The 143,068-nt window shown below is 39.6% G+C and overlaps 8 protein-coding genes, 1 long non-coding RNA gene and 1 other non-coding gene across 31 annotated transcripts in view; 4 read left to right on the plus strand and 6 right to left on the minus strand.

The window, feature by feature from the left end:
* limk1a (LIM domain kinase 1a) overlaps positions 1 to 1,423 on the minus strand; it is a 57,013-nt gene extending 55,590 nt beyond the window's left edge. The window contains exon 1 of the mRNA XM_040130977.1: positions 1,355 to 1,423. Coding sequence (XP_039986911.1) covers positions 1,355 to 1,412 — 58 coding nt within the window. The 5' untranslated portion in view covers positions 1,413 to 1,423. The remainder of the gene's footprint in view (positions 1 to 1,354) is intronic.
* Positions 1,424 to 4,683: 3,260 nt separating this feature from the next.
* On the minus strand, positions 4,684 to 63,928 carry elna (elastin a). Of its 14 annotated transcripts, none has more exons than XM_040131086.1 (45): positions 52,740 to 53,016; positions 42,670 to 42,738; positions 41,637 to 41,684; positions 40,570 to 40,656; positions 40,002 to 40,028; positions 28,355 to 28,390; positions 28,101 to 28,151; positions 25,498 to 25,572; positions 24,996 to 25,070; positions 23,922 to 23,969; positions 23,745 to 23,807; positions 23,327 to 23,362; positions 23,147 to 23,221; positions 21,890 to 21,931; positions 21,704 to 21,790; positions 21,555 to 21,605; positions 21,323 to 21,421; positions 20,921 to 20,953; positions 20,609 to 20,707; positions 20,296 to 20,445; positions 19,935 to 19,985; positions 19,719 to 19,898; positions 19,011 to 19,148; positions 18,817 to 18,897; positions 18,669 to 18,701; positions 18,378 to 18,449; positions 18,207 to 18,245; positions 17,674 to 17,799; positions 16,400 to 16,486; positions 15,830 to 15,880; positions 14,330 to 14,332; positions 14,204 to 14,230; positions 14,080 to 14,094; positions 13,903 to 13,932; positions 13,287 to 13,334; positions 11,898 to 11,936; positions 11,732 to 11,812; positions 11,442 to 11,498; positions 11,120 to 11,155; positions 10,678 to 10,749; positions 9,278 to 9,307; positions 8,633 to 8,689; positions 7,266 to 7,301; positions 4,987 to 5,055; positions 4,684 to 4,821 (listed from the first exon to the last, which is right to left on the minus strand). In XM_040131086.1, the coding sequence occupies exons 1-45, from the start codon at positions 52,813 to 52,815 to the stop codon at positions 4,775 to 4,777; spliced, it is 2,832 nt and encodes a 943-aa protein (XP_039987020.1). In that variant the 5' UTR covers positions 52,816 to 53,016; the 3' UTR covers positions 4,684 to 4,774. The 14 variants fall into 14 exon arrangements, with proteins under 14 accessions (XP_039987020.1, XP_039987021.1, XP_039987025.1 ...); XM_040131087.1 differs by having other exon boundaries at positions 19,719 to 19,862; positions 19,899 to 19,985; XM_040131091.1 differs by lacking the exon at positions 52,740 to 53,016 and adding an exon at positions 63,879 to 63,928 and having other exon boundaries at positions 19,719 to 19,985.
* Positions 63,929 to 89,564: 25,636 nt separating this feature from the next.
* On the plus strand, positions 89,565 to 97,664 carry LOC120791835 (protein NipSnap homolog 2-like). Of its 3 annotated transcripts, none has more exons than XM_040130593.1 (11): positions 89,565 to 89,611; positions 90,618 to 90,827; positions 91,550 to 91,689; positions 91,787 to 91,832; positions 92,244 to 92,338; positions 92,953 to 93,023; positions 93,128 to 93,268; positions 94,396 to 94,427; positions 95,620 to 95,714; positions 96,214 to 96,297; positions 96,533 to 97,664. In XM_040130593.1, the coding sequence occupies exons 1-11, from the start codon at positions 89,580 to 89,582 to the stop codon at positions 96,595 to 96,597; spliced, it is 1,011 nt and encodes a 336-aa protein (XP_039986527.1). In that variant the 5' UTR covers positions 89,565 to 89,579; the 3' UTR covers positions 96,598 to 97,664. The 3 variants fall into 3 exon arrangements, with proteins under 3 accessions (XP_039986527.1, XP_039986528.1, XP_039986526.1); XM_040130594.1 differs by having other exon boundaries at positions 89,575 to 89,611; positions 90,621 to 90,827; XM_040130592.1 differs by lacking the exon at positions 89,565 to 89,611 and adding an exon at positions 89,972 to 90,006.
* Positions 97,665 to 97,666: 2 nt separating this feature from the next.
* On the minus strand, positions 97,667 to 101,999 carry psph (phosphoserine phosphatase). Of its 2 annotated transcripts, none has more exons than XM_040130595.1 (6): positions 101,606 to 101,999; positions 99,852 to 99,995; positions 99,557 to 99,691; positions 98,723 to 98,868; positions 98,345 to 98,493; positions 97,667 to 98,214 (listed from the first exon to the last, which is right to left on the minus strand). In XM_040130595.1, exons 2-6 carry the CDS (start codon positions 99,992 to 99,994, stop codon positions 98,104 to 98,106), a joined length of 684 nt encoding a protein of 227 aa, XP_039986529.1. In that variant the 5' UTR covers position 99,995; positions 101,606 to 101,999; the 3' UTR covers positions 97,667 to 98,103. The 2 variants fall into 2 exon arrangements, with proteins under 2 accessions (XP_039986529.1, XP_039986530.1); XM_040130596.1 differs by lacking the exon at positions 101,606 to 101,999 and adding an exon at positions 101,451 to 101,583.
* Positions 102,000 to 102,584: 585 nt separating this feature from the next.
* On the plus strand, positions 102,585 to 106,485 carry LOC120791838. The gene is made up of 6 exons (XR_005707746.1): positions 102,585 to 103,975; positions 104,558 to 104,640; positions 105,255 to 105,337; positions 105,764 to 105,897; positions 106,205 to 106,266; positions 106,357 to 106,485. It is a non-coding gene; the product is annotated as an uncharacterized LOC120791838 (long non-coding RNA).
* Positions 105,373 to 105,513, plus strand: LOC120792610. Its single transcript, XR_005707871.1, has one exon. It is a non-coding gene; the product is annotated as a small nucleolar RNA SNORA15 (small nucleolar RNA).
* Positions 106,486 to 107,470: 985 nt separating the features above from the next.
* Positions 107,471 to 112,487, minus strand: LOC120791493 (phosphorylase b kinase gamma catalytic chain, skeletal muscle/heart isoform-like). Of its 3 annotated transcripts, none has more exons than XM_040129895.1 (9): positions 112,328 to 112,487; positions 110,977 to 111,133; positions 110,600 to 110,649; positions 110,447 to 110,512; positions 110,176 to 110,339; positions 108,691 to 108,781; positions 108,409 to 108,562; positions 108,087 to 108,212; positions 107,471 to 107,737 (listed from the first exon to the last, which is right to left on the minus strand). In XM_040129895.1, exons 1-9 carry the CDS (start codon positions 112,411 to 112,413, stop codon positions 107,471 to 107,473), a joined length of 1,161 nt encoding a protein of 386 aa, XP_039985829.1. In that variant the 5' UTR covers positions 112,414 to 112,487. The 3 variants fall into 3 exon arrangements, with proteins under 3 accessions (XP_039985829.1, XP_039985827.1, XP_039985826.1); XM_040129893.1 differs by having other exon boundaries at positions 110,600 to 110,654; positions 110,955 to 111,133; XM_040129892.1 differs by having other exon boundaries at positions 110,176 to 110,335; positions 110,443 to 110,512; positions 110,600 to 110,654; positions 110,955 to 111,133.
* A 1,971-nt stretch (positions 112,488 to 114,458) lies between these two features.
* chchd2 (coiled-coil-helix-coiled-coil-helix domain containing 2) lies at positions 114,459 to 117,412 on the minus strand. The gene is made up of 4 exons (XM_040129896.1): positions 117,228 to 117,412; positions 116,235 to 116,493; positions 115,285 to 115,450; positions 114,459 to 114,895 (listed from the first exon to the last, which is right to left on the minus strand). Exons 1-4 carry the CDS (start codon positions 117,275 to 117,277, stop codon positions 114,885 to 114,887), a joined length of 486 nt encoding a protein of 161 aa, XP_039985830.1. The 5' UTR covers positions 117,278 to 117,412; the 3' UTR covers positions 114,459 to 114,884.
* Positions 117,413 to 119,488: 2,076 nt separating this feature from the next.
* im:7138535 (uncharacterized protein LOC797998 homolog) lies at positions 119,489 to 123,503 on the minus strand. The gene is made up of 8 exons (XM_040130789.1): positions 123,302 to 123,503; positions 123,075 to 123,181; positions 122,144 to 122,269; positions 121,717 to 121,985; positions 121,541 to 121,621; positions 121,332 to 121,448; positions 120,091 to 120,237; positions 119,489 to 120,002 (listed from the first exon to the last, which is right to left on the minus strand). The coding sequence occupies exons 1-8, from the start codon at positions 123,343 to 123,345 to the stop codon at positions 119,838 to 119,840; spliced, it is 1,056 nt and encodes a 351-aa protein (XP_039986723.1). The 5' UTR covers positions 123,346 to 123,503; the 3' UTR covers positions 119,489 to 119,837.
* si:ch211-235m3.5 (BICD family-like cargo adapter 1) overlaps positions 123,082 to 143,068 on the plus strand; it is a 22,207-nt gene continuing 2,220 nt past the window's right edge. Inside the window, exons 1-13 of one of the 4 annotated variants that reach the window (XM_040130785.1) lie at positions 123,172 to 123,205; positions 123,467 to 123,520; positions 124,213 to 124,289; positions 126,027 to 126,108; positions 126,203 to 126,953; positions 128,815 to 129,030; positions 134,915 to 135,034; positions 136,466 to 136,612; positions 137,252 to 137,434; positions 139,777 to 139,941; positions 140,567 to 140,650; positions 141,208 to 141,320; positions 141,668 to 141,788. In XM_040130785.1, coding sequence (XP_039986719.1) covers positions 126,708 to 126,953; positions 128,815 to 129,030; positions 134,915 to 135,034; positions 136,466 to 136,612; positions 137,252 to 137,434; positions 139,777 to 139,941; positions 140,567 to 140,650; positions 141,208 to 141,320; positions 141,668 to 141,788 — 1,395 coding nt within the window. In that variant the 5' untranslated portion in view covers positions 123,172 to 123,205; positions 123,467 to 123,520; positions 124,213 to 124,289; positions 126,027 to 126,108; positions 126,203 to 126,707. Of the gene's footprint in view, positions 123,206 to 123,466; positions 123,521 to 124,212; positions 124,290 to 126,026; positions 126,109 to 126,202; positions 126,954 to 128,814; positions 129,031 to 134,914; positions 135,035 to 136,465; positions 136,613 to 137,251; positions 137,435 to 139,776; positions 139,942 to 140,566; positions 140,651 to 141,207; positions 141,321 to 141,667; positions 141,789 to 143,068 lie in introns of all 4 variants that reach the window. The other 3 variants (XM_040130786.1, XM_040130787.1, XM_040130788.1) reach the window with 3 other exon arrangements.

Genomic DNA, 143,068 nt, shown 5'->3' on the forward strand with positions numbered 1-143,068 from the left:
CTCCTTTCACCTCACCTCTTTATTAATTCATATTTTTCAACTCATCTCTGGAGCATTTCTCCCCCTGATAGCCTGTGTCCTTTTGTACTCTGCTGTCTGCAAAGGTCTCGGACAAAAACACAAATTCCTCAGTAAAGGCAAACAAACACATTCATACACATCCAGTATAACTTGTGCGGGTATTGGAATATGTGCTCCACCCCTCCCTGCTTGTTTCTCGCACAAACACGGTGACTTGCAGCAGTTCTTCATCCACATAAGCTACACTCACTGTAATGCAAAGTGAGTCATCACATAAAAGGTTTATCCATAAGTTCGGTGAACCTGACTGGCAGCCGCAGTACAGTCGCAGTGTACAGTATCTCAGGAACTACACTCCAAACGTACACAACATCACATCTTAATGCAGAAAATGAACCAAAATATTAATGGCGAGGCAAAGTGTGTCAGACCAAAGCCTCTTCTAGAGCAGCTGTTCCCAGCTTCCAGGTTTTTTCCTTATTTTATTAGAAAAAACAGTCAGTAATTTACAATTTAAAAAAAGTAAAGATTAGAGGGAAAACTAAAAAATTGCTCCCCTCTTTTTGCATTCATTTGTGGTTTTTTTGGCTTTCCTCTTCTGTAAATCATCTTGCAATCATCTCACAACCCCGCATTTAATGGTCTTCTTAACATGACAAATAAAAATACAAGTCAAGTAAAAGAAGGTTTTTAAAAAAACTGTTATCATTTTGATTTCCATTATTAAATATGTACCCGTCACAAACAAGGAGAGTCTAAGGGTAACAATTAGATGTGCAGCTCCACAGCAGGAAAATGCCCCTAGTGTGTTCATTTAAGTTTTACTTTGTAGGACCTTTATGTTATGCTGGGCAAGGCTGTAACTTTAAGCTGCTTCTCATAAATTGGTGTAATTTTTTTTCCCACGAATCACCCCGCTAAGTCCGCATTTTATCTTATTAATGTAACAACCTGTCTATCAGCAGAATATGTTTGGCCATGTTAGAGGATTGCTTGCAAAGGAAGAGTGTGCATGGCCTGAGGGTGAACACTGCATACAAGCATGATGGGTGCATCCTCTCAGAGAGGAAACATGGCTTCAGTTGCAGCACAATACGGACACGCAGCCTGACGCTCCCTGCAGATCCACCCTTGCTGCACCCTCATCTGCTTATGAGAAACAATAAACGACACCCGAGGTGAGGAAAACGGCACGAAGCAATTTTTGTTCGCTGCCAGTTTCGGTGCAGCATCCTCTGTGGTTCTGGGCGGCAGAGGATGCGCCGCCGATTCCGCACCTCCCGCCCCGCCGCCGAAAGCCACCCGCGGCTATAAAGACCCCGCAGCCTCTCACCTTCCTCCTCTCCCATGCGTTCGTCCTTCCACGTGCAGCAGAGCAGCATCAACCTCATTCACTCTCCGGGAGAGAGCCAGCCGCCTCTGGTCGACAGATAACCGGTGTCCGACCACCACCGCAGCCCCTCCGCCGGGTCGTGTCGCTGTGCGCCGGTTTCTCCCTGCGGCGGCCCGCACAGCGTCCTCCTGCCTGCAGGTTTCTGCGGCGCTTCATTCAAGAGAGCGGCTGACCAATGAAGCTGCTGAGCCGGGGAGAGGAAGACACGGACTGGCCAACCAGCAACACACCCTGGATAATTAATGCATTTTTTTTTTTTTTTTTGGCGGGGGGAGGAGGAGGAGCGGGTCAGGCGGAAGGTAGTGCAGTGCAGTAAGCTGCACGTTCGGATTGTTAAAGGAGGAAAGGCTTTTCTGAAAAAAAGTTAAATGTGACAGTCGCACATTACAGTTGAGCCGTACAAGCTTTTGAAATATTTTAAAAAATTTTTACAGTAGTTTGGGAAATGTTTTTAGAGAATTACAGTTGAATTTGCAGCACAGGGAGTTGAAGTGTCAGCGGAACAACTGAAAGGGTTTGAAGTGTCAGTGAAAGTTGGAAGTGCTGAAAACAGCTGGACTTTTAGTTGACGTGGAGTCACTGTAAAATAGACGAACTGAGACCAAGAGATTTATTTAGCCATTTTGATGTTGTTCAGGTGTTTCTCTGTGGACAGACGTCTCTATAAAAACGACCCTGAAGCTGCCAAAGTGGATGCAATTCCAAAACAGCATTTGAAAATTTAAGAGGGCTCAATGAAGATGTAATCTCAGTCGAAGTGAAACCGATAAAAGTGACTGAAATGTCACATGATGTGTAGGTGGTAAGAGTAGTACAGTTCAAGTGTGTGCACTGTACGCAGTTGAAGTGTCAGTTGGTGGGTAAACACTGACAGCAGTTAAAATCGTCAGTTTGAGTTAAGTCTTTTAGTTAGTGCAAAGCAGGTCAGCTGAACAAGCACCAATGCTGAATTTCTCCACAGGCAAGCATGAGATTCAACATTTTTACCGGACACTTAAGTTTGTACTGAGTTAATCATGAATAAATATTTAGTATGGTTTAAATGGAGCAATTGTTACGATGGAAATAAACAAACACGCTTAAATGTAACACACCTAACTAAGTACCAAAACATTGTCTCTATTTTCCCTGTAATTGGTCCCAAGTTACTTTCTGGTGCTAACTTTCAATAAATGATTAGGACATGATTGACTAAATCCTTTGGTATGACTAAGTCAAAACATTCCTGTGATAAAGCTAAAAGGGTTTTTAGTTTAGTTTTGTGGCGTCATCCCATAGAGACACTGGCATTTCTGAAATGGGACATTATAAGACTAACGCTTCTGCTGATGGAACAACAGTGTAAGCTACTTTTACAGGATGTGGATCACGGGTCAGTGGATCTCCCAGGAGATCTCCAGAGAACAGCAGCATGAGTTCATTATTTCCAGCTGGCACAACAAGTACAGAGTTTATAGTCACCATATGGAGGCAATGGCGAAATGTCCACCATTAATCTGGGGGTTTTAAGTCAGACTTAAAAATACACAAAATCTGATGGTCCCTGATTCATCTTGCCCAAGGGGAGAAATAGGAAAGATTTAGTAGAGCTGAGATTTTTCAAAGGTCCCAAGCAGGCAGGACTTGAACCCAGGATATTATCACCATGTGCTTTGTGGCTTACAGCAAACTGATCCACCTGGACACTCCAAGCCAGGTGGTTTTGATCAACTGTCAGGGCAGGCTGCTGCTGCTTCTTTCTAATGCGCTAAGGTAGAACGGGGATAAAAACAAAAAGGAAGACACGAGATCTTTAAACACATTTATTTTGTTATTTAATGAAGCAAATAAAATGCCGGGATATCTGGGAACAAGTCACATGTGTGTCATGGAAATATAAAAAGTGCAAAACCACACTGTTCCTCCTTATAAAAACAGTTTTAAATAAAGATGAAGAGTATCCCACGGCACATAAGACAAGGTCTGACCCAGCGAGGCTCAAAGATAGTTCTTACACAGCACCGAGTGAAGGAACTGAAGCCAGCTAACATCAAATTAGTACAAAATACAGTACACAATTACAGAAAGAGATGGGGTCACTTGGCAACAGTGCTCATGAACCTTTGGTCAGTAAAGCCTTTTTTAAAAGCAGCTCAAGTAAATGAAGAACAATGGGAGCTTATGCCTGACATAAACACATACTGTAGGCTCTCCCATCGGACAAAGTCTTATTCTGTATTACAATTCTTAACAGTGAATAAATGCAAAGGCAAAGGATTGTTCTAGTTTTATGCTCACACATTCCCGATAACAATAAAGCTATGAGTCAAAGCATGGTGCAAAAAATCTTGAATAATCATGTAATGACAAGTTACATAACTAAATAACTGCTGCAATGAGACTAAACATTTGAAGCGGACTAAAGCGCTCTCTCCCGGCCTCTAGGACAGTGACACATAATTAAACATTCACACGTACATAATGTACATGCTAGAGTAGAATCTGAATGATATTTTATTCTACTTGGAACTAAAAGCCAACACTGCTGTCTTGTGGTTTTTAGACATCCTGTAATGAATTAAACTTGTTTTGATTGTCTTCAGCATACCCTTCCTCAGAGCACTTGCTGCTCTTCATACATCACAACTTTGGCAACATAAACAATGCTGAGAAAACTGAACTGCATAGCAACAAGAATCGGCAAAGTTACTGAGAGCAGATGGGTTGGCCAGAGCCCCGATTCCCGCTGCTTTATACCCAGCAGGCCTAAAATTAGCAGCAAAGAAGACGGGGAGCCAGAAACAATGCTGAAATTGGCCAGATTTCACAAGTTTGTGGGCGAGCCTCGAACCAACCAGGCCCTTCGGACAGGTCAGAGAGGAGATCTGCACAGCGAGGCATGACAGTGTGGGCTGTAACCCTCAAGGACAGATCACCTTAGCTTTAGGATTAACACTGAAAGGGAAATCATTCATAGGTCACAACGGCAGCCGATGGTTCAGACAGTCTTTCGCACAACAGTACAACCATACGCCAAAAACAACACACACACACGACACTCACATACGCATTGCAACAAATGCTGACACAGACACATTCTTTGTATTTTAAGTAGGCTGGTGCAGTACGGGGAGTTAAAGCTGATTAACTTGACCACATTACTGATTAAAGGAACTATCAATAACATACGTCACATCAGAACGTGTACAAAACTCTGGGTCGGTGGGTTTGTATAAAAACAGACGTTGAAGTCAAGTAACTAAAAAAAACACCTTTACACACTGTCTAATGGGTTTTTTTTTTTTGCATATAAAATGTACATTCTCCATCATGCAGTAGCACCATAGTTTCTTGAGGTCACGCTGGATCTCAAGAGATCCTCTACTTCCTCCTCCCGCAGTATTTGCCCTGGCATCTCGCAACTCCACCTGCAGCAAAGATCGACCGAATCACACTTAATACTTTGCTCAGCATTACCTAGTTCACACATGTGCCAAATACTGTTTGTTGACATTGAGACGGTGGCACCTTTATACAACAACTGCTTGATTTTTAGGACTCATCTATAAATAACCAGTGTGCAAGTGTTTTACCTCTGTAGAACCCTCCTCCTCCTGCACCGCCAAGGAATGCCTGCAGTGGACCGTACTTGGCTGCTTTGGCTGAAAAAAAAAAAGAAGGAACAAACAATATGAGCTATTTACTTTAACCAGAAATGCTCTTCTGGTGCTCAAATGTTTAATGAATCTTTGCCTTTTCCTGCATGGCTGAGTGAAGTTTATGACTGGTGCTCGTGGGGTGTTTGACCACAGCTTCTATTTGGCAGTACGACTAAAGACAGGAGACCTAATGATGTTCACTACCACTGAACCAAACGCAGGTTGGTGGATGAAGGCGGCAGGTACAGAACAACCCACACAATGTTAGTGGACATTCAATACTTTTAATAAGGTCAATGTGAATCAAGAAGAGATAGCTACTGATGCGCTGTACAGGAATTGTATCTTATCCCATCAAAAAACACCCTAACACACCAAATGATATTGTTTATCGTAACAATATGTGTGTATTGATGCATGATGACATTAAAATTACATCAAATCAAACTGAAATAAGAGAGAAGAAAAACTTGAATTGTAATGAGAATCGAATGTAAAATCAAGGGGCTGCTAGAAAATGTGAAGCGGAATTTTCCCACCATGGTTCATAACTTGCACAGCTCTGAAACGTATATTCTTTGGCATAAATAACAATTGAAAGTTGTTGCCTGAGTAATAATGTGGAGTAATTACAAATTGAAATTGTGCCAACGCGCTAAGTGAGTGAGTCCTGATGACTTTGAATCTTAACCTATGAATTCATCACAAAGAGAGAGAGTTCTGCTAACTTGTGCCTTTTAGTTTGGGAATGTAGGAAATTCAAATTTTCACTCTGTGTTTACTTTATCCTCTTCCCTGTAAAATCTCATAATAAGTTATATTAAATAAACTTTTCTTTTTATCATTAACTCAATATAACTCGATGAGTTTCTCTATTGCAAGTTTAAATGATTTAATTATCACTTTCAGAACTTAAAGTCATGAGTTCAGCTGACAAAACGTCCAGTGGATTAGTCACTTGACTCATCAAATTAAGTTGTTTAGAAACACTGTTAGATTATTTGCATATACTTCCCAACATGCAATGCTGTAAGGTTAAAATTCCAAAGAAATCCTTCTTTTTGTCTGACATGAAAAAAATGAATGATGGAGGCTGTTTGGTTTCTTTTTATACATCATTTGTCTCAGAGGAGGCAGACGACCTCCTCACTGATCAAAAGTGAAACAATGCAAACCATGATGAAGATAAGTATGTACTTCAGTCACTTCCTGCACACTTGTTGAGACAGGAACTTGTGTGATTAGATCATGTGGAGCGTCCAGGGCCATGCGACTGCTAGCAATACAGCAAAAGTTGTCACGGGGGATAAAATTTGACAAAGTAAATGATGAAAGTTCAAGCTCATGTGTAAACCAAGAATTTCAGCTGGATACAACATACAGATTTGAATGACTGGTTAAAAATTCCCAGTTGGATAAACTCAAAGCCTAAATTTAAGAGATTAAGTTAAATTGCCTGACTGAAAATTTAACTTCAGTTTGTGGCCTTGACAGTAACAAACCAGACAGCGAATATCTCTGGCTCAGTATTAAGTATTACAGGGCAATAACATTGGGGTCAGCTCACTGTGAATAGAGCAACACCTGATTTTAGATCCCTGTGACATCTAAAATTACATTGATTAGTTCCCCAGTTTGCAAAATAAAGAAAGACCGATGCAACTTCATAAACACTGACTGAACTGTCCTGAGGCACAGCTTGGACCATACTGTATGTGAATTTGCATAATGATGGCATTCGTCTCTAAACTGAGCCAGGATTTTGTAAATTTCTATCTGTGTATACAGTATTTATCTTCTTTCTTTACATTTAAAGGCATACTCAAAGGCCATCAGTGCTCTGACACTGCGAGAGTTTAAACCAGTAAAACGCAGTTATCTAAGACACCAGACGTACTTTCCTTGAAATAATCCGAGCAGCAGTAATCTCAGATGTTCAGGAAAATGCAGATTATCACGCATTCAGAATACTGGTTGTGCCGCGCCATCTGCACTGACAAGCACACAGAGTACCAACCCACACTCCACCCTTCATCCATATAATCTGTCATGTTGCCATCCTCTGCCAAAGAGCAGAATTTATGAGAGAGAGAACTTGGGAAATGAGCTGAGGTGCAGCGGTCGTTTGCATTACTGAAACGACTTATTATCCCTTCATAATCTGGTGTTTTATGGGTGCATGGGGAAAATGTGAGGAGGTGGGTGTTTGGTACCTGACTGAGGAGTCAGCTGGGCAGGAGCATATCCACCTAGACGACATTAAAGACAAAGACAAAGGAGAGATGAGTTTGTGCCAGCAGACTGATGCTAAAATTGTAACCACTCCGGATCTGTCACAGGGGTTGATGTATTTCTCCTGGCCATGAAGTCCTAATTGTAAAACTGTGAAGGTCATATTGGAGGGACTGGTGTGACAGTGGTGTTTTCCTGTCTGCATTTTTGTATTTAAAACATACAGACACATAATCACAGTTGACGCTTGGTAGAGAGAAAGATTGGTTTTGCCCAATAGATATGCACAAATTTGAATAAAGTGGGCTCTGACACAGACTGCACAGCCTAATTTTCTTTAGTTTTATTTTGCAAGTGGTAGAAATACTGCATTAAACATCAGTATCATTTTAAGTTGCTGCAATTTCTATAGTAATTCAATTAATCTCTCTGTAATTAGGTGCACAGAGATGAAAAACGCAGGTGATTGACATTCAAACACAATTTCATTCCCCTCACACAAAATTAACCTCCCATGTGTATAAACAAGTCTAGTGCTACTGAGCCATAAACAGACATTTCCATATACATTGTAGTTTCCTCATCCTTTACTGGATATGAAAGGATTTTAATAACTGAGGAAGGTTAAATGTCCTGTCAGCCTGCAGCTCTCCCCCTCTCCCTTTCTTTATGCTCTCAGATCTAAAGGGGGAAGCAATGGGTCAGTTTGCCTGTCCTTTCATCCGTCCAGCTGTGTTACCTGGCTGCTGGCAGTTGGACAATAATCCGCCCCCTGATCCAGAAACAAGGATGAGAAGTTGAAGAATCATCTGTGCTCTAAATCCTTGTCTAGGTGGAGGCATGTTTTGGGGCTAATGTTTCTAGTGGCAGAAAAAAACGATGACAAACTATGAATGTACTGTAAATCACTTAATAACCTTTTAATGAACTATACTGAAATAAATATAGTACTCTAGCGAAGCATTGTTCCCTGTTTTTGTCTATTTTTTCTGGCAAGAGGACCCCCCGACACAGACACACATTATCCTTCTACTGACCTCTTCTTTTGCCTCCACCTCCCTATGATAAACGACTCTATTCTGTCGTCTGTTGGAGCCCTTCCACTGATTTATTCCACAACCGATGCTCCTCAAAGGTCACGACAAAGAATGCCGTTTACCACCAACACAAATACACAGTATGTAACATAATGTCATCATTCGCTCATCAGCAGAGAAAAGCTGACAATGTCCTTGTTCTTCATCTATCTTTACAACCCATCTATAATTTTGTCATTGTCATCCTGATTGTCCATTGTCCAAGTTTAACATTTACTTTGTGCACACACACAGAAATACAGTTCTAGTACCTGGGAGGTATTGCTGGGGGTAACCTCCTCCATAACCAGGAGCTACACGAACAGCACCTGTAAAATAAAAATAAAAATTAAAAAACCCAAAAAAACAGTTACCATAGAGGCTCAGTAAACCCACGGACAGAAAAATGTCAAACAGTGTAAACTAAACTAGTGAGAATAATTCCCATAGTCAGGAAATCCAGCTGCAGCAAACCTCATTGGTCTAATCAAGTCCCGCATGTAAGTTATGAACAAACATCCTAGTAGTTGGAAGTGATATATACAGTGAATACAGCGAATTTGACAACTTGACCTAATTTTCATAACTCTCTCTGTTGGAAATAACTGTGCGGGTAAAGGAACGTTATTAAACCATCTGTAGTAGCATGCCACACAGACGGATATGTCTGTGGCCTTTGGGAGGAGGATTAGGGCCATGAGTTCTTATGACTAGCTGGTACAGTGTCTGTGGGGCACTGATGTGAGGCTGCTGCTGTGCGATTACACTCATCCCTCACTGATGGACACAGGAAGAGGAGGACAAGCAGGACCGAGCGCAGAAGTGATAAGTGTCCCATAGTAGCCAACTATTGTTTTTTTTTTATTTCGAACAAAAGGAATGCAGAAAATATTTAACAGTCGTGCGGCGGTGCTCACCTGGCTGATATCCACCACCATTGACGTAGCCTGTTCAAATGAAAAGCCAATAAACCACTCATGAGAATGTGTCTATTCCTATGATGTACAGTAAACACGGCTTATTGTCGGCTTTTTGTTTCTACGGCTGCCGTCACTTCTCGCCCTGAGGTGACATGTAGCCAGTGGCTCAGATGAAGTCACAGTAACAACCTCATCCAAACTTCCCCTGGCAGAGTTTTTGCTATTTCAGGGCAGGACTCTCCAGGGGTTTGTGTTATCTTCAAACAGTCACACTTTGATGTTGAACCCAGTATTACTAACAGTAATCAGTCTCCACTGGGAAATGTTGTGTTGTTGTTTGCTCCATTTACAAACTCCTGACGCTGCTGTAACACTGCAGGGATTGCTAACTGGATTTTTTAAAACTTTTGCCTATAACTAGAGTGGACGATTTTATGCTACCATTGTCGACCTAACTCCACTAATACATGCATTTTCCTCCCGACTTCTCGGTTTCCCAAGCGTGTTCATGCCGCAATCGATCCTTTAATATAATGAATTTCACCAAATTGAGTAATTTTAATTTCTTCAGCAGCAAGGAAAGGAAACTGTTTTACAAACCAGCACTTGACTAAAACTCAGTTCTAACTATACAATCAAAAAACAGTTTATAGGACACAATACTGAATATGGTTGAAGTATTAAAGAGGGAAGCATGGTGGAATATTGAGTCCTGACTATATGAGCAGAAAACTTTTCATATATGGTGTTTGCCAACAAAACAAGACTCAATCTCACAATCAGGGTTTCTGCAGGGTTCACCAAGTTGTATTGAAGACCTTTTTAAGACCACATAAAATGAAATTTGATACCTGTTTCATGGTCATACTGCGCAAAATATGAGCATATGGTGGAAAACCAGTAGGGACAAAATAGCCTAGAATGATTTATTTTAATATCTATTTTTTTCAGTGCTTCTCAGCAATATATAACAATAACTCCCAATGATATATTTAATTAAATGAAGACGAACTGGACTGGGATAAGTGGCAGAAGATTAATGGATGGATTAACCAATGAAAAATTATGAATGAGGTTCATTGAGGTTATTGCTACTGTAGCTAGCAGCAGTAACAGTGCTGATTGAAACATCAGTCAACACTGTTGAAAAAACAGCCTCCTGCACCCAAAATCCACCGTCAAACCAAGCCTACCTTTGGTTGATATGTATAACGTCTCATATATAAAAACCTTTTACAATTAACATTATATTGAAGACCTTTAAAGCCTTCTAAGGCCTTTTAGTTAGGAAACTAAAGTCAGTTCTTTTTAAGACTTTTCAAGACCTGCAGATACCCTGACAACACATATGCACTGTGCCTCCATGTGCTGTAACAGTAACAGGCCTGTTGCTTTACCTTGTCTGGGTGCTTTAACTCCACCACCAGCACCTCCCAGTCCAACTGCGGAGGGATGCGTCAACCCACCTGCTGCAAGAGACACAAGACTGACTTGAGCGAGGTGATAAAGACCCTCAAACAGTATACGTACAGTATAGCTGTGCTGCACAGGGCTGTGAGCCAGGCAAAGGCAGTCTAGAAAGACTGTAAAAACTGCCTCCACTAAAAGACCAGTTGATTTCCTTCATCAAAGTATCCAGCTGGCTTCTCATTCCTGATACTACGCCCCACACAGTAACTTATCAGCATGTCGGCCAATTTCCTGCACAGGAAGTGCAGTGCGATGGCATCTCCTGACCAACTGTCACTTTGAGCACTGGGCAGAACGTTTTTGCCGTTGTTTAAAGTTGGGGGAACACTGTGTACATGTGCTGTTAGCCTCCTCTCCTTTCATACATACCCTGTCCATAACCATGATGATATGGACTGTATCCCCCTGAATCATGATGACAGAGAAAAGTAGCATCATTGTCTGGTAGGTTATCTCCTCCTCTACAGTTTGTGTTGGAGACTGGCTCATGGAAGAAATGGTAATAATTCTTATCATGACAAAAGAGTATGATTTAAAAGTTATGTTTTTTATTTGAAAAGGGGAAAAAAAAGCAGTATGTATGCTTTTGGTGCCTCATGTTTCCCTATTAACTGATGCAGTATGACTAGTGTGCTTAGGGTTCACAAAAATGTATTTTAGCATGTTAAATGAAATGTAGGTGCTCTCTAACCTTGATAACCGCCTACTTCCAGTGGGAGTCCTACTCCGCCTGCTGCTCCACCCACAGCTACAAAAAGTACAGCACAACCTTGTATGAGCCTGCTCATGCAAAAATCGAAAACCCTCCCAAAAAACCCCCCACAAAAATATGCAATTTGAAATCACCCTCTGGATAAACTTTTTGAATGGTTTGTGTCAAAGAAGAAATGCGCACACACACACACACACACACACACACACACACACACACACACACACACACACACACACACACACACACACACACACACACACACACACCTGAAGTTTTGAAAGGGTCCGCACCAGGCTGAGTTGCGACTCCAGTTCCAGGTCCAGTGCGGATACCTGCACCATAAGGAACTGAACCACAGAAAGGATAGAAGTAATACTCACTGAAATTTAAATCAAGTCTATAAATGTTAAATAGAAAATATAGGGAGCTTGCCTCCATAACTTCCACCATAGGGATATCCAACTCCAGCACCTGTGGAGTAAAAGTGTAAGAAGACTGAAGGTGTGAATTCAGAAGATTATGCAGAAGATTCCCCGTTACAATGATATAAAAACATGCTTCTGTTTATGTTTTATCCTCTCCAGCTACATGTTATTGTTATATTAGCTTTAATGACTTCTTAAAAACCCTGCACAAGTTACTAACAACTAGTCATATGAATTGTTTCAGAAATTATTAAACTTATTACTTGGGAAACTGAGATAAATCAAAAAAAAGTTCTGTTTTCAGTAAAAACTGGAGACACAAAATCAATGGATCTATCAACTGAATCTGCTTATTAATGGAATGTAATATAGATTTGACTTCTTATCATCATAATTATAGTTTTTCTAGTTTGTTGTTTTCATTCAAAGCCGTCAGACAGTACGGTAAATCTTTCGCCCTCAGATACACTCTGCCTTTATTTTGGTTTTATCAAATTCATGCATAAAATATTTGTGGTTATTTTATCTTGATAATGTTTAATCTTTAAATATTTATTTTACCCCAGAGTGTATGTTTTTAACATTAGTATTGAATGTGTGTTAGTTTGTGTTATTGATCTTGAATGGGTGTTACCATGGATGCTCCTATGGCCATCAAAATTTACAATAGGATTTATCTTTTTACGTTTCGACTGATTGAGTTGGACTGAAACAAAATGCGAGAAAAGAACCCTGGACTTGGTCTCATGTTCACCACAGGTAAAATAGTGCAGAATAGCAAAAATGCCTTAAATTGCTAACCCACAGATGCACAACAGTGATTACTGTTCAGTGATAGTTGGGTAAAGAAAGGCCTGATGGAGCCTTTCCTTATATATCAACTGCTTGTTTTATTGATCCAAATTGAGTCGTTAAGTGTCTAAACAGAATGTGCATGGTAAATTAAATAAAGCCAGAGACTGATCTATAACATTGAATAGGATCATTAAAATTGTATTGATAAACGATGACATCATTTGAATACTTTTATTCTGAAATGAATTTTTAGGGAGGAGGCTGAGTGTGTGTGCGTTTATGTACTGTGATGTTTCAGAAAAAGGCACTAACTCTACAGAGTCAGTGAGATAATAGAAGTTTATTTTTAAAACAATACTGAATATTCAGTACCTATATGTGAAATTGATTTAATATTGATTTTGTGGCAATAAAATGTGCAAGATCAACTTAATGAATAGTTAATGCATTGTGGACCACGGGCGAGGGAAATGGAGATAAGGTTATGATACAAAATGTAACACATTATTGTACAAATAAATCACACGATTTGCAGAAACAAAATTTAACAGAATGGGCAACATTGTGTTGTCTTTAAAAGGTAGACATTAACCATAGTTACCTGGTACAAATGGTTTAGGTGCTTTGACACCTGTCCCCAAACCGACACCTGAAAACAGCAGTGTTTAGAGTTATCATAGTCACAAACTCTACTAATGACAAACAATTATAGCTGTTGTATTTGTCTTTGTCTCCACCATGTGGCCAGAAGGATGTATCTACCCCCATTAAGTTTCATTAAGAGAACACAGTTTTAGGGCTAAAACAAAACAAAACAAAACAAACAACAACAACATCAAAAACATTAAGTTCCTAAGTCAATGAAAGGAAATTGGCCCACCCCCAGGTTGCTGGACCCCAGTTAGAACTAAATGAGAGAAGAGAGTGAAAGTTCATCCAGTATCTAACACTCTCTATCGCAAAACGGGCTAAAAAAATTCATGCAAATGAGCCAGAAGACAGAAAACATACAACACAGAGAGCGGACCTGTTTATACTGTAATCTGTACCCTGTTTATACCTGTAAATCCTATGGTGTAAGAAGCAAGAAGGTCAGAAGAAATAAACAACGACAACACAATACACCCAAAAAACAAAATCAAATACTGTACATACAGTAAATTGGTCAATGGCACATAATTAGTACACGTACAAAAGAAAAAGAAAACTGCTCTTACCACCAGGAGGTGCTCCAACACCTGTTCCACCTGTAACATATAAATGCACAAGGCTCAAGTGCAATGCACAAGTTTTTGTCACATATTGAATGTCTGAATACAACCTCTGCAAAATAATAGATTGTGGAGTATTCTTTGTAATATTTCAACATGAGAGATTTTTTTTTACATACTTACCAACACTTGTGCCAGCTGTGAAATTTAAAAAAAGTATCATCAAGTCACCATCTACAGTAAGTAGATCTATGCCGTTTATTACAGTTGTTATAGTATAGTATTAATTAAAAATTGTACTACTCACTACTAGGCTGAATAATACCACCAGCAACTGTATAAAAACAGGCAGAAATAAAAGTACATGAGTACAGGTTGAGACATGCTACAGAATTAAACGAACTGCAAATATATGCACTTAATGTGAACCCACCGCCTGTTTTCACGGATCCACCACAAGAGCACGAAGTGCAAAAAAAGAATTTAAAAAAGCAGCATTAGTACAACTGTCTTTTAAAAGGTTGAATTTAAACAATTTTGTCTTTTTGGTTTGGCTACATTAATAATGATGAAATATACAATGTTGGAAAAGTGAGGTACGGGAATAACAAACAGGGACCGGAGGCAAGACATACTCCTTTGAAAATAATATAAAACAGACATTTAAAATGACGAGAAAATTGTGTCATGACGGCAGACATACAGAACAACAATCTACTGAAAGGTAATATTCTATAGCAGGGGCTTCGTATACTACATATAATTATATAAAAGTGTAGATGAAATGTCACATTACTATCATGTGACTTTCATGTCAATGGTTTTATGACATTTACATATCAAAAAATCCCCCACTGTAGAACTTAAATTAATGCATCACTATAAACGCAAGCATTCAGGTGGTCAAAGCAAACCTCTGTAAACAACAACAAGAGCAATCATATGTGGGAAGATGAAATTCCAGCACTGATCTATCACTACCTTCTGAATGTCTTCTCAGTGAGTAGATTAGATTTGCCCTTATCCAAAAAATACAGCTATGATATGATGAAAAGTAATCGAGCCCAGTGAGCTGTTAGTAAAAGGGAAAGGAGTGCACAAGACAAGTACTGTTGAGAAAAAGAGACAACCTGTGGCCACAACTGACATACTGTAGTAATGGAGGAGTTGCAGGGGCCAGACAGGCTAAATCAACCCTTCTTTCAGCACTACATGAAACCGATCATTTAAGGATTGTATCTAAAGCACAGTTAAGATGTGTAAATGTTCTTGTATCTGGCAGGAAACACAATGCTGGTGGCAAAAAACGCCAACTATACTTTAAGATCACGCGTAAGGCTGAAAGAAGTAATTGAATAGTGCCAGTCTTTACAGTCCCAAAACGAAACAGGAGAATAGAGGCAAAATAATTAATGTATGCTGAACACAGTTTTCTGTGGTCTTTCCAAACAGCATTTGAGAAGATGAATAATTCTCATTAAATCAGAAAATATAAGTCCCAGGCTGTAATTTCTGGCCATATAAATTATGAGTAGATTCCCATGTTGTATTTGATTTAAACAAACAGATGAAAATATAGCAGTGGAGGCTGCTGGGAATCTAAAAACGAATTAACACGGCCGGTTTCAGAGGTGGTGGGGCTACCCTTTTCTTTTGTTACATTTAGATAACAGATTGTGTTTTAAGATTTAAATCTGTAACCATTAATCTGGATTTTGTTTAAAACTCTGATGTAGAAATGCAAAACACTTGTTCGAATAAACAAATGATTCTTAAGTGTCTCCTTTTGGACAGGAAATAATCACATTCACAAATACTGGGTGGAATGTCCCATACTACATCAAGAGTAGCAAATGCATTACAACTCAACTACACTCAACTACCACAGATTTCACTTCATGGTCAAAGGTTTCATGCAAACAGCAAGTCTTACTGGGCTGCGGGACCTCTGGGGCCTTGCCAGTTGCGGCAATAGCCGTGGGCCCTGCCAAAAGACAACAGGTTCCAGTTTCATCGGCTGTGCTTTAAACAGCCGCAGAGTGAGAGAGGCAGAAGCTGTAAGGTGGACCTCAATACTGCCACTGCTGGGAGGCTGTAAGCTAGAGGTGGTCAATAGCTGGTAGCACTTGCAATACAAACCACATGTGAGTTTTTTGGGCAGGAAATGGGTGAAGAAAATGAGGGGGGGATAAATGATGGCACTGTAGTGGTGCAGTAACTGCAAGGTAGAGTGCAAATGCTGCGGCAGGTTAGCTGTCTGTCTGTTGCTGACGAAGTCCTGCAAGGGGTGTGCTGAAGGAGTCTGAATAAGACTCTCAGGCTCAAAAATAAATAATTAAATACTGTATATATATCCCTTTAAAGTTTACTCTCAGTGTAAGCTGATCCAGGTCTGCTTTTTGAATGTGCGATTAAGTACTGTACTGTATGTTTTGGCAGTAAAATCTTACTTCCATATGCTGTGTGTTGCTACTGCAAAAATTTTAGTGTACATAAACTGTACCTGGTTGAGCAGTTCCATCTGGGACACCACTGACAGATGTATGTGGCGTAGCTCCTGGCACGGCAAGTCCTATTCCAGTGATGCCTCCTGCAAGAGGCAACCACGACGTCAGCAAACTCGTGCCACTCTTATCTGCTACATTGCAGTACAAACATTTTTTTGTAAAAGTTTTTGTCCCACTAAAATGCGATGAATAGTGGCTCAAATGTATCTGACCCCCCCGTGACACCAAGCAGTTAAATAAAACCATCATAAATTACCATCAGCTGAGAATCACTACCTCATTTTAGTGGAGGGGTTTGCATCAGCAATAACTCCTGATAGGGTCACTCAAGGCAAAATAGTCTGACGAGGCTTGACGGAGCTAAGTCAGGTTAGGGTCTGACTAAGAGTGATTCCAAAACCCTTTGCAACAGAGTAACCTCTACCTGGAACAAACGACACACATAGGGCCCAGTCAGGCTAAGCCCAACGGGATGACTCTCAGGCCTACACCGGGTATGCCGGATGTAAGGGCCAGTTGGGCGGTCGGTGAAGGCAGAGGCCTTGGCATGCTCGCCCTAGAATACTGGAGAAGAACTGGCACTAGAAAATATGGTAGGCCACCTCTGTAGTGGGGAAAGACCCAGAGTTGGTGCCAGAGTTGCAGAGGTACAAACTAGATATAGTTGGGTTTACCTCTACGCATAGCACCAGCTCTGGAACCAAACTCCCGCTAGGGCATGGACAGTTAGTGATTTTCACGATAGAATCTTGAGGTGTAGCCGAGGTCTGGAGAGTGTCAGGACTGCATCTCTGCTTTTTGCAAATGAGGTGGTTCTGGCTTTTTCAGATCGTGTCGTCCAGCCCGAACTGGGATGGTTTCAAGTATGAAGCGGCGAGGATGAGGGTCAACGCCTGCAAGTCTGAGGCCATGATAGGACGGAAATGGCGGATTGCTCTCTTAAAGTTGATGCACTGCCTCTTGCACTTTCAAGTATCTTGTGGTCCTGTTCACGAATGAGGATAAGATGGAGCATGAGATCGACAGGCAGCTGGTGCTGCGTCAGCAGGAATTTGGACACTGTACCAGACTGTCATAGTGAAAACTGAGCCTAGCATTAAGGTTAAGTTTCCGATTTTTCCAGTCGATCTGCATTCACTCAGCTATGGTCAGGAATTCTGGGTAACTACCAAAAAGAAAGAAATCACAGATCCAGGCTATCGAGGAATCAGTTTATTCACAAGGAAATGTACCTGAATGTGTAGTACTGGTGTGTGTTCATTTCACTTACCATATTTATCAGCTTTTGCAGCAGCAGAGTATTGCCCACCTCCTACTCCTGGTATTATTGCTTCTGTTCCTCCTGTCCCTACAAGACCTCCAGCTCCGAGCCCTGCTCCAGCTCCTCCTGAAACTCCTATTTAAGGCAAATGGATAATAAGAATAAGTAGGATAGGTGACATTCTTTATTGAAAAACTGTATTTTTCCTATCAGAATACATTTATACATGAATAAATGTCTCTGAATGTGTAGTATTTTTCTAAATGTATGCTTATTCCTGCTGCCGTATTTTGCAGTTTTTGCAGCAGCAAAGTATTATCCCCCTGCTCCTCCTGGTACTACACCAGGTACTCCTCCTGTTCCTCCTGTCCCCCCATTCCTAATCCTGCACTCGCCCGTAGTCCTACTGAAGCTACCTAAGCAAAATACTACATTTACATATGCACTCTAACCAGTGCCGCTAAACATTTTTAATTTTAGTCTCTACGACATTGTTTTCTTCATCTCGTTAACATTGGGTCTACTTGAAGAAAGACTCTTACCATACTTTGGGGGTTTGACTCCAGCACCAGGTCCATAACCTGTCAGGAAGCAACATTTTTGTGACTGAAAATTCATCAAATCATAGTTATTCATCACAAAGGAAACAGCAGAAACACTTTTGTTGAACAAAAACTTTATGTCTGCACTGATATATAAATTTAATAACTCACCCCCATAGCCGCCAGCACCGGGTAGTATCTGTCCCGCTCCCCCTGGAACTCCTTGTCCTGCTCCTGGGACTCCTGTTGGGGAGTGAATAGAGATTGAACCTTACACCATTATGGATGAAAGATTATAAATGACATAACTTGACTGATTTTAACATTTTTTTTTTTTTTGTAAAAGTATGTTATACATAAAAATCAGCGAATAGATCAGCACTGCATAAGAGAGATATGTCTGGCTACATCTTATGGCGCGTCAATGATTACACTGTGTGGAATAGTAAATCACAGTCTCACCATATTTAGGAGGTTTGGCACCAGCACCCAAAGCTGCGACACAACATGCCCAGAAAAGGTTAGATTAAAATTTTTTTTTTTTTTTTTCCAAACTAATAAATTCATTCTTTCATTACTCATGTAGATGAAAAATCTGGAAAATACTTACATCCATATCCTGGTAAAAATGGGACTCTTCCAGGAATTCCTCCCCCACCTCCACTTGGAACTACTCCTGCAGCACCTGGACCTTTCAATGTAAAAATGTATCATGTAATCATACACATTCACTTAAAACACTATTTGCAATTGTTTTTGTAATTTAATATTTTATATCTTTTCCAGAGTTTGAATTTTAGTTACCATATTTGGCAGCTTTAGCAGCAGCAGAGTATCCTCCACCTCCAAGTCCTCCTGGTCCTCCTGGTCCTCCTAGTGGTCCCGTGCCTCCCAGTCCTGCTGTTCCTCCATGTCCTCTTGTGTCTCCTAGTGTCCCTACTCCTGCGGATAAAAAAATGTATTCCCATGTAAAGTTGGTGATATGGTTTAATATAGTAGATTTATTGCTGGTAATTAAATTAAAACTATTGAGAGCAATTCAGAAAAAGTAACATGTTCCTTTTCCCCCTGAGGAGACCCTAAAAATTGCCACAGTTTGTAATATAAACAGCCCCTGCAGCCAAAGAGAGCCTCCCCCCTTTTCCATACCACATAAACAGATGTGTGTAGAATTACTTCCATTTCACTGGTTTTAAATCTGAAAGTGTTATCAAGTAGGCTGTATTTAGGTTGTAGTGGTGAGTACTGGAAGGCATGGTTGGAGAATTGTCGAGACTGTAGAGTTGATGGTAGCAATGTCAAAACTGTACAATAAACCATACAATGGCAAGACTATTGCACGTGATCTTAACCCCTCTGTATTCAATCTCAGCCCCTTTGTTAATGGCATACTGCCTGGCCTTTGGTATTCTCTGCCTCACATATCACTGGGTTCTGCTGCTAAGAATCCAGATCCACTCACAGGAACCACATGACAAGTTCTGAGATTTGATAATAGCAATCTATTATTACCATATTTAGCAGCTTTGGCAGCAGCAGGGTATCCTCCTGCTCCTACTCCTGCTCCAGCAGCAGGGTATCCTCCTGCTCCCACTCCTGCTCCAGCAGCAGGGTATCCTCCTGCTCCCAATCCTGCTCCAGCAGCAGGGTATCCTCCTGCTCCCAATCCTGCTCCAGCAGCAGGGTATCCTCCTGCTCCCACTCCTGCTCCAGCAGCAGGGTATCCTCCTGCTCCTGCTGTTCCCCCGAGCCCTCCTGTTCCTATCTGTCCCCCTAGTCCTGTGGAAAACAAGTTTATCTAATATGGTTTAAAGTAAAGTGATGTGATTTGACAATTTCTCCATCAACGTAGACTGAGAACTAATGGTCCAACAGAGTAGGTAGGGCAGGTATGTATGTTGTAGCAGAAACAAAACATGCAGTTTAATTTCAGTTGGACTTTTTTTATTGTCCAAAACAAACATGTACCTTTAAACAGGTAATGTCAGTGAGATCAGGAACTCTTTCATAAGACACATCTGGGCAAAGCAGAAAAAATAATGATGTTTCAGATTTTAATTGGACTTCCACTTAAAAAAAATTTGCATACCATATTTAGCAGCTTTGGCAGCAGGAGAGTATCCTCCTGTTCCTAGTTGTCCTCCCGTCCCTAGTTGTCCTCCTGTCCCTAGTTGTCCTCCGGTCCCCAGTTGTCCTCCGGTCCCCAGTTGTCCTCCTGTCCCCAGTTGTCCTCCTATCCCTGGGAGGAAGAGAGAAAACATAATTATAGCTAATACTTACTCCACATTGAGTACGTATATTGTACTTTCCAAGACATGTGTACAAATTTTAGTAATAGTAATTTAGTAATATAATGTTTGTTTGAAAAAGGTGCACATGATAATTCCATTTTTACACCATACCATATTTAGCAGCTTTGGCTGCTGGTGAAAATCCACCAGCCACCGGTAATCTTGGAACTCCTCCTGATACTCCAATGGGTGTACCTCCCGGTCCTCCTCCTGTCCAGGGAACACCAGTAGAAGAAACAGGTCAAGTGTTTCAGTATGAATAGAAAGGTTCTACACAACATATGATGATAATAAGCACTTTAGATATGATTTTCAAACTTGTTACTTACATATTGAGTGAAAATATTAATGTTAAAAAAAGATATATGTGCACATGATTATAATTATTCTTTGATTATATGCACAAAATATGAAAGTTCTCACCATATTTAGCAGCCTTGGAACCAGCTCCATATCCTGTGGTAAAAATTTTTTAAAGATAGGAAATCATGATAAAGTACATAGTAAAACCAGACAGAATGGCAATGAAAAGTTTTTTTGTTTTTTTTTTAAAACTATTTAAGTGTGGCTTTATGAATAACAATGTCTTTGATTCAGAATGACATATTTGGACGACAGTATATATTTACTGACAGATGAGAGCTCACAATGTGTAGCTAGGCCTAACATGTCATTTGAACCAAATTTAGGAAATTTGCTTCTTTATTTCCCACCATACAACAATTTCTATTTTTATAAAGAGATTTTCAGTCATGAGTCATCAAGCATCACTTGTTATCATTATCACTTTGTTTTTTTTTTTATGCCTTTTGCTAGATATTATACCTCCTGGCACCTGCCCTTGATATGGTCCACCAACACCTCCAACACCTCCAACACCACCAACACCACCAACACCACCACCACCTCCAATGCCAGCCAAACCTGGGGCAGAGAACACAGACGTTAGATACAAATACGTTCAGCACTGGTGTTACACAATATTTATCATGTTTTTTATAGGAAAACAAAGACACAATAGAAAAGCAGTGTCTTGGTAATTAATTTGGTAGACTACCATATTTTGCAGCTTTAGCCTGAGCAGGTGAGATGCCTCCAGGCCCGACTCCTGCAAAAAGGAAAAAATACATCAGGCATTTGTCTAATGTTTAGTCTTTTCTGTTTCCCTACTTCATATCAGTAAACAGTAGATTCATACAAACTCACCAGTTCCAACAGGATATCCAGGTCTTGAACCAGGGCCACCTTTTCCTCCTGGCAGGCCAGCTCCAACGTTACCAAAGCCCCCATAACCTGGAACATAATGTAATGTGACACATCAGCAACCTCTGGATTTCCACTGACGCCACAGTTATACCAAATCTTTGCAAAAAAGCACAAAAGTATTTGTACCAAAGGGAATTTTGCCACCTCCAGGTTTTGCTGCGTAGCCACCTGAGGAGAAAAAAGCAACCTCTTGAGAAGATGACAAGGAAGATTGCAACAAAGTACTTAAATGATAAGTCTAACATTAGTTATCTGGGACATTGTCAATATTTTAATTGACAGTGTAATTGTTTTGAATGAGATTATTGACTTGACTGCATTTTTTTGTATGAACTACTGTATGTTTTTCGATCTGTAGCACCTGGAAGATCCATAAAATCTCAGGTATTCATTGTGTTACTGATTAAGTCATTCACCCAATCAGGGTTGTCCTACACAGTAGCAAAGTCTACTAAATTGCCTCCTGTCTGCAGACGTGCTGAACCTTTGCAGTCTGTTTTGCCTCTATCACATAATCCTTATTCAAAAATAACTGATCACTAGGTTTACATGGTAATTCTCATATACATATATACAGTATACCAGATACCATTGCGAACATATTCCATGTACCCTGAAAGCCCCCAGTTTGAGTATAGCCGGAGACTGTGGTCAGATGTCTGGCCCGATCTCTCTTTCCATTTTTATATAGTCTCTCCACTGTCAAATCTGGGCAAAAATGCCAGAAAATAACTTATTACAGTATCTGTAAGGTCGCATTTTCAGTGATCATACAGTTGTGATTATATTAGGCAAACGATGAAAAATGATGAAATGTAAATATAATTCAGTCTTCACTCTGCGGGGTAATACAAGGCCCCCCTCTCTCCAGAGAGCCCTTAAATAGATCTTTTTAAATGAATTAAATTTTGTAAAACTGTAATCCTTTGTTTAATGGCATTTTTCAGCACCCCGATGGACATGGGTGAGTTGGCATGCTTACACTATTGCAGCAAAGTTTAGTAGTGGCGTGGTCTCATCCACTGTGGGACCATGAGCACAGTGGCATTGCGGTGAGAATTTCTACAAAGCAGGCAATTATCTGCTTTTGGGGACAGTTGACAAGTGGAACAAAATGAATAAAACCTTTCTGGGACCCCAGAGACAGACTTCTCTCTTTAGAATCAACCAGGGATAAACCCAGCATACAAAACCAAAGGGCGGTAACCATAGAAGTGCCCACTGGTTATCAGGCCATAAGGCAAATAAGACTGTCTGTGTGCTGGAGGAAAAAACACTGCAACATTGAAAAAGTTCAAATAGTCACTTTGAAGTTATCATCACATATGAACTCAAGAATGTAACTTCTGAATAACACAGTTACTTTCTCGATTCAGGTCTCACCTTGAACTTTGGGTGATTTGAGGGGGTATCCGTGGAACACTCCTGGCTGCATTGGTCCGACAAACCCACGGCCATCTGTGTCGGATGAAATAAATTTAAATATTGATAGGACAATACCAGTAATACTGAAAATACAAATACATTTGTTTTTAAGAAAGATACAATCATAAACAAAGTTACTTGGTCCTTGACCTCCTCCTTGTACTCCACCTCCGACTGCATAAGAAATATCAGGACATCCAATAAGACACACGGGTGAAAGAAGATCATTGTTTGAATGTAAATACTAGACAGAGTTACTGCAACGAAACAAACACAGCAAACTGAACTCTGGCCTTGAAACTAAAAAGCTCCTGTTCCATCATGGTCCTGAACACACGATGTGTTCCACTGAAGATATCTTTGCAATATTGTCTAGTCAGGTATTGTGTAGATTGTGTATTATATTGTTTCCCCATTGTTAGAAGTGCAGTGTTCCCCATGTTTTTATTTTTAAAAAGGCAATGAAAATAGTTGTCAAAAATAAAAATACAGGTTTCATGCAACGACGATAAAAAGAATTCAACACTGATGACCTTACTTAACCTATAAACCTTACTTGATTTTTGACTCAGGTCGGTGCCGGTGGCAACTCCAGGCAGAACTCCACGTCCACCAAACCCTGAAGGTGCCATAAGAAACAACTACATTAAATCCCTGTACAATCCCCGTAGCACTTTCTTTTGCAAAAGCACTGACCATTCCCGCGATGTAACACTTGACAAATACTGCTTACCTTTTCCTGGCACCATTCCACCTTGGTAAAGTCCAGGCACACCCACACCTGCCACAGCCAATGAGAGAGGACAGCACTGCACTTCTGCATCCACATTCCAATATATGAGAAGGGTCTGGCATGCATGAGCCGCAGTAATCTTTTTGTTTGAGGCATTTATGACAACGATGACCAGGAAAATTATATGCCTGTCAATCATAATAACAAGACACTACCACCAATCCGTTATAGTGAAGCCAGACAGGATGCAGCAAAGCCAGGCAGGTGCTGCTGGCACCTTACAAAACTGGCAGCTTATTGACTTTTTCATTGTCTGTCGATTTGTTGCACTGGCGGAGCTGTTGCTGTGTTTGGCTTCACCTCTACAGATGAAAGGAGTTATATATGTTGGTGCTTCATCTGCATCTAGTTCTATTTCAGCAGGGGACAAAAAGGCAGAAATTACATTTAAACATAATGGGATAATTTCTTATGAGCTGCAATGACGTACCTGAGTCCACATGTGTTTTATAAATGAATTTGCTTTTATTATATATATATATATATATATATATATATATATATATATATATATATATATATATATATATATATATATATATATATAATCAGTTGAATCTTCTCTCTTACTAAATAGAGATCTTAGTATCGAATGCTGGATTTTTAAATTTTAATTCTTCGCTTCTTACTAGCACAGAAGAGATAATGTTTTGATGCTCTTAAAAAAATTCCTAAAGAAAGCATATTACAATATATGACAAGAACATACTGTATATAAGATTGACTTTATTTTAGCTGCAGTATGTATGTTTGAAAATGTAAGTAAAATCATATTGATGAAGCTCATTTAAACAAAGGGTTTATAATCTCACATGAAGAGAGCCAACATTAAAAAAGGAGAAAATTTGTAAAACACCATTATTTTGAAAACAATTCTTTTTTTTTTTTTTTTTTTTTTGCAAGGGCACCACCTCCCACATGCAATGGAAAATTAATTTGAAGTAACTCTGCTGCCTTGTGAACAACGTCCTGTCTGCTTTCAGCTTTATGAGTTAATTGTTGAGTCTACAAAACCTGGCACTTTAGCAGCTTTCTTTCCTGCGCCAACACCAGCCCCTCCTGGAAGGCCTGTCTGAGGAATAACAGGTACTGAAAAAAAAACAAACATAAAGTGTTACTTGGCTCATCAAGGGAGTATGACAAATAGACAGTGTGAAAAACACACATCTTTCTTGTCCAGGTGCTGAGTCCAAACCACTGAAGCTGTAAATCCTGCCTTCTAAGGAAACTGTTAAGACGTCTCTTTAAAATGATTAGTTTATTAAATTAGGAAAAGTACTGTCTGAAGCCCAGATTAGCTTTTTGTCAGAGAAATCAGTTCCACTCTACCTGACGAAGAGCCAATTTGGGCTCGAAATGTTGTACTTGGTACTTGGGAAGCAGAAATCACCGTGTCACTGTATGACACAGTACATAAACACAAGCTGTAGCTTACACAAGTTTAACTTTAAAAGCAGTGCAAAATAAAATAAAAATGAGAAAATGTGCAGAATGATGTGTTGCGTGTGTGACTTGCCTCCAGCGGGCACTACAGCTCCACTTCCTGGGCCTCCAGGAACTCCTCCTGTCCCAACCACAGGTCCTCCAGTGCCTGTTCGTACACAAAGTGCCCAGACATAAATATAAAATATAAATATACAATTTCGGGCTTGGGGTTAAACTCAAAATCAGTTGCACCAGAGTCATTTACACACTAATAAAAACCTTGCAACATAAGTATTCTATAGTTGTATATCACATCACCACTAGAGGGACCTGTGATACTGAAAAGGAGCAATGAGCAGTTATGTGGCTTGTGTCAGACCTCACCTCCTAACAGGGATCCAGGTCCTTAGACTAACCATTGGTATTGAGAGCAGCTAATCTGGCCCCACTAGTCTGTCATCACTGCATGATCAAAAGCAACATGGCTGAAGTTTAATCTAATCACGAGAGGCAGCCATCATGCATGGCATTTGCCTTGCATCAGCAAATGCCTCATTTCTTTGGCTATCCCCTGGTGGAGGAAATGAGCTGTCAGCTTCACTTGTGAGGGAGCCTGGCAGCAGAATAAAACAAATTCATTTATTTATTTAAACCCTTTTTTAATTTTTTAATCTTAAATTCCCCATACTTTGCTGGACAGACATTGCGTACTGCCTGTAAGTATGTGATCTGGGAGCTTTGGTGAAGAAAAGTTTGGCAAGGGAATGTTTTGTTTTATCTGTATATATCTGTGTCTGAATGTTTTGTTATATCCGTAACAGGTTTATAACAGGTTGTTATTTAGACTGTCATGAAATGAATACACACTGATTCTGTGAAGTGAAGTTTTGTCATTACCAACCAATACTTAGGAGTAGGCTCTTTGCCCTAGTACAGTCCTGAACATGCATGGTCCGCCCTGAACCCATGCTTAATCAGCCTTAAACAAAATCATGTGCACATACACAGCACAGACCTTAAGGCCACGCTAGGCTCTGCTGAAATTCAAACTGTCTGAGGTCTGCAGGTACATGATGAAAATGTACATGTGTTCGCCAAACACTGTTTTTCATACTGAGTTACCATTAATACGAAACATTTGCTTTGGCTTTCTCACAACATGCAAGCATGCAGAGCCTTCAAACGTCTGAAAACCTTCATGTCGGTATTCAGTATAGTTCAAGTCTGTACAGTAGTCTGTCATCAGGCCAAGAATCAGCTTACCTCCTCGTGGTAACAGATGGCCTCCTGCATCTGTGTTTAGAGCGACCAGAATTTCAGCGGCGTGCGTTAATATGAGAGATTTAGACAATAACCATTGAGGAACCTGATCAGAATTAATGTGCCCTTTCTGTTGCTTTCGTTGTTTCAGCACCGTTTTAATGACACATTGATACTCATAACTACTTCCTAAACCAGGTAGTAGGCGCTGGTAACTCAAGCTTCAAATTTGAATATTCAAACACTAGTATTTGAAATAAACCACACACAAGCACATTTAACATAAGGCAGAGATGATCTCTCTAAATAGTACACCACGGACATGCCACCTCTAGATGAATCTTTTACTGCAAGGCTAAATGTAAATATGAGAGCCAGACTTAGGAACCTTGAATTTGAGGCATTTTTCTGAAAGGCTGAAACTGAGAGTGGAAATCCACACAATTTCACTCCAGTCATAAAAAACAAACAACTCAAAACAAGCAAGTGGAACATAACCAGTGTCTCGTGCCAACAATCAATGTTCCATCATCATGTTTGATGACCGCCAGTTTCCATCACAGTCAGTGAGCCTTCAGCACTTGCACATTGTTTAGAAATCAAGGAAAAAGTGCTCCACAGCCTGTGATTTCTTCACTTGTCTTTGTGTGCAATGGAAGCATCCATAAACAAAAGATGGCTGGATTCAGACCTACAGCAAACAGCTGATGCACACATGCCTCTTACATTCTTTTTAAAAATAATAAGAGACAAACCAGCATCAAATGTTTGATTTTTTTTTCTGTGTTCTAGTGTAACTGATATCTTCAAAATCATAGTCTTTGACATTTAACAAATGATGTGATCAAATAAAGTGACATCTTTCTGGTTTATATAGTGTAAGTATACTCCAAGCAGCAAAGACCTTAAGAGAGGTCCACTTCACCAGAGGTACAAGTACACCAGGGAGACTGCCATAGAGTGACTGATGCTCAATACAGCCCCTTGTAATAAAAGTCACTCTGTGTTTTACAGTTAGGTGGTTGAAACCTGATCCTCATCATACAACGTTTAGATCTATAAAGTATGGGAACTGTATGAGATGGGATAGATCACATATGCATTAAAACTAATCATATGCCATCCAGTCATATACTCTACCTTTATTTATTAATGGAGTTATTCTCTCCCTTCCTTTGTAAGTTTCTGTGCTACTCACTTTATTTGGTTCCTTTGATTTGTTCTGTAATAAATATTTTAATGCACCTAAAACTGGACAAATATCAAGGCAGCTGGCATCTGGATAAAGAAAAACTGACATGTGAAAATGTGAAATTGCTTTAAAATTGTATTGCATATGCTAAAGTTGAAATTAAAATATAAGTTAAAAACAAACAAACAAACTACCCCTCCCCCCAAAAAAAGAAAAAAAACAAACAAAAACAGAAGCGATACCTCTTTTGGCAGCCTTCTGTCCAGCATAGCCACCAAAACCACCATAACCACCTAAATGAAAGAAAGAAGCAAATGTGAGCGTGACTTATATTGTAGTATAAACTTTCAAAAAAGACCTTTGTTATGAAACCTTATGAAATTGGTTTAAAATGTATATTATTATACTGAGAATATAATGTTCTAAACTGCTGTCATTTAAATGTCAAACATTTGTAGCGTGTAACACTTAATTGTCACACTCTACAAGTACTCACCTCCTCCAAGGACACCGACTCCTACATTGCCATAACCTGGGTGGAAAAGAAAATGATAGACAGGCCGAGTGGAGAGAGACAAATACAGTAAATTACAGATGGGGCAAGGAGAGTTAAAGAAAAGAAGCACAGCTTTCTTCATTGTCACTATAATGAGTTACTAGCAAATTATTCAGCAGTAGTTACCCTTCAATTGTTTCATCAAAACATTTTCAAGGACCTGCAAGTACTATAAAATGTAGATTAAAAAATAAAAGGACAGTACATGAAATATGACACAACCATGTGTGCTTAATTAAATGTGATTGAAAACACTCCCATTTATGTTTCTAGAGCCAAGGACTGCACCTTCGGCACAAGGGAAAGAGCTGACCCCCACTGACTAAGGAACATGATAGACAAAACATGATTGTCTTCTGGTTATGCTCTTTTCAAACCACTGGAGGTAGAAGTCTGTTCTTTGTGAGACTAAAACCCCAAACTAATCCATGGGCGGCAAAAGCTTTTGGCTTGACTTGATGCATGAATCAATTCATATCCCCAGCATTGGTCCTCTGCTTGTTGACAAGACCAAAAAATGCAAGAAGACAGGGAAATGGAAAAAGTGTGGAAAGGACATGGAATACAATGCTCACCACTTGCACATGGATTGAGAAAGATTGGAAGACCCTTAAAATTAAGAGCCTAAATGGGAAAATGGAGCCCACTGTACAGTCAATGTTCACGCTAACATTTAGGGAATATTAAAGTACATTATGTTATGTTATCTCTGCCATAAGTCTTCAAACATGTATATTTACAAGTGCCATTAGAAGTATTATAATTGGAAAATAGTTCTATCTGGAGGCTTGCAGTAGCTGGGTTTAGTGTAGTGAAAGTATGTCAAACCTCCAAATTAAACTTAAAAAAGGTAATACTTAATTTAATACATCCAGAAAACTCTACTTTCCTTTAATCTTATTTAACTTTGATTCATCTGGCTAAACTTAAAACATGCTACAGTTCAAGTGAGACACTTTACAAAGCAGTATAGGAAAAAAGTTTTAAAAAAGTAAGCGAAGGTGGGATATTATCCAAATCTAGGTTTATTAATTTGAACACAACTGCTAAAGTGATATATGCCTATTTTCTATGGCTAACATATGCGACTCTGTATGTTTATAACCTGTTGGTCACATGATTCTCAGGCTTGTAATCTCTTAGACTTGTATCAAAAGAAGCTCTGGGTTGAACAAGTTCCCCAATCAGAGACGAACATGCTGGAGTAATGACTGTTTTTGAAACAAGGGGAAATTTGAATGCTGCTAACAAGCTAGTCCCCTTAGGAAGTTGCTTTCATCAGTACTTGTAAGCCAAAGAATCTGGTGTGAGAACAACTAAGTATGGGAAACAAGCTGAACAAGGGAGAGAGAGACAGAGACACATTAGACCGGCGGGTTAGAGCTTGGAGTCAGTCCAGCAATCTGCAGAGTGCAGGTAATGATACTGATGAGGAGCAGGAATGTGCTGGAAGAGACGGAGAGAAAGATGGAAGTGTGTAGTTTCATGACCTAGTCAAAACAAATGTGGGCACTAGCCCTGCCAAGGGCTTGGCAAATGGACTAAGCATTCAGTGCGAGCCCAGACACTAAGCTAAGCGTTCTTGTAATAATCCATCTTCTTCAAAGTTTTCAGCTCGATTCTCCTCAATTGCTCAACCATCCCCAGACACACCTTGAAGTAATAACAGAAGTAATCAGTTCTTATATAAATCAGACTGATCAAGGGCTTTCCCTTTCCCAGTGTCACTTGCACTAACACAAGGAATCTGTATCATTTGTAACATTTTTATCAGTGGGATACGCATACCAAAAAAACGTCAAGGAATTGACAGTAAATTGAGTTGCAAGATATGTGGAACATTGCTGATGCCTAAAACCCTTAAAATGACTAAGTCTGGCTTGAAATGTTTAAAACTGTACTGTCTGGTCTAGCCTCCAGATCACAGACTGCCTCATTGGCCACTCTGAAGTCTATATGACTGTCAGCATGAGTGCTGGAAATATACAGCACAGTCTGTGCAACAGAGAGATTACACATGTCAACAGAGGAGAAACATCAAAAGACAGTGAAGAAAGACAGAACTGTGGAGACATTTAACTTATTCATCAATCACATGGCGCACCTGTGCTAACATGTGCATGACCCAACGTGACTCTGGCAGCCGTGCTCAGGGTTGACCACCACCTGCCTCATTGGGCTCAGCTCTCTGATTTGAGATCAGGAGACAAAATGCAGACACCAAGAAGTCAGCCTGAGAGAGTGTGTGTGTGTATGTGTGCGCGTGTGTGTGTTTGTGACCATGAGTACAGGCCTTGGGCAGACATGAGGTTTAGACAAGGAAGAAAGGAAAAGACACTTAATTTGGACACTGGGAAAATAAAATGCTCTCAAGTGGAAAAAAAATACTACCCTAGAGGTTGTGTATTTTCAAGGTCAAAGTGAGAGGACATGCAAAAACAAAATCTGGGCCTTTGTCGGTTTGGCATCCATCCAATGATTGTGTTTTTGGGTGGTAGGTAAGGAGATGGTAGGTAAAGTTTTTGTATAAAACCTCTCTGTTTAGCCATATTTACACCATCCTTTCAGCTCAAGTAAGCATGCTTTTGTTGGACTACCATCATTGTAGTATGTCAGCTCACACAAATAGTCCTGTTTTAGCTAACACCATATTGGAAGTCTACACCAATGTTGTTTGTTGTCATGACCAACACAAATGGAAAGTTTGTGACATGACCCTGATATCTAATCGTCACTTTTCTTTGGTTCTGCTCCCAGTATTTAGTTGGTTGCTGACAAGCTGAAGGATTTCCGAACACTAATGTAGTGGCTAATTTTTCTCGGTGACCCTCAAGGCATAGTGGGAAGCCTGAGAGACCACTTGAAACCCAAACTGCCTTTGGACCTTGGACAAAGGAACCCTACAAAAGGTCAGCACTCTAATACAAGATGGAAGGGACAGAAACCCAATACTACACAGGAGGGAGTACTGGGGGCCAAGGAAATTGGAACGTCAGTGATGCAGTACCACAACGCATCATAGTTTCCTCCTATTGGATTTATAAAAAAAACAGTGTGATAGAAACATGGTTTACTAGCCAGTTTCCTTTCAGAAATGACCACTGGCTTTCACAGCTTTGCAGGGACAAGTGCACCAACAGGTTGTTGAGGTGAAATTTGGGATGGTGTGGCAGCAAATAATTGAGCATCGCAACAACGGTGATTAATTTGTGTAGGAAAAAGTAATGGAAGGAATTCAAAAGAATAAAAATCTGACGAGGGACAAGCTGCCATATTCACTGCCTCCTGCTGCACCATGTCATGTGTATTGGTATTTCAAATGAAGACTGAAACTGGAATAAAACTGGCCAGACAGCATTGCTATTTCTTTCAGTCACCAATCAAGTTCTCAAACTCAGGTTCAGTACAAGTGATGGATATGAGCCAGTGTGAACAGGAATATCTGGTTTCAATCTCACCACTGAAATGTATTGCTCATTCTCCATTGGGGTTAGGTAAAGTAATCCTCTGTTTTAGAACCAGAGGAATACAAGAGACATTAATCAAAACACCGTCTTCGGCTCTCTGTCTATTTCTCTTGCTCTTGTTCGCCCCGATTATTTATCATTTTATCTTTTCTCTTGCTCTTTCTCCTCCAAATGGTGTCTAAGAGATTTCAATTGATCAGATGCAAGGTGTTAATGGCGGCAATAAGAGGAAGCCAAACGTGGGAAGTGAAAGATTGATTTGCTCGCTCCTTTCCATCTCCTCCCTTTTCCTCCCTGTCTCCCCTTCTCTCTACTTTGTGAAACAGCTGGGCCTGGTGAAGGGTTTAATTTAAGAGAGCAAAGAATTCCATGGCAGAAATCCACTGAAACTGACGGCAGACGCTCGGAAAGCAGAGTTTGGAGCTGGAGCTCTGGTATGTCCAGGGAATTTTTTGCAACTTGTTTTTCATTGTATTCTTTGTTTTAGCTCATATTTAATCAGGCAAGTGGTCTGAGAACAAATGTTTGTTCACTGAAAAGCCAGGGGAGAAGATTACAACTCACATGTTTCTTTAATAGTTTGTTTGGGTTGGAAACCAGTGTTGATGTCTAAAAATGACAGGAGGGTCACAGAAGAATAATAATTGTGAGTCTTGCATCAAGAAAAACACTGGATTTGCTGTAAAATGATCAAAGATTATACTATCAACATACAAAGAGTAAAGGATAATTGCAAGAAGCACAGAGGCGTGCTATGGCAAAATTTCATTAATGTGATGGAAAATCTTGATGATAATTCCACCTTCAACAGCTCTCTAGGGGGCTCCCCTGAGAATCAGCATTTTATTGTGATTGAAAGGTAGATTATGTTCTTCGGCTGTGGTCCGCTATAAATTTCCACTTTGAAAGCTAAGCCCATCATTATATCCTTCACTGTCATGACACGAGATTTTTATCAGTATCAAATTATCACTGTTCCACTTCCAAGTTGGTGGATAGATTGCATTCTTACGAGGTGACGCAGGACAAGCTGGATGAAAGCAGACTGATGCAAGGTGCTGTACTGATTCCAGATTGCGTGAGACAAGTGGACACACCGAAGCCCCCCCCCCAACCACCAACTCACTCTCCTGTGACCTCCCATCCTACTTGTCACTTCCAGGTTCTCTGTGCTGTCAATCATGGGCACCAAGCCATGAGACGCAGGACTAGTCACATATTGGACTAATTAAGGATTCATACAGTCAGACCACTACACACAAACACCCTCTCTCGCTGGCTGGTGTGAGCCAGCCGTCTTTGGCGGCAAGCCGTTTATTGTTTTCCTTTTCCTTTTCCATGGAGTCACTGACACCATCAATGAAACATCCCAAAGCCTCAGCGTCCCTCTTTGCCAGATGACCCCAAGTACAGAACTGTCAGACGTCCTACAGACAAACAGGGAAAGGGTCTACGGTTGCCTCATTCTCTAACATCTTTCCTTTTGGGGCACTGTCCAGGTCAAAATCAGTTTAATAAAACTGGACTTCCAAACTTCTTTGTTAGTGTAGTTACTCATTCTTGCTATGAGTGGTCATTTTTTACCAGTGTATGGGACAGATGCGTCATACTAGAACGAGAAGCTCTGTTTCACTATGTGGTAAGCACATAAATTGATGAAACAACTTACTTACAACAAGTTACTGCCCAACTTTGGAGGGTCTCACCAACCAACGCACTTGGGCATCAGAACACACACATCATCTCTGAGGCATTGAGCAATTCTTACAAATGGCTCCAAAATGACGGCAACTGTAAAAATCACCATTACATGGATTACAAATGTTGCCTACGTGACAAACAGGGCTGCCTTGCCCAGTGACATCCACGGCTGTCTGACTTCACCAGCCTAATTCCTTGTGAGTCTCTCACCTCCACAAACACAAGGTTGATTTCAAATACATCTGAGCGAAAGACCATTACCGCTGTCCCTTAATTCAAAATGTGCTAATTTGTACACCATGCGTTACACCATATCCACTGAGTTTGTGATGTAATTGTTTATGTTACAAGTCATACAGAGCAGAACACGCTATGCTATAAGCTTTCAAATTGACCCAAAAATTCTACCTTTAGCCTGTTTCTGTGAGAGTTGAGAGCCTCTGCTCTTCTACTTTTTATCAACTTCTAAAGAAATTTAACAGCTGCTCTTCCAACACTGAGCCCTTGAATATGTCTGAAGAGTATCCCCAACCCAGAGCTCATACCATTGCCCATTTTAGCTTGGAAGACTCGCTTACAGCATGTATGCTAAAGGCATGAAGACAAGGTAGAAACACACTGCAAGCATCAAGAGTATACACTGCAAGCAGTTTTACAAATTTTGTAAAATTGCTAATTTCTGATCAGTATGTTCCATGTCTAGAGAAGTTCAATTATGCAAATAACACCAATCAGCCACAGCATTAAAGCAAGTTACCAGTTACTGGTTTGTGAATGAATTGTGTGTGTATGTATAAATATACACACACAATACACACACACACACACACACACACACACACACACACACACACACACAATGTTGTTTTTAATGTTGTGGATGATCGGTGTATGCATAGGGCAAGAAAACCAGTCACAAAACGCGGCCTGTGGCCATGGTATGTTAAGTTGGCCAAGTGTGTTTTCTCTCCCAGACGGTGCACATATGAATCTAACTGCTATTCCACTGAATACTTTTCTGACAGTGAGACTAGTGTTCGACAGGTTGGCGCAAAACACGCAAACTTAAACACTGACGTTAGATTCAATGAGTCGACCTCAAAAGCACTTTCCAAGTTCCTCTGTCACTTTAAAAGCTGTGATCATTGTGCAGCCACCTGAGGCATTTCACAATGACAAACATACTGCATGAGATGCTCTACAAAGAACAATTATGAGAGATAAATTGTATCATTGACAGTGGAAAGCTGTTTATCCAATTGTACATTACATGTATGCAGAGGTACTGCTACATGGGCTAACACATCGGGATATCTATAAGAGCCAAAGCTGAAGTCATTTAAAAACAATTCATCTTCACAAGTCATTTAGACCAGCACTGCGACTTTACAAGTTCAGAGAAATAATTTCTAAACACGAGCATTATAAAAAAATAATAATACAAGAGTAAGTAAGGACACCTTTTGCACTGACTATTTCAGCAATGTTATAATACTGCCATGCCATTATACCTTCATGTACCTTCTATCCCTGGCGTTGCACATTTTAATCAGCTACAGCTATGCTCACCCAATGTGGAACACATGCTGTATAATCAACTTACATAATAATCTCTCGTACATGGACCTCTCAACTCTTCTAGTAATTCAGAAAACATCACTGTAATTGCTTAGTCAGCCACAAATACACAAATTATGTCCTCTGATCTAACCAACCGGTGAACTGTCTTCAATGACTCTTAGAGAAATAAGAGCAAGAAATATAGTGGTCCGTGCTCCAGACCTGCTGGCAAACAGAGCAGGGTAGAAGGTATGAGAGCATGCCAAGGGATTGCTCATCAACCAACACAGTGAACATGGAAAAAACTACATTGGTGGTAACATGCTCACTAGAGAACAACCGTATAATCATGACACAGAATAGGCTATTGACAGGCCGGGGAGCTGTTACTGAGTCATACTGAGAGCATTGGTTCAATGTGGGGGACAATATCAAAATTAGAAAGTGTAATGTGTGGTATGCGTGACTTATTAGACACCAATGAAAACTAATAAAGCCCTATCTTATCATGATTTACTCTGATATGAATTTAATTCTCGAGATGAATGACCGAAATTATTGTGGACGTGAACAATAACATCTGGTGACATCATACAAGAAAAATTGTTTGGGAAGCAAAAGCATTTCCAATGTGGACAAACAAGCCTTGTTGGCCTTGTGTATACTGGGTGGGCTTAGACGAGCGCGGGGGCAGTGTGTGTCTGATATAAAAAAGTTTCCTCTGCAGACAGTTTGCATTCCAAGATACTAAAAGCTTGGCAAAGGGACTTGGTGTAAGAAATATTGAGGAGAGGGAGAAGAAAGTTAAGGAAAGTTAGATGGGTAAGAATAGAGGAAAGGGCCATCTCTCAGGCTGTGTCTGAACAAGCAGCACTTAATTTATGGTGTGTGTCTGTGTGCTGGAAGGGATAATGTATGTCCCCACACCAATGTCAGGATAAATATTAAGTATTTATGTGTGTGTGTGTGTGTGTGTGTGTGTGTGTGTGTGTGTGTGTGTGTGTGTGTGTGTGTGTGTGTGTGTGTGTGTGTGTGTGTGTGTGTGTTTGTGTGTGCGCACGCACATTTGCTCACTTAGTTATTACAAACATATGAAGACTATAAACATATTTACATACACTCATGGCCATGCACATTCACATGCAGATGCTTCCAGTCTCTCACAGCTCAGAGGACAGGTCTGGTCTCCAGTAATGAAAAACACATGTGCTCCAGGAGACTGAACCTCCTCCAAGTTCATCTTCTTTTGGCTAAACACTTTCATACTCACTTCAATCTATCAGTCTACTTTCCTTCAGCAAGCTCTCTAAGCATGTATGTTGCATGAATGAATGTGTATAAAATGTTTTGTGTGTGTGTGTGCTGGTGAATGATGGTGTATGCGTATGACATATATATGGTATGTTCACAAGAGTTATCAGTCCTTTCCATCCTCCTTGCTTCACGCTGTGTCTTCCCCGTCCTCCCCATGTCTATTCTATCTTTCCGCATTTCTGCCTTTCCTCTACTCTTAAGGACACTTAGTGCCTCTTCAAACAATGACCCTGATATGAACCAGAGGGTTCGAAGATGAACCAAAAGAATCAGGTGTATAGATGGACCTTGCAGGAAGATACACATAAAATTCAAAATGATCCAAAGTTTGTAGTTTAAAATGAGTGGGTGGATGGTAACTGCATGCGAGCAATACTTCAAGCAACAGCCTTAAAGTGAGTGCCATCATCAAAACAGAGTGTTGGCTACAGGCTGAGAAAACTTAAACCCACATATGTATGGTCTGCAATCAGAAGCTACAACTCTCCGTTCTACTGCAGGTTGGATCCAAGATTTCAGAACGCTGTCAAAACCAATTCACAGAGACATGTTGCTGCATTTACCAGTGTAATCCATCATCTTAAATTACACGTGTATTGCAGTTTGTTCAAGCATGATTTTATCTTGCATCTGATTGTTTGGACTATTTTCGCTATTCTTCCATTACTTCAAATTGTTATGTTTATTCAGTGGCAATTAAGAGCAAAAATAAAGGTGAGGTAAGGCTCATATTAGACGGGCTCACAATATCAATTTTCTTCGGGGTTTTGGTTAGCTGGTCGTGGGCTGAGCATTGAGGGTCAGCTTTGTTGAGCTACTGTTGGACCAACAGAGAGCCCTCACCTTTTTGCCTCCTTGTCTTTTTCAGAAAAACTTTTTAGCCAACTAATTTCAGATTTGTTTCCTTTTGGAGCAACCCGAAACAACGAAACAAGTACTTGAACGCCTCTGACAAACACCGTTTATACTGGCCGCTCGAGCGGTCGAGCTAGCTGCTGCTGATGCCAACTCGAGGGAAGCCCCAAACAACCCACTGCCAGCCAGCCTTCAATTTCTTTTCTTTAGTCATTTCTATTTTCTTTAATTTACACCTCCCACATAATTCATGCACTTAGACACTAATAAGGAGCTAAGTGCTAGCCATGCTTCTAATATGTAGTCATGAAGACCCTCACTGAAAATGGGGATGGGAAAAATACTTCATCTATATACTATATGATATCGATAATATAGCCAGAGAAATGCTAAATGAAATTGCTTACAGATTCTGACTGCTCATATACAGCAATCTTTCTTTGCTCTAAGATTAATATAGTGTTGTATGACATTGCTATCATCAGTTTTCAGACAGTGAGAAAAAAGGCTGAACAGACAACATGTTGTCTACAATTTGTATTGCTCTTGGAGAGTCGACTGGCAAGATAAGCATGGACACATACTGTAGATATCTCACCCAGACACATTCCCTCTCAACCTAAACAGGACTGTTGTACAACAAAACTACACCCACAGGAAAAACAGTAACCTCGATGTTTTCTTGTTAACTCCCTTCACACTGCCTGAAAGTGACAAGAGGCTAGCATACGAAAGCCGAGTTCTGGCCATCACACCGTGAGGATTGAATCCACCTTTGCTCGAGGGGACACAGGCAAGCAGACGGTCATCAACAGCTGTTCATAAAAAGAGAGTTCCTCTTTCCAGCTTTCATTGTGTCATCAACGCGGGATGCTGACAGGCTGCTCAATTAGTGTAACATTTACAAGGTCTTGCATGAGCTACGCTGCAAATCACTGCAGTCACGCTACTCACATAGCCAGCTGCTGTTCTCCATTACTGGCCAAGCAAGGTGCGTATCTGGGGAATGCAATGTCACTGCTTGGCTTCCACATAAGAATGAACGGCAGCTCTCTTGATATTTGTTGGCACTTGTGTCTCTTTAGCAACAGAATCCTGCTTTATATATTAATGGTTAATAAAAAAGGGTCAATGATTTTTCATACGCTGACAGCAAATAATTTCGTCTGGCATGTTTTCCGTGGCACAAGCCAAACACATTGCTAACTGATGCCGATGGTTTCAACCTGCCATTGTGTGAGGCTTACCTACCAGCTTCAGGCAATACTCTTCTGATGGAATGGAAATTGCTGATATGAAAAGTCACCGCTGGTGCAAACCAACATTCAGGGATTACTGAACACAATTACAGTCATGAAGTGGAACATATTACAACCCCTCTCCTTTCATTTAAAAAATTTATAGAACCTTAGCTGACCCCTGGCTGTTCACACTGTGTTAAATGTTTTAATGTTAATTCTTTTTTCCATACAACAGAGATTAGTATGGAATGTAGGAAGGAGCACCTGGACCCAAATTTTAAAAAACATAAGGAGCTGCTTTTAACATAGGTTTCTTCCCCTTTTCTCAGTAACGTAATTTCTGCCATGTACACCTGGTGAGGGCGAAAGAACTTGAATGCATACAAAAGCTAGGGCAATATTTCCCGAGTAATGCTCTGCTTAGCCCGGCCAAAATCAACTCTCACCAAATACTGGATATTAGGTCATTTTCACAAATTGGCTCTCCAGTAACTCTTGTTTGTGGATGGGGGTATGGCACTCCACAGGGACCCCTCTGTAACAGGCTGCATGAGTTATCAGGACTATAAGACGATTACTTGGTTCCTTATCTTTCTAAACACATAGAGGTAAGCTGAGATTGTATCAGCAGTGCTTACGGAAATTAAATGATGACTAAACATTGCTAAGGCATCAATGCAGCGCAGACTGAAATCCAGCAAAGGAAAATATTTACTGTACGGTATCGGAGAGAAAGGTTGTGGTAAATTTCAACTCGGAAGTTTCCAGATATTGTAAGGGTCTAACATTAAAATAACATTAATCAGTGCTCTGGCACCATTGTTTGGCAGGCATTGATGGCCGTTTGCACTGTGCCAATCATCACTCCGAAATACAGCAGAGGTGTAGGAGTGGTGGAATCTTTGTATGGTCCCACCTAGACAGGATGCCCTAGACAGATGCCAAGCCAGTGTAAACCAACCCTGACAAAAACACAGGGGTGATAAGGAAAACCTGCTGACAACCAATCAAAAGACTGTTTCTCTTTAGCCATTGCTCTCCATCTGTGCAGGTCTCTCTTTACTGTTGGTGTGCGGGTGTTATACAGTCTATACATTAACCTACTTTATCCACCCCATAACAATACACTCTCTTTCCTTCCTTTCAAGGTGCTTCAACATTATATGTAATGCAGAGGAATTTTCCATGCTGTAATCACAAGAAATCTTTTCGACTCTATCACAGTATTGCTTTACAGCATTACTGGGTAATGTAAACTGAGTAAGACCACATTGCATCTTCAAAATATTTCATAAAACTTTAAATTGCTAATTTTTTTCACAAGATAATTTGGATATATTTACATACTATTTTAATGTATAGTATGTACATGCAACATAAAATCTGCCCATTCTATTACTTTACATCAGTTTCCACAAAACAGAATAATGTGTAAATGCTCCAACTTACCTGGTTTAGGGGCCTTTCCACCTGGTCCTGTGTGTGAAAAGTGAAAAGTGAAAAGATGAAGATGTATGAGAGGCTTAACTTTTGCCTTGTAATATCAAAATAGACCTATGAGCATGCGCTACAGCTACAGTTTTAGACAGTTTTCAACTTTTCAAACATTATGAAATAGACAGCTACAATTTTTTTTAATATTTCTTTTTTCTGCATTGTCATCTTTATTGGACAGTTGATAGTGAAGCTGAGACAGGACACAAGGGGGAAAGAGGGAGATTATGACATGCAACAAAGGTCCCCTGACAGAATCGAACCATGGACGTTGTGGTTCTGTGGCATGCAATGTAACAATTTGACTGCCAGGCCGCTCCAACAACTACATTTTTTTTTTTTCAAATGCTTGTCTTTCTCTTTAAGAGGCATTCATGCCTGTTTTCAGTTAATGATATTAAGATGCTGAAATAAAGCAGCTGGCATAAGGATAGCGACAGCAGCTCCTCAAGGCAGCTGTACGCTGTTTGGCTATACCAAAAAAAAAGTGTCTTTTATGGGGTTTTTTTTAAAATCTTCATACCTGCAATGCCCAAGCCACCAGGCACAACACCCCCTGGCTGCAAACCACCTGGGCCCACACCATGGCCTCCACCTCCATAACCTCCTACTGTAAGGGATAAAAAGAGACAGGTATGATCGTGATCAATACTGCCATCACCATTATTGTTGTCAACATTTATCAGCATTATTGGCTAACAGTGTTAAGGTCATGTCATCCTGTCCTTATCGTCATCATGCATTTTTAAGCTCATGACTGAGGTTGAAATGTGTAACAAGCCTCACTTAGCACTTAAATACGACTCACAAATATCCAATTAACAACTTTCAACTCACGGTATAAAAATATCACAGTTCAAAAGTCTCATCACGTATGTTCTTCCTGCAGTCATGGCTTTAGTACTCCTAGCTTAACATAAAAAGGCACACAGGCTCAAACTTATTCAGCAAATGGGAGCTGAGGCTGTGCCAGGACACTGGCTATGGTTGGTGAACTGCTGCTAAAGTGGATCTGCTATGGATGTGTGAAAAGACAAATACCACGTAGAATATCTGTGGCTGTGCATTAAGCCCAATGGAGGAAATGGCCATTTGAACAAACGATCAGAACCCTGAGAAAGCAACACTGCTGTCATGACTGAGAGAATACTACATGGAAAAGATTTCATTTATAAGGAGTTATTGCAAACATTTCACAGATAACCCTCTGCATTTAATTTCAGATCAGTCTGGAATAAATATAAGGAAATAATGAAAGGACCAACTTAAATAAATTACTGAAAGAATTCATTAATAATCATAAAGCAATGAGTTAAACCAAGCATTTAGTTTATCATAAAATCACACCAGTAAATCCACAAATCAGGTATCAAGTGATGATGAGGTTAAAGTCATTTTTGCAAAAATTGACTGATTTCTAAATATTTTACAAGATCATTTACTCCATAAAAAACAAATAGTTTTAGTTTCTTGTGTCCAAATCACTGACACATTAGTGCATGAACCAATTCGTGGTAAACCAGATGTGATTATTAAAATGAATTTTATATATGGGGAAAAAATCATAACTCTAATGTCTCCTCTACTCACCTGCAGCTTTAGCTGGTTTATAGCCCACGGGGACTCCTCCAGCAGACCCTAGTAAAACAACAATCATGCAAAGTATTGATTTATGATATGCCTACATGTAGTGATGTAATGGACAGTTTTTTTAGCCCCCCAAGTCATCATTAAACCAGCTTACTTTCGTCCTGCTTTCTCTCAGGACACCAGGAGAGCGTGTTGTGACATCTTGTGTCATTTTATATCCGGTATGTATGCACATATGTAAGTTTTTATGTCACGATGGAGAAGGGGTCCACACAGACATTTTGAGTGGTTCAAAATCTATGCTGTATTTTTTTTTTAATGTGACTACACTGTAAATAAAAGCACTGAGATATGCTGTACACCATGCATGCACATATTTGTGTATGTTTACTTAATCATTTTTACGGGAAACTGGCGCTCCTCTAGTTGTTGGGAAAAGGCAACGTTGACAGTAAGAGTGCAGCATGATTACACTGCAGAGGTCAACAAAAAATCAGCTATAAGAAAATGCACAATTTCACAGATATAGAACTTTATGCACAATAGTTTTGATGTTGTCATGCCGTATATATACTGTATATATACACCATTCAAACACCCTAAAACCAGTAACTGGTTTTAATGTTGTAGCTGATCGGTGTAGAGCATGCAAGGAACAGTAACAATCCCTTGATGTGAAGGAAGGAAGGCGTAGGAAGTTGTCATATCCTTGCTGTTTTTGAGTTGGCCTTACTGTGAAGGTTAGGCTTTAATGTAATACAGTATCGCAGGAAGGAAGGACTTCCTATTATCTATTAAACACATATTACTACATATTAACTACAAATTTTCCATTTCTACATGGTTTGTAAGTATCTTTATTTTTAGTTCAATTTCAGGTTCACATTTAATTTCTTTTCATACCACTGTTTTGTTTTAGTAAAACCTTTCATTATAATACCACTGCTAATGATAAACAGACTGTTTTTGTTGTAGCTGTGTTCTGGATTATTTTTGTTTAAACCGTCAAGACAGTCATTGGAGGCTCTGTTACCTGGAAAGAATCCAGTTCTTGTTCCAATGCCTCCCACTCCAATGCCAGCACCAGGTGGTACATACACACCTGGCACACAAAACAGAAAAAGCAAAAGGTCATCACCAACGTATGACACTAGCCAAAACAAGTTTCAGGCATCAGTGTTTTTTAATTCAACGCCTGTAACAGTATTGACAATGACCCCATGTATTGGACAAACATTCTCATACATTCATCATCTGCGATCCAGACAGCACAACTGAAAACTGTCCTTGGCATACACATTTGCCCCAGGTCATAGCAGTAATGGGTCACACAGTGAAGCCTGAACACAGCAACTCCAGCCAGCGCCAAAGTGAAACCAAAGGGGGGAAAAAAGAAAACTTTATAGGCTTAATCAGGAAACTATTCCAATTGTTTTTATTCTGATGAGGTATTGCAATTGGAAATCTACTTTCAGAAAGCTGTTGCAGCAATGTGGACAACGTCATCCCCCACCGATATCCCCTAGCCTCATTTCTAGACCGATTTCTGGCTGCAACCGAGAGTAACTCCTGAGACGGTCGTTCTGGATCCCAGACATGGTGGCCTCATGTGTACAAGGAAAAACAACAGAATAAAAGAAAGAATGAAAGGGAGGATGAAAAAATGACTCCAGTTGTTCTGGGATGACTAACAACTAAATCCAACGGGACCGGTGAGCTAAGGCAAAAATTACAAAGTTACATTTTTTGAAGGGGAAAACCTGGTTTATATCACTAATATCAGGAGATTAGGAGGGGGCAGGACCACGATGATTATGTTTAATGGTTCTTACATGTATTGGGAGGCAAATTAATTTAAACCACATGTCAAAGACGTTCATGTGTTTATTAGCAAATACTGTGCGAACACTACGCTTTTAGTTCTGTCCACTGAGTGTGGCCATTAGGGGAAGAACATTACAAGGTATTACTGTCAAATCTAGCTCAATGAAAATTCATGACACATGCCACTGAAAAGGCCTTTTCACGAACAAGTTGTGACATATTTATTGGGTTTGTGCCACAATAACATCAGTATTCTTTCTATAGTACAGCCGAGGTTAAGTAAATGAGCAGTCAGCGCCAATCAGTGGGGGAAACCAGTGACGTACAAAATCCAGAAACATACTGTAAAAATCGACTGATGTATCGGTTTATCAAGATATTGTAACATATACAGGATACTCATAATATTGGAGAATGAAAAACGTGAGGGATGACTGGATGCCAAAGAAAATGAGCCATGAAGTATGATATTTTTCTGTCATGCCTTCATTTTGGATGAAAAGTTAAGAAAATCTGAAAGTCTACGCTGCAGAATCTACAAGTGTTGATATAACCGTGAGTTATTTATGTTGAAGTTAGCAAGGACAACATTGTCATATTAACTTAGATATTCCAAAAGTGCACTCAAAATCTGATTGGAACCGGTTAAAAAACCTCCGTCTGTTTTTGTTTAAGAAAAAAAAAAATCTTTTCTTGACCAGAAATGGTCATGTGCAATGCAGGAGAATTTGCCATATCTTGTGTTTGTTTTCAGTGCCAGTGTGAATAGGAACAGATATTGTTCTCCATGACCTCGTGAACGAATAAATGGACAGAGGAGAGGGCGGCTGCCTTTTAACTCATCCTGACTGGAAAGATCAGGGAGCTGGATGATGGTAGAACTGATCACATTTCTTGAGGTTTGGCCTTGTAATACCGAAGACTGACTGAAAGAAACTCAAGTCCTGCAGGCTCAAATAAACATGAGGAATAAATAATAATGTCCGGGGTACTGTATGGCATTATCAAATGGCTAATCAATGCACGTAATGTGTGTGTCTGTCAGTGTGCCCATGCCATTGGGTCCATGGCAGAGATCTTAGGTGCAGGCACCACACGACGGGGGTTTAGTGATTGTTCTTAACTCTGCTCCTTCATTTCGCAATCAAAAGGAGGATTTCCTGTCTCGGCAGGGCAAGCGAGGCATGAGGGAGTGTGCGTCTGCTCCAGTTTTCCTTTTGCTTAGAATCTCATCATGCTACTGTACCACTTTTTACAGAGTGCATTAGGTTCACTGTGGCCGCGTGTCCAAATAAGGCACAAACTGACCTCTGCCAAGTGACATGACCTACCTCAATAAATCTGAAGAGTTCTTCTTGATTGTCCTAATTATCGTCATCATCATCATGCGCTTACGTTCCTTGTGAACTAAGCCAGGTCAAGGAAATGTGCTGGAATGTGTGTGAAGGACAAGATTGACTTGTAGAGCACAAGGGATTAGACGAGAAAGAATTTATTTCACAGCTGACTCCAGTCAAGAGTTTGTCCAGAGTTTTTGTGATATGATTAATGTTGGTGAATAAAAAACAAAGAACTGCGTTCCGCCACCTTCAATTATTAAGTAAATAAATTGGAATGACTGGACATTGGGCTGGACAAATCCTGGTGGCCCACCGCAATGGTGACCTGCCAAATTCCACTTTAACCCCTGCTTACGACTATATTATTCAGCTTGGGGCAGTTTAATTTCACTAGCACAGAGAAAGAAATGTGAGAGAATTTTACAACTTAAGACAAAAACATGTGTAAAAGGCAAGACAGGGAAGCATCATAACTTACTGCCTGTTACAGGCTGCAGCAAGTGATAAGCCTTCTTGTTATCAGTTAAATTCAATGAATGTTGTGCACAGAACTTTTTACTGTTGTGGTTTGAGCCCAGAGTTGCTCTGAGTGCATTAAGAGGTTGGTGATGTACATGCACTCACAGGAATCCTGACAGTCATTTGAATATATCATCACTTGACTTTGGACTTGAATGTGGTGCAACTGTAAGACTCACTCACAGTGCACGGGGTGTCAGTAAGCTAGGAATGCAGCCAGTCATCAGTAAAAGGGAAGGAAGTCCAGTGCTCGGGATAGGGTACATTCCGCGGGTGCGAGTGAGATACTGACACTTCCTACAGTGTTTCTATGTCAATCACAGTGTGTATCTAGAACAAGTGTTGGGACTTTTGTCTAAATTATTTCCATGTCAAAATGTCCATATAAGTCTCACGTGTGTTACTGATGGGCTAGAGTATGGGTCAACACAAATGTGTCGTCATGTGGGCTAGAAAGTGGGATCCATTTCGGCAACCCTCAGTCCCAGGTGCAAGATTTGTCTGCTGCCAAGTGGGATGAACATGGGTTACCTTAGGCTAGTGAAGATTTTTTTTTAAAAACGATTCATTTGTTAAAAAGATTCCTCATTTTTTCCCAATCCCATCCCAACACACATGTATCCCAACCTAGCAGCAGGAGTTGCTACTGCGGGTATAAGGACATGATAATTCACCACCCTAGTAAACCCCAGAAAACATACTATAACTGAACTGTCATTAACTGGGGGTTTTAGGTAAAGAGTGACAGTAATAGCCACTGCTTGGTGAGAAAGTGTTTTAGTTTAAGCTACACCACTCTCTCATGGCTGTGATGCATCATAGTCTTTTAAAAATTCTTGAAAACAAAATCAGTTGCAGCTATATAGAAAATTTCAGCATCACAATACATCATCTACGTTTCACAAGTTACATGTTGGGGTAAGGAAAATAACCACCACTGAAATTCTAAGTTTTTATATCATTTAAGATTTTTAGGGTGATTTTTTTCTGTATAGAAGGGAAAATCCAGTCACCACTAAACACATTTACATCGTTTTGAAATCCCAAATCTAACAAGGCAGCACAATTGATGAGAAACTTCATAATCAGAATTCAGTTTCCAAGGATTCAGATTTGTGTTTATACAACACAAAGGGTACATCATGAGAAAAGCTCAAAGGCTTAGATAAAACGTATTTTCTTAGACAACAGTTGTGTGTGGAAGTGTTTTGGTTTCTTCAGTTCCCTTGTTTTGAATTTTGATAAAATGACGTTCACAAGACACAAGCTAACAGGTGAAAGGAACTATGTCCAGCCCCTTGTATGTTTAGTTTTGCATAATGTCGTGTTTTGAGTATCGGCCTGGAAAGTTGGAAGTCACATGTTTATCAGATGTTTAGCTGGCAAGAGCATCAATACTGGCGATACAGCCTACAGAAAAAAAGTCAGTGTGATTCATGAATTTATCTACAAATTACAGACTTAGTGGAAAATTTATACTGGCTTAAAACACTTAATTTTATAGGGGAATACGGGTTACTGAGCCAATAAATAATGACTGAATAACAGAGAGGTTAGGAAACTGTAAGACAAAACTTGTTTTGTTATTGAATCAAACCAAAGCCAGTGACGGGTTTTTCCGCAGTACCTCCCATGTTAATGACAGTTTTTACAATTGCTCTTTGTGAGCTTTCAAGAGTTTAGTTTTACGTCATTTATAACAATCTGGTGAGTAATGTGACATTTCCACGACCCTGTGGTTGTTTAATAATTGGTCTTGTACTAAATAATTACATGCCTAAGAGTTGACAGAACATAGGCATGCAAAACAATCTTGTGAGTACATACACAACACTGCACCTCACAAAAATTAATTGGCATTCCCCATGCTTTACAAAAGACTAACAGGTCCATTACCATTCATGTTCACAGTGCTGTGTTCCACGTAGCTTGGGAAGTCCTAAGGAAAACTACTCAATAAATGTTTACACCACTTCAACTACCTCATATTTTCTCATTTCTGAACCACCATTTCCACCACTTATGATAAAATTAAAAAAAAAAATGTTTTGGCAAACTAACAACTGCATTCAGCATTGCTGCATTCACTTGTATCCCAAACCACTTTGTCAGAAGAGAAAGTTCGGTCCTGTCTTTATGGAAAGCTCTCATACTGCAACCCAGAGAAACAGTGATGTAAAAACTGTGCTTCCTGGCACCCTTACATCTTGCCCTATCAGACACGTAACAGATGGCCTACTATCAGTCACACCTCGCACTGTCTATTTACTACAGCATGTTAGGCGTTGGAGGAAGAAAGTGCACAGAGCGTCTCAGATAATAAAAAATTCAAATGGGAAAATTCGTCTTATTCTTGTACCCACCCCAACCCGACTTCACTTTCTTTTTGACACTTCTGTAAAGCAGAACATCAGTGTGAGGTGCAGTATGCACTGGCAACAAGGCTCACAGTCAACAGATTGCAATATTCTAACGACCAAGAAGACCTAATGTTGTCATTGTTTGCCTTTGGGCAAAGCTGGAAGCTGTCAAGGCAATCATTACAACTAAAGGAAAGAAACTAAAAAAAATGGTTTGAAACAGCTGTGGGCTCTTCTGTGTAAGTACATGAGAACTGAATATGACCAACAAATAGGCCATGATTGAAGATTACCATCAGCCATGTAAAATCACTACACGCTAATGGAACAAACAGTTCATATTATGAGTCTATTCCAGAAACTGATTTATTTTGATAATATCATACAGTAGAACTGACAGAGTTACGGGTGCAGTGTTAAAAAGGCCATAAAAAATATATTCACTACACACTTCCCAGTCTCATTTGCCTTGCGTTTCTCTTGCCTTTGTAAAAACATGCATCAGATGTGACATGCTGGACCAAATACAATGTACTGTTGCTTTATCTCTAAATATATACGTGAAATTAAATGATGCAACACCTGAAAATAGAAGCAATGTTTAAGTTGTGCCCTGGAATGAACTCTGGCTCTGCATCTGAACTGTGAGAAAGACCATGGCCGAGTGAAGCACCATCAATCATATTTATGAATAAGATATTGACATTTCCACTTTAGTTTTATCCTGGCAAGGACAAAAGCATTTTACAAAGACGAAGGGGGAAAGCATAAAATCAGTGATTTATGGTAACAGAAAAACTTCACCATCAGTCTGCAGACATTTCAAAGAGGGTATGTGGGAACTGGAGATGTTCTGCTGTAGTTGTGATGCTAAAATCTAACAAAACACTTACAAAAATGCAGTTTTGTTTGGTTTAGACCAACCATTGGATGCAAAAGGCCTAAAGGTGCCATGTTAACCCCAACCGCCTCCCACGAAAAAAGTGCACTGAAACTAATACAACACAGCATTCAATGTCTTCATGCCAGAGGATTTGATCAACATGACGTAATGTGTTTAATCAGAATTTCATTTTACAATCTTTTCTCATTAGTTATGGTTTTTTGTTTAAAAACATTTTTATGCTAATGCTGTGCTCGTGTTGCCCGTAAACCTAGGAAAGCTTGGACGTCAGCAGGCGGTGGAGGGTCGAGATGAAAACATTCCTGAGAGGAGCCATTTCAGATTGCTGGCCCAGTGAGACTGGTCCTAACGGCTCACAGCCTGGTGAGGGCTGCTCACAGAGTGGCTGGAGTGAATCATCTGAGTTAATGTGCTCCTTTGTTGAACACTTGGCACTGGTTGAGAGCAGACCAAACCTTTTAGTGGGAGATGCTAGGACTGACATTTATCCACAACTACAGAGCAAGAGCTAAACAAATTATTAAGTGATATGTTTTCTAGCAATGGTGAGGACTCGCTGCTACGTGAATACCCTAAACACTGACTGTGCACATTGTGCACATGCTGTATCTACGTATGTAAAAGTGATTCCTTTGTGAGAAGCCTGTAGGTTTCTGAGTCATAAGAAATTCAATGAGTCTGTCATCTATTTATGAAGGAATTGGACTGCATTAAAGAAGCCATCAGAAAAATGATGTGTATGGTGCAAAGGAGTTATACCCTAAACATTTTGTGCAGTGTAGTCCTGTAGAATTTCGTGTCTATTAAAACAACTCATCCATTCTCTGGTCCCAACAACACTCTTAACGGTAGTTACAGTATAAATGTTGATAGTAAAATCTGTTGGCCAAAATGTTAGTAATGGCTTCTGGCTGGGAGCTTCAATGCAACGACTGACTTCCCGGCCAGGCAACATGCTTTGATGTAAAACCAATCTCCTAACACTTTCCCAGGACGTGTGCCAGAGTAAGACATGAATGCATGGAATAACAGCTCTTTCACAAAAGCAAACTCATGTCAATCACTGCTTGTAACCAAAAGGCTGCTACGCAAATGAGCACTGAATGAGGTCACCTCGCTGTAAATTACACCATACCATTCAAAATCAACAAATTGAAATGGCTTTGTGGGTCCAGCATTAAAGAAGCTAAAAAAACCGAAGAAAAACCACACTGAAGAAAAACCCGCTGTGTCTTGCTCACACTGTACTTAAAATGGTCTATTGCTTAAACTGCAGTGTCGAGTTGGTGAGCGCTGGGATGACTATGTGTCACATTAATTCAGTACACTGTGGCTGGCGCTCAAATTTGCCAGAAGGGAGATTAGAGCCAAAGAGGTGTTCACAGCACACGCTACCAATAAAGCCTGAGGCGCCACATCTTTGGGGAAATAAAACAATCAGTTTCGGTATTTACCAGTAATGTTGCACTAATGCAACAATTCATCCCAAGTGTTTTATGACAGCCAAGGCATGCCGTCCAATCTGCACTGATTTCATTTAACTTCACCTACAGCCGGGTGAGCATCACTGATTAATGCATTGAATTCCTCTGAAGTCTTCGGTCTGAACCTTGACAATGCCAAATGAGGCAAACTTGCTTCCAGCAGTACTAAAAAAACATCACACAACCTCTTAAAATCTTTGGAGATGGTGAAGGAACAGAGGAACACTATTTTCCCTTCTCCCACTGTTGTCTGCCCATAAGAGTTGTGCCATTAAGTGTGTCTTTCCTAAAAGCCAAACTAACGACTTTGGCACAAGTCCACCAGTCGGTTGTTGAGGTTGTCTGGAGGATTACGACGCATGTCAAGGTAACATACAGAGGGATGGGATACTTGACATTCCCTCACTGTTGGAATAATTTCACAACAAATTTGCAAGCACCTTCACTCTTCTTTTTATTAAGGCAGTGAAGAATAAGCCTGATTAAATTCCAAAATTGAGGAATCAATTAAAAGAATGTTTGTGGTCTACCATCTGGGCCTGGATTTGATTCGGTTATCAAATGCAGCAATAAAAAATAGAGGCCATTGAGGCGAAGCTGCGTCAACACACATTTATTTTGATAAGAATAACATCCAACTCACTGTATCCATGTGACAGATGCCGTTTGTATGCAGAACGTAAATTAAGTCAATGTACCAGGGATAAACAACAAACATATCTGCACATGGTCACAGTGTAGCATGACAGGGGAAATTTATTAACAAACTCTTTCACAGACGTTTCCTCAAGGACCATAACTCATTTACACTTGTTGATGGAAAACATTCAGACCAGCCTTGCACTCCATCATATCTCAAGGAGTGAATTTTGCAAGCGTTAGAGGTGTTTTCTGTGCAGAGGCATTAAATGAGTGGTTGGGTGTTAATGAGGTTCATATTTCTCACAGATAATTGAGCATTCAAACAAGCCAAGTGTTTTTTTTCCAAGTTAGAGTGCAGAGAAACAGATGGAACTAGTTTGAGCGACACAGAAATGTTTGATATTGACAGATTCAACACTCACTTGAGATCAAAGCTGCACTCCTAAGCCTCTGATACTTCTTGGCTCCTTTACCTGCTATATATTTTGCCTGAATGCACCTTAAAATCTCAACTGAAATGTGGCTGGCACAGAGAAGAAAGGATAAATCTGCTGTGAAACAGAGAGAAGAAGGGCAGAGAAATTTTTGGATGATACATGTCTATGACCTGACAAAGACAGACTTTATAGACTTTGTCAACATGATCAAATTGCACAAGGCCAACAAGAAGCAGGGGAAAGTGAGAGTTTATACAGACAAAATATTTATTTTAGGAATCTTACAATCTTAATCTAATGTACCTAAAAAGGACACTTGGACACTGGAAGACTAGGAAAATAAACAGCTGTGACTTTTAAGCAAATAGAGACAACAATTTGACTCAAGCATACCCAGCCCCAGATGCTAAACATCTTTTACAATTGGGGGCTGAATAACTTGGAGAATCTCAGTCAAAAAAAGACCAAGGACCGAATCAAAGCAATGCAGAAAGGGGAGAAAAAGCAAACACACAGGCTGAATGGGAGTGGAAGGAAAGGCATGCTCACAGCTTCCCTCTCACTTTCTGTCTGTCTGAAACAGATAAGCTGCAACTTTAAGCTGCACTTGAAACTAACCCCTCCAATCTGCAAATCACTCTAACTTCAAGAGAAGACCCTGTCAGAGCTGTCAAGGTGACACTCACATACACTCCCAGCTTCAACCTTCACTTCCTGACAGGGAAGGATAAAGGGTAGGGTCTGTAGCCATGCAAACATACATTATGTAGGCATAGGTGTGTGTAGGATGCAGTTTCACTGTCTGAAATACATTAAAAATACATATCCATGAGAAACTAGAATAGAGAACCACAAAATGAATGGTCGGTTAGTTTAGAATTTAAATGTAGGTTGCACACACACACTAATGATATGTCCTGTTAGCACTTTTATATATGATTATGATGTACGATTTTTTCTTACGGTTAAAACCAATACTGATTTAAAGGCATGGGACACCAATATCTGTTTGTGCATTGGTCAGTGCTGAACCTCACTTCTAACAGCAGCGATGGACATGTAAATACGATGCAAAGAACAACATCCTTACTATTTATCGTAGCGTCTTCTTCAACAGTGCTGTGATGGAACACCACTATTCAGGACGTCTGCAGAAGCTCAGTCAGACTGAACAATCCTTAAATTTCACGACTGTAGTATTGGGGCTTTATATTATTTATTTATTTAAATCACCAAACCGAAAATACATAACAATTTAATTACAGAACTGTCTTTTTTACGTAACAGCTGGCCTTAAGTCAAAAGAAAAAAATTAACAAAATCAAAGTTAGTATTAAACACATTATTATTTTTTAAGTTACACTTAAACCGATAAATATGGTTTACATATATTGTATAAAAGGTTTCAATAAAATAAGTGAAAGTACTCCTTGATACCTGATAAGCATGAATAAAACTTTTCATTACTTAAGAAATTCAGCTTAATGTTTCTGAGGGACAAAGAGACACAGACAAAAAAAAATTGCACCTGTTCTAAGTCAGTGATTGATGCAAGGAAGATCATGGCTCAGTTCACCTGTGGCATACACTTACCTCCTTGAAGAGAGGGCTGAATCAGAGCTAAGACGAAGAGTCCGCAGAAGAGCAACAGAATGTTTCTGTTAGCCATCTCGCTCCAAAATACACCACCTCTCTCCCGATCAGCTGGTTTTATTCTGTTGTAGCTAATTACCACTAGCCCCAAGTCTAAAAGAGTGGGGGAAAATGGTGAAAAAAAAGGGAAAAGATACGAGACTCGACGTAATTAAGAGAGGGCGAAGACTCTGGTTCAATGGATCACTTTGCTTTTTTTCCTCCTCTATGTCTGGTGTTGCTGTTTTTATTCTGGTCACTCCTGCCAACAGTACAGACGCTGTTGCCAGCAAGGAAAGAGAGAGAGAGGGAAAGAGACACACACAGAGGGAAAGAGAGAGAGAGAGACAGACAGACAGAGAGAGAGAGACCCCCCCCCCCCCCAACTCTCATCCAGAAGGAATTGAACTGTCTGCCAAGCATTTGCATGGATACAGAGCGTACTTATCTGTAAGAGTCAAGGGAGAGATTGAGGAAGAGCAAACCACATATCCAGATAATTACCTGCTGTCTGTGGCTCTAATTTGCAGCTGCTTAGTTTTCAACACAAGCAGTAACATTAGTTTTTACTGTTCTTCTTAAGCAAGTCATCCAGAAAACTTTGAGGTAGAATGAAAAAAAAAAAAAAAACACAGCAACTATCAGCGTGTGTGCACAAAATATCAGAACAAGACATTACAAAGTCCCTGGCTTCAGGAATACGTAGGAAATAGCAGTGCACGGTGCTTGGCAGTCCATGTGTGGAAGCCAGTCACAGTGCAAAGAAATGAGAAAACTGTCAGCATCACAAAGAGATGACAGAGAGAGCAAAGGACCCAAGAAACATCAGCTTGCTGCTCTGTGCAGTCTCTTAGCCACTTCACCAGGATTATTGCGATTATCAGTCTTGTAAAAGAGATCAGATGTAGAGCAAAGACCAACCTCAGTCCATTCTCAGTTTTAGATAGCTGTAGTGATGCTGGAACTGTACTTTGGTGAACAGGAGCTGTTAGACTTCAGCCCTGGACCGTCAATCATTGTACTTTACAATTTCTTCACAACCAGTCCTACTAATGTGCAGAACATTTATATGTTTTCTATCCGATCTTACAGCACAATATCAACATGTAGTGACCACAGCATTATTAAACAGTTTTCATGGTTATGTTCACAACACTTGGTTCAAGGCTAGGGAAAGATCATGGTCTGGTTTAATACAGAAAAAATTAACAATGACTCCCATAACAAGTTTATTTACATTTAATTAGAACCTTTCCCTAACCCAAAGCGCTTCTGTTGCCTAACTCTAACCACAGACGGGACTGTGGATGTGAACCGACTGCAGTCACAGTCCTCAGCTGCAATTGACCCCTACCATCTCCCGGCGACTCTGTTGGGCTTCATTCACTCAAAAAACTTTCCCTCTGAACATAATCCAGGCAGCAAAAACATTTGCCAACGTAATTGGGAAAACAATTTCATGATATATAAATGGGTTTTCTAGGAGACAGGGTTGTTTGGCAAACGCCTTTTCAGCACTGGTGAAATAAATGATTCGTGAGAGAAATTAACTGCTACAAAAAGCCTCATTGTATTTTCTAGTGTATGTTTTCTTCATTAACCAAATATTACATAAACAAATCACTTTGAAACGAATTTGTAAACTCCCCACTGATGAACCGTTTTACGGATGTTGTGTTGATAGAAGATTTGCGCCGGGGATCCATCACTAACAGGACACATCCTCTCCAGACACCTGTGTGCCGATTCATCATGGCTCAACATGTCGAGTCATTACTTAGGAGACACCGCACGGCTGACAAAGGGCTGTCATTGACCATCTTTTTGTTCTGTCCTGGGACACATTTTTTGGATTTCAAGTAGAAGAAGTTGCACGGAGACACTTTTTACTGGCAAGACCTGCAGCCAAAGTCATTACTCTCTCAGACGCAAACCTGACAGACCGGGATTTTGCATGCATGCTAATGGCTTCTGCTTTCCAAGAAACACAGTATCCTTCATAACAGTGACACCCACCATTAGTGTTTTCATATTCCTTCATGCTGATTTCCTTACAGTTAGGTCAGTTAGCTTAATTAAGTATTCTCTATCTTGTTAATCTCAAAAAGTTCTTGTAGTCAGGCATTCATAGGTGAGGCAGCACTACGTTAACATACATCAAATAACTGCATGTAAACAAACAAAGTGCAAGTAAATACAATGAGCTGCCAGACGTGGTTTTTAACTTATCAGAACAGGTTTGTCTATATGCTCACTGAATTGTTTTGAATTGAGTAAGCAATTTAATTTTGCTTCGCTTTTCGCAGGGCACACCTGAGATCCCAGTGCGTTAGTGTGCCCCGCCACACCATTCATTGCCAATGGTAACTTACAACTGCTTACGATATAATACAATACAATACAACTGGAATGATGATTTCAAAAATGAGTGCAACATTTGATTTTTTCAGTGAACTTATCAAATACATGAAAAAAGAACCTAAATAAGTCCAAAAAAAAAAAAAATCTATTATGATCAATGACAAAAAATAATGTAATTGCTCTCAGCTCTTATGATTACAATAAATCATTAGTTTCAATCCAAACACAGTAGGACACCGACCTAATGCTGTAATCTGCAGGGTACTGTTCTTTCAGTGTTTGATTTAATACCAAATGCCCCAGCTGACTAGGCCATTTGGGAAGCAAAAGTGTATTCTGGATGAGAGCAGTGTTTTTCTCCATTTATTTGCGAGACTAAATGTCTATTTTAGCTCATGTCTGCTACTCCTCCTTTGGGCTGAGTTAAATGGTGTTTTTGCCAAAAAGACTGAAATTGAACATAGAATTTGGTGCAGGCTGAGGAGAGGTCACACAGAACATACTGTTATTAATTAAACCATAAACTCTGGGTTTTTTATAGAAATTACGCTGTTTCGACAAGCTGTAATTTTTTTTTCACTTTTTCTAAATCAAAAACTGATTTAGGATTTATAGTTCTCGACAACAATAGCATATCTTCAGACCCATGTTATAAGGGCTCCGCATCTGTAGGCACAGTTGGTCAGTATCATGATATAATCCACTTCAACCTTCCAAGTACTTTTGGCTTTGGTAAAAGGGAAATGAAGTCCGTAAGGACAACTTTTGAGGTCACCGCCAGGAACCATATCAACTACCTAGGTAGAAGTATATTAAATTCCAAGGCAGTGGAGGCTTTATTTACTAACAGACATACTGATTAATTCCCTGCTCTAAAACTCAGTGTTTCCCCAGTTCAGCGACCACTTTAAAACCAGCCATGCAACTCAAATCAGTTGCAATATTCGAGTTTAAATCACCTGGTCCCACAGACAACAGCATTGCTCTAAAAATTAATTTAAATTGGTACACTGGAGAGAGTGTACCATGGTCTTCTACAGAGAGTGTTGCATTATGGGTTGTTTGTGGCCCTAATGTTGCTAGGCAAGCAAGTTAGTCAGCCCTGAGAGTGTTTCATTTTCCCTATTTAACCCGCAGGAGTGTCTGGCGTAATGGGTTCTGCCGCCCTGGAGGAAATAAATTCATCAGGACTGTAAATGATGACTGAAAAATGCTAACTGCCAGAGAAAATATCTTTGACCGCTTCCAAGACCCTGACAGGAGGGAGTGTGAGTCTGTGAATGATGGACAAGCTGGTGTTTCGTGTCCTCAAAAATTCTTGGGAGGGGGTTGAGATGTACAGTAAACACTGTGTTGCCACAACCTGTCCATCTACACACAGAATTTAGCTGCAGTGAAGCTTATCAATTATCATTACTCATCTACTGACAAAATTATGTGCATATACAATGATCAGATGCTGGCATAATTGGAAAATATTACTTTGACTTGCTGCACTTCTGCACAGAGAAGGTGATTTAAATTTTCAACATGTTTACACCATCCAACCTTCATTCAGTTATATGTAAAGTGTATAGACTATGGCTCCAACCCAGCCATTCTCCCTTTCCAACCCACTCATATCGTATGGACACGGCACCACATGTGATAAATCTAACATTTGTTCCCTGAGCAGAAACATGTTACCTTTACTGGTGGCATGCACGGTGAACTGAATTTGCTGCCTGTGATGATCTCAGTTTCAAATGACTAGTATACTGATACAGATGGTGGTGTATTCTTGTGTATTCCTTGTAGCATGAGGGGAAATTATTGTTTAACACCTCACACATGGACTACTATTAGTACAATGGACCTTTGTTCACTGTGTAAGTGTTTACATCTTGCTGCGGGTTGCTGCATTGGATCCGTTCTGAGATCATTATCATGCAGTGATCACAGAGTGAATTTGGTCAGCATAACGCATAATGCTCACCGTGGCATGCCAAAAATGTTTGGATCTTCTTTTGATCTACAGCTGACACTATACTGACTGGTCTTAGGCCCATCTACACTATATTTGTTTTAAACTTCCAAAGAACATGCAAAAAGTAAACCACAATGGTCACACATGACCACACATTAAGTTGTTCTTTCAGCCTAAGTCTACTGTCTCCGTCTTTGAACATGACACCGGACGCTGCAGAGTCACAGTTTGGTAGATCTAGAGAACCCTGGTGCAGTGCAAACATCATTCTTTTAATGGCCTGTGGTGTCACCAGCACACACAGAGAAGTAGACTGGCCTACCTCCAAAGTGTGAGACACACATCCAGACAACACTCCAGATGTGGTTTCTCTGCAGTTAACATTGCTCTGTATATGAAGCATGTTCCAGTGAACATCAGATCCAAGCCCAGGCAACCAGGGAAAACTGATGACTTCTGGTGAGGGCCAGACCAGGCAGCAGGGTGACTCACATTTGGCATTAATATCTCAGACTAAGAGAGCCTTGCGTGAACTTGAGTAGAACCTCCAAGTCTCTAAGCATCCATTCTCCTTCAACCTTTGCAGTGATTATTAATTTCACATGGGTATCATATGCATATACAGTGAAGCCAGGCTAAGAGTTTAGTTACATTTAGTGTAAAATAAAGCAGAGGTTAGACATGTAGGCTTTTTTCTATAATGGAAACTATCACTCAGTTTATGTGTGGCTTCTAAGATAAATGGGTTTATCAGCTTAAAAATGAAATATTAGGGCTAAAATAAACAAGACTTCATCACATCACCCTGTGAGCATGATTAAAGTACTGAGACAGTCATTTCCATTATTAGTTGTTTGGGAGGAGTAACAATATAAAAGCTGTGTGTTGTCTTTGTTGGTTCGTTTGCAAAGCTTTTGGCTATGCACAGCGCCTGAGGAGTTATGCACAGTTTAGACTGCATCGAGGGTTTAGAGCTGAAGTCAGTCAAACATCGGCCAACTATGTGGCGGTAAATTCACATAATAGGAAGTTGTCTGGTGAATTCTATCCATAGCGGGAAGGTCGGTGCCAAATATTTGGTCAGCAACTCCAAGAGTGTCAAAAGTGGTTATAAAGAATTAAGGTAACTTTATGCCCTTTCAGCCCCTTGATAGTGATACGACTGTGTGTTAGTATGTGCTCACTTGAAAAGAATACTTTTAAAATACTGAACTAGAACCACAAACAAAAGAAGCTTGGAAAATATTTCCCTTGCTAAAAATGTACAGGCTTTGTTGAAAAAATTATTACAGAACGCATTTGGAAAAAACAGCTAAACCATCATCATTATTGTAACAAATACAATTTCTGAATTTGCACATCGGTTTCCATAGCACCAGTCTGTTACAAAAAAGTGACACATGCACAACCCAAAAGTTCTCACTTTTGCCTCTATTCTGTTCAAGAAAATCTCAGTATTGGCAGGGTAAGGCAATGATATTTCACAGTGAAAAGTGCTGTGTAAATATTTGTAATATGTTTGATTTTCGGCTTTCTTTGGGACTCAGGGACAGGAAATTCTGCAAATGTGCCACTAAAGAGCTAGAGTGTAGGCAGCAGAATTCAGGGGCAATATAAAATGCTGAGGAAACAACTTTTCATCATGCCAAACGGTGTCCAGCAACAGACAAGCTTGGGATACCGCAACCATTAAGTGAGTTGTTTACATACTGTTGTGGTTGTACCTGCAAAACTGAAATTTCCTGCTTCTACAGATCAAAGCTATGTGTATACCAAATACCTCTGAGTGAAATTCAGCTGTAGTTAGTTTAACCCCATTTCTCAGGACTCAATTAGGTGACACTCATTTCCGACAGGCACACTAGCACACTTCCTCTACATTGTTATAACTTCCTTATGCCCCCCATTATGGAACTGTTGCGGTGAGCTCTGTGGCCAACAGAAGGGAGTTCACCTCATGTGATAAGTACTTTAATTAGTGCGTGCTCTTAGTGTGTGAACATGAATCAATTGCATTTTCATAAATACCCATGGAGGAAAGACTGTAACAAACTGACCCAATCCACAGATAAGCCAGCAAGTTCTCATACCAAGTCAAAGTGGGTCACATCCTCAAAGGAGAAACTTTCCAAGAATGTGGTTGTTCAAAAACAATCTAAAGGAACCACGACGTCCACTTTGGGATCTCACTGAGGCCTGAATCATTCAAAAATATTTACTTTTGTAACCAAATGCAGCTCTCTCTCTCTGCCTCTGTCTCTTACTCTCTGCACACTCCTCATCTGACACTGTGTTGAGTGCTTAGAGAAACACGGAGTACAAAGAACAGCTATGCCATTGGGATCTGCATGCCAAGTAGTTTCAGTTACAGGTATGTCGAAAGCAGCGAAATCTCTGACCACAGGTCTGAAAGATTTTCTTAGAAACAGTATTTAAAACAGTTAAAAGCAAAGTTAGAGCTGCTCCATTTGACCACTAAGGAAGAAAAAAAAGTCCAAAACATAGCAACAACAACAGAGCATCTTGTGGGTTATTAGTTTACGAACACCGTACTACGCTATGCAGAGACAAAGCAATATGGACATACCACTGAAGCCCCATTTTCCACTCACTGTGAAATGTAAATCCAGTATTCATTGCAGCTAACTCTGATCCAAAAATATACAAAAATATCTAAGCGTATTTAGCTTGCTAAATGTATGGCTTTCTTAACTAAGCACTTGTTTAGTTCAGCTCACAACCATCACATAGTGGACAGGTAAGCTACACGCATTTGTGTTTCATGTGTGTTCATGGCCTACGAGTGGCTGTCTTTTGCACTGTTTGAGTCTTATCGGACCATTAAACCGAAACAATGAGCTGAAAGCGGCTAAAAAAACTGCAGAGAACTGCAGGGAACTGTGATCCTCACTCCTTTCACATTGCACGAGTAGTTTGATTTAATGGTAATATTTAAAATATCGCTTAATTAAGCTTTAAGTACTGTAAAAAGGACAAATTCATGCTATTTAATTATGATAAGAAAGTGCTATTTTTGAACTGACCTCACAATGAAATGCTAGTGCACATATTGCTCTGCACTTTAATGTTTTGCCATAAATCATTATCATAGTAAAAGACAATTCAATTCAAGCAAAAATAACTCAAACTTAATGGCACTTAATGAGAGATAACAGTATACTGAATCATGGCAGCCAGATTCCAGTATCAACATAGTAAATGTTGGCCATCAATTCTGAATAAGGATTACAGACATGGAGAATAGATAAATACTATTTTAAAAAGGACAAAAAACAACTAAAATACTGCCTCCTTATATGAACTAATGAAAAAGGCAGAGTCCTGTCATCTGTTTCAAATAAATGAGCGTTCTCTCTATGCATTTCACCATCAACCCATTTGTGTGTATACTGTATTGAATTCAGCCATTTCTGAGGTCTCTGTGGTTATTGTATAATGCCATTCAAACACTGAGAAATTAGATAAATGCGGATGGATTTTTTTTGGACGGAAATCACTTATTTATTTTACATAATGGCCCTTTCAGTGGATTTGTTTTTATGATTTGAAAATGGGAACAAGCTCTATATACATTGCTTGTAAATTCATCATAAGCAAAAGTTTCCATTCTTCCCACTTTGTTAAAAACACAATGACACCAGTCTTAAAGTGATTTTATCTAACTGTATGCTCACCCTGAAAACATTTCGTATGTCCTTTAACTACATTACTTGTATACCCTTCCTAAAATATAATGAAATAATCAAAAAGAAAGGCTAATTAAGTTACTCTCAGGTGTATAATCTTTAATGGTGTGTGAAGCAAATGCATGGTAAAAAGTAAGAAAAGAAACAATCACTTGGAAATTTGCAGCTCAGACCGCAGCAAGCTCTGCGTCTGAAAAACAAGATGGCCAACCGTTGTCTCTGGACTTTGTCTTGGCTCGAAACATCCATCCCTCAAAACAACATAAATGCGAGCCCTGCTTAATGAGGGTCCTTTCCGTCTGTCAGAAAGCTCCATGAGACATGAAATAACTGCTGGAATAAGTAGTGTTTTTAAATAATTATGGAAGTGATACGTCTCTGTCTTACATATATTTTTGTGCCAGCGACTGAATTCCATGTTGATGAGTAGAGGAATGAATTATGAATAAGTTTCTGAACATGGACACAGAGTGACAGAACTTCTCTAGTGTCACATGACATTTACATTTACAGTCCATGTACATAATTTCCTTATATAAATGTGAAAACAATCAGATTAAAATATATCCCTTAAAACGGCCATGTTTTAATATGACTAGGTCACGTTCCCTGGTTAAAACCTTAAACCCTGGCTGCACAGCTCTGATAAACTGCAAAATTAGAGAGTTGGAGGCACGTTTTGACATATTGTAATAAAGGCGAAAACTGTAAGGAAGCTTAAAAATAAGTACTTTCAAAGTTATTCAAATATATAATTCAGTAACAAGCTATGAATGGATTTTAAATTCAGTTGTGAAGGTTGACGTCGGCTTCCTTGGAGTGTGTTCAGCACTCACACTTGTTAATATGACATATGGATTACATGAAAAAAGATAACAACTAGAAGCATGCAATCGGGACAGGAGGACATCAAATGTTGGGGAAAACTAGGGGGTGGACAAAATAATGGAAGCAGACACAACAGATAATTTCAAGATCAAAATTAACTAACAATTTACTCTAAATGACTCCTGACAAATAAAACAGCTAGTCCTCTACGATTAAATAACTGTATTTACAACATATAACCAGACAAATATCTTTACAGCACCCACATGTTGATATTAGGGAACATCTCTCATTGAGAGGAAAATAGAAAAATTCAAAACTGTCAGGTGCAGATGCTGCTGCTGTAAGACGTCACTGCGTGAACCTTTGTATGCTTCTGGCTGAACAAAGCGCCACTGTTTGTTTGTGCAGCACAAAGTGGGTTGGCTGTTAATCACTAAGGAGACGAAAACCAATTACACATAAAGAGAACAACAAAACAGAAAGATGGAGCAGATTACTTTTAAAAAAGGACAACACAGGAAAATGAATACCAGGAGCAGCTGTTTAGTTTAGCATATACTGAGGTATATACACAGGTTGACAAACTGTGCTGTGTTGGTCACAGGCAAAACGGGTACTCTTTAGATCTCCAGTGCTTTTGTTGGGCTGGTTAATTCATACTTTTTTGCCATCTTAAAACTCCTCCTATGTTCTTTTTACAATGCAAAACTGTCCATCCAAGACTGGTCATAAAAGTCCAGTCTGCTGCGTACGCTGCTCTGTACACAGTGTATGTTCTGTTGAAAAGTCATTACATTCCCTGTGCAGCTGCTAAAAATTGCACGCCAGGTCGGATGTTTACCTAGAGTGAGATCACATCAGATAAAACCCCAGCACTCCCGATGCTACATTAGCACAGGCATTTGATGTACAAGTGTATTTAAATGCAGATTTTGACAAAGACTTCAAGCTTCCACGACAATTCCACAAACTCCAAACTGATCATGCTCCAAGTTCATGGCAGGTCCTGTCAAATAAAGTTACAAATTTACGCGACTGTTCTCCAAACGGTCACCATTATAATGCTAATGTACTTTCTGGGAGAGAAGGCCATGGACGTGTCATCTGTATAGGCATATAGAGAGTACATACTGCACTGAGGTCAACTACTGTTCTAGTTTTGGTGCAGTGTAAAACAAAGACTAAAGATTAAAGGCATTTTGTAATATAGTTATTGTTTAATTCAGGTGTAAAATGAAATCAGTCAGTGTCTCTCTTGTATGTAAGTTGATCAAGCTTAGCTTTTAATACTGAAAAGTACACCTTTTTTAAGTTTTACTGAGTAATGCTGAGAGTACACATACAATTCAGTTAATGGACTAAAAAGTGTTTGGCTTATGGTTTTACTGAATTACACTGAAAAACCTCATTTAAGGAAAAATGAAGAAGCACTTCAGACCTGACTGCAACAATGATATGGAGCAAGACTAACATGGTATCAGTTGAAAATACAGTAGTTCAACTGCACACTGGGGTATTTAAAAGTTGAAATCCTTTACAATTGTAACTAATAAGATAGTGTTGTTTTTTTAACCCATAAATGTAAAAGAGAATGGAAAAACATTTAATTCTGAGTACTGTACATGCCAATATTTTATTCCATCAATAGTGACGAGATATGAAAAGTTGATCACTGCTGTAGATCCACTTTCATCCACTTTTGTGACACCAACTCTATTAAGACTGATCTTAGTGATAAGAAGCTAATAAACGGCACAGTAGGCTTATAAACTGTAGTTTGATTCTAAAAATATAGCTGGAACTTTATAGGAGCTTGGTCTGTTACATGATTGATTTTGCATGAGGTACTGCTTAACAAAACACAGCTGCAGGAACTGAATAAAAAGACACCAAAAACAACCTCTTCTTCTTACGTATTTGACCAATCTGAACATAAACTATTTGTAACTGAAAAATAGCATTAAGACTGAATCATTCTTTGACTCTATCACCTCACTGATGTCTCTTCCAGATAATTTCATTGCTGTCTGCAAGGTACTCTCCTGTATGATGATCCAAACAGCTGCCAGACAAAACAAAACAAAACAAAACAAAATAGCTAAAGAGCATTAAAAGCCTAAGGCCTAAAACCAGAGCTATTTTCAATATAATGATTAGCCTTTTACCCAACACATACCTTTACCTAACTGACACATTAATGGAAATGTTTGCAAGTCTATCCCCATACATACTCACATGCCATATTAATTGCAGTAACCATTTACAAAATGGGGGACAAAATCCACAGTACTTGTTCTCAAAGGTGAAGGGTCATTTGGGACAAGCGGGGCACAGCTCCACCTGCTGGCAGCAGAAAAAAGTGGTGTGGTTTTAATGGTACTGAGTAAATTAGAAATTAATATAATTATACTGACTGGCTATTGGCCCACTGCAATTTGATTGGCTATTTGGTGACATAGCAATAAACCAAACCACTGGTAATAAATAATCACATATTGTACATGGAGTTGCTGTCCAGGAAAAATAGCGAACTGCTAATTTGTCAAAGAAGGCACTATTTGCTTCCCATGTGTGTTATTTGGAGGGGATGGTACCTGCAGAACTAGCTGTCAGGATCTCAAGGATCTTTCTAAAAGGAATACTAAAAATGACAGCAGCTTGAGTCATTTAGATTCGCTTGGCAGAGCAGACAGAGCTACCCAAATTCACAGCGCATACAAACGGGGAATTGATCAGTATAACCAGCAAGTTGAGGAGAACAGGTGTGTGCTCGGTTGGATTATCACCTGTATTAAAATGCATGGAAAATATGAAATAGCACATTATCTCATTGTAGAATTGTGCATCTGTCCAAAGTAGTTGTTGCCAAACCATTTTTTTCCAACTACAGTGAAAACGCCACTGCTTGTTTTGCAGAAAAATACACTCTTACTTAAGCTTATATGAGGCTTCAGCAGTCTGAGTCAGTCAAATCCTTATCATCATTATCATTATCTTTGTCCTGGTAGTTGCATGTAGGTTTATTGCCAGTTTTTTCCCCATCAACGCAACCTCCAGGAATTATGCCTTCACTGCAGTTTGCCAGGGAAACACTGTCGGGGGAATATCATACAATTTCACACTGAGCAGATCGTAACTTCGGAAAATAGCCACTCGACCGATTCCGACTGCTGAAGCCTCTTTATCTTGGGCTGGATTGCTTACAGTGTAGTTGTATCACAACAGGATCTCTTCAGGACCAGTATCCAGAGGAAGGATGAGTACAGTGAGCAATCACTCTCTCAAGGTACATACAGCATGGCTCGTGAGTAATGTATTAAGATGGACTACAAAAAATCCCGCCCAAAAAAAGCCAAAGAAATTGGCCATTTTGTACAAATTCACCAATAATACCTTCTCTTTAAAGTTGGAAATTCATGGAGAATGGTCAAGTCAGGAAAGAGCTTATGTTTGATCATCTGCCATAATCCCCAAAGGCGCCACAAATTTCACTCCAGCCTTTCAGTCTTGTAATAATTCCAATTTGCACGGTTTAGCATTGCGAAATATGTAACCTAAACCTCATTCTGCAACCCTGTTATTAATTATGACCCCTGTTCCCGAATTTCCCCAGCAGATGCCGAGCATAATTTACAGCATGCTCAAGAAGAAGAGTGTGCTGTGCATCATCTAACGTGCTGAGTATCTGAATTAGTATAGACTCCAAACACAACCATCTGAGCTGTACAGGAAAGTCTCCAATAGAACATTTATTATGGGGATTATCTGGTGCTTTCCACTTTATTGAAAAAAGTCTCTTTTTTCATCTTTCTTTTAATAAGCAGGATGAGCTAAATCATTAGAGTAGATTAAACAGAACCAATGCATAATACTGTAATACTGCTACGAGAGCCACATAAAACCTGCTGAGGTCTCTGCTCTTCAGTGTAAACATACCGAGTACACGTAATCCCTGAACTCTATTCACTAACCCCGTTTCTTTCTATAAAGAAAGAACTATATGCAGCTAAATGTTTCTTCTGGTAATACCAAAAAAAGTACAAGCCGTTTGCCTGACCTGGAGAAAAGGAAGGACCAACAATCAAACCACACTGACTTTTGCAAGGAGGAGCCATTCGCCTGTAATTCTCCTCTCTGTGGGGCCCTTCAAAAATGTGTAAACCCATGGCTTACGTGGGCATTGCCTGAGTAAGGTTTGCACTAGCACTCATTTTCCCGTAGATGAGAGTGTAATTTAAATGCCCCATTTTCGGTCAATTTCAGTGGTGTCTGTCTATGCAACCATAGTGCAATAAACAGAGACATCAGGGAGTATGAGAACTGGGTTGAGGAAAAAATTAGAGGTGTGTAAGTCTACAGCATGTGAGAGCTTGACGACAAAATGTCAACGGCCAAATCACTATATAAGGTGAAGGGAAGAAGGTAAAAAAAGAAGCAAGATGGTAGGGGAGTCAGACTGGCAGGCCGAGCACCAAGCAACAGAGGGGTGTATGAGCAACACAGGTAAGCAACTAAACAGGTCAGCAGCCGGAGGCCAGCCAGGTCAGCATGATCCCTTATGCTCTATTTCCGTTCTCATTATAGTATTCATGATGTAATGTAAACCCCACTTTGGGGTTGCCGCAGACCCTTGGGCATGTGTTGGCCAATCCTCGGCTTGATCTCGTTATCCTCACAGAAACACCCCCAGACCCTCAGCAAGGAGCCTGTTCATTAGGGACTGGCAGGCCTACCAAGTTTTAGAGGGAGCTGCGATGGGGACTCAGCCCACCCTGTGCTCCCCTGCACAGCTGCCAGGGTCCAGGGAAACTACATTAATTTATTTAAGGCTAGGAAATACCTCAGTCATGTTTTAATAAGGAAAGCTAGCTTAAAATGGAAAGTTAATCGTAGTTTCATGGTAGAAATCTTCTTGACATGTGATGGGAACAAAGTCCAGACATGAAAGCCAGTGTCACACCAATCAATCACATCACTTCCTTTTCACTGGGCTATTTCTATTATTAACTGCTACTTTTATTGCTCTCTGCGTACAGGTACTGCCGCTCTGACAGACATTAGTTCTGTTCACAAATGGAGGTCACGAAAAAAAAGGCTTAAGAGTGAACATTTCCTCGTTAAACAGATGCACTATTCGACAGCAGAGGCCTTTTTCTCACAGTCCCTCTGGCACATTGTTGCAGTTGTCCCACATTCATATAGCTATAAGATGGCCCGTTAATTTCTGGATGTGGTTCTTGGCATGAAATTATGGACGCTAAATGGGGCAAAACCAATGTGTAATGTCTGTGATCTGTCCACTGAACATGCATAGGAAGAGTTTGGCATTATTGTTCTGTATGCAAGGTAATTATCCATGGCCGGCTGCGTCAGATTGTAGGCACTAGGGACCCCCCCCCCTCAAAATTCTCTGTTAGTCCAGTTCTCCTGAAGTGCCTCTTGTTCTCTTGTTTTGCAGCAGCTGTGCTCGCCTGGGAGGGGAATGACGAGAAAGGAAAATGTGAACTAAGATGTGCCCAGAATGTGCCAGCCTTTTTCTTTTTGTTTTCTGAAGTAACTGATGTCTGTTGTCGCAGGCTTCTCTGTTTTTTTAAAAAGGTTTGTCACATTTTGTAGGCACCACTACAGACTGATGTAACAGGTGGCACATAATGCACTGTTAAACACCCGTAACTGTTTTATAGGTGCATTTAAGAGGCAGTGTGTACCTGCTGTAACCAACTTTGGTTACCAACAAACAATCTGTTTATGATTTAAAATTATACGTACCATGTTACTATACAAAGGTTTTATGCATTTGGGTACAATAAAATGACACAGTGACAGTATTATACAGCTGATCTTTATAAAAACTACATAATTAAAATAAGGACTACTAACTGACAAGTGAAACATCAAGAAGCAAATGGAAATGTGCATTTAATTCCAAGATTCTAAATATTTTGTCATTTTAGAAAAAAAACAAAACACATGGACTCTATCTAATCTTTAACGATTAAGAAATTTGTCTACATGTTTTATGTGTAACTATATAAGTAAGTCTGTTTCTGTGTCTTGAGGTTTACCAGGTCTAACTTCAGCCATAGACTAATATCAGCCTGCAGTGATCTCTATATTTTGCCCTGTGAAGTTTTCTATGGTTACTTTTTAAAATTCTGCAGACAGGTGACTTGAACCTGAAACCTATCATTTCCCCCCTTCTGATTTAGACTTGTGTTTTTCCATCTCTCTAAATTTAGCACAAAAAAACCCCCAAAAACAACAACAACAACAACAACAGCGAGAATGATCCTCTCCAGGGTCCCACTTCGTCCAGGAATGGCAGCAGAAGCTTCCTTTGTAAAAGGTGTAACAGAGGGTAGTATTTTGTGGCCTCTTGCAGGTGTTTTACTGAGAATGCGTTTCATGTTTTTAGAGAACGGCCCACAACTTCATAGCACTCAAAGGGAGTTTTTAGTTCTAAAATCTGAGCAAATCCACAATATTCTGTGGCTAAGGCTACATCAGGAACTCATTTTTTATTCTGTTTTCAGCTGTTCAACAAGAGATAAAAACTTTATACTACCCTAGATGGGTGAGATTTAAGATGTGGCAGGCTCAGTAAATCCGGATTGCCGCATCTTTTTGAGAAAAAAATTGTTTTTATTTGAAAAGCAAAAACATATTTGGATATTTTTTGCTTTACGATTCCTGACCAGCTTATATCCAAATGAATGCAGACAGCTAATTTATCTGAAGGCACATCACTGTCAAGCAGCAAAAAAGACACTAACTCCAAAACCAAAGGTAGCAACTGCTATTCCTGGAGTCCACACAAGTAAAAGTTACGTCATAGTGCGAAGCAACGGTGTAATTAAAATGAGGCACAAGATGTGTCATTAAACAGGACCATTGTTAAATATACTGTGGTAGCATCACGCTAACTTAAGTCATTTCCAAAATCATATCCAGGAATGGAGATGGAGAATTTTCAGTGGACACGTGATTATTCTTGTCATCACTGTCTCTTTCCAGCTGGATGCTATTTCTGTCTGTGATTATTGACAACTGGCAATAATCCTATTTGACATCACCCTAAGCCAATCAGGAGCAAGGGGAGAAAGCAGCAAGAATGTCATGTTAATGGACACCAGCTTTTGAATCGTCTATTATCAGTAGGTACGCGGCTTGAACATAATTATCTGCAGTTGTAGAAAAGCTTCAGCCTGGCCAGCACAGCACCTCTGCAGTGGTGGCTGCTCCTGTTCTATTTTTTATCTTATCTAACGAGTGCTGGGTGGCCTGGACCAGTGCGGGGGCCTGAGCTTGTCTCTGGCTATTCTCATAGGTCAGTGTTAGGAAAGCAGTGGATCCATTATAGTATAGAATAGTTGTGACTTACTATGACTTACAACAGATGCAGCAACTGGCTCAGTGTAAGTTAAGACTCATACTGGTTTATTAGTAACTTCATTTTCCGTTTGCCATCTACCTTTTGGCTTTTCAAATAGCATGTAAATGAGGAACTTCATAGGTACCAGGCGTTACTGAGAAGAGGACAACATGATTACATCACCCTGATGTGCATGAGGTCCTGTCACATGATCACGATTTACAGAGGATCATAAAGGATGGTAACATATGAGACAGAAAATCTTTTACCTATCGGTTCATCTACTAATTTACTACAAAATATACATCTATCCTTGCTGGTGATGTGAGTCACTCACAGCAAGTTGTTGTGTGTAGACATTTCTGGAGACTTTCTCCGAAAACATCCTTAAAAATGATAACTCCGAAGTTTTCAATAAAACAATTATCTTCTTGACCTGTATTTTTCATGCTAATGCACTTCTGTAAACCACAAGACATCCATGCTAATTTTTCCCATCCACACTCATAAAATCTCTAATCATGTCCAGGGCTCTGTGGATGTCTTTTCTGGATCCTCTCTTTTCATCTTCAAAATTATACAGGTATTTGCTGACCACTTAGATGGATATATGTTGAACAACACTCAGTTCAAACCAATAAGTGTCGTCTACCATTGCCTCAACATGTGGCCTCTGGTGATAATAATACATTCACCTTCGTTAATGACGTGCATCCGTAAGGTGACAGTTCCCTGTGAACCTTGCGTGATCTTCACATTGCCTGAACAGTGCCATATTTTGGAATAAGAACATAGGGGTTTTATGTCGGCGTAATATCTACCAGAGGGTCAGTAAATCACTTGATAGCTTGTCTCAGAGTCACTGGTGGGACACAACTGACTCATTTCCTGGCAATGCCTCCCTCAACAAATACTGTCTGTCAGGCATATTAAGGATAAAATAAAATGTTCTCTGGCATGTTGTGAAATAAACCTTAAAGAAAATTCACGAGACTCTCATTGCATGTAATAAAAGAATGGAACTGCATAACTATTCGGGAATCAACAATCCAAAAGAGAAATTAAAAAAAAAAATTTTTTATTGTCTCCAAGCAAAAACGACCTTGGTACAGATGACAAAAATATACACTGCTCATAAATTAAATTTAATATATAATTAATGGACAAAGACTTTTTTGTGATACCAAATGACTTTTTTTCTTTGAGCACTTGCTCACTGAGATACTGTCGGCAGAGAAAAAGGACACGGAAAAACTGAAAACTGGTCACAAGTCGACCACAGCATTAACAGATAGAAAGACACAAACAACAATACCTTCGTGTAATTATGAGTCTCCAGTCCACCTGATATTTATATCTTTGGACTGTGGCAGGGAACCAGAGGTCCTGGATCTTCACTTGTAAATAAATTCAATTAAAAAAGGAAACTCATAATCTGAACTAAAACATGCACCAATGAAAGGAACTGTGAAAGTTAATGAGTAAAATAAACATATTATCCTCATATACTGTATATACTGCACACACTTTCCTGGGCTTTTGTGATTCTCTGTCAAAATCAAAAGCACAGAGTTCATGCATATGTCATCACTACTGTATTTCTAAGCACAGTATATATGTATAACGGTATTATCCATTACTATAATGTAGCACAAAGAATATTCTCCATAAACATATGTTTATGAGGTAAGAATATGTAGTTCAACAGCGTCTCACAGCTTTCAGTGAACAGGTTCCCAAAGAACTCTAAACATGGCTGATTGTCTACAGTTATGGCCCACTTTGTCAGGCTCATTGACTTAATTTTTTTTGGCTCGCTCTGCTGCTCCTGCCATGCTTTCTCCCATACTCGTGATCTTATCACTGGTGCAGTTCGACTGCTTTTCGTCTGCTCTAATCGGTGCCCTCAGCCTCTGCGGTTTGATCTGTCAGGACTGCTCAGCTCTGAGAGGCAGGGGAAGCCTGAGACAGAGTGAAGGATTGTTGGCTGACGGATGACTCCACATGATGCATGATCAGTGCTCACCCGTACAACAGCCTGTTGAATAAAATGCCAGTATTTATAGCAAAGGAAAATTACAAGCTGTCTAACATAAACTGCTGGGTTTTTTCATTAATATGATCATATGAAAAATCAATTAAAATGTCACAGATGTTAACAAAAACGGAACAGCTGTTCAAGTTTCACGATAGACTTATTGTTTATGTAATAAAAAGCAAAAAACTGTTAATTATTCATGTGGTAGGATACTGAACTAGCCTGAAAATATAAAACATAAATGGAAATTCTAAGTCACTCTACATCATGTTTGCCATGGGGTGACTCCACTTTAAACTCATTAATCACAAAGTAAGGCACACTTCAGCTGGCCGTTATAACCTCAGAGATGTGATATCAAATATCAGTGTGATATCAATAACACCCTCTGTCAAAATGGAGACGAAATAAAAACAAAATAGGACGAGCACTAATTTGTCAAGATTCTGTGTCATCAGCTTATAAATCGTCAGAGCAGAATGACTGTCTTATCAAGAGTTTTGACAGGCAGGACAAACTGTGTAACTGAGCGAGAGCAGTAAAAGCCCAGCAGACATTTTCCACAGACTTTGCCAGGAAAATAACACAAAAACGCTTTTGGTGCAGCTATGGCATGGCACATATCTAATGGACCCTTTGTTAGATCAAACTCCTGGCAAGGAGGTGACTTGGCAACCGAGAGAACTCATCATTTTCCATCGAGTGTCTAGTTACATCTGTAAGAATGCTACAGTATTTCTTCTGCGTGTGTGTGTGTGTGGTCTGGGTGAGGGGGTTTGCAAAGATGTCAGATTTTTGCATGCATGTGCAGCTACAGAAATAGAATTAAATTCTTGGGCTTTGGATGACTGTCACAAAGCTAGCATCCCAGCATTTGGTTTAGTTCAAATTTGCGAAAACAGTCTGAAAGATGAAATTGTAACAGCGGGAAAGAAGGTGTAAACACTATGGCTTATTTAGTTATAATTGATTAGTTTGGTGATTCAGTGTAGGAGTAATTGGACAAAAAGAAGACAAAAGTAAAACAGAATTGTGTGGTTTAGAGCACATGTTGCAGTGGCACTATCCTCTAGAGCTACTATTCTGTTTCCTGTCTTACTGGGCAGTTTTTGTGCCCCTGCTATTTGTATCTAAAAGCACAATTATAGTAGGTGCCTCTAGGGACCACAATGTACCTTTAAACCAAACGTGTCTTAGGTTTCGAAGAACACTAAATATATCAGTGAAGAGTCATGGCTCTTGGGATACGTGGGCACAGTACAAAGTCATTGCTGATTTGATCTGCTCACTAGGGAGTCTAAGGAGTGACTGCTGCATAACTAACAATGTGGTTTTACTTTATAAAAATCAGTAATAAAGCACTCGCCAAAACTGTCAACCATCATGAGGACGCGAAACTGTCAGTGATGTGGCATCTGATATCTTTCCGTGATGTGAAATATAAGAAGACCAGGTCAGATGATGGACATTTACAGTGTAATCATATTTTTAAAAAGGACAGAGCACCTCCTGACTGACAAACGAGACATTTTGGTCCTGGTTTTCCGTGATGTTCCTAGAGCAGCATATTTCAAGATGTCTACAATTTTACAAATTACATATTGTTGGAAGCTAAGTAGTGAAGTATGATTTCGTTTCAAGGTTTTCAAAATGCTTTCAAGCAGAAACTCTGGCCATTACAGAGAACCTTTTGATTAAAAAAAAAAAAAGCCCTTCAAGTGAATTAAAAATGCTTGCCCTCTCTGTCAATATATCTGTGATTTGTACACTATGTCCATAGATATACTTAGATCAATCCAACTGGTGACCGTGACAGGTAAAATTACTACAAAGTCTAGACAAGTCTGAGTCTAATCGACCTGAAATCAGTGACATTCAAATATATTTAAAGAGCACATTCAGCTTTTGGCTCACTGTACAGTGTTTCATGACCCACAATGTCCCTGTAGCATCTGCCAAATACGAAGACGCTGAATGAGGGCGCCTGTACTTCCAACATGCGTGTTCCATCAACATCTAATAAGACTATACTACTCAGCTCTGTACCTTTTCTGCTAATGAGTCTGGATATACTCTTTGAAACATTCGTGTGCTAAGGCTTCCTCAGTCTGTGCGTAAACAGTAGATGTAGCATGTGTCTGTGTCAGGAACACACGGAGTTTAGTGGTGAGAGCGGCAAAACTCACTGGACCTAAATGGACTTTGCAAAGTCAAGCAATTTACTTTGCGATTTCTTTCATTGTCGTTGAGAAGCTTTGAACTGTCGTCGCCCGCTCCTTACAGTGCCATGCAGAACACAGAAAGCGAATAGGCCAGCAGATTTTTTGAGCTAAAGACGCTTTTAGACACCTGGTGGAGCAGTACGGGAAGGGCCACGAATACTCTACGAAAGATCTTCCCTCCTCTTGTGTGATGGAGGATCTGACTGAGCACGAGCCACCCAACCTCACCGCAGGGGAAGCAAAGATGCTGTTACGGTGCCTCAACTTTGTATTGAAATCACAACACCTGTGATCATAGAAACTGCAGCTGCTTTGATTACCTTCCAGAAACGGGACTAGACTTGGGAACTGCAAACCATGACGTTTACGGTACCCTGAGCAGAATGACTTATGGACCAAAACGGAATTCAGAAAGATACACTCCCTGTCCAACTATCAAGCAGAGACAGTGGACACCAGCATGCCATAAGTGATTCCTTTGCATGTACGTGGCTAAAGGTACTTTATTTGTACCCCACCAGCAAAAGGCGACCCCCAGCAACAGTCTGTGTAGGCGCATTACTATGAAAACAGTCTAGGTAAACATTATTTTTCATTATGCGCTGAGATTCATGCTACATTACAGCTGATGTCCCTCAGAATGAACAGTGTATAGCAACAAGTATAGCAACCCTGGTTAAATACAAATCCAGTCCAACATATCATTGTAGTAACATTGGATCCTTCATATGTTCTATATAAATATTAAATAGCAGTCCAGAGCTCAAGAGAAAACATATGAAACATTTTATTTTATTCGACGGCTGTCCAATCTGCAAAGGTTTAGTGGTTGGCCACATTTAAATGTAAGTTATGTATAAGACTCCAGCAGGGAGTTTTTTCGGCCCATTGCTCGGACTAAAAATCCCAATTCAATATTGGATTTCTTTGTACATTTTAATGTCGCAATATGACATCAACACTTACATATTGAACAGGGACAAAGTTCAACCACAGTAATACACTTCCAACGTTTCACATTAGCTACTCTCTGCCAATAAATTTAAATAATTTTAAAAATAGCCAGATAGATGTATTTTCAAAAAAAAAAAAAAAAAAAAAACTCAACATGAGAAGAAGCCAAGGAGCATGGAGAACAGTAACAGTGGATGACCCAAAAAATTGTCAGGGATGAACACAAGCAGACCGAGAATGTAAGACAGTGCTGACATGCTGCTAACCTGAAACAGGGAGACGTTCATAGGGGTGATGTATTTTGTTTTCCTTTGCATACTTTCTTAGAGACTACACTTTTGATTTCAAATGAAACCTAGTCTTGGCAAATCACATAATTTGGACTGCAAATTGTTTTTCTGAATTAAGATTAGGTATCTGCATGCAGATGTCTGCATGCAGATGTTTGAAATGGGCTGATGTGGTATCGTGCTTGAAAAGTTTTTGATCCATGTTCCAAGATGAATCTTCAGCAGCCAGGACAACAGAAACAAAACAAATCAATGGAGGCATTGATCTCAGAATAATGACTCAAACCATAGTTGATCAAATATCGCTAGAAGTCACCTCCTGCATTTATATCTTTTGGTCAAATAGTCCCTCACAGAGTATTTATCACACTGTGAGGTACATGAGTAAAAAGCAAATGGGAGAACTGTCATTGGAGAATTGTCATTGTTCCTAGGGATTTCTATTGTATTTTTAGGCAGGTATGGAAGGAGGATTTATTTAAGTGACAAAGATTTCCTGATTTCTTTGAGTAGGGTTTAGATGGATGAATAAAGATGGTATAAGTTTAGTACATTACAGCAAGGACAGTGTTTGACGTTCAAAATAAAACGTCCATAAGTGCCTGTGGATCTATGTAAAAAAAACGTTTCTAAAATCAAAAGGTGGAAAATATTAGTTCCAAAAGAAAAAGCATACTATAATCCTATTCGTAACTATTGTCTGAATAGGACCAATGGTCACAAAGAGCAAAACTGAGAGACATTAACCACCAGTTTTAAGCCATCATTTCTAGATTTTATTTAACAAATTAATGGCTGAAAAAGAAAATTAGCCATCACCTGAATTCTCCAGCTCAGTTTAATCTGCAGTTACATGACTGCTACATACTGCTCAAACGGCAAAAAGAGTTTCCTGATAATTTTTCCTGCGTTATATTCATACTGTATGTACATAAGTGTTGATTCTATATCCTATCTTATTCCATTTTCATTCTCTATGACTATGAAATAAAACAATTTTGCTTCATTCCAGATGAATGAGGAGGAAAGCACAAGGTGGCAGGCTACAAGTAATTTCACATGACCCCAGGTTTAGAGGTTAATTAATCACTCTCAATATAATTAGGCAATCCTGGGAAAGCCGAACCCCGCAAAAACAATGAAGTGATAAGCACTTAGCTGTGCTGCAGTGTATCCTGTCTGTCACCATGCTGGCAGAGTGGCTTACACTTGGAATTTGTAAAATCGCATGCAGACAAATGGGGACTGTAAGCCTAAAGAGATGCAAAAGCATAAACTGCCAAAACATCTGAAACAACATTCAAAGAGGTAGGATATTTTACTGTTTAGAAAGTATATTGAGAAGCTTATTTTCGAGAGAAGAGTAGGGAAACATCTTGGTCACGTACTTTACTGTGCATTTAAGCTTCAAGGGTATTTGAGGGTGTTTGCTTATTTGCTTAAGATATCAGACAGAAGAAGAAAGAAAGCTCCCAATACAAGCGAGCAGCAACTATGGCTGTTGTACAGCCCTTGGAAAGCATATCCTGAGTAGATAGCATGTGTCTACTGATATCTACGAGTTGTGGTCTTCTGCACAGGATTTCCAGCCAAAAATAAAAAATGATTAAGTTCATGTTAACTTGTGTCAATATTTTCTGTCTGCTAGAATTGGGGAGCTATGTATCAAAATGGAGCTACAGTCAAATTAAAGCTAAGGGTGAGCATCTTAAACTCATTATCACTGCAATTTCAAGCCATTTTTTATTTTCAAAGCAACACAACATGAATATGCGTAAATAACTAAATAACTTTCCTCATGCTTTCTGACTGCACCGTAAGTGTATGGTTTTACAGACATTAAAGGCACTGAGCTCATTTATTCATTTGGACATTAAGAATGGGTTTACAATCCTGCAGTTCTGAAAAACACTTATATGTTGCTTTTTTTGACCATCACTGCAAAGTTCACGGTTGTTAAAATTTGCCGTTAGGAGTCCGAATTATTGACAGAGAGGAGAATTTTAAAAAAGTGTCTGCTTACAAAATCACCACCAGAGAGAAAATGTGTACCGTGTTAAAGGTTGTTGTACTGATGCCTAACTCTGGAGGTCGGGGCTGTAATCTGTCAGTGCTCTGTCAACACAACGAACAAGGCGGGAAACAACGGTACAACTGGAAAGTTTGCAGTCTAATTTTTGCCACCTGTTTTCTGTCTTTACATCATCAGATGGAAACCCCTTCAGGTTCTGTTCATGCCTCAGCTCTTGAGTCACCTTTAAAACATCAGGCATCAGGTTCTGGCAAAACGGGTGGCACACAACACATAACCTACTGCTGTTTTTGAAATGCTGCGCAACATGAATACAATTATGGACTAAATGTTCTTTTGGGCAGGAACAGATAATAGATTAAATTTACATTATTTCACAATGGTAATCATATGAATGAGACAACTGCAAAATATGTCGAATTTAACAGTGTGTTAACAGTTATGTTCCACTGAACTGAACTATGATTGAAAAATGTTTTTTTGTTTTTGGGCAATCCCTCATCTTAAATGGATTTGACTCCATCGCTGGCTAAGTAAATGTATACTTTATATAATTTTCAAAGTATAGTAAACAATAAGTCTTTACCATCACAGCGCCCCGGTCGAAGAGCTGAATTCAGTCAAGGCAAAGCACCTCTGAACACCTGCATGAATAAACTTTATCATCATATCATAATACAGATTATCACCTGGGTATGTGACATGTTATCACCTGAATAAATAATGATATTTTTTTCAATAAGATAGAAGTACAACCACATATTCAGTACAATGTAGCTGGCAGTTTTAGATGGTACCAACAGCTTTTTCTCATAATTTAGTGTATGTATATAACATGAAATATACTTTTTAATATTTTATGTGCTAATGATATCTAATGTTAACTTTATGTCTACCAAGCAACCTAATGTATTTTCCAGGCATAACATTAAGGCCGGAGCCAGAAATATGAGATCACAATCAAATAAACTTCCCATGTTATACGTCACTGTCACAAATGCACATTAGGACTGTACAAAACCTGGACTTTGCTCACTTTTTTTTCTTTGCAATAAATCACTAGTGGTGTGACAGCAAATTTTTTTTAAGGTATATCTCATTGTTTTTTATTTTTCCCTGAATCACAGGTCTAAGAAAACTATAATTCCACATAAAGTGTACAGGGGTCATACAGTCCATCAGCTACTGCTCTGCTTTCATACACGTGGAAGAAGGTGCAACTTCTTTTCTGCTAGATAAATTGATTATTTTCCCAACAGCGTGCCGAGGCCTCGGGTTGTTGGTTCAGCTGTAATAGTGTTGATGGAAGACTTGAAGAAATTTTGCGCAATGGTAAATGCCAAGTGTACATTTCAATTACACAGACCATCAGCAGCTTACCATCAATCCAAATCTCCCAAATACATGACAAAGGTATTTGAACTCCTGTGCCTCGGGTTATTGATTCAAGACAGACAATTAACCTATCCGAACAAGTCTAAATTGTGTTTACATACTGTAGATGTGGACTGCCTCTTTCAGTCTTAGATAGACAAACCATAATCCAGAGACAAAATGAAAACAAGGTGTCAGGTGAGGTGCCTGCAGATCGATGGTTATAGAAAATCTGATTTCTCGAAAATATGAAACAGCAGTCAACCTATGGTACAACACGCCATTCTTTGACTACAGTTTGACTACGTCTCAACCATGAAAAGAAGCTAAAGTGGATTCAATTCATGTAAAAACAACTTAAATCTGAAACAATATAAACGCTTACAAGACGTTCATCAGCTGAATGAAAATCTGTGTGTTTGTTGGACATAAATTTTGATAATAATAACAATACTTGATCTAACCTTAATGACTTCCCACACACACACAAAAAACAAACAAATGAATTATGTTTATGACAAAACAGACAAACTCGCTCTTGTCAGCATACGAAAGCACTGCTAGCACTAAAATGATTCCCATCTGGGAAGCATCAAAATTCAAAAGACTGGACCAATCCTCCTTAGTTTTAAGGTCATGTTGGCACAAAGTGCACCAAATGATTACATCTGTGTGAGTTTTTGGCCTTTCAGATGTTGAAAGTGCATTGGAGGCATCAAAGCCGGGTTGGCAGAGTCTAATGCCCAATACACAGTCAAAAAAAAATTCAGCAACAGTATTCCTAAAGAATGTTGTGTGTTGACAAACTGGACAGCAACATTGTTCTCATGATTGCAGTTGAGGAAAGACTTGGTAAGATTACAAGCTGATGGTATTGCAGCCCAACATGAGTACACTGCCCCGCTACGCCCTTGTGAACTGTTTTGATGACTGCTACAGTGAAAAGAATGGTTCAACATATATTCCCTGTCATTCCCTTCTGGTGTGAGTTTCTGGACAATCACTCTGGTTTACAATCTAGTCTGGTTTCAGGAAGAGTAAGGATCCAATGGCTTTTCTTGTAACATAGAAAATATATTGCAATACCTGATTCATAGACTTCTAAAAATGTTGAATGTAAGTAGCCAATACTTTGGAGCCACAGCTAAAGGTATTAGTCAGAGGAGTGACTTCAGGAAAAAATATCACCTTGGTAAGTGCCACAAATTCATCATGCCTTGGGAGTCTGTGCAGTCCATGAAGAATCAACAGTGCTGCTAACCTTTCGGTATAACTTTTTTTCCTCTATAAATTTCAATTTTGTTAAAAAAAAAAAAAAAAAAAATTACAAATTGAACGGGTCCAGCTTCCAGGACTAAGATTTGGAGTGATCATTTCCTCAACTTCAGCCATAAAAAGCTAAAATCCCACTTCACTGACCTTTTCCAAGTGGCTTTTTTTTGATTTATGGTGCAGGCCAAATGGTGGAGCAAATTCGCACATGCTGCATATCATCATCAATGTTTTATCTTTCCCAGGGTACACTAAAATGGAATTATTTTGTCAAAATTGCTAGAAAAAAATTGCCGCAGATGTAACTCTTGAACAATGAGTTCATTTGAGATATTATAGAATATTACTAAAAGAGGTTAAAATCAGCTGGCACAAAGATAGTGTTGTAGCACCAACTGTAATTTCTGGGTTTACAGTCACAAACTTCCGTTCAGGACATAGGCTCTAGGACCTGTTATGCACATCACATTTCATCAATTATTCTGTGCTAACAATGTGCTTAAATTCAGAGGCCATAATTTGACATATAGCTATCAATCAAGGCTCCACCCAAACAAAAGGAAAACATGCTTCGTTAACTTTTCTGGGCATTTCTCCTTTCTGATGCTGTTGACTTTGAAAATAAGCAGGAAATTACTCTCATATGGAAGCAATGTTTGCCACATTCTGTCAGAATATCTTTCCATAATATTGACAGCATCGTCTCTTTTGGAGGAATTTCTCATAATCTTACTGGAACACCCTGCCTGTTTGGAGATGCATGTATCTGCATAATAAACACTAACCACCATGAGACAATTATCGATCAAGTAAAAGCCATAGAAAAATAAACCTGACAGGATTTCCCCTTCAAGTAAAACCATCTGTTGTTATCTTCTACAATGACTGGACCCTCTTACAGCATCCTTATATCTAATGTATCAGTGACATGTTTTGCACTCTGGCATCTTTGCCAAATAAACTTGCTTAAAATTGAGACTAATCTTTGACATCTTTTGAGAACAACACTGAATCATCACTATGGCCAAAAGTTGAAATAACCTAATATATTTGTGATATCCCTGTTATTTGTATTGTGTGAATCAAATTTTCTTTTACCTCTGAAGCAGCCAGGATAAACGTCTACCTTGTTTTTGTCAAAAATTCAACTTAACTCTAACCCTATACATCTCAATTTCATTCACGGAAACAGTGTTCCGTGATAATAAAATTCAGATGTGCAGTCTGGCTCCATGCTTTTGAACAGCCTACTGCATGTGACCTAATGCTGCAGACATTTGGCTGAGGGAAAGGTAACATGGTGTCTTATAAAATGTTGATAAATGTCGATGGTACTTACAAATAAGGAATTAAGCATTAGGCATGTCAACATGTGTCCTGAGCTTCAGCTATAAACTATCCGGAAAAAAAAAAGAACACAAACAATATGAATTACACGTAGTATAACTAGCACACACACAACCACAGCTTATTGCCGCTATAACTCTTTAGGGCAGATGCCAAAAAAGGTATAATATATTTAGAGTTTCTCTCTTTTATGCTAGTCACTCTGTGAGCTACCTGTTATTGTCATTCATGCTCACATATGGTACGAAACCGCGCTTCTCCCACGAGATGTTGATGCAATGCTTTTGCACATGGAATTCACAGAAGATCCCTCAACTGTTTTGCAGCTGGACTATTACTCGAACACTCACCTCATTTTCTGTCCTTAGCTTTCTTGTCTTAGACAAGAAAAATCAATCTACTTTAACAGAGGCTGGCCCAGTACTACTGTGACTCTCATACATAATAATTCAACAAAATAATTTCGTATATGTTCTCGCTATTACTATAGGTTTTTGAACAGCCTCTATTAAGCGACATTTAGTGACACATTTTTTCTTACAGTTTTTGGTAGCACAGTCCATGTTGCACCTGCCTTCAATATATTTCTTTTACATAAATACTTCTGGGAGATATGAACATAAATAACTGTAAATAGCTTTCAAAACAATTGCCACTCCCATATTAGTTCTGATTTCTATCCGTCTTGCCTGACACATTCCACTCCAATAGAAATGTCAGCGTCTCCAAAAATATAGCAATCCTACTGCACTTCTACAGTTATTAATCTGCGATGTTTGCCTGTTTATATCCGCCTCCTTACATCTGCATGTCTGATGCTGCAGTTGAGTAAAGAAAAATCATAACTGCAGGGGACGAAAGATCAGAAAGTTGTCAGGATGACGACAAGATGGCTTAGCTTTAGCTGTTTTATTGAACCACTGTGCACTGTTGCAGTGTCAACGTAAACTGTCTGACCAAGCTGTTTTGTATTACAGTTGTCTCAAGAGCTAATCATAAATGTCAGTAATAAATCTGCGATAATGTAACAACACACTTGGGGCTTGCTTGGTATTTTAAAGAAAACTTTGGTCACATAAGGTTCACTGTAACAAAGGTTGACAATGGCCCGGATAAAAACAGGAAATCTCTGTGTCTTCGTTTACAGGTAAGTAATACTGAATGACAAATTAATAAATATTGCACAGACGCGTCTTGCAGAACCATTTGCATTTGCATTTAATTATTTCAACCTGCTCAGTGGCTACATTCCCACTACTGTGATGTTCTGTTGCATGTCACCCAATATCCCACTAATCCCTCACGAGAGGAGGGAATGAGCGGTAGAAGAGTGTCTGCATGTCGAAGGAAAAACAGCCAGATTAATAACTAACAACAGGATGGCCTTAGTATTTTTTTCCAACCTCCATAATGCCATGCACCTGCCATTTATTGCAAAGATGAATAATTTCACAGATTCATTAGTTCAATTTTTATGTGAATTGTTTTATTACATATTATTGGTGTTCCTGTTTGTAAAAGGTGCAGTACAAATTTGGTACTAACATCATTAATAATAATAATAATAATAATATAAATTTGTGAATGGCTTTTCCATCAAACTCTACTGAGATCCTTGCCAAAACGGCTTATTGGTCTTTTTCTGCAAAAAATCTATTTATTTGAGAAAAGTTTTGATGTCAATCCTCTGCTGATTAAAAATTAAACAAGATAGCTTTTTTTCAAGCCATAATTTCTAAATAGCTTTCTAGGACAACACTAGATCATTACCTTTTGTATCATCGTAAAATAAAGGTATTTTATATTTTCTTCTCCTCAGATTACTCTTCCATGAGCCAGATTTTGCGTGGGGTGCTTGTAGGCAGCCAAGAGAAAGGAATGTGCAGAGGTCAAAAATGAAAAGTTTCTCACTTCCAGTTTGAAAATATAAGTGTAACCGAATGCATCATCACATTTTTATGTCAAATGATGAAGCAAAAGAGTTATTCATACAGTGAGCTGCCACACCTGGCCTTTACTGCTGTGAATTTTGGTGAGATAGAACAGACCATTATTGTACCCCGGAAGTCTACTACCTTGACCTAACCTCATCTTTAGCAATAAATAGCAAAGACACTCTCACCTATTCACTTCTATTGTCTGCTGCTCATGTATAGTTAACTGTGCAACATCTCATACAGTATTTTGAAATGAAAAAAAATCACACAGTTAAATACAAATATCTACATTTATTGTCGCCATATTTACACACGGACACAATGCTCTCAGCAAGCATTGTAACGTACAGAAAAAAGGTTTAATGCAAGCTATAGTGAGGAAAGAAAACACGACACATTTTATGTATCACATATACTATTTTATTTTCATCCCAGCTGAATAAACAAGTCTTCAAAACAGCGAATATTGTGGCACAACTTTGGCTTGTACTCATTTAATATATTAATGCTTTTGTGTTGTATTAGTTTTTATATTAAACTGCAGGTAATATGACAGCCTCTATCAAATTTATTTATCAATTTATATATCCGAGATAGCTTTAGCCGAGTATAATCCTTGTGAGGCGAGCAAACTAAACAAATCTCCATAAACATTGAAATGTTCGAAGTAGCAAGAAGTGGAGTTAAAAGCATCAATATCACATGATGAGCCATCCATATGCTTAACCAGCCTTTCCAGATAGGTTATTTTTTCAGATAGATAGAGCTTCATTCATCCACATGGGGCTATGAGGTCATTGCAGTAATAAAAGTAATAGGCTTCAGGCCCCTGTGACCCTCAATGGAAGGAGGAAACATGGAAAATGAATGAATGACTCTACAGATATGACAGCAGATATAGCTGCAGATTAATGGCATATTTTTTCTGTGAAGAAAAAATCCAGGATGCTCAACTGTGAGAAATATTTTATTTTATTTCATTGTTATTTTTATTTTGTTTGGATATAGTCCATTTATAATCCATTTAGAAAGAATACAAAGCATTTGCATGCCTTTGTTTTGGAGAGAAACACTAACATATGCCTGAACAGATACAAGTATTGTCTTTCCAATTGCATGGGGCCGGATGACCTAATGATTGTTTCAATTATTGTAAACTGTCAACCTCTCCCAAGAAAATCGTGAGAAAACATGTGGTCTGAAATACCACATCAGGGCAGAGGAGAGAAAATATTTAGGCCTACCATTCATCTGTCAAATCTCAAAAAAGCGTCTCACACATGCCAGCTGTTGAGCAGTGGGAAGGAAGCCCATACTCTTTTTCTGCCATTTCATAAAAAATTTAAAATCAGTGGATGGACCTTGGTTTTATCATACATTACAGTATGATAAAAATGCCGATGTAACCTGTGGATACCTCTCTGTGTGTCTTAAGACGTGATGTAAAGGCTAAAAGGCTTCCAGACAAACACCTCATAGGTGAAAGAAGACCTGGCTCCAGAAGGCTGTTCTCGCCCTCTTGAAAATCTTTTTCTTGGCATTGAGCAATACCCACTGAATTTTTCATTCACACTTCTGACTTTATGTCTGAGTATTACTGTATGGAGGAGAAGTGCAATTCTGCAGCAGCTGAGACAGAAAGGATAGACAGAGTCCGACGTCATGAAATACCACAGTAAGAACACAGGATTCCTTTATTTCCCAGGAGCCCATTCTGTCCATTCTCAAAGGCTTATCCAGGGATCATTTAAGATATAGCATATCACACAAGCCAGAGGCTATGCAGACAGAGGAGACTCCACTGCCAAATGCAAAGGTTAAATCTCAGATGTACCCTTTCATAATGCTAATACTATATATATGCTGGTAATAAAAATAATAATATATAATATATAGCATGGTTGATGATTTTCCTTTAGAAATGAATCGGCATGAGTTCACAGGGCAGGTGACACTTCAAATTGTAAAAGGTAATTTGGCATCGATAAGTGGATTTCAGCAACTCTACCTATACTCACTTTGCACTTTTGTATAATTTCAAAGGTTTCAACACTCTGTGCTTTGGTGTTGGACTTGCCCTTGTGTGCTTGAACCAGGTTTTCATTGGTGTCACCTACTCTGGCTCTGCCTTCTTAAGTAATGGCTCTTTTCCTCAGTTATTAGGTTGCGTAAATAATGTCATCAGTCTTTCTGCGAGTTGCCTGGCTGTGAAAACATGTTTAAGTATGGGAATTCATATAACTGACCTACAGGGCAGTTGCACAACGGCTCCAATATTCTGCAGTTCATGACCAATGGGAATCTAGGTAAAGAAGTTTTCAAAATCCTGAAGACAAGATATCTTTTCTTCATTGGTTAAAATGTATTTACATGAGGAGACCTAAAATTGCAAGTGCAAGGTGGTTTGCATTTAACACCTTTCAATATACAGTGTAGGCTATGCTCCAGGGTATGTCTAATTTTTAATTACAGCAATAATCACAATAATGCTTATAACATACAATATTAATTAAAAAAAAATATATATATATCTTAATTTTTTTCTTTTAAATGCATTCAAGCCACAGTAATTTTAGCGTTGATTGAATCTCCTTTAACCATGGTGCAAATTCTATGTATACAGCTGTGGAAAGTAAATACATTTACTCATGAACTGCAGTACTAAAGTACAATTGTGAGACACGTGTACTTTACTTGAGTATTTCAGTTTTATACCAATTTACACTTCTACTTCACTAAAATTTTACTCCTCTAAAGGAAAATATTGTACTTCATGTATCTGACAGCTACAATTGCACTTACATTACAGATTCAACTTTACATACAAAACATACCTGTAACTCCACTGTTACAGATTAAACTGCCTAATAGTATATAAAATTTAAACTAGCTCCACCTTGACCAACTACAGTTAAATGCTACTTACACATCAGTGATACTAATCCAATAATATGATTTTTAAATTATAACACTCACAGAGGCCAGTTTTTTTGTTTGTTTTGTTTTTTGCATTGGGTGCTTTTACTTGTGATGCATTTTATTCATATGACTAAAATACTTTTACTTAAATAACATTTTCAATGCAAGGCTCTTATTTGTAATGGAGTATTTTTGCAGTGTGGTTGAGCACTCCCTCTATCACTGATACAGTAGAACAAAGTTCGAGAGGACATTATTAGGAATAGGGAAAGATACATTAAGTGTACAGTGTTCTTTCAAAATTACAGACACCAAATGCAACTTTGTATTTTTCCTTGGTCTATCAACCATCAATTCGTTGGTCCAGAACATTTCAGATTGAGCACACTCTGGTAATTCCTGGAAATGGTTATTTTCTTATCTATATTACTTTATTGAGATATAAATACAGGCTTATTCCTGGATATGAATCTACTTACATCAGATATTTTAAATGTTTTAGTGCCACTGTGTGCAGCAGTGCTGCATTTACTCACTGCAGTACCCAGACAAGATAAGGAGCTAAGACTATAAACAATATGTCCAAAGTATTTTCTCACAAGTCCAACAGCATTTGTTGGAGAACTTTTAACAGCAAGCTTGTCTGTAATAAAGCCAAAGATAATACCAAGAGGGAAAGGGAAACCGCAAAGACAGCCGGTTAGATAATGTGGCTTGGACATATTCAATTTGCTGAAGATCTAGGACATACTGTATACGAGGGGTTCGGTTGGGGGATTTAGCCATGTGAGTTCAAGAGAGTTAAGAAAAGATCTTTATATATATATATATATATTTATATTCCTAAACTCCCCGATAAATGGCATCCATGGTTTTCTGATGCATTAGTGGAGGATTCATATCAGCTGTTTTAACAGCTTTTGTATTTCATTGTATCCAAAAGCGAAATCTGAGAATATTGAAAATGAGTTTAGCACTGCAGAGAAACACCACACCAGGACTTGTACTCTAGAAATGAAAAAAAGGAATTTTATATCATGTTTAACACGGTAGGTAAATATATATATATATATGGATATATATAACGAGTCTGTCTTCCTCTGTTACTTGCCTTTGCCATTGTCCTAATAATGCATCACAGGGTGTAGTAACACAGTTCGTTCCAAGCTGCCTTTGTACAGACAGAGGGTTTGTAAGTTTTAAACAAAAGTTGGGGCTCCTGTAGGAACTGTTGGCATTAACTTTCAAGGCTTCATTCACTTCCATTTCCTGCAGAAAAGCTGTAATTTAACCTATTTCTAGTAGGTGGAACTGCAGTTGGGAATGTTTGACAAAATATTTCAGGTTTTCTTTCATTGAGCATAAAAGTCATAAAAACAGCTCATGAGTGGCAGGTTTTTAAAGTTTGTATATGTCGATATAGGGTTTAAGGTGGAACACAAAGGAAGAAAAGGCTGGGCTCTAGAAATGAGCACTATGGGATACCTTGCACAGTTTCCACTGATGACAGTGATGGTAAGGTAACTGGCAAATTATGAAGCACAGGATGCTACAAGATTAAGATATGATGATTTAGTACTTACTCTAAGATGCTAATTTAAAAATACAGGTTCTACTCTGACAAACACTATTAATTTCTGCAAGGATTAGAACAGAGAGATTTCTTGCCTCTGATGCAAAAAATAAAAAAACAGGTTCAAAGTGCAATAAAGCTCCACAAAATACATTTTACTATATCAGTAATGAGGTACAGTATATGTACAGCTAGACTTCTGAACTGGAGTTCTTTGTAAAATGCTGATCTCACTTCTTCCATTAATAAAATGTGCCCTTTGTGAAATGATCCCACATCCAACTAAATTCATTAAAAATACAGATCAGGCCATTAGGATTAATACTGACATTATAGCAATTGTTTGCCTGCTGAGGCAAAGGAGGCAAGCACTACTGGACATTACATTAACACTGATGTTCATGGCTGTTGGTGAGGTGTCCTTTCACTTAAAATCACAATCAAATAAAACAAGAATAAAATGTCAAAATCAACCACCTTGATGAATTCCATTAGAAAAGGGCAGAATTTCAGTGGATATTATCATATTTTGAATTTCCAGACATATCCACATTTTGCCCTTTGTTATTCAAAAAATGTTTCACAGACAAAACACTCCCTTATGATTAATGTCTTTGAACTTAAAACAAATCCCTCTACAGTTTCAGAATTCCACTGGTGATAAGTAGTCTTTTCTCCTAAAGCCAAGTAGGCTTTAGCAGTATGGTCCCCGTTAGCCTGATAGTCATTCTCTCACATAATATATCAATCTGCCCTGAATTCCTTTATGGTTGCAATCCCCTCACCTTCTCCATCATTCATGTGCGAATGGTTCCTACAGTTCTAATGCGCTCTTCCTGAAGGCCTCAAAATACACAAAAATTCAGTTCATCTGTGACTTAAAGCATGTCAGTTATTTAAGAATACGAAGATAAAATCCCTCACAAGAATTTACATATATTCTTATGTTTCTGCCTTTATGTATGAGCTATTCATTATGGTAGACTCTGCTGTGCCAAGAGGCAAGCTTATGTGTCAGGTTGGGTGTCTTGTGCGGGACGCAGCGGTGGAAGAAGTAATCAGGTCTTTTAATCAAGTCAAAATACCAATACAACAATGTAATACTCCATTACATGTTAAAGTCCTGCATTCAAAATCGTACTTAACTAAAATTACAAAAATATTGGCAGCTAAATATGCTTAAAGTATCCTGATAATTTGCTGATGATTTTTACTGGTTTATACCAGTAAAAACCCTTTGGAGGGGTCACAAGATAAATCTGAGGAGTTGTGAAATAATTAATGGGAGAGGAAAGACAAAAAAAACAAACAAAAAACCAACAAACAAAATTCTGACAAATTAATCTGTTTTCAGTTTTTAGGCTTTTTCTCAAATCTTTGTTTTTGGTGAAATATTCGATTAATTTGAAGAGTTATTGAAATGAAACCATGTGAGAGGTTTAGAAGACAAACTTTTACCAGCCACAACTATACACAGTCCCAGACTTGAGAATGGAATAATATGAGTGGTACAATGTCAAAGACTGGATAAAGTGATGCATTGATTGTCTAGAGGGTGCCATTTGAAGCCGCTGCTTACCAATCTAAACACTTTTACATGTTGTCTGTTGGTTCCAGAAATGATCACTGTAGAGTTGTAGTTAGGTTTGCGTCATGTCATTCCCACTGTTGAGTCTGATGGTAGCCTGTATTGTTTATCTGACTGGACAGTGGTCTTAGCAGGGCACTAAAATTGCTGTTGATAGGCTATGAATTGAGTAGTAGCGCCCCCACCTGTGCAACCGGTGTAGCATGTTTTGGTAGGTTTGGTAAGTTTCTTCCACATTGAGCTATAAGTTATCATGGAATATCTTATTTTTGTGGTCATTGTTATCATTTCTGACGCTATCACTACTTTGCTAGAAATTACCTTGAAGTTTGCAAATCAGTGAAACTTGTTTGGCCGTACATTTAGTTTTATTTTTTGATGTCAATCAAATCTTGGGTTACGTTACTATTGTTTTATATGTGATTATTTTTCTCTAATGTTTTATTTCTTTCATTGTTTCATAGGTGTAATGGGGACACATTACATTACACTATATTGTACTGTGCTTTGTATTAAGGCCAGCAGAAGGGAGGGATTCCCACCTGTCTTCATCTCCAGGGCCCCTATATCTGTCAGAGACCCAGGTCTTGTTCAGATGAGGATAATTTATTGTTGATTATTCAAACACACACTGAGAGAAAACAGTTACACCTGAGTCTATTAAACATACACAGAGGATGCCTACTTATTCTTCTCCGTTCTGAACACACTTCAGTTCATTGTAAATCTTCACATTGTTCTCTAAAAGGTTTTCATTCATAAGGTGAGACACAAAAAGAGAATTTGATAAGTTTCCTTATGGATATGAAAACTGGTCATACCCTTGGAAACAAAAATACAGTATATGAGCTAATTTTCTGAATAATGGGATTTTGTCACAGTAGGAAAAGCACAGGTGTGAATAATAAAATTAATGATGATGATGGCTGAATTCCATTTAGCGACTTCATTTTCAGATGCTCTTAAAACGAACAGAATCCCTGTTAACGTTATCAGTAACACCTGTACTTTTCCTTCTATGACAAGTCAAGATGTCTGTTGTCAAAAAAGGTTTGTTACAAGTACATGTCTCTTTGCCCAGTCTCTATAACATTACAGTTTATCTAGGTATCTATTTTATGTGTTCATTTCCTTTTTTTTTTTTTTTTTGCACATTTCTAAAACACTCCACTGTTCAATACTACACTCTTGCATGATACAAGTTCATATCTCCAAAAGAAAGGAAGGGGCCGTAAGCACACTTAAATTTGCAAGCTCCCAAGTTTTTATTAGTGCAACGTTTGAACCTCCAAGCTCCTGGTCAGGCAATTATCCGTGTGAACAAAAACAGGCTAAACATACAGGGAAAAAAAGGTTGGTTCCTCTTTTTTATTTTTTTTAAAGAGAAAAAAAAAGAGAGAAATAAATATGTTGTGTAGAATATGCATGAGAAGAAACAAATCACAGTGCGTATTTTTATCTGTTTTATATAAATATATGCGATAAAAATATATTGCATAAAACTATCTTAAAATGTTTACTACATGCTCTTTATTTGCTGTCTTCTCTGTACATAGCAAACTGATGGAGGTGTTACGTTGTATCATGTATCATGGCCAGTTTTTTTGCTCACATGGGTGATTGCCTGGAGAAGACCTTGGAGGTTGAAATGTCATCTGATAAAAACTTGGGAGTTTGGAAATTTCAGCGTGCCGACAGCCGTTCCTTCTCCTTTGCTGCCGATGTTATCCTGCCCTTGTACCTAACAGTTATTGTGTGTTCTCTGTCCACTGTGTATCTCTGTGGATAGATACATGGTGTAACGTCCTATCAAATGTTCAAATTCAATTAATAGAATAAAACTACTCCCTTCTTAATCATACAGGTCCAGCTATTATTATTATTACTATTTTTATTATTATTATTATACAGAAAACCGAAACTCTCTTAAATTAAAGAGCATTTTTAAGTCAAAAGAGGTTTGATAAGTAGTTTTCAATATTAATTTTGAGAAAATTAGTAAAATCGAAAGATGTATAGTTTCATCTTTCCCTTGTGTCTAAAATTTTACCTTCAGCAGTTTGATCAATAATAAGGGCCCTGGTCATGAGGTCTGGGCGCTGCGGTGCTGCAGCGCCACCCGGTGGTCAGGCCCGGGAACAGCCTCTGCTCGGTGTGCTGTAGCACAGTTGAAGATGGCGACCGGAGTCCTTCAGAGAGTCAGCGGAGGCTTGGGTCGGGCTGAAGGCAGGGCCCGCTCGGTCGGACAGCTCGTCCTCTGGAGCAGGTGGGGCGGCCATCGGTGCGCGGGGTCCAGTGTGTATTTCCGTGGTGTTTGTAGTTGGCTTTCGAGCGTTTTGGTCAGGAGGTCTCCGGGGTGGCTAGGATGAGCCCGGGGAAGCTAGCCCGTTCAGTGCTAGCCAGTCCTCAGTGGCCTTCGGCTTTAACTTAACAACCGAAGCTGCACTTTCACATCATTTATTCCGGGATATTCGAGGTTAACGCTGTGTGTGTGCCGGTGGAGCTGAAAGAGTACAAGTTTCTGTCATCTTTTGTTACTGAGCATCTCAAATGCTCAAGGTCAATTTCATACTTTATCTTTATTGCAAAATTTAGTGTGTCAACCCTCTCTAACAGATGCTATATATAAGCCATACTCGGCTGGGTACTGTTACCTGCTGTAATTCATATACATCAGTACCACTGTGTGTATTATGTGCATCAGAGGGGCTGACATTTCAAGCTCAGCCTGTATTTTGATGCGGTTGTTGTAAAATCTTGTCCTACAGCAGCTTTCACAGCTGTAAACCTCAACTAAAGTGTTACTATATCTACAATCAATGAATCCCAAGTAAAGATAACACATTTATGGGTGTGCAAACCTAATCTGGTATAAAAGATGGAGATTTGGCTACCAGAGCTTCCGCAGCTTCGTACTGGTCCGAAGATAATGGGACTTTCTCAAAGTCTATGCATTTGGTGTTCACCATGACCTGTCTGTGTTTGCAGGGGTTTTGCGACATCAAGCAGCAGAAACAGAGAGGACAGCTGGTTTAAATCACTGTTTGTGAGGAAGGTTGATCCAAGGAAAGATGCACACTCCAACCTACTGACCAAAAACGAGGAAAGTAACCTCTACAAAATTCAGTGTAAGTTGCCTTCCATACAATTTGTACTTAAATCATAATAAACCATTTATCCTAAAATAATGATGAGATTGTTTTCCAACACAAACTTTTTTTTCAGTCCATAATGTGAAGCCAGAGTGCCTGGATGCATACAACAAACTCTGGTGAGGGTTATTTCATATTCTTGTCAAAGTATGTATACTGTTATTACCTTGTAGTACAGCAGAAGTGGTGCCAACAGTAGTAATGTGAGACAGGGATAACCTCAGTGCAGTCCTGAGCAGCCTATTCCTGTAAGGTGATCAGCCGTTCACAGACCAACCTTGCTCATACCTAAGATGCTTGGAGGCTGATTACTTGTAGTTAGGGACTAACTCGGGACTTGCAACATTAGACGGAGGACATGTGACTGAAAAACATGTGATTCGTTTGGATTTGGTTGGGTGAAAATTACTGCTTCAGGAGACTTGATTGCAGATTTGAATCCAGTGTCAAATTTACTGATAGCCCATGTGCAGTATTTCAGTATTTGATCCAAGCATTGTTTAAATGAATCCGTTTCTCATTCATCACAGCGAGGATGTTTTGCCTTCCATCCATGCTGATAAGTACTACCCCTGTGAGCTGGTGGGAACCTGGAATACCTGGTATGGAGAACAAGACCAGGCTGGTAGGATTACTAATATCGACACAGAGACATCTGCAGTATAACAGATCTGGGGTCTCCACTGTTTTCAAATCAGCAGTTATGCTATACTACATATCTGTCCTAGTGCAAATATACCATTAAAAAAAACCAAAAAACTGTTGTTAGGAATTTGTGATGTATGTATCCGGTCAAGGTTTTTTTTTAACCTACAGAAAAAATAGCACTACCTTATATGAGCATTCCTGTTTTCCAGGGTCAAAAATTCTCATTCTTCTCATGGCACAACTACATTATATTACATAAATTGCTGCATTAATTAGTGTCCAGCAGTACAATTCAGTGCTGAATTATTGGCTTGATGGTACCAGTACAAACAGAATTATCCATCAAGTCAGATATCCATGAAAAATAATAATAAAAGAACCTGTTCAGACTAATGAACAGGTTCTTGTGAATTTCATATTGTCTTACCGGCTAATGATCTTCAATTATCAGGATGTAGTGGCTTTTACAGTATACAGATTCTGAGGGCTGGATTCATGTTTTTTATTATATTATTTAATGATCCTGCTTTTAATCAATTTACTTTTCCGTAGTTTGTGTTATTTTTCACGTATCATCTATTTTTTCCCCAGTTCATCTGTGGCGTTACAGAGGTGGATACCCGGCTCTAACGGAGGTGATGAACAAGCTCAGACAGAACAAGGTAAAGACTCCTTCACAAGCATGTGATGTAATCTAATGTAATGCTTTAGTTGTACAGCCGTTAGCTGAAGTAAAGCTTATTGATTTGTGCCCATCCATTGGCAGGACTTCACGGCTTATAGGCAGGAACGGGGTAAGATGCTGTTGTCTCGCAGGAACCAGCTTCTTTTGGAGTTCAGCTTCTGGAACGAGCCTGTCCCCCGAGAGGGCCCCAATATCTATGAGCTCAGGTCCTACCAGCTCAGGGTAAGTACCAGAGCCAGGGTTTATCTTATCATTAGCAGTGTTGTTGATGATAGTGACAAATTTATGAGTTAAGTCATGCCTAATGTCTGACTTGGCCCATGCCTTTGCTTTACCAAACATAATCAGCTCTTATACTAAGAAATCCAAACATTCATTAAACTTGAAAAAAAAACAGCTTATATTGAGTTAATCACTCTTTATTTTTATGTCAAGTCAGTTTTATTTATGTAGCCAAAAATCACAGATTTGCCTCAAAGGGCTTTACAATCTGTACAGCATACAACACTGTCTGTCCTTAGACTGCTGGTTCAGATAAACTAGGAGCTACCCACTACAAATAAATCTTATTTTATTAACTTCTGAGAAGTTCCACCGTAGCAGCTGGGGCTTCAAAACTAAAGGTCATCTGCACAGCAGTTGTTGCAGAATGGGAGAACGTTACTCTTACACTTTTCCTAGCTCACGTTTTCCCCATTACACTGATGATCTCCCATTCGCATGCTTTATTTTTATGACCTCTAAATTGCTTCTGCCCCACAGACAGTACTGTACTGTTTGACATGTAATGACCCTGTGTCCTCAGCAGCATTCAGGATGAGAGTGATGCTTGAACAGTCACCATTTGTGAACTTTTCAACAGGGCCAATTTTATATCCACTTATGGACTCATAATTTAAATTGGCAGTCCAGTGGCATGTGATTTTGGCCTGGATCAATGGTGGAATTGAAAGCGGGCTTAGTCCTACATAAGACTTGATACACACTCTGCCAGCTGCAGATAAGTCGTTCTTTCCAATCCAAAAGGCAAAACTGTCTCTAGATCAGCGCTTCCTGTGACACGTGATGAATGCAAGCTATTACCCCTCATCACAGACTGAGATTACATTTTAGAAGCAGCAGGGCCTTAAGCACAAGTGAATGATTGAGGAAGCCTTTGGATGTATTTATTATTGCAGCTTATCTTCACAATGACAACAAAACAAAAAAACAACTTAGTTGCATCTTTACCATTCATCTGTGTTAATACGTTTACTATGGAAAGAAGTAAGTATCCATCTATAGTTTGGAAACCTCTGAATTATATATGTTTTATTGTAATGAAGAATCCTGTGTTTTCTTTCCTGCAGCCAGGAACCATGATCGAGTGGGGTAATTACTGGTAAGGCAGCCTGAATTCATTTGATTCACTGAACTGTAGTTACAGAACAGTTGCACCACATGAAACCTTCCTCATCACACTGTCATTAATGAGAGCTATTCCGCAGAGAGGCCCTATTTTGAAGCTGTACTGTCATGCTCTCAAGCCAAGATTCAAATTCAAGTGTTATATTATGTAGAGTACAAAAGTGTGTCCATAATAGTTGTGTATAATGAGCCTAGAAAGATCCACTGCATGGTGTGACTGAGCCAACAGGTCAGCGTTTAGCAGTTTTTTTTCTTTTTCTTTGTTAGCTCTGTAATGGATTTCTGTGTTGGTCTTTGTACTTGTCTAACCATTTTTTTCCCCCAGTTGTTACAAATATCGCAACATGTTTTTGGCTGCAAAAGACGCTTCCAAAGTCACTGAAATGTGTTTTTTTCCAGTCAACAGATTTGTGGTGATTCCTAACCATCGTGTGCACCATTTAATATGCAAATATAACATAAAACCCTTGAATATTATCAAGTGCCTTTTCTGTGTTTAGCCTTCATCTTTCCTAAAAAAGCATAAATATGATTTAAAATAATCATAGGGGAATAAAATCAACTTTGAGGAAAGGACCTTGCTAAGCGTTCATTTTTTACTAAAGCCAGGTATTTTCTTATGTTTGCTATATCCTCTATAGTCATGAGGATAATGCCAGTAAAGCAATTTAAGGCAATTTCAATATAATTTGTGGAGTTGAATGCTTTAACCGCTACTTCAAATTAGAGCAACATGAACGGAGGCTGTATGGTTTTGTATCCAGACAAGGATTATTATTTGAATAAGGTCAATGTTTGCTTTGGGGGAATGCATAATGGATTTTAGACATCCCCCTCAACCCAGTCCGCTCATTTCACATATAGTTGGCCAGTGTTAGGATTCATAAACATACATTCAGTAAGTTATGGCATCATATCTTATGTTTGGACATGATCTTGCAGTGGATAATAACATCTACAGAGGACAATTGTCGTCTATCTTGCGTTAACAAAACAGACTAAACCCATTTGTCTAAATTAAAAACAGTCCAGAGTCAATTCGAAGATGATGTTGAAATCCTTGTTTTAAGACTGGTCAGATATCTCGTGTGCAGGGCTTGTCTTGTTATGCCAGATGAAGCCTTTGTGTTTTTGGACTGTGTTGTGACTGGAGTTCTTGTCTGCAGGGCCCGGGCCATTGGATACCGCCAGCACAACAGAGAAGCTGTGGGAGGGTTTTTCTCACAGATAGGCAACCTCTACATGGTTCATCACCTCTGGGGTACAGTCAAACACCAGTTTTATGCAGAATTACTTACTGACAGTGTCACCTTGTAGATAGTCATGCAAGTGGGTGAACATTGTGGAGCATCTGGCAGCTAAAGAGAGAGATTTTTTCCTCAAGAGTTGGTTGAGACCACACACAGAGCAAAAAGGAGAGAGAATATTGGACACAAATTTGTCAGGGAGACAAACACAACTCCAAATGAATGCACATGTTGCTCCATGTGTGTTTGAAATGTAAATATGCAAGTGTTTGCTAAAATGTTTACCACAACAACTTTATTTTGAACAAATTTATTTTTTAAAGGCAAAAGACGTCACCTCTTGTTCACATCTGAATTCTGCTGCCACCAAGTGTTTTAATGATAGTTGTTCACAATAGTGAACATAATCACTATTTGCAGCCTTAACTCATGAGAAAAAAGAAACAGGCTTGTGGTAAATTTTCTCTGTTTGCAATAAGCAGTATTAAAATGTGTGTGATTTGTTGATGTCAGCTTACAAAGACCTTCAGTCCAGGGAAGACACGAGGAATGCTGCCTGGCAGCAGGAGGGCTGGCACGAGGTGGTGTATTACACAGGTGAGGAAAAAATAAAATCTGTTTCAAACACAAAATGGTGATCAAAACTCATGGTTATGTTTAACTGCAAACTTTCCAAGGATTTTTCATCAGTATTTAGGCATCTTGATTATCAACATCCTGAATTTTTTTGTCACTTTTAGACCCTGTTGAACCTGCTGCACCAAATACACTTTAAACTATAAGGACACACTTAATCAGCTCTCTAAATCTTTTGTGTTTCACCTTTCTCCAGTTCCTCTCATCCAGCATATGGATTCCAGGATTATGATCCCAACAAAGGCTTCCCCGCTGCAGTGAAATGAGAAATGAGCTGGAAGCTGAAATGAAGTGGCACCCTATCGAATGTTAACATCCATCCAGAGCATCACTATCATGTTTTCGACCTTTTGTCAGTGCTGCCAGACAACAACTCTTCTCTTTTCTTGTCTTTGCTTCAAAACTTCAAGATGTCACTAGGTCAGGGGAGACAACAATGCTTACCATGTATGTGGAATTAAAATGGTCCAAGCCACTTCCAGCACTTGACGACGCACAACTTCTTTTTTTCTGGTTCTGGAACAGGATGAGTAAATTTGGCCAATTTAAATGTCCTGATGGTTGTACGTCTAGAGCTACATTAAAGCTGGACCAGGAAGAGAGCCCATCTCTAAGTTTAGAATCAACCAAAGTTACTTGAAAAGCAGCTGTATGGTGTGTAAGTGTGAGAACAGATAGAAAAAAAATAGTACTGCTGAAGCTCACTGCACAATGTAGTGGCTACTTATTTATTTAATGTAAATTTGGAATACTTATATTATCTAAGTGTGCTGAGGAGTTGGTATTTAGATGTAAGCCATGCCATTGCTGAGTGAAGTGAGAGAAAGCCTCTGTATACTTATGAAAACTGTATTTCTGTTGCAAATCATGATGAAGACGATACAGTATGACATGGTGTAAAATTAAACCTCAGAATTTTATAATCAAGGTCTATTATACATCAAACATGACCTTTTTTGCAAACTATTCCTTTCAGTTGCTTTGTCTGGATGTTCCTAAGTTCCCTGTCATGGTAATATTGATGTTTCATGGTGCTGTGTTTGTAACTATGGCTTCTACTTTTTTCTTGTGAAGATGGCATGCCTGATTTTAAAAACTGTTTTTATCTAACATGTTTTAATAGGGCATAACTATCATGTATGATAAACTCTGAAAATAAGTGTTACCTATCATTGGCTGAGAGGCCAGTCATGTTGCTGCATACTGTAATATCAGATTTTATTGTGAAAGGAAGCATGTTTATCTTGTCTTTTCATTCATTGGTTCATAGGGAACAGCGTAGAGTGAAGGACAGCAACGCCAACACAGATTAAAGTAGACAAACAACATCTTTGACAGCATGTTTTTATGTAATGCCTATGTTCTTTACAGTACTGAAGTCACCACACTCATTGACATGTCTGGTTACAGCTCTTAGTACCCATACAGAATTAAAACATATCTGATGCTCATTGCACATGCCATAATATGTAGGAAACGTATTAGCTCACCTAAATTCTTTAATGCAAAAAGTGCAAAATTACTAAAATCTTCTCAACCCTCCACATAGACAGTGTTTGGTTATTCTTGTAGTATCTCCTAGTATAAAAACCAATAAGGCAACATCCCCATGAAGGTAAAATTGGTCTCACTAGTGTAAACATTTTCATTCATAATAAAAAATCTAAGAGTCTAAGGAAAAATGTGCACTGGATATAATCATCAGAGGCACACCCTTAGGTGCAAATATAAAATGTTAAAATTAGTAACAGTACTCTTTTAGGATCTTTAGATCTTCTCCAGTTCTTTTAGTAGCTCCCCAAAACTTGTCACATACCACGAACATCTTTCCTTAACCTGCGGCCTGACGACGTTCCCACCAAATCCAATGAAAGCACTCTGAAGGAGAGAAAAAACGATACTGTTATCACATTGTAGCCCCAATATGCTTGACTGTGTTTTCATAAATACATATTAACCACCTGTCAAATATTTATTTTTGCACGCTCAAATCTGATGCAACACTTACAGCAGGAGGGCAGGCCTCTAGATCAGTGGCTCCGTCTCCAATCATTACCACAGTCTTGAAGCCGTACTGTTCCTTCAGCATGCTGATGACCTTTCCTTTTCCACCACTCTCAGCTGTGGGCTGACTCTCATCAAAACCAGCATACTCCCCTGGAAAACACATATTTTAATTTAGACATGTAGGATGATGCCAAAGAACAAGATGACAGGAGAGTTCTGACAAGAAACACGCAGTGAAGGAAAAGAACATTTTTGATATTATTAGGTAAAGGATTCAAGCCTTTTCAGTACTGAATTGTTTCACACACTGATTTTTTAAGGCAGACACATTCTCCACTCTTGTGAGAACAGAGAAAACTCAAAACACTCCAGCTCTTACCATTGAAGTAGAACTTGAGCCGGTTGGCATAGACATGATGCAGAGGAATGTGTAGCTGAGTGGCCACATGTTCGACAATGCAGCGGAAGCCGCCTGAAATGAGGAACACCTTTATGTTGCGCTGGTGCAGACAGTCCACAAGATCCCTGGATAAAGACAAGTGGACATTTAGCAACACTCCAATTAGAAGTATGCAAATTTTTTCTTACATTTTTGTGTAGCAGACAATAGTATGGTTTCATTTGGACCAAGAGGTCTCATCTACATCAACTGTATCTGAGCAGTTTTGTGGATAAACTGTGCTTTGCATATACATAAAGCATCAGGGAAGCCTTGAAATGACAAACACATGCATAGCATTAATGCCAACAGACTCGTGTTTGCAAGATGATATTAGTCCCATGCCTAATGAAGGTGTATGAACTGCCAATAAACTGCCATGTCAGCAACTATGATAGGTATATGCAAACAGACAGCCCATTTATGCTCATAGTACAACTGCTGTACAATTTAAGACACTGGATGACAATCTTGTGTTGGAAGGTTTGGAGCCTAATTCACCTGCATTTTATGTACTTGCATAAATCACTTCCAGAGACCATTATGCTTTAAAAAACACACTTGAAAATATTCTCGTTTTTTCATCTTTCTGTTCTTAAATGGGAACAACAATTAACAAGTACAAGTCTTTATAAACAGAGGATTGTTTACTATAAATGGTCATATTGGGTGATTAGTTTATATATGTTAAATCCCCTGTGCGTACTAATGTTTCTGTATTGAGTGCAATACAAGGCCCACTGACGTTACTCAAAAAAATCTTGACACGCTCACCTGATACCTGGAGTCAGCTGAGGCGGGTGGTCTGTTATCAGTTTGTTCACTTGTTCTCTGGAACATCGGATGATGGAAAGACGCTCAGTCAGGGCAGTTTTAAAAGTCATCGAGCCGCCCATAGCTTTACGAGTCCTGAAATGTGAAAGCAACACAGGATGGCTTAACACCTGGAACACATCCAGTAATATCAGATATCAGCATGAAACTTCTCTTTTCAATACAAGGCAGGTAAATGATTACAAAGTAGTTGATTTCCCATTTAATGTAATGTTGACAGCATTTATACACATACATCTCAGTGACTGCATCCCCCACACCACAGAATTTGGCAAGTTCATCGATGCCTTCCTCTTTGATGACTGTGCTGTCCACATCGAAACAGACAGCTTCTGCTCTCCGGAATAATTCCTTTGTCTGTGAAAGTGTTGTCATCATGCTGGGAGGAAAAAAAGTTAAAAAGTTGTACCATATGGGTAACTCAAAAAGCAAGCAGCAGCATTTCAACAGGATTTTATAACTCTGATGGCATAGATTTTTTTTTCTTTATTTCCAAAGAACTTTTATTAAAACAACTATTGCAGGTATACAACAAGTGACAAAAACATCTTGTGTGTACAACTTGTGTGTTGGGGGGGGGCTAAAACTTTGTAAAGCTTACAGGTGTTATATGTTTTCACAGCTTTTTTCCTACTACATTCAGCTATAGATGAAATGTATTGTTTGATGTAGACAGTCTGTCAGAGAAATATGTTTTTTTGCTTGAAGATTCTGTTTTATGAATATAAAACGTGGGCAAAATAACAAACTAATCAATTAAATAAAATTGAGCAAGAAGAATTCCTGTCATAATCAGTGAATCCAAACAATGCATTTGTCCATAACAATGTAAAAAAGGATTATATATGATCAGCAATAAATCATTACAATTTAAACTACAGTTGTTTTGTATGTGGTGCAACTCCAAAAAAGATAGCGGGATGGAAAGGCAGGGGAAACTGCATTATTACAGAATAAATAAAAACAGGAAAAAAGGAAATGTGGACGATACAATATTATCAGTAAGGTGAAAAAAATAAAAAATCCTAAAAATCCTAAAACTACAGCAGATATGATAAGTATGAGCAGCGGCCATATTAGACAGTACAACAAAAATGCACCAGCCTTTCTCTGAGTTCCCCACAAAAGGTACAACTTATATCAGTTTCTTTCTTAAATTTATGGATAAAACCTATAAGGCATTTTAACGGATTATCTCTTCGACTTTGTTAGCCAGGAAAAACTTATAAGGCAATAGCCAGCGATTGCACAGATTTCAGGACACAGATGACTGACAGTATGATGTGGGAACATGAGGAAGTCATCAGGGGGCAAATTTAATTGTCATTATCAGGGTCCCGAGCTGAACTGGCTGGTTAAACGTGAGGTCTGTGATTTTGCCCAGCCGCTGCCTGATTTTATTGTTTAACTAAGCCCTGTATGCAGTGGATGTCTTCAATCCAGTGGAGCAGCAAATACATCCACTGACTCAAATACCTGTGTGCAAACGTTTCCGCATCGACGGAGCTCGTCTCACCAAATAAACACGAGTCCTGTGCCCGGTGGCGTGTGACAAAAACGCGTTACATAAAAGCAGCCTGCATAAACAAACCATACGAGGGGCCGTTATGGACATCCTCTGCCCGCATTGCATCACCCCCCCCCCCCCCATCTACACTACTGAGGACCGGGACAAGCGAAACCAACAACAAACGTGAAGACGAAGAAACCCAGTCACGAGAGCCGCTTCTGTTTGTCTGGAGCAATAGTAGCTCGCTGCTGCAAGAGACTGGCACAAACAAAGTCAGGGCTTTACGTTAGAACTGACCGTTAACGGGGTCTGAGAGGTTGTTACCTGTCCCGTGCGGATCGCTTCGCTTCGATTTAAGCGCTTTACACACCTTCTGTTCAACTTTCCAGCGTGAGAAACTTATCCAAAATGCAACGCCAGGCTTATATCTTTGAGAAAAATATTAAAAATATACACTCAAGTTTTCTTCTGATACTTACCGGTAGAGGCAGCGTCGATACGGCACTGAGAGCAGCTCCAGCTTAAGCCGACCCCTCTCAATGGGCTCACCGATGAGGAAGTGGAGCGATGACTGCTTGACCAATCAGAGGGAAGCCGGTGAGGGACCGCCCACTACCCATTAGCTCGGTTCCATGACAACAGCAACGGACAACTAACGGCCAATTTATGCTAAGTACACCGAACTCTGCCTTAACGCGTTACATTTTATCTGCTATACTTGCAATAAATTTGAATGCAGTAGGTTAACGGTTATAAAAGCTGACACAAAGTTTCAGCTCCCGATGATGGGGGGTGGGGGGGACCCCTGCAGATTAACCTGTTTTAGTTTTTTGAAGCTGGTGGTCTGGATTTGGTGTCAGAGCAACAAATCCCTAAGCTTTAACCAGCACACGTGTAGCTCATTGGCAGTTATGGCAGTTATGGGTTCATGACCAAGACGTTTCAAAGTGAATCCCATACATGAACTCAATTTCAGGTACAGATGGTTTTCTGTATCTGAAATTCAGTTAATGTAATGTATTTCTTGGATTTATAATAAAAGAATGTTGCTATAATTATGATTTGAGATGAGAACATGCAGGTTACTGAAAAATCATTGTGATCTTTTGATGTAATTATCACAATTTAATTGCATATACTTATACATGAAAAAAAAAATACAACCAAAATAAACATATGTACACTAAAAATAAACCAGTCCAGATTCTGAGATACTGTGAGGAAAGGATAAGAACTAGGCTAAAAGAAATTCTGATTATTAAAAGACAAATGAAGCCAGAACCTATGACATTTAACATGAAGTCAAAACTCACATTGCTGAAAATTATTTATGCAATTAACGTTGCTTTTTAAGAGATTATGTGTTAAATTTTTCATTTCCATAGCAGGATTATAATAATCTCTCAGATATATATCTAACCGCATTCACCGGTAATATCTAAAGTTTTTGGAACAAATATGTAGAACAAATAACACCAGTAACAATGTAGGAAAAAACATAAAATGATATATGTCATTTAATATGTCTATTAAACCATTGCCCCAGTTCATGCTGGGAGGGTTCCCAACACACCAAATGTACCTGCACTCACGTGATCAGCACTCAGCCAATCATATGAATGTTGATCATTGTCTTTAACTCTCTACTAATTTGGCCTTTATTTAAAGTGCAAGCACAAGATAGCATTCAGTATCAACAAAAAAGTCCTCAGACTGCGTTCAAAGAACCAAATGAGCTGGATGAGAATAAACATAATTATTTTAGACTGATACCAGCATGTTAGCCTGAATTAGTTAGACTACATTTGAAGAACAAGGCCCAGGTAATATTAGTTGTTATTTCCTTTTTAATTACGAACCGCATACAAATTTTTAAATAGATGAATTCTAGCTCATTCATAAAGGTATGTGTCCCAGAAGCCCAGTTTTTAAATTTCTTTTCTTTTTTCTTGTGTACACAAGATTTTAAAAAGTAGTTTTTATGTGTGTATAAAAACAAACAGAATTCTAACATTATACTGTATCCAATAAGGATAACTTTTAGACTTCTTAAGTACAGCATACTGTATGTTGCTTTAGTTTATTTATCCAGCTCATTTTATTTAGAAAATATCACAACCAAACTCCAATAAAGTAGTCAATCATGTGAGGAGAAGTGTTAAAGGGAGGTTGGTATATATCCATTTTATTTTAAACCAAGAAGATATAGGATATTTTTTCTGAATTAGTTGCAACATTGTAATATTTAAATAAGTTATAATATTGTGGAGGTAGTATTGTATGCTCAACTGTATGCTGTGTAACTCCTGGTAACTGTTATCAAGTTTATTTATATAGCATAATTGCTCAGAATGAGGTAGAGTCTAACCAACTAGCAGAAATATGAAACAGCAGCGGGTAGGGTTGAAGGGAATAACCCTTTGAGATAACTGGGTTGAGATGCACAGGCTAATAAATCTGAAATTATGATGAGTTGGCAGAATTAGTGGGATAATGAAACGACTGGAATGTTTTTAAAAACACTGAAAGGAAAGTAGGTATACTACATATGCTAGAGGAGGATACGTGATTTGGATGCACAGTGGTTTGAAAATGACTCTGATTTAAATATAGACATATGCTAACAAGACTATGCTAAGACAAGACCTAAAATCAAATTTTGACGAAAAGTATGCATCAGGAATAAGTTTAAGTCTTTTCAGGCCAGATGGTGGCGGTAATGGGCCGAATGCAGTTTGCTAATGCCGTTAAACACTAGAAGAAAAGAGGAAAAGCAAAGACGACGACGAAGAAGAAGAAAAAGAAGGAACTGAAGGTTGCTGGCGACCCACGTTGAAGCTAGTAGCGTGGTGAGTATGTGAAATGTCGCTCTACATTGTCCTGGTTTGCTGTAAACCTTCACTGGGTCCAGAGGAAAAAGTGAGTTTACATGTCAGGCCAGTTTACTTCAGCGAGCAGTCTAAAGGTCTCTGATTCGCTTTTGGATATACACGGGAAAATACGTAAGCCTCTGCAGCCTGGAAAGCATGTGGCTCGACACATGCAGAACTCTAAGGAATGTGGAGGTCTTTCTTTTACTGAGTTTTAGTAAATTAACTGTTAGCTGTGGCGATCCAATGGTATGAGAGGCCATCATAAGTGCAGGGAAATGTTATTTGAATGGACAGGATGTTTCAGTTTGGGCTACAACAGATATCAAGCCTCTGTACACTGGTAAAAGCGTCCTATACTTAGTGCAACTAATTTCAAGAAAAAAATCAAGGCTCCAATGTTTCAAGACTTCCTTAAGTTGTTATTAGGTTTAAAACTTCCTCGGGAGTTGTACCTCGCTGGGGAAATTTTAGAAACCCACTCTGAATGTGTATAAAAAAAGGTTATCATCACAATTATTTGAAGTGTTTGTGCATCTCTGCTTTCCGATCAAATCACAGGACCGACTTTGAGATGTCATGACCTCCAGCCAATTCAACATGGAGGACCCTCCATCCTCAGACACACAGACCATGTGGGAGAGGTGAGGAGACGCGTATAGTCACTGTATCATTATCGTGTATATGTTTCTCATTACCCAGGAGAAGGTGTGCTTAGTCTTTGTCAAGTCAGCAAAGTGAATGACATAGCAAAGGCACATTTTATAGAAAGTAACTAGGAAATAATAATAAGGGCTTCTCTCAGGGTGTCAACCACAGAAAATGGTGGAAGACCAGCCAGGCCACTACTGCTTGCACAAATGTTACATAACCAAAATAATGGACACAACTATAAACTAATAGCTATAATGTTAAGTATAATGTGTAAGAAATATTGCAGCAAGTAACAGAGATATTTCTTAGTTTATAATATATCTCATCCCCCATATTTTACCCATCTCTGGCCATTGTCTTGCCTTTGAACTGTTCAACTCTTGAACCAAATCCACCATCTTTAAATGTTTTGTATGGACACAGATCTCATTAGCCCAAATGTGGCCTCTGGTTTTTGTCAGCTTTTTACCTCCATTATGTTTTCGTACCGATAACAAGCACTTAACAACCCCTTTTGTGCAGCCAAACCTGGATTTAAAAAAAACATCAATGTGTAAAATGAACCTGCTCTGTTACTGAGCTGGTGCGTTCTCTTCTTACATAGAACCGATTCATGTGGAGGATGATCCTTTTGTGACGATGGGATTGTTGATCCTTACCAAGAGCCGAGAGCAAAGACATGGAGAGGTAACTCATCGTTAGTAATAATATCACGTGTGAATGCATGGCTGAATTCTGTGTTACTCTTGAAGTAGTAACTGCAGTCAGACACCATGCTAAATTATTGTTTTCACAAACTGACTCAACAACAGGAGAAGAGTGCGTATTTTGTGCCTCATCCTTTTGTCAGGGTGAATACAGCAACATGTTACTAGCTTGAATATGATAGTTTGTATCTGATTACATCCTACAAGGTTGCAACTAAATATTACTCAATTGATAGACATAGTGATATTAATTCAGATATTTTGATCAGTTAATAATTTAGTCAAACAATAACCACAAGCCACTCTTTAAAAAGCCCTAGTTTGAGCACTGAGTGATTTCTTCTGTGTGTAAAGAATGTATTATTTCAGGAGGCAAATTCATCTCTTATACTTTTTTTTGTTCCAGCATGTATGAAAATATATATTTATGGAGGAGTGCACTAATGCGCGCTCAGTCATGCTGCTGGTCATCGCACGCTGGCCTAAAGAAACAAGGTTGCTACGACTGACCTCCAGGCTGTGAGGAATGGCCTGAGGATGGTATGTTTGTACACTCAGCAATGTTGCACAATGACCTGTAATATGATTGTTATTCATAGCACTGAAAAAGTTGCAGATGAGGCATGGCTGAATTCTGTACCAGCTGGTCCGTGCTGGATATAGTCAGACACCATGCAAAAGTGTCATCTCATTTCTACTAAATGACAGGATGAGTGCTGCCCCGCGCCTCATCCAGCTGTACGGGAATGAGTACAGTGATGCACTGGGAAGTCGGAGATGCTGCCCAGCCAGAGTTTCTGTTGGTTTTGGATTGATTTTTCTTCTTCTGTTCTTCTCAATTCTGCAGAGCAACCTGTGTCTGCTTCTGAAGTGGGGCTGCGGGAAAATTTGTCAACTCCTTTGCTCATGGTAACGACATGAAAATGAAAAGTCAAAGTAACTTATCACACTGTGTGATTGCTAAACTACATTTTTTTCTTTTTGCTTTTTCACCCACAGCTCCATAATGGAAAGCCACATCTTGTGCCAGAAAGTAGTGCTCCAGGCCCTTGGATGAGTTAAACTAAAGATGTTGTGGATGTCAATGTACCTCATTCTTTTATAATAAACTTGTAACCGTCTTCAGAATGGGTCTGTTTTGGTTTATCGTTGTAGGAGAAAAGCATTATTAAAAAAAGCATGACAAAAAGTTGACACCTTTCAAATAACAGGACTTGGAATTTAAATGAAATGCAAGTTTTAATAAATAAATTTGATAACATACATTTGAAATGTTATCATCTTTAAAACTTCCCTTGAAGCTGTTACCAGTACAGTACATCCTGCATCATGATCAAAGAGCCACACAGTCCACAAAAATTTAAGTCAATGCCATTTCAAGTATGCAGGTTCACTGTTTCATATTCCAGTCAGTTATATTATGTCAGTTATTTCCACACGTTTTGCATTAGCTGCTAAGCCGCTGTTTCACAGTGCGAATAAAACAACTTTATAATGAAAAGAGTAACATGTTATTCCAGGGAGTCATTTTTACAACCAGAAATCAATCAATTCTGTGAACGTGATCATTTAAAATTGATATTTATATTCTAATGTTGAAAAGTGCATTAGAACCCTTTTCTGTTCCATACATTAAAAGATCCGGTGGAAACCATGGGTCCACTTTTGAAACACGGAGATTGTTGCATTGTGTTAAGGAGTCTGTCTCTGATAAGAGAGTGGCTGTTGACACCACAAGCATCAACAAAATAATAATTCAGAATTTTCCACAGCATATACAGTCGAGAACTGCCTCATTTAAAATTAAATACTTTGTCAAAAACTTTTTTCCTACCTTTATGACAGCAGGCAAAATGTTAAAACAGTGGTAAATCTTCTTACTGGCAGTGTTCCAGATGCTTTGTTTGCCACACTGTAGTAATGAATACTGCTTTTAAAATTCATTAGAGAATATGCTGCCCACCTTACATAAATTAACCTTGTCTGGTGATAATCAGTCAGGTTTTACCAGCTCATTTCTTTCATACAATAGGCAAAGTTATGAAAAGCCACTTAGCGTACAAGTGTATCCCCATTAAGCTCTAGGAGATCTGCCATGAGGAACACATGCTGGTTACCAGATGTGGTGGATCGACTCATCTGCCTCCCCGGCTATCGACAGCAGGATGGCCTTGGGAGTGTTCTCGAAAAGTGCTGCTCTGTTCTGAGTTTGGCCCTTCTTGACCCAGTGGCCGTAGATCTTGAACGCACAGGCGTCGATGAGCTTGCGGATGGGCTTGACAGAGTATGGGTCGCTCTTGATCACCTCCTTGGTGACGGGCTTGGCACGGCGGTAGTTGCAGTAGATCCTCATTGTGGCGAGCACAGTCATGCAAATGACCTGATGGAGAAAGTTCAGTAAAGGTCACAGGGCGGTAAGTATTTTTATTATTAATCATGATCCCAGGGAATTAAATGGCTGGACTGGTAGTTTTCCATGTTTTGGCTCATTAACTGCATGTTGTTTATATTATAGATGACCACCTTACAAAGTGTAGACATTAAAATAAATACACCAGTAAATAGTAGAATAAAGGATTGTATGAATAAATAACACAATAAATAAAACATGTTTCCAGAAAATCCATCCTGCATGACGAAAGGTAAGAACACTATCTAAACTTTTTGAAAATTGCTGAATGTAAGTGACAACTAGAAAAACAGGTTTTCCAAAATCTCCTTTATCTCACCTTGAAGCGCCTGTATGGACTGAACTGTCGCACTTCATCCACCACATACTGTGAAAAGAAGGAGTGGTTGAGAACATCTGTGGCTGTGTAACGCTGCTTTGGGTCCACCACCAGCATCCGAGCGATCTGAAGAAACCACATGGAGAAGTTTTATTAATTCTTGTGTAAGTAACACCTTACTCCAACGTCGCCAATTGTCATAAGTGATACCAATACTCAGTCAGTTAAGGTTGGAAGGGTCAAGATGTCTTTGATCATTTGATTCTTTCATTTTACTAAGCCACACCAGGAAAAAGTAGAGGTGGGGGGAAAAAAAGATTACCAAATCTTTGACAGTGTCCGAGCGGTCGCCCCATTCTGGTGACGAGAAGTCGTATGTCCCGGCCAAGATCATACGCAGCATCAGCATCTGTTTCCTGTGCCAAAAGGGCGGAGAGCCTGCAAGCAGCGTGTACATGATGACCCCTGAGCTCCATCTGCAAACATAAACCAGAAGACAACCAGGCTTATAAAGTGCCTTCATTATTGCTTACATATAATTCAGTTTATATATATGTGATGCAGAGATGGCCTTCCGCTGTGGTTTCAGCCTCTGGGCACTCACATGTCCACAGCAGTCCCATATCCTTCATGTCCAGCGTCCATGGAGCACTCGATGATCTCAGGAGCGAGGTAACCAGGGGTCCCACACACCTCTGCATTACAGACAGGTCCAAATGGAAACTTTAATTTACTGTTAAACATAACGTGTCTCTTGGGACCATTCAAATCTTTTCATGAGCTGTAAAACTATCTGGGCCCTGGCAGTGAAAATTATAAGGGGATATTACATGTGAACAAGTTGTTTTATTGTGTAAAATGGCCTCGTTCACACAGAGTGAAAACTACTTCTCAGAGAGCAATTTAATCTTACGGGTAGGGGTGAAAAGAGTATTAAAATCGCTCAGTTGGGCAGAATATTACTCCAATAGAAGTAAAATTACTTTTGGAAAACTACTCCAATGAAAGTAAATTAATTGCTCTATTCAAGTAGCAATGACAAAAGGTCATGTAAAAGCGCTAATGCCGCCTCCTGCTGATCATAACCACCCTGATAAAATAATAATTATCATGTGTATCTATATAACCAGAGATTACAAAGTGCTTAACAGGAGGGGGAAGAAAACAAGAAAAACAACATGCAACCATTTCTTCTCCAGAACAATAATGCTGTCAAACCGAGAACTGCCTTCACTAAAAAACAGTTTTTCCTATGTGGGTGAGCAAAACCTGTGTACTATAAAGGCATAAAAAAAGAGACTAGGTTTTAATTCCTTTCTAAGAAAAAGTAGTTTGGCAAATTACTAAATAAAATAATGACTTACATAAAATACCTCACCTGCTCAAATACAGTAAGTTGAGTACTAATAATTAGTTACTTTCCACATCTTCAAGTGGGTTCAGTCCAACTAGAAAATCAGTGTATAATAACAGCTATAATATCTTCCTATCACATTTGAGTAAATGGTAATAAATTATTCCCCTCACTCTGCTTTTAGACAGTCATTTTGATGGAAACCTTCCCATTATGCGCTGCAAAGTAACTGTAGATAAGGAAGTAGCTAATATCACATGCACATCACATATTGTGTTTACCAACTAAGCAAAATTATAAGATGATGTACAGCTTCGTTGGACATCTGACTTGCCAGTTCTGTTTGGAAAGGTCAATGTGCACCAGGCGTCTGGGACCACGGCCAATAGATCTGAGTGTCCTGTTGCATCTTAACCTTTGTAAGGGCAGCTAAGCGAGAGAGGAGCATGTTGTGCAACCAGACTCAGATTCTCCACCGACCACCAGCAGCTGGTGTGCTGAAAAGTGCACGGTGGGTTGAAAACATAGTAACTTTCTTGGAGCAGGACGCTTGGCAAGTCCTCAACTGAAAATGCCAAGGAAGGAATTTCTGCTGTATTCGTGTTTAGTTGTTGGTCAACCCCTGATACTGTTCAGTGCTTTCAGACAGAGTGAGTGATTTGGACCATGTAGCGGTCAACTGAGATTATTAACAGTTCAGAAAAACACTTATAATTTGTGCTGGCTCTAACTGACCTTTGAGCTTCTGTGCCCCCTGCATTTGCACAGCGAAGCCAAAGTCGGTGAGTTTGATGTTCACGTTGTCATCTAAAAGGATGTTCTCAGGCTTCAGGTCCCGGTGGACGATGTTCTGAGCATGGAGAAACTGGACCACCTCCAGCAGAGAACGCATGATCTTCCTGAAACCGACACACGCCAAACTCTTTCAAGGTCTTTAAAAGATTAGGAAAATTCATCTCGTTTGTCTTAGCAAGGAGTCAAATAGTGAAACAGCACGCTCACTGACCTGGTTTCCTTCTCACTCAGAGTAACTCTCTCTGTGAGGTAGTCAAAAAGTTCACCCCTCTTCATCCTGGGTGAAAGAAAATGAAACTTTTGAACAGCTGCTGCTTTTCAGTTTGAAACTTAGTCATGTAAAAACTTGAGATCTGACGCTTACAGGTCAAAAACCAAGAAGAAGAAGGCTTTGGACTCATAGCAGTCTTTGAGCTGAACTGGAGAGGAGAGATAGATTTGAGGCACATTGTGTATTGAATCAAGACAAGCAAAAGAAAGAGGCCTTAAATTCATCAGATAATGTGGATCAGTTGGGAGCAAATTCCAAAACACTTCACGGCTGACCTCTTCAGCAGGTTAGTGGGACAAAAGCCAAACAAACTCTCTTTGCTCTGTGTAAGAAGCTGTGAGTTTTGTAAGACTACTATTCTGGCCCAGACTCTATCCGATTAAAATGTTTTAATACAGCTCCTGATGCCAACTGTTTTATTTCACGCCTGTGTGGGGAATGTGCTCACTGATGTTGTTCTGTCCGCAGACTTTCTTGAGGATGTCGATCTCCTTCGTCGTCGCCTCTCTGATCTCCTCGATCTCCTGCGGAGTCGTCTTATCCGAGGGGGTGATGTCGATGATCTTCACTGCGTACTCCTGAGACGTCAGTTTGTCGATGCAGCGGCGCACCACACTGCTCACTCCCCTTAGGAAGAGAAGAACACACCGGCCTTCTTATCTACAGCTTTGTCGGTTTACTTATTTCGTGACAGGTTTTCAAAGGAAACATATTTGTGTCCCTTAGTCAGGAATTTCAAAAAATACCTGAAAGTTTATGTGATAATTGTTGGATGTTTCTTTCATCTTTTTTGGTGACAAAATCCAAACCAAATGTTTCACACACTCAGACTAAGGAAAGGTACCATTCCAGATGTTTTTATAGCATCTGATCAGTCTGGCAGACTAAGTATAAACAGTGAGGAATGTGTCCTCCAGGGTAATAGATAATGTATTAATACACATCACTTGCTTTTTGTCTTGTTTATCATCAAAAACAGCAAAAACATGAAGCCAATTAAATTCTAAACTCATTATTGTAATTGTCCATCTTTTCTCATGTATAGAGAGTGTGATTTCATAAGAGAAACTTAAAGGTGACCAGTATAAAGAAACTAAACTAACTCTCCGTCCCCTGTGTGTGCAGCTGACGGAGCCATGTGAAGAACTCTAGCATCTGAGCACATTGTCCACATCCGGTGACCTCATGACCTGCATGTGAGAAAGGGAGTGAAATTACATAATCTGTCAGCCCGGGCCGCTCTCAACACTAAACGTTTCGTCCAAAACATGCTGAAGTTGATGAACGCAGCCTCCTCCAACACTGTGGTTTACGTCACAGCACCACCGCCTGGCAGATGGCGGGGAATGACAATGAGCAGGCTCTGGCACTGCTGTCATTTCTCAGGGACTTCTGGGAAACTTCAGGGGAAAACCACACAGCTTGTTTTTGTACTGTCAACATACCAACAAGGATACTTGTTGAAACTGGAGTCTCCGCCAAATAAACATTACTCATGTGTAACATTACCATGACAGTGGCATGAATTTTTCCATTTTTCTATTCCTATTCCTTTAAAATGAAGCAAGCTAATATATCAAATATATTTGCATTCCCAGACCAGTTAAAAAAAAGCATGTTTTTCTTTGCCTCATTTTAATAATTTTAAAGTCTCAAAGAAATTAAATTGTCCAGTAAATCTCCAGGAGAAAAAAAAAAATCTAAAGATGAGAGGAGTCTCATGACTCCTGAGATTTTGCTTACGACCGTTGTGGGGGTCCCGACGCCCCGACCCCCCCCCCCCTTCAGGCTATATTATGGACCTGTGCTTTGTGAACATACCTTCCCAGAATCTCCTTGGGGTCATACTTGTCGTAGAACTCCTCTTTATATCTGACCGCGTCAGGGATCTCCTCCTCTTTGGTCATGGTGGAGTGATGCTGGTTCACCACCAAGGTTGCAAAACTGCTCTCCTCTTGCAGCCCTCAACAGGCTGCCGACAGAAAAGAGGTTCCGAAGGGCAACCTGCCTTTTCCACTGGCACAACTCTGCCGTAGGTGTGAAGTAAATGAACACGTCTGAAGAAGATAATTGGGAGGCATTGGTGGAAGGAGCATTCAGGCGATTTACTGATGTAAAAATATTCCATTACAAGGAGAAACAAGTCCATGATTTAAAATCTCACTAAAGGAAAAGGACTGAACTATCATCAGCAAAATGTACTTAAAATATCAAATGTGAGGATTGGCTGCTTTTCTGTTTAATATCATTGTAAATTAAACTGAATGGATTTTGGATGCTGGTCGGACGAAACAAGCCATTTGAAGACATCACCTCTCTCTGCTCTGAATAACTGTGAAGGATATTTTTTAACATTTCATAGACGAATCAGTTTATTGAATAAATGAGAAAATAATTTGTGGACTAATTGATTATAATGGAAATAATCAGTAATTGCAGCTCTGGCTACTTTTAATACTTTTGGGTAGATTAATCTGTAACAATACATCAAGTTTCATAAAATGATTATATTTTTTAAATGTAAAACCTAATCTGCAAAGTGACTAATAATTATTAACAGTTGTAGTGGAGCAAAAAGTACAATATTTTCCTCCGTAATGTAGTGGAGTAGAGGCATAAACGAGCATGGAACTAAAGTGTCTCAATATTGTTCCTGAGTAAATTTTATGTAAATGTGAAATTGATATGTTAGATTTAAATTCTCTACTAACTAATGTTACGAACACTTGGAAAACCGCAGTCTACTTTTATTTCACACTGTCATTGAGACTAGGGACTAAATTGTTCTCTGTACTACCGACATTGTTCTAATTCTCTTCCCCTGGAACAAACGCAATAACAGGTGACAGAATTCTCATCTGAATATTTATAAGCTCATTTCACATCTTAAAAAGTCTGACAAATAACTGTAAAAACAAAAGAAAACCAACTCATGAGACTAGCTACATAGATAAGATGAGGTATCCACCTACTGTATGTGAGCAGGACTCTCCTGTGGCGCATGGATTTAATTTAAACGACTGACTTCAGGCACATTTCACCTTCTCCTTATAATGAAAGGGATTAATAGGGGATCATGTTGCCTTTATCAGTGTTGATGGTACTAGTACTTACTGCTCACGGGTTTTTGTAAAATTACAGTAAGATGTCAGATCTGTCTCAGGCATTTTGCTTGTGACAGGATCAAATAAGTGAACAAACTTTTTTGGACCTAGATAACAAGTTCTCATCCCGGACTTAATGTCATACCCGACATATTGCCGGGTGTATACTAATAAAGCAATGTGCCACAGCGTATTAACTGGATCTCCCCCTCAATCTCTGTCACTATTTGACCTTTTGTGGGCTCCAACAAAGTAATAGAGCTTACATTAAAAAAAAAAGAAAGATAAAGGAAAAAAAATGTGGATCACTCACCGTATTATGTACCGGTCAGTCCCTGACATGCCATCATCAATACTGGGTCTGTTCACTAAGTGTAAGAGGACGAACAAAGAGGCCCAGTCAAGCGCCGGTGCTGTCGAGGCTTAGTGGGGCCGCTCCTGCCATTGCAAAGGGTGAGCTCTAATGTCAGATGCCAAAAATAAATTGTTGCTTCTGCAGCAGCAGAAGCAGCAGCAGCAGCACCACCACCACCACCACCTCCACCTCCACCACACTCTGAACGTGTGGACACAAAAACCAGATCCATGAAATAACACCCCGCAGCTCTCTTGCTCTCACCAGCAGACACTTAGAGACAGGGCTGCCCTAAGTTACCAACCGGACTTCACATGCAACGTTCAGTCTGTGAATTTGCAATGAAGTTGGAGTGACATGACAGGTGCTCTGTAGCTTCAAGTCTAATTAAAGAATCAGCATGTAAAGTTAGAAATGTTTCTTGAAGAGTCCAGTGTAATAATGTGCTCGGTCTGGGCAGGCAGTCAAATACATCATCACACATCACAGTGCATTCATGATCCAAGTGCTTTATTATTTTTAAACCTAAACTTCTTACAATAAAACTGTGGACATCTACGATCCAGAAGATGGAACCTGGTTATTTCACAAGTTATCATGATCTACTACTGCAGTTCACCTTCCAATACATGAGAGGAAGCTTAAGTTACAAGCACGGAAGCTGATGAAAAACTTTGACAACTGAAATCAACTCAAAACATGTGACACCAAAATATATAAACATTATTTATAAGACCATAATTACAAGCTCCACAGCACTCTCCAGAGAAATGAATACAATTATGTTGTCTGATTATAATCAAATGTCAAAATAAAGCATGTTTATTGATCTCTTGTGAATCACACCCTCTTAGTATCCAGTAAAGTTGCTTATTGCAGGATGTGCGTGCTCTTCACCCTCCAGGTTTTTGTCTCTGTCTCATGACAAACCTGTGGAGAAGAAAGAGTTTAATCAAGTTGTCATCTTGTCCATCATTTATAATTACCCCTTTTTGCATATTAAAAATCATACAATACAGGAAAGAAAAAAAGCTGATTATATGAAGCATTCAGAGAACCTTAAAGGCTACTGCTCCCTATGGCCACACTGGGTATTGCAGCACATTACAAAAGAACCATTTCGAGCACAGTGCTCATGCAAAGGCTCCTTCTTTGAAAGTGTTAAATCAAGTATAAAAGTATGGCAAACAGCAAGAGCAAGACTGCAGAGGCAATGTATTGATTTGATATAAAATAAGAGCAAGGATAAAACTTAAACCTAAACTAAAATTATGATATAATTACATTAGTGGCCCAAGATATAAAAACCTTTCACTTACCGTTACCAAACCTGCACTGTTTGAGCACCTCACTGAAGCCCTCGCAGAGTTTGAGGTCGCTCTGGTTTTGGGCACACTCCACGAACTGTTTGAGCTCGTAGGAGCAGGCCTGCTGCTGCTGCTGAGGGGCCTCCTGCTGGTACATGGGCTGAGCCTGGTACGGTTCCTGAAATACACAAGGCAGATGATGGGATTATTCACACATCTACTGTACAGATAGTGTTTCAAGAGCGGGTTCATTCGAATAATGAAAAGCAACTGCAGGTTTTCCCAAACAGACCTTTCTGTGTAAACATCAATCATTTGTTTCAATTTGTAACACAATGTTAAAAAGTGACATCTCCTGTCAATACTACCAGAAAAATGTACCACTTCTAGTATAAAATGCTGAAACACCAAACACAGTGATATATCTGACAAATGTCAAAATGTCCCGTATGCCAAGATATGACATATGGTTTAGGCTTACATGAGTTTAATTTTTTATATAAACACCGGCAAGGAAGAGACCATAGTGAAATCAGTTCGCACACAAATACCTCAATACCTCTGCGGATATACCCATGTAAAGGTAAGATAATTACATACATTTAATCTGCTTTTTTATTTATTTTTTTTTACATCAGTTAATGAAATGACTCGATTACAACAGGTTAACTACTTGCAATTTTAGTTGCAGAAAAACTGTTGCACCATCTTCACAAAATATATTTTTCCTCCACCACTAGACATGCAGGTAAATTAATCCACCTCTAAAGAAAGAAAGATAACCTAGTTAACATGTGTAAATGATAGTTGCAATAATCATAATATTTCTCTAACCTGATTATTGTTTATTCGACTCAGTTATTACAGTGCATGTAATTGCACACTTATTCTTTGTTACTGATGACCTACCTACCATGTGTCAGAGACACTAATCTGCCCTGATGCTATTACAGTTTATTCACCTGGTATGTGACGTCAGGCCTGGCAGGCTCCGATTGTCCTCCACTGAAGGCTCCAGTCATGGCGTGCCCGAGGGTGTGTCCTACTGCAGAGCCCACTGCCACACCGGCGGCTGTAGTCGCCATCTGGGCAAACATACCCGGCTGCTTAGGTGCTGCAGCTGGAGCACCTACAGCAGACGGGGGAGCCTGCATTGGAACCGGGGCATGCGAGGGAGGGGGTGCCGCCCTGGCCATAGGTGGTGGCGATGGTGGTGCACGCCTTTGAAAAGGAAATTTTTTTAAATGCTCAATCCAAACACAATCAGCAAATGACACCACCTGTATTTACTGATACCATTTTTTTTCTCATTTTTTTTGTATTCTAACTTCCGACGTTATTAACTTCAAACATCAAGTTCATTTGTAGATTAATTTCATACTTTTGAGAAGACCACAGCACTCACGAATGATATATATTCAAAAAAAAAAATTAAGTGCTGTGCAATGTGATAAACCATTAGAAAATATCAGTGCTATAACAAGTTAGTGTGAAAAGTGTTTGTGTCTGTGGCAAATGGGGTCGCTTTAGGTCACTATTTTGAGAGTTTCTGTGGTTAATTTGGCAATAAAATCATATTACAATATGACGTATCTTCAGTTCTTTCGTGTAATACACTGATCTAAACTAGACGTGGGTAATATGGTTAAGTATCAGATGAACACATATTTAGTAATGGGGATATGATGGCAAAAAAGTTTGAGGTTTGCTGTTCACGTAACAAATGACCTTCATCCCTTTTATCAACGACTTTGAATTAAAAAACAGTTTCAAGGCATTTGAACGTACAAAAATAATAATTATATGTTAGCTGTAGCTGTTTATGCCAGGTTATTGGCTAAAATACGGTACCGTAACGTTACCTAAAGTCGCTAGCATGTTCGCTAAACGACACAGTATCCCCACTACGTCTCAACAACTTTAACTGACAAATAACATTAAATACTAAATGTTACCTGGCGGGAGGGGGCATCCTGGATGTTCGGCTTCTGCTTCCTCTCGGCATTTTTTTTAAATGATTAGTTTATTTATTGGTTTTATGGTTGATAAACACAGACGCAGGGTTCAATTGCTGTCACGCTAATTCGACCTTTGGCTAATCCGGAACTTTCCATGTGTTGCATCATTTGTCTCCCGGGTAACTTCCTGTATGACGGAACCAACGGGGGTGCTTCCATCAGCTACAGGTATTTTTTGTCATGTAACTCATTAACTGAACTCCCCTAATGTTTTTTAAGATCAAGATCCATTTTAATATTCTAAATGCGAATTACATCTACCATAGCAATGTATTTTTAACTGGTGTAACCACGAAAGTTTCCCCATATTTGAATGTCAGACATTACAGTAAAATTATTTATAAAAAGTTAACTGTAGGCTGCTTTTACCAGTTAACTCTTACTGTTTTAGACAAGGTCTGAGTTTAAATTGTGGTCATTTGTTGTAAAGTCGTGTTTTATCGAATTGCCCCATTTTGTCAATTAATTAACAAATACAAAACCTACAGTACGGTGGTATTAATCCATCATAGAAGTACTGTAAGGCAATTATTTTCAAATTTGAATACATCTTCAATTATTTTATTTAATAAATAATGAAAACTGCATCATTATTCCCTGAAACTCAAATTAACATATTCTAAGTGCTTGTTTTTTCTGACCAGCTGTCAAGAACATGAAGATGAGTTTACTTTCAGAGAAAACCAGCAAATATTCACGTGAGAATCTGGAAAAAGTTCATTTTTGGCATTTTGTTTAAAAAATGACTCCAATGATTAATCAAAACTCATCATCAAAATTGTTGATTAATTTTCTGTTAATCAACTAACTGTTACTCAAGTAATTATTTCAGCTCTAGAGTACTGGTTGGTTTCTGGGTGCCTTACACTGACATGTATGGTGGAAGTCAACAGGAGCCCAACAACAAATTTTTGCCCTGGGTCTCCTTAGCAGGTTAATTTTATTTATTATGTTATGCATTTATCATATCACCCGATCATGTGGCAGCAGTGCAATGCAAAAAATCAGCCAAGAACAGAAATCTGAGGCTGCAGTGGGAACAGGCTCACCACAACTGGACAGTTGAGGAATGGAAAAATGTAGTCCGGTCTGATGAATCTGGATTTCTGCTGAGGCACACAGATGGTAGGGTCAGAATTTGGCTTCAACAGCGTGAATCCATGGACCCAACCTACCTAGTGTAAACAGTCCAGGCTGGTGGTGCTGGTGTAATAGTGTGGGGAATGTTTTCTTGGCTCGGCCCTTTAATACCAATCAATCATGGTTTGAATGCCACAGTCTGTCAGAGTTTTGTTGCTGACCATGTTCATCCCTTTCTGTCCACAATTCACCATCTTCTAATGGCTACTTCCAGCAAGATAATGCACCACGTCATAAAGCAAAAGTCATCTCAAACTGGTTTCATGAACATGACAATCAGTTAAGTGAATTTCAATGGCCTCCCCAGTCACCAGATCTGAATCCAACATGGACCAGAATCAACATCTTGTGGAATCAATGCCGCGAAGGACTGAGGCTGTTTTGAGAGCAAAGGGAGGCCCTACCCATTAGTAGTGTGGTGTTCCTAATAAATCGCTCAGTGAGTGCATATTGAGTACTGCAACAGTGTTGAAAAATGATGTAGCATGCATGCTCATCTCACATTGTGCTTCAGATGCATCTTTTGAACTACACATGTACCGTGTGACTGATTCACACCACTTAATCACATCATCCGAATTGCTGCAACAGTTTTTTTCAGTATTTCAAACAATGAAGTAAAACAAAATAGCAATTCAGTCTGATCATCAGGCTTCTTCAAGACACTGGGATAAGAAAAAGCACATAGGAGGATGTGCATGTGTCCTATGTGGGCAAATGGACCAGCAGTACTGCAATGTTGCAACTTCTCTCTGTGTGTAGGACAGATGTAACCAAGGTCTTTTTAGTACTCTGATCAGGCTTTTTATCAGACTGATACTAAATATGGACCTCGTTTAGTCTCAAGTTTTCCTGAGGCAGGAAGGCTGAAAAAATATCAGAGAGGCCAAATAATCACAGCTAATCCAAGTTTTTTAAGAACAGTTAATAAATGAAGAATATCATTTTCATCAGTTTTATGTTTTCTTGCTAAAAATTAGAGCTAAGTAATATTTGGTAATTAAACAGTCATTAAGCATAAAATCTTTGCAAACATTACACACAAAATTACAATACAATTCTGTGTTTAATAAGTTTATTCCTGAGTAAACAAACTGAATCTATAAATGCGCAAAGCCAACATGTAAAAAAAAAAAAAAAAATCAAGCATTATGTTTCAGTTTTCTTTCTTTCGTATCAACAAAAATCTTACAAAAATATCTGGTCACATACCAGTACATTATAGCAATTACAAGCTAATTTAGAAATGTACACCGTCAGATATGTCTGTGTACTATAACTAAAATGATACACACGCTTATAGCTATAAAATTAAATCCTTTGTAGCATTCCGCAGTCTTATTTTAAATAAAGGAAAATTATCACTTATTTCGCAAATGAAGCAGTAAAGCCAAAGAGAAAGACATGTTACTCTTTTTTCCCTTTCTTCTTATCTGAAAATTTACGCCGTTGATGGTGTCCACTTCCTCGTCCCCACCGGTGTCCTTTCGCTCTTCGCTCTTCCCACGCTGGCATAGGTGGCTCAATTTCCCCTGGCCGTCCTCCTCTGTCAGGTACGCTGCCCATTCGTGTCTAAGGAGACCAAAGAAAACTCAGAAACTATCTGCATTCTGAGCTCGAGACGTCCTCATTCAGGTTTATAACTGTTAACAAGTGGTACCTTGTACACAGAGGTGCTTGTTCCAGCTTTGACTGGCTCGATGAAGGACTGATCTTCTCTGGCAGCAAGCAGAAGAGGCAGGGACACTCGGGAGGAGCCGGTGAGGGATGCAAGAGGAGGAACTGAGGCCAGCGCTTCGCTGCGCTCCTGTAAATAAAAGGGCTGACTGAACTGGGATGTTTTATTTTATCATGATGCACAGTGATGCTTCTGTTGTGTCCACAGATGACCTGCTTCAACAACAGATATCTTTTGAAAAGGGCCGAATAAAGTGGTCGACAAGTGGACTGACAGAAAAGTCGTCAGCAGCAATTGTGGTAATCGATTAATCTTTTTAAGTCATTTCTAGCCACACTGGTGGCGATGTCGGTCTGTTGGTCAGTCCACAACTATGGTCCAGACTGACATATTGGGAAAAAATATATAAAACTAAATTAAAACAACATGACAGAATACCATGGTGTTTTCTATAGACATTCACAGTCCCCAGTGGATTGAAGCCTGATAACTCTGGTGATCCTTTGACTTTTCCTGTAGCATCAGATGTATAAATGTAGAGATAGATCTGCAACCATTGGTCAGTGGAAAATTAATTGGTTATTAATTGATTAAAAAAATACTAAAATGATTATTTGATTAAGAAAAAATGCAAAATACTTGCTGGTTCCAGGCTCTTGAATGTGAGGATTTGAAGCATTTCTTTGTTGAAATTGAAATTGTGATGGGAATTTTTCACTGTTTTCTGATGTTTTATAAACAAAACTATCAATCGATTATTTAAGGAACTAATCGGCAGATTAACCGATAATGAAAACAATCAATAGTTTCAACCCTAGTTTACTTGATTCATTGTTGTGTTATAATTCCTATGGGGACTTAATGTTGTTCTGTCACTGGTGATGCTTTGTTTCTTCCTGGCACGAAGCACAACCCTAATAATTTGATGGTTAGTCTACAATAGCTGTCAATGTGAATCCGGTTTTCCTGTCACTATATAAATTTATTTTTACAGTACACCTCTGGTGCAAGTCTTGTTTATGATATTTCATCTTTTTCTGAATCACCATCACTGATTTTGGTGTCCAGCACTGTTTTTTTCTGGTTCCCAATTACTTGCAGTGAAAACCTCAAAGGCCAACTTCTGTCTTCTAAAACCCTACTAACAACCAAATTATCTACTTTGGAATGTCTGTTGTTCAAATGAGTAAGTTGTAACAAGTGCAGGGGTTTCACATGCCTACCTTTTGTTTTTCTCCCCATGCAAACGACTCAAGTGTAACCTGGAAGCGTTTGATCATCATTTGCCGCCGACACTGATAGTCTTTTGACAGAAACTGATCGATCTTTTCCACTTGCATCTGAGCAAGACAAAAGAAAAAAAAAGGTTGAAATGCTGATGTTAGAGTTACGTGCGATGGTTAATAAACTGGTAACAGCCCTGGCAACTTACCCACTGCTCTGAGCTGAGGCTGGTGTTAAGAAGAGGGTCTATCATGGCTCCACCTGGTAGACGAGCGAGCCTGGACTCCACCTGCATTACAATGACATTGAAATAAGCCTCTAAGTGAATCTCGAGTGTGTAATCGTGAATTATACATAGCTCAGTCTCTCTTTTATCAGCCTTACCTCACTCAACACATCTTCAAATTGAGAGGAGGCGTCCATGTCAAGGGCACGCAGCAGTAACACCCATTCTGCCTGCATCTCAGCCTCCCTTCTGTCTTTGTCGGAAACATCATCATCTTCATGTTCCTGACACAACTCAGTGACTTCATGGTTCTGATCAACCACTCGCTGCTCTTTTTCAGGCTCCTCTCCTGTTGTCGTCTTCTCATCAGGATGCGATTCCTTATGCTTCACCATGCGAGCTGCTTGCAATTCTGAGACAAGGAACTCTGAAAGATGAAGCAATATTTTTTTTTCAAGGACAATACACCATTCATTTAAAAATGCTGAGCAGTAAATGTACAAATCCATGGGCAATCATCTGCTATTACCTTAAACACACAACTCTACAACAGAATCCTATTATTTATGATTTCTTGTTTCTCACCAGTGACTTTGTTGAGGATGGATGGCTCCAGCACCTCTGACGTCAGCACCATGAGGGGAGTGAACATGTCTGACAGTAAATCTCTCAGCTCTCCCACCAGCAAGATGTCACCTGTCCTACCAGAGTCTAAAAAAAAAATTAGAAAAAATTGAAAGGTAAGCAAATTTTATTCATATAGTACACTTTAGACTTTAAATGATTAGTCAATTTAATTGATTAGGGAATCAATAGAACACAGATCAGTAACTTTTTTGTTAATCAATCAATTAATTACCTGAGTCATTTTGCAAGAAGCAGTGTCAAACACTTTCTCAAATCTAAGGTTTTGATGTTTTCTCTGCTTTATATGATGGTAAACTGGGCACTTTTTCACAATTTCCTGACTTTTAATAGGCTAAATAATTTATAAATTAATTGAGCAAATAATCAGCAGATTAATAATTAATGAAAATAACTGTCACTTGCAGTCCTAATAAAATGCGTACAGCGATAAATGTACAGAAAAATACAATAAATTATATACATGAAAATGCAACAAAAACAAAGGGATAGAAATTATTAAAATCTTACAACCACAACGCAACTGATAAAACCACTAACATTTACACACACACACACACACACACACACACACACACACACACACACACACACACACACACACTCACTCACTCACTCACTCACTCACTCACTCACTCACTCACTCACTCACACGTCAATCCCACAGTAATCAATGATAAGTGTGAGAAAACAGATAAGTTTTCATTCTGCTTTCACGTGTGGACACAGTTGTAACAGATCTCAGGTCAGAAAAAGGACCCTCGCTGGACCAGTACATTATGCTACTGTCAGTGAAACCACGGTGTGCTGCTCCGCCCTCATCAGACGGAGGTTTAGACCAAAACCTCAGCCTCCTGACCGCCCGTCTCACCTCGGAGCTCTGGACAGGTAGTCCTCAGCTCTGCGGACAGCCAGGTGAGCAGCGGACAGGGAAGCTCATCACACTTACACCGTGTGAGACAGGACCCGCCCAGGTAGCTGTGCAGGAAAGAGAGCCGACAGGTGAGTTGGTGTCCCGATGTGATGGAAATTCATAGACGGGAGACAAGGTGACTACGCAAAAAAGAAAAAAAAACAAAGCAGTTAAACGTTACTTACCCTAAAGCTTTAATGGCTGAAACTGTCCCTACGCTCCTCTCCATTGTCACTATAGTAGTAAACAACTAATTTGCATTTATTCCCGTAAATCAGCCCCTACTCAGCTACCGAAAGCTCAAAAGTGTTTACGATGTTGTTTATACACCGTGCTTCCTCTGTTCGCAGTGTTTAAAGGCGCGACGAAGGTTGCCACCTGCTGGCCGGAGTGTGTACAGTGAGGTGTGGTAAAAAGAAACACATGGATAAAAAAGTTTTTTAAAAATGTACAAAAAATATATATGAATGAAGAGAAAAGGGGATTTATGCAGTAGACTATACATTGCCACCACTTAAAAATTCAGATAAAGAACTGAACAAAACGATGAAAAACACAAAAAATATGTAGAAAAATATATGGGGAAAATGGGAAAAAAACGTGTTATATATAACATAAATTACCATCTGTTTAAATAATTTTAAGCCATTCATATGAGTTGGATTTAGAATGTGAGGAGACTTTAAATGAGGTAGATTTAAGGAAAAGTTTCACTTCATTTTCAAAAGCTGGAAACTGTCTGGAGTGCATAGTGCGTGATAATATCTGCCCTCTACTCTCATCTGCCCCCCTCCCCAACACCTAAACAGTGACTAACCCCCTCATCCAAATGCGTATAACCACTTTACCACTTCTCACAACATATATGGAAGGGTTGCCGGTAAACTTCTCTTCTTAAACTTCCCTAATGCTATTTTCCCTGACTTTCTCTCAGCCTTTGCCAGTCAGATAAGAAACTCTCCCACTTGATTAAAAACACCTCACTGCTCGCACTCTCTTTACTGTCACTTCCCTCAAATGAAACTGTACTGGAGTCAGTCAAGGAAAGTAGTCAGTCCTGTTCGAATGTTACATCTTTTACATTTTTATCCACTAGATGCCACCAGAGGTCTGTGATGGAAGGATGGACCGTGGGTCACGTTGACAATAAAATAACACTACAGGCCTTCAAAGGTGGAAATACAACGTACATTTACTCAAGTACTGCAAGAAATGTGCAATTATGAGTTATTTCTTTTTATGCTACTTAATACTTTTATTCCACCACGTTTCAGGAGGAAATATTGTACTTTTTCCTGTGCTTCATTTATATGAGAGTTTTAGATACTGGTTATCCATTACACAGGGTTATTATTACACATGACCATCTTACAAGACATGATCGAGCACTTTATGCAGGTATTAAGATCAGCTCCATCTCAATCAACATTAAAATGACGCAAGGACGATTTATTAGCGCTGTAGTTTCAATCCGTTTATTTTCAAGGAGCTAATCTGAGACATCTTGTAAATTTTTAATGTATAAATTCTGCCCCTGCTGTCATGTAAAAATATGGACATACGAAATCAACATACCAGTAGCAGACAAACACAAATCCCAACACCCTCTATCACTCACAATGTTTTGGCTCTGCCACAGTATTCTCCTCATCTTTGTTATGATCAGTTCTCCTAATATTTATCTGCCCTTTCCTCCGAGCCTCATTTGGCACCGTCACAGGTCTCACTGATGCAGGCGGTGCAGCTAATGTTTGCTTCAGTTGAGCTGCTTGAGCTCACAGAGGGTGTTATATAGAGTATTATTGTTGTCAGCGAGCACAGGCAACTCCTGATTTAAGACTTCTATGGTTGTCGGTTCTGGCTGTGCTGTCGTGGCTGACTCTAAAAGGCCTCCCCTCCTCCGTGGGCACCGTTTGACCACACTTGGACTTCACCGCAGGCAGTACGTGAGACACCTTGCCACACTTACGGCACAAGCCCATCCGTCAGCAGCCTATAAACCGAACAGGAACAATGAAGACAATGGCAGCAGGACGTACAGTGTTTCTACGTTTGCTTGGATCCTGCTGCCATATGTACAGAGGCTGTGGCCTCCCTAACAACAAAAGCCTCGCCATGCGTCAGGATGCTTCGTCTTTTATTCCCCTGACGGTGCCCCCTGCCCCATGAGACCTTGTGGGGGCTGACCTTTGACCTCTGGCAAGCGGCTAGACAAAGCAGGCAGACACTCCTCCTCTTTGGCTGCCCTGTTCATGCACGGTGGCCTTGTGGAAAACTTGCTGGATGAAGAGAGAAGGAGTAACACAGTGACGCCCTGCAAGGACTGTCATACTGCAATTGCTGCCAAAGGTGCATCTACCAAATAGTAGCCTGGAGGGAGTGAATAATTATGCCAACATGCATTTTGCATTTTAGATTTGAAATTTATTCAGATCACGTTGTAGAGAGCTGCTTTCACTTTGACATTAAAGTCTACTTTGATTCAGTATTGTAAGACAATAAAACATGACATTTCCAATGGTGCAGAATACTTGTGATAGGCACAGTACTTCAAAATACACATTTAGGCCCCATAGCATACAACACATTTTAAGTCTGAGCGGGCTGAGACTTCACTTTGATTGTATTTGTAGATGATGCAAGATTAAACTAAAAAGGCACATTTTACTATTAGGATAGGGGAAAAAATACAAACAGTAAAGAAAATCAATGGTATATAATAATGAACCAAAATGCCCCCTAAAAAAAAACAAAACAAGCAATCTCTACAAAAATACATTTCCAGTGTGGATATGATGTGTTTTGTCATGCAGGCAGAAGACAGACAAAGACGTGACACTGTGACTTCACTGCACATACATCTGTAGTCAAGGTTTATAGAAATGAGTGGAAATTTCTTCCTTTTTTCAGGACAATTTACTCTTCTGTGACATGGCCACAGCAGTAGAAACCCCATGGGAATCCGACAGCACAGCAGTCCTATAATAAGCAGGTACCAGCTTGTCTAAAACTCCAACTGTTATTTTTTTAATATTGTGCACGGGTGAGGTTTTGATTCAAGTCTCCAACACATTTTTGATCCGCAGCTCGTGGTGATGTTGACAAACCGGACACCAGCAAGTGAAGATCTGAAGTAAAATAGTATTTATGGGACTTAACCACGTGATGCGGCTGTTTCCATGTGCAATTTTCTCCTCGGTGACACAGTATCACTTTGAGCCCGGAGTCAGGGCAGGTGTCAGCCCGGCTGCTGACAGAGGGGCGGGAGCAGTGGCTCAGGTGACTGGAGCCAAACTCTCACCCCCCTGGGGGGGGGGGGACAAGCCGTCACCTGCTGGTGACAGAGGCGAGCAGCTTGCGCTCGCGGCGGAGCCTCAGTCGCATCCAGGCGCTCACCGAGACAGCGGCGGCGGCCAGATGTGTCATGGCCGGACGTCTTGTTGACACGTGTATGGCACCATTTCGAGGCGACCTTGTGTTTGTTCGATAAAAAAACAAAACAAAAACAAAAACCAAACCAAACGAAAGGAAACAAAGCAAAAACAAACCACTGCACTTATCCAGAAGGTGTGACTGAATTTACAACTGTTAATGGATCGGCTGGACGCATGGGGCTTCAAGTCGAAGAGAATGGACCTGGGGGAGGATTTCTACTTCGACTACGGAGCGGAGGAAATAACAGATTACCAGGACCCCAGCGAACTTGTGGCTGCTTTGAAACAAAAGGAGGAAGAGGTTATTTTGGCAGCCCAGCTGGGAAACGCATTGCTCCTGGAAAACCGTCAGTTGAAAGAGCAGGGCGAAAAACTTCATGAACAGTACGCGGACAAGCTGGAGGTAAGACTGATCTGCCTGTTTTTATACAGTGCTAGGTTGTTGTTTTTTTATAGAGACGAAATAGAAATAGTTTTTAATGTAAGCAATTCAGGGAAATATATGGTTCGGAAAGTTTTGACGACGTGGGTGCTTCTCTTGGGTGACAGCAGAATGAATTATTCCGCTTGACTGAAAAAAAGAAATCCAGCATAGAAATGATAGGCTACTCCACATATGTATTGGATTTTGTTAAAGAATTTATCATAAATTATACTGACCATAGATGATAAGGTGATTTTTATTGAGATCCATATGGGAAAGATAAGAAAAATACACCCAGTTGGCAGTTTCTTTATTGTTATATGTCCAGATGACAACTTTAAATACTCAGGTTGGGTGACAGAGAGCAATATACATATATACATATTAGTGTGGTGAGAAACAACACCAACGATTGTAATCATAGGTGCATAATTCAGTATATTCCAAAATGCATTGTCAATGTAAATTATTCAATATCCATAGGAAATAGATTGAGGAATTTGCATTATCATCATCAAAACAGCTGCTATTCACATACTAAAGTGTAAACAGGCAGGAAAGTAGGTGACACGTCAAGTCGTTGCATTGCTAAACTTTCCTGAGTGGGATCAGGCTCGTGCCTCTGTGCTCTCGTCGTACTCTCTTCTCTTCCTTTGCTCTCTGAAAAGATCTGAGTCCCAAAAGTATGTCTACCCCAAGACCCAAGTCTGCACTGAAATGTTCCTCAGGCAAGCTGTCTTCACAGGCCATGCAAGAGACTGGCGACCTGCTGCTGTACAATCTAACTTGACAGACATTAACGGCTGAAGCCTCATTAGGAGTTAAATTCTACTTCTAATAAAAGGAGAGAACGGCAGTTTACAATGTCAGCAGCGAGGTCCACGGATCTATCGGGACCCCCTCAGCGCTCCCACACTTTAAGCACCCTGATATGACTTGGTGCCGAGTCTCCACATTTGGTAAATGTCTACAAAACAACCGATAAATCCAGCCCAACACCAGGGACGTTAAGGACAGCAGGTGGAATCAAGTTGTCTGCAAACATTTACCTGTTGTATGTTCAGCCTGAAATCTTATCAGGTGTGACTACGGCTTATCACAGTAAGGACAAATAGACAGGCTGGAAATGTGACAAAGTGCTTCACAAAGAGATGCCAAGAACTTGTCTGATTGAACCTGCAAGAGAGGTGCATATATGAGGTATCACTGAATATAGGGGCGTAACTAACGATTATTTCCATTATGGATTCATCCGCAGATTATATTGTCAATTAATTGATTGATTGTTTGGTCTATGAAATGTCAGAAAAAAGCCCAGCTTCCCCAAGACAGAGGGAATGTCTTAACTTTGCTTTGTTCTTGTCTGATTAACAGTCCAAAACCAAATGTTTGGTTGTTTTCTTGAAAAAATGACAATCGATCAAATATCAGAGTAGCTGTAGATACATTTTCTGCTGATTGACTAATCGACTCATTGTTTCATCTCTAAAAGAATAAATGAAAACAGATGTGATATTTTCCTGTAGTAGAACGAATTGTATGTTGTAAATCCTCTGTGCAGCTCAATTCAGGTTAGAGCTGTCACACATTTCCCATGATCCTTTACAGGACTCAATGAGGTTCATTGTTTCATTCTGTCACTCGGATTCCTTCCAGAACAATACGTTGTTGTTGTCACATCCGATTGCCATCAAGGGCAATTTATTAGCACTGTAGTTTCAAACCAACACATAGTATGAACATGTTGAATAAACTGTATTTATGACTTGACTTTTGTTGTCCCCAAGTAATATTCCCACTGTCACATGTTGAGACATTAATCTTTTCCACCTCTGTTTAGGAGCTAGAGCAGGGCAGGCATGAGCTGCGGCTGAAGCTGGAGGCCTGCCAGTCCCAGTGGGAGAGCCAGGTGGGGGACCTGGAGAGGGATGCGAGGGAGCTGAGCGGCCAGGTGGAGCGGCTCACTCAGGCGCTCGGTGAGGCCGAGAGGGACAAGAGTCGAGCCTGGCTGGAGCACAGCGAGCACACACAGCGACTCAGGGAGGAGCTCAGTGCAGTGAGTCCCACGCATGGATAGTAGTTTTTAGTTAAATTAATTGAACGTAATTCTGCCCACACCACATGAAATGAGGGTGAACTATAGAGCTGGGCGCTAAGAAACCCCCCTGGCTGCGTCAGGTAACTGAGCCTTGGTGAAAAAAATCTGCGGGCCTTCTCAAACTGAATGAGACGGGCTGTCACCCAATCCACGCGCCGAAACTCGGTGATCTTTACAGAACACTCAGGTCTCAGTTTGACTCAGTCTAATCGGTTCTAGAGCAAGGCCAGACTCTCAGGCTGTTTATAGGCTCAGAGCAAGGCCATGGCCAGGTGCTTGCTGGACAAATACCAGCTTTAATAAAAAAGAGAGTTTTCATCTGCGCAGGAGAGACAGATGTGGGAGCTGATTATTCAGAAGCTATGAAACAACACTTAGATGTTGGCCTGAGGGAAATGATCCGTGCCAGTGTGGAGTGGGATGGAAACAATATGTAAACAAGAGGGCGAGTGAGAGTTAGTGCCATGACTTGATTTTAAAGAGTGAGGAAAGCTTAGAGAGCTTCACTTTCTTAGTCTTCAGTGACAGTAAACTCAATATCTTAAGGGTTTTGTTCTGTTGGTTGGACAAATCAGAGTATTTGACGTCCTCTTGGGCTCTGGGAACTTTTTCCCAGACAGTTAATCGAGAAAATAATTAACAGTTTAAATGATTGTGAAAGAAGTTGTTAACTGCAGCCTTTTTCGCTCACTTTTCTGATTCCAGCTTCCTCACTTTGAGCCTTTCTCTGTTTTATATCATTGTAAAGTGAATGTCTTTGAGTTTTGAACTGCTGGTGGAGCAAAAGGAGATGTTTGGGGCTTTAGTATGTAACAACTGTGAAAAGCATTTTTCACTTTTTTCTGACATTTTATAGACCATTGATCGATTTAATTGCAGAAAAAATGGGCAGGTTAATCAATTATGAAAATAACTATCAGCTGCTGCTCTAGATGAGAACATTAAAATCTGTCAAACTACATCCAGTTTATTTAGTAACATGAAGTTAAATTTTAACTCTACTTGTAGGACATAATAGACAAGAACAGTGGCAGCATACAGCTGACTCGAATCATAATCGGCGTGTTAAAATGGGTTAAAGTCAAATATTTATGATCCTCAGTGTTTGAGTCCTGAGAAGACGATGTACACTGGGAGGAAAATCAAACTGGTGACATATTTTACAGCCTCTTGTCAGTTAACATGGAGGAGCTGATTGGATCACACAGCTAGACAACCTTGAGTACTTTTTCAGCCTGAGAAGTAGGGATTATTTTCCTAAAGATTACTCTCGACCGATCACTTAGTGGGGCACTTCCCTGTGCGGTTTAGAAAATGATCATGGAGCCTGAGCTCGCAAAGTTATAAATGAATCCAAACAACAGTGTGCACCCTCCCACGAGTCAAGGTCCACAGAATGAGGAGCCATGAATGTCTCTCCCCCTCTGTGGCCAGGCTGAAGGACTTCACTGAGGAAAACCGACTCCCTAGAAGTTCAGGAAAAAGTCAATTTAGATAAAAGGTGCTATCTCTGTTTAGGCTGTTCAATGTGAGGGAAGTGGGGGAAAAACGTATTCTTTGGGTAACTCTGGACTCTGTGTGGTTGTAACAGTCAGAGAAGAGAGTGAATGTGTTGAAGGAAGAACGAGCGTGAAGAAGCTCAATGTCTGATGTGTCTTTACCAGACGTGGTGGAGGGTACTGCTGCCTCTGTCGCACCGCCGCCTGGTGTGGTGAGTTTGTGTCTGTATTTCTGTGATCACAGGAGTGTGTGTTTGTACAGGCGCTCCCACACTCACGACTGGAACATGAGATTTTGTTCAGTGTGTCCTGATCGGGCTTCAGTTCTCAATAGGAGAATTTTATATTTATTATAAATTTTATAAAAAATACTGAAAAATGCCTGTCACAAGTTGCCAGAGTCTTCAAATGTCTTGATTTGTCCGACCAACAGTCCAAAACCCTAAGATGTTTCGTTCACTATCATTAACAAAACTGTTGCGGAATAATTTTCTGTCTGTGGAAGAATGGATTAATAGACTAACCCTTTCTGCTCTTGGCGTCAGTAGAGTTTGTGGGGCAGAGTTTTTGTAGATTGTGAGTCTACTTGTAATGCTGCCCGTAGCAGGTTTCAAAGAGCTTGAAACATTATATCCTAATTGTGAGAGTGTAACCAGAGCATGAGAGGAATCTGGAGGAGGGCGGCCATTTCTCACCACAAAAACCTGAGAGAGAAAGAATTCATCGTGTTTACCAGCAGCAGCAGAGCAAAGCTCTGATGTGAGAGGAACGACACGAGAACAATGTTGACGTGTGCAAGATAGTCAGTCACATGCTGATGGTTTAAACAGTAGCTAAGGTGCAGGAGAGTATGTGTTGAAACATCTGAGAGTGTTGAATGATGTCGGGGTGTTTTCCTTCTGATCACATTACAAATGTTATCCTCCCTGCCACTGAAAAACAGCTGGGAGCACTTCAATCAAGCATTAATGAGATTTTCTTGTGTCTGATGCGTCACTTTGTTAATAAATTTATTGACACAGTTTGAGCAGCAATCTCTGAATGTTTAACAAGGAAAACCATGAAATGTGACCGTGCTTAGCCAGAAGGTCATGAAATTATTTACGCTGAAAGGAAAGAAAAATTAGATGAAGACATTTTGCTGATTTAGTTTCACTCTTCTGCAAGAAAATGTTTCACATCTTAACGTTATTGGTGTATTAGAAATTTGGATATAAACAGAATTACTGAAGAAGAAGTACCAGACTGGAAAGGGAGTAGGATTAGAGGATGATAATCTGGACTTTCTCATGAAATTGGGTTGTTTATTGGGTGGAGACATTTACTCAACTCTAAAGAAATAAATAATACATCCCTAAAGGTAAGCTCAGGACACTGGTTTGGACCTGTGTCAGGTTAAATGAAATATAACGGTCAGTCTTTGGTTATCAGGTTTTATGTTTACACTGGCTATGACAAACCTTATTGGTTGAATCACACTGCTGCCTGCATTTTGGAGGCTGCAGTGTGTGGTGCTGTTGACTTTTATCGCGTTACACTGACAGGTGTTTCCCATATTTTGTAGAGCTGAAATGATTGTCGGTCGACAGGAACATAATCAGCAACTATTTTGATTATAGATTAATCATTACAGTGATTTTTCAAGGAAAAAATACCAAAAATTTGCTGGTTTCAGCTTCTCAAATGCTCACATTTGATGCTTTTTTTTTTTTTTTTTTTTGGCTGAAACATGATGACTTTTTATCAGACAAAACAAGCATTTTGAAGACGTCACCTTGGGCTCTGAGAAATTGTGATAGTGTGTTTTTTCACTCTTTACTATCATTTTTCACCCAAACACATAAAATCCTCACATTTGAGAAGCTGGAACCAGCAAATATTTGGCATTTTTGCTAAAAAAAAATAAATATTCGACCATCAAAATAGTTGCCGATGAACTTTTCTGTTGGTCAACTAAACGATTAATCAATTGTTGAAGTTCTACTATTTTTTTGACATTTCATAGTCTAAATAATTAATTGATTTATTGAAAAAAGAACAGGCAGATTAGTTAATAATGAAAAGACTCAATAATTGCTGCCCAAATATTTTGTCCACTGTACCTCAGTAAGGGTAGACTGGGCATAAACAAAATGTTTGTTGATTTGGTCTTTTCTGTGTCGGGTTAACTCTTCCCCTCCTGCTTTCCAACCAGTGATACATGATCACCTTCCCTGGCCTCGGATCACAGTGTGTTATTGGACAGTTGTGACAAAACCCTAACTGATCCATTATTGTAAAACAAGACGCCCAAAGTTAAGCCAGCCCCCGTGACCTCTGCTCCCTCTGGCAGCATCGCCCAGCTCATAAACAAAAAGGAAGAGACAATATACATTGCGGAGAGATATAAATCTTTCATTTTCTCCTTCGATGTTCCCCCTCATACCCCAACATCCCATCATCCCAGGGGAAAGCCGTCTTTTCTGTGTGCTCCCTTAGGGGCTCGGCTGTAGCTGGGGAAGTCAGCTGTTAGATACCTCAGTGTTTGGATCGGTGGAGGCCCGAGGCTCCAGGGGCCGTGTGAGGGGTTGTCATCTTTGTGTCTCTACCAAATGGAGCGTCCTCCTTCCACTCCGGTTTTGGTGATTCTCAGTGGGTCGCTGCCTCTATTGTGGAAGAGGCCCATGTTGAAGAGACGAGGGAGCAATAATGACAACTCATGGACACAAACGTTCATCTTTAAGGCCCCCCCCCTTCTCCTCCTCATAGTGTGTCTGCATGCTATGTTTTGTTTTTGTCCATCAGTGCATGCTTTCCTCTCAGACACACACATACTTGCCACTAATTTTAGCCCTCATGCCTGCCTTACTTCCTCTGTACACTCCTACAAACACATACACACATGCTGTCCCCTCCGCTCTACTCTCCTGATGTCCATGTTTACCCTCCACCACATTGGCAGGGTGATGTCACCGACAAGACCAAGATGCCCTCTGCTCCATCTGCCGCAGAGGCTGGTCTTTCATCTTGTATTATGTGGCGGTGATGGGACCTGACAGGGGCCCGCCAAACTGCTGAGTAAGGGGAACTGAGGGTCCGAGACCAGGGCGGGGGAGGAAGGGAGGGGGGTGTTCACTGGGGCTTCAGAACTGGCACAGCAGTGTTCCAAAGATCCCTGCGTTTTTTATGTTTTGAAATCATTTTGTGCTTGAGAGAGAAGTTATGTGAAAGTGGACGATTTTAAGACAAAAAAAGAGATGATTTATTTATCATTCATGTACCACTTAATATCAGACATGGTTTGTCAGTGACTGGATAATGTTTCCCTGTTCCTTTTGATGGATCGGCGATTTACAGGAGTCATGTTGCTTTTTGAGACCAAACAAACATGATGAATGCATGTCTTTCCTCATAAAACATTTGCATTTGCAGTTTTTTAAAATTCTAAATCTTACGTTCTTTATATCCACATTCGCTAGCTGGCACATTGTTACGCTTCTTGGCATGTTGCTGCTGTCAACTGCAGAAACCATCGTCAGAATTCAAAAAATGGACCCACTTGTAAAAACAATGCTCCAGAGCACTAAAACTGGTCGAAAAACTCCACAAGGTACCTTTTTAAATTAGTCGATGTGACCTTAATGTCTGGACATGGGTTCTGAGCAGTTCAACAAATACATTATTTTTCTTTCTCAGATTGTTTTCACCTGAAGGAATTTTAGAGCCCCGAAGGGGTGAAAATAGCCAGTATTTTACAAGAAAAAAGATCAACGTATTTTGGCCTTTCTTACCCCTTTAATCTCTTATGCGCAGCTATATTTTATCTTTGGACCCCAGTGGGATGTAACTTGGGAACCACTGGGTTACAGAAGCACACTGTACCCACTTGCAGTTACTCTGAAGGCAGTAAAGAAAACCATCTCTCAGTTTTCTATTGCTTCAGGGCCCACAGCAAAAACAATACCAAACACATTTAATTCTAGTCACCTAATCCCAGCCTTTCTTCCCACTGGGGTCTAGATTACAGGACTTTATCTCAGAGAGACCTCCTGCTATATATTTGGTTATTGTTAGATTCAAGATAGTGTTCTCAGTTCTTTTAAAGCTTATGCCTCGGGCAACCTTTCTTTTGTGTTTCAAATTGACTGATACAGATGCATGATTCCACTTTTCTTGGTCATGGTTTGATTTTTGTCTGAGTGATTTTTTTTTTTCCTCTCTCTCTCTGTACTTAAATCTGTCTGTAACCCCCCCCTCATGTGGGGCTGACCTGCAAATTCAAAAGCTACATGCCTATTTTATTTTACTCAATTTTATGAATCTTGTGTGTCTGTGTTTTCTGTCTGTGTTGTATTTGTGTGTAGGCAATGGAGGTGGAGAGGGCCATGTCCAGCGAGCTGCAGGCTCTAAAACAGGAGCTCCAACAAAAGGGAAGCCACAACAGGCCGCAGGATGAGGAGCTGATCAGTGCCATGAGGGAGCAGGTAACTACCATGCACAAACACGCTGCATATACCACTAAATGCTGAAACCAAACCGAAGCTAATCCAAAATGTAGCTGTTACGATGAAAGGATGGTCTGGTAAAATGTTCTATTCTTAAGAACAGTGTGTATTCACACGGACACAATGACCAGACCACAGTGCACCAGTGTGCCATATTCATACTACTGAAATGCTGATTGTATTGCCAGATACTGGTTCATCTTGCCTTAGCTTCGGTTTAGTGTCATTTACATAGGAAAAATCTTTGACTGAGGGTTTTTGAGATTCAGGTTGTTTTTTTTTACAAATATCTTCCCCAATTCCCCTATTCATTCATAAAGAACATAATGCAAGAGCAGGCAACGGAATAAATCAGGGCACATAAAGAAGAGTAAAGAATTGAAATAGGACAAACCATTAAACAAAACAGTACAAAGAAAATACAGCACAAGTACAACAAAAGTGGGGCAGAACCTTCTCACAATAAAATAGTAATTTTTATGTCCAGTCAAAATGGTACATGTCACGGTATGCAGGACATTATGTCATCATGCGTCTGTGAATCTGTGACTCTGTTTCTCTTGATTGTAAATCTGTGACCATGTGATTTTGAATCTTTAAGTCTGTGTCCCTTTGAGCCTTTAACTCTGTTCCTCTGTGACTCTTTGACTCGGTAGACACATTCTTGTGAATTCTACAAATTGTGAGCTAATTACCTTAATTATTTCCCTTGTGAACACGATAACTCAAGAACAGTACATAGTAGAAACTTCATACATATACCACAGGTACCCCATGTGGAGTAGATGAGCTGATTAGATTTTGGTGTGCCTTGCTGCATAAATGTGTCTATTAATGAGTGATTATTAGTACTGTGAGTATATGTATTCATACTTTCTTTACTTTCTTTATGTAAATTTAAAAAATGAAACCAAACTTCACAGAAGTTCCATTGATAATTATTAGTCCTTTTGATTAGAGATTCAAAAGAGATAATAATCACCATTAACTAACCATTCAGGATTTTTCTGACTCTTCAATCTGTGGAGAACAATCCTTCAAGCAGCAATAAAGCCTGCTGGTGGGAGGATTCTGGCAGTGCTTTATGCAACCATTCTTTAATACTTTTGATTAATTGTTTCCAGAAAAGAGAAATCAAACAGATTATATTGTATTGAGTGGCCGAAAATGCCTACTCTCATTTTCACCCTTCCAGTAGTTTTAATTTGCTTTTTTCGGGGAGAAAAAAGTTAGAGAAAAACTCCAAAATATTTTTGGTGCCTCTCCAAACACTCACTGATATTAACATGAGTGGATTGACGGGGTGTGATGCAAGGAAACACTGGGGGTTAGTGAGAATTTTCCTCTCAGAGAAGAAATACATTTTTTTTGTCATATTTAAAATCTGTGTGTTTGTGTGTCTGTTTCCAGGTGTTGCGTCTCACCCAGAAGGAACAGGTGCTGGAGGAGCGTTTGGAGAGTGTGTCTCAAGAAAACACTGAGCTGAGGGCAAGTTTGGCCTCTTTACACACACGTCTGACTCTGCATGACCAACTCAACGAGCAGCACAGTCAACAGGTACATACACAAATACATTACATGCTAAAAAACATACAGGCGAGCGAACGCAGACACACCAAGAGCTTCATTCTTTCCTCAAAGAAAATACACACTCATTAGTGTTCATTGTAGCAGCAGGCAACACAAAACAGCTCAGTGCAGTTAGTGTATGACTGAAAGAGCCTCAATAACAAAGGGATTTTCTGCTCCCTGTCTGGTGGCCTGGGTTTCGGCCGGTTTGTGGAAAGAATTGCTAAACAATCGGCTCATCCCCGTCATTGTAACTTTCGCTCACAATTCTGGATTCCACTCGTGTTAGTTTAGTTTCATGTTGGGCTGGAGGCCGGAATCTGGCACGTCAGGATTTCTCTCGCACTGAACGTTAAAAGAGTTTTTTTACATGGGTGTTCCATGACAGCTTTTTAAAAAGCAGACTTGGCTCAGCTTGAAATCACTTTTGTGTTATCATATCCATCTCCCTCTGTCAGTTATCCATATAATTTATAAGGATTCATAATGTTATCTTATCTTAATCTCTTTTATTTGTTGTACTTGTTACGCTCAGACTCACATTTGTACCTGCAGGCTCTATATTTCCATATGTTCACATGTGTGTTGATCCATGTGTGCGTGTGTGTTCCCCCTTGTGTTTTTCAGCTAGCCGAGGCGTGGCAGGAGTTGGAGGTGGCACGGGGTCGCTCACAGCAGCTGCAGGCCCAGGTGGAGGAACTTCAGGAGGAGGTGTCCCTGCAGGAAACCAGGAGCCACGGAGACGCCTCCCTGCTGTCTGAGCTGGAGAGCAGCCTGGAGACCGCAGGGCTGGGAGTCAGCAAAGAAGAGGTAATGAAGCAGCAGGTCTCAAGCAGGTTACTATTTAACACAATAAAACCACAGTTTGTTAAAACCTTGTGCCAGAACAGCAGAAAATTTGGCTGCAAACTCTTGTTAGTGAGATTAAAAAGAGGTTAATCTGCCTATGGTGTAGATGCATACTATACTGTATTTGTATTTCCTTAAAGGATAAAGCTGGAGATATTCTAAAATGTCCTTGTAGTCAACAAATCATATGAAAAGACCAAATCAACAATGAAGGGATCCCACTAAGAAGTATTGCCTGTGTAGCCCAAGCTTTATATATGTTATTTCTCAGACCATTAGAGGTCCATTGTCCACTAAGCCACACAGCTGCACTTAGTGACATGTTCTTTCATTATCCCCTGGTTTTGGTCTTTTCATGGGATTGTTCACAGTAGGAAAAACACCAGCCTTATCCTTTTAACCAAAAGCTGAATAATTCAAAGTAGCATTACAAAAAATTAATAGGGATGGTTGACATTGTCTGGTTTGTCAGTCAATACTCAACTTTGGATGTGGTGAGAGACTAAAGGATAGAGAAGGATAACAAATTCAAAATTGAAAATAACTTTCAATTCAGTTCTAAATAATCAATATAAATACCAGCTAAGCAAATGACATGGATAAATATTAGACCACAGATGAAAAGAGAAATTTGAACAATAGCTAACAAACTTCATTCTCTGTCATACTGGCATCTGCAACGCAATTGAAACCCAAGGCCCCCAAAAACTTTCATAGGCAACTAACATGGTCAACGGTGTGGTCATAGAGGTGGTATGAGTAACAGGCTTGTGTTCTTAGACAGGGTAAATAGAAGACAGCGATGGTCCCAGCTAGGAAGTGTGAATGATAATAATCATCCTGAATAGAATCATTTGAGAATCAAGACAGACAATGGTAGAGAACAGTGTTTTAACTGAGAACATAGATCGATTACTGACTGGGCCCATTGGGCACAGGCTCCGGCATCAAAGGGTTTAGGGGCTCCTGGCCTAGAGCCCCCGTTTAGAGTGACTGTTAACAATCAAATGACTACAAAGACAGTCAAATCAGCTACAAAAAGAAGCAAAATGACTGCAAAGTGACTCAAAATGACACCAAAGACTCAGAACAACCACAAAGGGACTCAAAATGACTGCAAATAGAGAAAAGAAATGACGATAGAAACAGCAGATAGTTTAATTTGGAAGCGGCTGCGCTAACGTCTTCTCCATACTGTAGTCAACAAGTGTTGGTTTTGGGGTTGTGCTGTTGTAGACCTGCCCACAATGATTCACAAATATGTTTTGAGGGGAAACTGTGTTCATGTGATGACTGGAAACAAAAAGTTTAGAATACATATCTTTCCATGGAAGACATGTACAGTAATATTACACAACAATAGCACCAGAGAAACATCCTCTACAAGTTGAATTTCAGGAAACGTGTACGAACGTTGTTGTAGTCAAAGCGCATGAGCTGTCTCTGCAGAGAAAAACAGGCTGACAGAACATTTTGTTCAGGTTGTCTGTGACAGTGCAACCTGTGTACAATGCAAGAACACACTCTGCGAGAAAAAGTGTGAAAACCCTGGCTTTTAAAGTGAAGACACCACAACGAAACATCAGATGAGGCTTGTTGTATAAAACACAAGTTTGGATCGTGCCTGCGAGAGAACAGGAAAACTGACTGATAGTGAAGCAACGTCCTCTATTTCTCACTCTCTGGGTGTCTAATGTTATTGTTTTGTCCCAGCAGGAAAATGTTATGTATAACTGCACTCATGAGTCATTCATTACATTTCCTGTTTGTCATGGCCACATTGTGGGAGAGCTTCATTGTTTTATAGCTTTCAGTGCATATGCGCACCTGTATCTATAACCTTATCATAAAATGTTATAAGATTATCTCATCTACAGAAACTGTGCGCGTTTCTCTGTTAAGTGACCATGATATCGGTATCATCATGTGATATATTTAACTCAGGGAAGTTAAATAAAGTGATGAGGTAATGTTTGCACCTCCCAGTGTGTAAATACTTGATGTCACTTAAGAAGTGATATGTAAAGAGAACATATTGCATGCTGTAAAAAGGATGATAAATACCTTATATTTGATCCAGTTTCGTTGTCAGGAAGTGCTTATTTTTCACTAAAACATCCGACACATTAGCTCCTTTCATGTGGGCCAACTATACAGTATCAGCCTCTCTATCAGCCTAACTCAAAACTTCAAACTACCCAATTTTGGCTGGGAAAGTTAATAGTTAAGTTCAAAATGTATAGTTTTTTTTAAAAAGTCATAATTAGCATAAAACAACATGCCTCCTCTCCTTTTCTACTTAGATAACGCAAGAAATGGGGTCCATCCTTCAGTTACTACTCCCACTGACCCAGGAACTGAACAGCTCAGGGAGGTCAGAGGCCCTGGATCAACAGGGGGACCTGCTGGTCCTGCTGCACCAGCTGAAGAGAGTAGCCCAAACCCTGGCACAGGGATCCAGCCCTCAGGTGAGCGCGAGCCACACAAAACCAGCAAGTGGGGCAGGAGGGGGAAGTGCGAAAGAGACTGACCTTGTTGGTTGAAATCAAAGAAGGCAGGAATATTACACTGTAGCTTTTGTGTTTTTGAATCATATATCATTACAATATACAGACGGAGTGTATATATATATGGAAAAACTGCCAGCTCTAAAGTCTATATATGTATTTATAGATCCAGAGAGCAGTCTACTCACGTACCACGTTCATTCATTTATTTACTGATGGCCAATCTGCCCCCTGGTGGCTGTTAGTTGCACCATAGTGTCGTCACACTGAACCACGCTGAGGAACTGTGTGGCCTTGTTTATCCGGAGGATGCCAATGAATTGTTGCAATTGATAGCGTATATGCTCTGCTAAACCTCCTGTTTGCCGTAAGCGGGAGTCGTGTACAATTGTCCGGTTGTGTCTCGTGGCATTTGTAGACCTTTCAGACCAGAAACATGCGTTTACCAGTGTAACTAAATATTCCCGCCCCAGCCTCCTTCCCCTCAGAGCACCATGCAAATAGGCCAACACCACAAAAAACTGCTTTTGGTGTAAACCTCTGTGAAACGCACGGCCGACACCTGATCTCTTTGTTGATGCCTCAGTTCCAGGAGCTGAATCGGGCTTTTGTGGACAGGACGGGTGATCAGTGTGGGAATACGAGCACAGCACAGGAGCTGAGAGATCAGGTAACCCAGTGTTGAACAAACATATCTGTCAGGGAGGGGCGGCACCTGTGGCAGCCCATTACTTTAGGATTTCGCTGTGCCAGTACTGACCTTGTTACTGTCACTGTAATTCATCTTAGTGTCATATACAGATTCAGTGACCTTTTGAGCACTTTGTTACAGGAGTTAACCAGTTTGATTTATTTCTGTCACAAAGTTAAATTGTCTGCTGCCAGTTGTAACTGACACAAATGAAATAATATACTGCATCACTTACAGAGGTCTTTGTAAAAAGTGTGGCCTAGCATAACCCCTGAATTAGTTTATTCAGGTTCACAAATTACATGAAATTGTCTTTAGTTTTTATTTTTATCAAATCTCAGTTTTTATTTTTGTTACAAATTGCAACATATGTCATGTCGCTTTAGTGGAACAATCATTTCACATTGCTATGAGTTCTTGGAAGTCAGAAACCATTTGAGTGCAACCACAATGTCTTCATTCTGTTTTAAACAGATAGATATATTCAGTAAGTTTTACACAGGGGTCTTGACACCATTCATGTCTTCCTCCTCCAGCACGTCCAGCTGCAGCGGGAAAACGCTGAGTTGAGACAGAAGCTGCAGAGCGCACAGGAACAAGCTGAAGTCGTCCAACAGGCCATCAGAGACAGAGATGAAGCCATTGCCAAGTGAGAAGCTCATTATTTCTCAATATCCTCACTGCAAATTGTAATATCAAAAAATTCAGATTCCATTTTTTTGTTTACTATCAGAAACTGTTATCCCTCACTCTAATCTGGAATAAATCAAAATATACGAAAATTTAAAAAAATCTTGGCTGAATGCATTTATTACATTTCTAAAAAAAAAAAAAACGAATAGAAGTAAACAGAAGTAATTCATAGTTCCCGTAGAAAGCTACTCCTCCAGCCATAACAATGAGTTTTTACCTGTGATGAGGTTGAGCATCCTGGGTGTAACCATTTCATGTATATGACTCTGATGTGACTGAAGAGGTTTCATCATTTCTTGGTAGGAAAAACCTGATGGAGGTGGAGTTGGTGAGAAGTAAAAATGATATGATGTCTCTGAACAACCAGTTATTAGAAGCCATCCAACGTAAACTGGAACTGTCACAGGAGCTGGAGGCCTGGCAGGTGGGGTCCCCTTCTCTCCATAATGCTTTTTGCCCATCACATCCAGTCTTATATATCCTTCAGCTACCTAAATCATCTCTCATGCTGTCACACTGCCTTACTGTCTTTGAATCTTTCTGCACATTACCTGCTTTAGGAAATCTTTAATTAATTAATTTAATTTACACCTTTTAAGTTCTAAAACATCTGATGAAAAATCGTTTTTTGGGGGATGCTATGTGCAGTTTTAGTGATAGATGACAGAAAGGAGATGAATGTATCTCAGTCTAGGTGTCCTCAGTGGGTGGTCAGGGACAGATGCAGCCATATCCCTCTCGCCCCTTTAAGTCTGGAAGGATATGAACAGCAGGTGTTTCTGTCCACGTGTCCTTCTGCTGCTGAGTCACTTTGCCAAACCGAGCCATCTGCTGGAGGGTCTGATCACTCGTGCTTTGACAATAATGCAGATAATATTTAGACCAAAACACTGATTAATTTACCGGAGAAATCGTCAGTGTTAGTTGAAAGCAGAAGTGTGCTATTCCCACATTAAAGGCTAAAATCATTCAGATGGAATAGGTCCAGAAATAAAAACTGTTAAATGTGCAGAAATGTACAGAATATTCACAAGCCATGTGCAAAGCGGATAGACTGAGCTGAATAGTTCATAAGAACAGAGAAAATACTGAAGTGTAGACCATGAAGACGGTGCTATCAGACATCAGTGTCATACTATGATAAGATTCGCAGAACATTTTTCTTTCTCTGCATACAACCTGAGTAAAAATGGAGTGGTGTAAGCAATAGTTTTACAAAATTTTTTGTAAAACTGTTGCTTACACCATGATCCGAAACATAACCTCCTTGACACTTAAAGGAGAAGGTGTCAGTGGTGATCATTTGCATTGTTTTCTTATTGTCAACAAATCCAATGAAAAGACGAACCGAACAACGTGTTTGTCCATCTCCCAATACTTTCCGACTTCTGCCGCCTGTCCGTGGCACTCAGCCCTTGGCCCATTGGTTCCTTCTGAAGAATAAAATCTTTAAAATATATAGTTTCAGTTTTAAAAAAGGCTCAGTAACTTCCTGAAACGGCTGGGGACTGTAGTTTTTGGCAAGCGCTAACCAAACAGGAGAAAATAGTGCATTTGTTGGGGACTATTTTCAAGTGTGTATTAATACATTTCTAGCGAGTGATTACGGCAGCAGGACAGCGTATGTGGGATCGGCTCACGTGAACCACAGTGCCCATTCGCATCGTATTGAAGAAACATGTCACCCAGTGCAACAGTGTGGCT

Source organism: Xiphias gladius, chromosome 7, assembly GCF_016859285.1.
Source record: "Xiphias gladius isolate SHS-SW01 ecotype Sanya breed wild chromosome 7, ASM1685928v1, whole genome shotgun sequence".
Taxonomy (NCBI): Eukaryota; Metazoa; Chordata; class Actinopteri; order Istiophoriformes; family Xiphiidae; genus Xiphias; species Xiphias gladius.

Bases quoted from the DNA above. Each gene is read 5' to 3' on its own strand.
- elna (XM_040131082.1), bottom strand. From the start codon at position 52,815: ATGGCTAACAGAAACATTCTGTTGCTCTTCTGCGGACTCTTCGTCTTA. The intron at 25,071-25,497 runs GCAAGTCACACA...TTTTTTTTTCAG, and splicing joins AGCTGTAGTGCCCGCTGGAG to TACCTGTTATTCCTCAGACA. The intron at 23,222-23,326 runs GTAACTTTGTTT...CATCCGACACAG, and splicing joins AGGAGGAGGTCAAGGACCAA to ATGGCCGTGGGTTTGTCGGA.
- LOC120791835 (XM_040130593.1), top strand. From the start codon at position 89,580: ATGACAAGTCAAGATGTCTGTTGTCAAAAAAG. The intron at 92,339-92,952 runs GTAGGATTACTA...TTTTTTCCCCAG, and splicing joins TGGAGAACAAGACCAGGCTG to TTCATCTGTGGCGTTACAGA. The intron at 93,024-93,127 runs GTAAAGACTCCT...ATCCATTGGCAG, and splicing joins ACAAGCTCAGACAGAACAAG to GACTTCACGGCTTATAGGCA.
- psph (XM_040130595.1), bottom strand. From the start codon at position 99,994: ATGATGACAACACTTTCACAGACAAAGGAATTATTCCGGAGAGCAGAA. The intron at 98,869-99,556 runs GTGAGCGTGTCA...GTCTTTATCCAG, and splicing joins CAGCTGACTCCAGGTATCAG to GGATCTTGTGGACTGTCTGC. The intron at 98,494-98,722 runs GTAAGAGCTGGA...TGTGTTTTCCAG, and splicing joins GCTCAAGTTCTACTTCAATG to GGGAGTATGCTGGTTTTGAT.
- LOC120791493 (XM_040129893.1), bottom strand. From the start codon at position 112,413: ATGACCAAAGAGGAGGAGATCCCTGACGCGGTCAGATATAAAGAGGAG. The intron at 110,655-110,954 runs GTGAGCACATTC...TCTCCTCTCCAG, and splicing joins CTGCGGACAGAACAACATCA to TTCAGCTCAAAGACTGCTAT. The intron at 108,782-110,175 runs GTCAGTTAGAGC...TCTGTAATGCAG, and splicing joins GGGGGCACAGAAGCTCAAAG to AGGTGTGTGGGACCCCTGGT.
- chchd2 (XM_040129896.1), bottom strand. From the start codon at position 117,277: ATGCCGAGAGGAAGCAGAAGCCGAACATCCAGGATGCCCCCTCCCGCC. The intron at 116,494-117,227 runs GTAACATTTAGT...TCCTTTTCAAAG, and splicing joins AGGATGCCCCCTCCCGCCAG to GCGTGCACCACCATCGCCAC. The intron at 115,451-116,234 runs GTGAATAAACTG...TGTGTATTTCAG, and splicing joins GGCCTGACGTCACATACCAG to GAACCGTACCAGGCTCAGCC.
- im:7138535 (XM_040130789.1), bottom strand. From the start codon at position 123,345: ATGGAGAGGAGCGTAGGGACAGTTTCAGCCATTAAAGCTTTAGG. The intron at 122,270-123,074 runs GTGAGACGGGCG...TTTTTTTTTTAG, and splicing joins TACCTGTCCAGAGCTCCGAG to ACTCTGGTAGGACAGGTGAC. The intron at 121,986-122,143 runs GTGAGAAACAAG...TTCATCTTTCAG, and splicing joins CATCCTCAACAAAGTCACTG to AGTTCCTTGTCTCAGAATTG.